The sequence below is a fragment of the Leucoraja erinacea genome, chromosome 2 (assembly GCF_028641065.1).
Source record: "Leucoraja erinacea ecotype New England chromosome 2, Leri_hhj_1, whole genome shotgun sequence".
Lineage (NCBI taxonomy): Eukaryota > Metazoa > Chordata > Chondrichthyes > Rajiformes > Rajidae > Leucoraja > Leucoraja erinaceus.
Window position 1 is genome coordinate 92961085 of NC_073378.1, and position 121896 is coordinate 93082980.

Below are 121896 nucleotides of genomic sequence, written 5' to 3' on the forward strand. Positions count from 1 at the left end.
AACCCTTCTTCAGACTGATCGGGGGCGGGGGTGGGTGGGGACAAGAAAGGGAAAAGGAGGAGTAGCCAGAAGGCTGGGGGATGGGAGGAGACAGCAGGGGGGCTGAGGAAGGGGAGGAGACAGCAAGGACTAACAAAATTGGGAGAATTCGATGTTCATGCCCCCGGGGTGCAGACTCCCCAAACGGAATATGAGGTGCTGTTCCTCCAATTTCCGGTGCTGCTCGCTGTGGCCATGGAGGAGACCCAGGACAGAGAGGTCGGAGGCGGAGTGGGAGGGGGAGTTGAAGTGCTGAGCCACCGGGAGGTCAGCTTGGTTATTGCGGACCGAGCGGAGGTGTTCGGCGAAACGATCGCCCAACCTCCGCTTGGTCTCACCGATATAGATCTGTATATCGTTGGGCGATCGTTGGGCGATCGTTTACAACAAATACATCAATGTTCATTAAATGCCAGACATACTTTAATACAATTCAAGGTCTTACATAGACTACACTACTCTAAAATAAAACTAAATAGAATCTTCCCACAAATCTCTCCTATTTGTGATACATGTCTACATCTAGAGGCTTATTTAACACATACGTTTGCAAACTGTATAAAACTTAAAGATTTCTGGACTGATATTTTTGAAATAACTTCAGAAGTTATTAATACAAAACTGGACCCAGACATAAAATTAATAATACTTGGAATATCAGAACAAAGTTTAACACTCACAACAAACCAAAGAAATTTCCTCGACTACAGTATAATAATCGGGAAAAAATTAATATTAAAATTTTGGAAAGGCCCTACAACCCCCACAATTAAAATGTGGATTGCGGAAATGTCGGAGACCCTATACTTAGAAAGAATTAGACTCGTCTTAATGGACAAAGAAGATCTTTTCGATAAAATCTGGGCTCCATTCATTAACTATCTGAAGGGATAGATTGGCACAGCACGAGGACCCAACTGAAACTTGAACTCAGGATCAGATGAAAAGCTATACTTTCTAATCCACGAACCTATCTCCATTGACGTATTACAGGTAACCCATTCCACTTTTTCTGTGTTTTTTTTTATTTGTAACTTTCTACCCTCTCTCTCTCTCTCTCTCTCTCTCTCTCTCTCTCTTTCTATAAAAAATAAAACCACTAGAAGCAGAAGTAATTGATAATTGAAAATTTTAATAATGTATGACTGATGTATATGAAAAGTCTTTTTTACTATAATATGTAACTATACTTTATAATATGTCTACTTCTAATAAAAATATTATATTAAAAAAAAACTTAGGGTGAGTGTGGGTGTGTCAGTGGGTGTGGGTGTGTAGGTGGGGATGTGTGTGGGGTGGGGATGTGTGTGGGAGGGTGTGTGTGGGTGGGTGAGTGTGGGTGGGGGTGTGTGAGTGGGGGTGAGTGTGTGAGTCGGTGAGTGGGCGCGGGTGTGGGTGGGTGGGAGTGGGTGTGAGTAGGTGTGGGTGAGTGGTGTGAGTGGGTGTGGATGTGTGTGTGTTTGTGTGGGTGGGTGTATGTGAGTGGGTGAGTGAGTATGTGTCTGAGTGTGTGTGTTAGTGGGAGGGTGAATTTTTTAAATGCCATTAAAACCATTAGATCTGTTGAACTCGTTAACAAAGTATAGACTTGGTGACCTGTTTGTGTTAGCTTAAGAATACTATTAACAATTCCAGCTTCTGCAGAGAGGTCATTTAGCAAACTCAAGCTGATTAAGAATGATTTAAGGTCTACAATGTCTTAGGAACGTCTTGTGGATTTGGCCAGGCTAAGTATTCAAAGTCAAAGTCAATTTTATTTGTCACATACACCCGAAGGTGCAGTGAAATGAATTTGCCAGCAGCGATACACTTAAAAAGAACACACAATACACAATAAAATTTAACATAAACACCCACCAAAGCATTCTTCACGGTGGTGGAAGGCAACAAGGCTCAGCCTGTCCTCCTCCTTTGTTCACCCGTGGTCAAGGCCATAATCCCTCCGTAGTCGATGCAACTGACGGCCCGATAGCCCTCTCATCGGGATAATCCAAACTCCGATATCGGGATGGACAAACACACTCCGCGGCTTGGAGGTTCCGACTCTGCACTTTCCTACCGGAGAGCGCAGGCCGGCGGTTGGAGCTCTTCTCCGGCGATCCCTGGCTAGGGGCTCCGCAGATTGCGGCTTCATGTTATAGGCCGCAGGCCGGTGGTCGGAGCTCTTCTCTGGCGATCCCAGGCAAGGGATCCCAGGCTCCGGATGGTAAGTCCACGCCATGCCCGCGGCTAGAAGCTCCGCAGACCACAGCCCCACGGTCAACGTATTGAATCAATAGTATTGAATCAAACATTGCCAGAACAATAAATGTTCATGCTGTGATTCAAAATTATTCACAAGAAAAGGCCAGGAAAGCTCTTGATCTAAAATAATACTAAGCCTTACCTTCTTTTAATCTACCTTCTTTTACTTTTTACTGATAATTATGTCTTCTGATGATCTGCATTGAAATATAAAAGGATGTTTCAATGTGAATTATTTCTCCTTGTCTGTATTGTAGCATAAACAAAGATGTTCAAAACAAATGTGCTTTCTGATCCTTTTATTTTATTTATATTTATTTATATTCACCATGAAGGGAATATAGGAGCATAAGGCCTCAAATGCAGAAAATCAACAGAGCGCTCCATTCCACCCCTCTCTATCTTCCATACCCCCTTTTGCTTTACAGGCTACAGCTCATGGCATAAAACCGTAGCATAGTGGATAAAAACAGGATGACTAATGGAGAAGGGAAGGGGACCTGAAAGAAACTTTGTACCCACTGATAAAATTCCTCTGAGGCCCTGCGTATGCACACACGAACTGTGTGTGTTGTGAACCATGTCTTCCAAGACACGCACGTATAGTCAAGCATTTCTCAAGTTCGGTTTCACAAGCATTGTTCAAAAATCCGCGGTCAAGCCACAATGACGTTATCTGTGCCAAGGTTTTGAGCCACGAGAAAATGAAGCCCAGCAAACTGAAGATCCATTTGGAGTCTTGTCACAGCAACCTGGTGGGGAAGGGCGTGGACTATTTCAAACGAAAAGAAGCCGCACTCAAGGGTTCCCGCATTGATTTGACGGGTCACTGAGCTCATCAAAATGAAGCAGCGTTGGAGGCTTCATACCGGATTGCTTATCGAATCGCACAGACTAAGAAACCTCACAGCATCAGTGAAGATCTTATCAAGCCATGCTTCTCGAAGCAGCGAAGTTGGTGCTGGGGAAACAGCAGTCAAACAAGTTCAGGCAGATTTCCCTTTCGAATGGCACAGTCCAAAGTCGAATCACAGGTATGAGAAATGATTCTTGGTTCTTGGTTTCTTGGTCCTCCAAAATATTCCAAATGGAATTTAAACTGGAGGTGGTGAAGGGAGGGCTTAAGCCAGAAAGGGTTATTGGGAAGAAAGAGCTACTTTAAATTTAGTTGCATCTGGTTGGGTAACTATAGTAGGGTGGAGATTATTCCATGCTTTAATTGTGCGGGGGAAGAACGAATTGCTGTACACATCTGTCTTTGTAGCTGGGATTACAAATTGGATCGAATGCCCTCGGCTGCTCCTAATTGGTTTGGGTTTGGTGTAGGTCTTGTAATCTATGTTGAGCTGAGCATTTAGCATTTTGTAAAACCAGGTCAAACGGTGAGCTTGACGTCTGTCTTGGAGAGGGTTCCACCCCAGAGAATTCAGAAGTTTGGTGACACGAGCGCTATTGCAGAGCGGGCGATGCCTTGCCTGGGTCGCCGCGCTGGAGCTCCGGTGAGCTGAAGATCGCTGAGGAAAACATCGCGGAGCTGCGGGACTGTGGAGCGACCAGCTGCGGGCGGCGGCGCTGAACTTTACACCGGGAGCCTGGGATCTCTAGATGAGATCGCCAGTTGTGGAGCTCCAACCGGCGCGGCCTTGTTGGCTTCGGAAGCCGCGGCCTCCAGTACGGAAGCGGCCGTTCCAGGGTTCCCAAGCCGCTGTGAGGATTCTCCCGACGCCGGACCAACATCACCCGGCGAGAACGGCCTGGAACATCGGGCCTCCATAGAGGCAACTGTGGAGGCCTCAATAGGCCCAACTATGGGTGAACTGGGGTTGGGGACTGGACTTTGTGCCTTCCCTCATAATGGGAACCATTGTGGGGGGATGTTCTTTATGTTTAAAACTCTTATTAATGTTATGTCTGTATTCCTTCTTTATGTGCTGCAAAATGGCAAGAAGCATTTCACTTCACTACATCTAGGTGTATGTGAATGTGACCAATAAAATACCTTTGACCTTTGATACTCGCTTCTCTCTCATAGGTGTTAGTAACAAATCGAGCTGCCTGTCTTTGGACACGTTCGATGGAAGAAATGTTTTTATTTGTGTATGGGTCCCATGCTGCAACTGCGTAGTCCAAATGAGGTCTAACGAGGGTGAAGTATAGCTTCTCCTTGACAGAAGTTGAACAATGATGAAAGTTGCGCCTCAGAAAGTTTAGGACACCTGTTGCTTTCACCGTTGCATGATGAGTCTGACCATTCCAACGCAGATCATTCTGCAATTTGATGCCAAGATACTTGGTTTGTTTGGATTCTTCAAGGGTGCACCAATATTGTAAGATGTTTCGCCTGGATTCCTCTTTCTGGTGACACGCATGGTTTCACATTTGGAAGGGTTGAACTGCATGCCCCATTGTTGTGACCACTCAACCATAGTATCGAGATCCTTTTGGAGAGCATCTTCATCATCAGCTGACTTAATTGGACGGTACAGCAAACAATCATCAGCGAATAGTCTGGTCGTACTTGCGACTTTTTCATGGATGTCATTCATGTAAAGCAAAAATAGATGTGGGTCAAGCACTGTGCCCTGAGGTGTACCATTCAACACTGGATGCCAATTGGAGCTCTTTCCGTTCACACACACGCGCTGAAGACGTTTTGTCAGGAAACTGGAAATCCATCGTTTCGTGTTGGAATGAATACCATAGAAGTCAAGCTTCCGAAGCAGTCTCTGATGTGAGATGACATCAAATGCTTTAGAATAGTCCAGCACAACTAAATCCGTGATGACGTTACTATCAAGGTGCTTGGCCAGGTCATTTGTCGTCAGGATAAGCTGAGACTCGCATGATCTATGCCTCCTAAGTGCATGTTGGTTGTCAGCAAGAATGTTATGTTTGCTCACGTGTCGCATCAGATTACTATCAATTAAATGCTCCAGCAATTTGCAGCAAGTACACGTGAGTCAGGCGACAGATAGCACAATGGGCTAAGAGTTCGGCTGGCGACCGGAAGGTAGCCGGTTCAAATCCCGCTTGGAGTGCATACTGTCGTTGTGTCCTTGGGCAAGACACTTCACCCACCTTTGCCTGTAATGGAATGTAATTACGGCGGCAGGCGCGGGCACACCGCGACGCCCTGTGTCTCCCTTTCAAGGGAGATGCTAAAAATGCATTTCGTTGTCTCTGTACTGTACACTGACAATGACAATAAATTGAATCATTTCATTTCATTTCATTTCGTTAATGAAACAGGATGATAATTCGCTGGGTTGGTGGTTGAACCCTTCTTAAAGAGAGGAGTGATGTTAGCCTTCCTCCAATTCAGCGGAACATCACGTGAGTCAAGCGATTATAACCATATAACCATATAACAATTACAGCACGGAAACAGGCCATCTCGGCCCTACAAGTCCGTGCCGAACAAATTTTTTTCCCCTTAAATGATACCAATGAACCTGCCTCCACCACTTCCACTGGAAGCTCATTCCACACCGCTACTACTCTCTGAGTAAAGAAGTTCCCCCTCATGTTACCCCTAAACTTCTGTCCCTTAATTCTGAAGTCATGTCCTCTTGTTTGAATCTTCCCTATTCTCAAAGGGAAAAGCTTGTCCACATCAACTCGGTCTATCCCTCTCATCATTTTAAAGACCTCTATCAAGTCCCCCCTTAACCTTCTGTGCTCCAGAGAATAAAGACCTAACTTATTCAACCGATCTCTGTAACTATTGTTGGATTGTTGGAAAATGAACTGCAAAACTGGAGGCAGTTCTTCGGCTGCGATCTTGAGGGCTTGATTCTGTATCTGATCGGGTCCAATTGCTTTTGTGGTATTGATGTTGAGCAATAACTTCTTGACACCTTAAACCTCTATTTTAATAGCAGGCATATCAGTATACGGGCTGGGTGGTAGGACTGGAAATGATATTCTGCTATAAGTAGTCAGCGCTGTGAAGAGCAGTCCAGTGTATTCACTGCAACTCGACGAGTCAACAGATGTTGCCTCATGTTCCCAACTGCTAGTCTACGTTCGTTACTAAGGAGAAGCCATGAAGAAGGAGTACCTGTTCTCGGAGCCATTGGCTACTACCACTCGGGGAGAAGATGTGTTCAGAATGCTGGAAGCCTTCCTCATCAAACATGAGCTTGGCTTGGAACGCCTTGTCGGGGGGGTGTACAAACGGGGCACCTTCCATGGTCGGTTGCAGATCCGGCTTCAAAGCCTTCGTGAAGGACGTCTCCATGTCACCTTCACCCACTGCATGATACATCACCATGCTTTAGCGATGAAGACTCTCCCTCCTGGTCTTCGAGAAGTTTTTTCAGATGTGTTGAAAATTGTGAACCACATCTGAGGGAGCTCAACAAACTCAAAATTCTTCAAAACAATGTATGAAGAAATGGGCGCCGATTTCACTGTTCTGATATTCCACACAGAGGTGCGCTGGCTTTCGCGTGCTAAAGTTCTCAATCGTGTGATGCAACTTCGAGAGGAAGAGCGCTGTTCTTGGAGAGAGGGTGTACTGAGAAGGAGAACCAAAAAGGTTAAGAACCACTGGTGTAAGTAGTGTGTGAACAGCAGAACAAGAAAGAAAGCTATTGAGTTGACCAAACTCTAGATTAATTCCTTGGTAGAATAGTTAACAATTTATCCACAGTTTATACAGTGCTGCGTTCGCTTTTTTAATATCCAAAATGACCTTTGACAAATCCCATGAGTTCTTGCGTTTAATGAGATGCCAAACTCGCTTATTCTGAAGAAGTGCCCCGACCCGAAGCGGCAGCCATCACTTTTCACCAGAGATTCTGCCTGACCCGCTGAGTTACTCCAGCACTTTGTGTTTATCTCTTTTATAATTTCCCTCTTTGATTGTAGCCTTGTATTTACATCATTTTTTGAGAACATCGTTTTCCATTTAATTGTATTAGCTCCCCCTGCTCCAATGATCCTGTTATTCAGGTGGAATAAAGTTAGTCTGAAGAATCAGACCAAATAAGGGTCCCGACCTTAAACATCGCCCCTCCATTTTCCTCCTGTACAGAATTCCTGAAGTGGCGGCGCTGCCCAAGCAGCTACGGCTCACCTGCAGTCCGCCTGTTTTTTCTTTTTTTTTGTTTTCTTTTGTCCTGTTGTTTAGTTTATTTTGTTTATTTTAGTTGTGTATGTGTGGGAGAAACTCCTTTTAGTTTCTTCCTTCGGGGGGATGCGACCTTTTCTTGTCGTATCCCCCGTCTCCGTCTGTGCTGAGGCCTATCGCGGAGCTGGCGGCCTCCAACTGGGACCGACCTCGAGGCTCCGAGATAAATCGGAGTCAGGACTTCAGGGCTGTGGTGGCGTTGCGGCGGCGGCAACCCGACTTTGGAGACCTCGGAGGCTCGGCCGCAGTCTCAGTGGACGACAACGTCAGGAGCTCGCAGGTCCCAGGTTGGTGACCGGTTTTCTTGAGCTCCTGCAATGACAGCTTCGTCCGCTGGACTGGAGGGTGGCAGCTTCGACCGCCCCGGGCCGCGGAGTTTAAACCAGCCCGTTTGCGGAGCTCGGAAGCGGCCGCTGGACTTACCATCACCCGGCGGGGTCCCTACATCGAAAGCTGGATTGCCTCAACGCAGAGGGAGATGAGGAGGGAAGAAACGAGGACTTTATCATTTTGATCATACACTTTTGATCATACACTTACAATCTCGTACACAACCACAAGTCTTTCACTCGGGGTACCTCTTGTGTCAACTCGCAACGTGAGACTCAGCTTTGATTTGGAATGTGTCAGGACAGTCAAATTCCAGGGTCTCCTCAATAATACATAGCTATTTAACACATGGGTCTTGTTCGTTATTGGAATTAATCAGACAAATTGCTCCACCATCTAAGAACGGCCACTTATTTGTTGGAGTTGAAGTCTTTTGTCAGGTCAAAGAAGGCCTTGTACAGTGGTTGATACAGTCCTTGGATTTCTCATGCAGTGATGATTATGACCATCAGACTTCTAAGTTGGCAGAATCCATCACAACAATGAGCTCAGTTGTCCATTGAACGAATGATACGTTATTGTCACGTACCTCGGGTACCAAGGTCCAGTGAAATGCTTTGTTTTGCATACAACCTAGGCAATACACAAGTGTTGCCACGTGTTGACACCGACAAAGTTACAAACGTACCAAACAGTCCTATCTACTACTGCCTGCCACTGCACCGCAGATGCTGCCTGTCCCACTGAGTTACTCCAACACTTTGTGTTCAACACAATGTTCCAACTTCTGCAGTTCCTTGTGTCGACATAACAAGGAGTTATGATCACTTGGAAAATGCGGTTGAGGGGGAGTTTTGCAATGTATGTCACAAGCAGCAGAGTGACTTGACTGTAATTAACACACTTGTGTGACGATGGCCAAGATTACATTGTCTCTGAAATTCCGAGCTGTACTTTTCACTCTCCAGATAAGGTGGGTGGTGAGGTCATGAATTTGTGCCATTTGTACTTCTTATTTTAAGATGGCAATAATGAAGTTGTAGCAGATAATGTGCTTGGAATATAGTGAAGGACATATTCCAGGGGGCACTGACCTCCTTGCTACATTCATTTTTCTTACCTCCTGGCTAGATGGATCCTTGGAATGTTTAGGTTGTTGATGGTCTTGAGATTTTAAAAAGTTCATGCACATCATGATTTTAGGTTGTTTATGGGTCTCCTACATTCTTTCCACCTAACTTTTATTTTCCATGTTGTAACTTTTTGTTGTTGTTCGACCTCAGCTTTGAGATGCCCTTAAATTTGTGATGGCACCTCCAATCCAAGAACATCTTGTGTTTCCAGTAAATTTGCTGCTGGATCTCCTGGTCATTTTGAGCCTTGGTGTTTTCATAACTGTCTGAAGAAGGGTTCCGACCCAAATCCTTGTCTGTCTGGGGGGTGATTGTTACAACAGTTTCTGTCCTCTTAATGGCACTGTTCTTATCCTTGATGTCACTTGAAAATGCTATGATTTTTATACAGTTCTTGGCTGAAGTATTATCTATTCTATTCTATTCTATTCTTTCTATTCTATTCTATCTATCTATATTTTCTATATCTTTCTCTATCTATCTATCTATCTATCTATCTATCTATCTATCTATCTATCTATCTATCTATCTATCTATCTATCTATCTATCTATCTATCTATCTATCTATCTATCTATCTATCTATCTGTTCTATCTATCTGTTCTATCTATCTATCTTCTCTACATAACTAAAACTTTGATCTTGTTAACTTCCGGTTTGCACGCTCATTCTATTTGCGCAAAAACGGTACGCGATAACGCTACGATTTTTCGCCAGCTTACTCACCGTTCTCCTCGGCTGCGATTGCACGAAGTTTCATTCCGATCAGTGGTCTAATGTAAAAGTTAGTGAGGTTTAAAAATCGTGCGTGCGAAGATCGATCTACTCTCCTGCCAGTCAGAGCCGCGCTGCCCCCCACCCCGCACACCCGTATCCCCTGCCCACCCACCCTTCCCCCCACAACCCCTCTCCCCACTCACCTATCCTCCCCCCTGTCTCGTAATTACAAATTTTAACTGACAAAATATATTTCAAACATTTAAGAAATACCATCCACAGACACATCTACTATATAGCAAAGTAGTCTCTTTGAATAGACATACCTTTCATTCATTTGTTCTTTGTTCCTCATCATATCTCTAGTTTCCCTCTCCCTTGACTCTCAGCCTGAAGAAGGGTCTCGACTTGAAACATCACCTATTCAATTTCTCCAGAGATGCTACATGACCTGTTGAGTTACTCCAGCATATTGTGTCTACCTTTGGTGTAAACCAGCATCTGCAGTTCCTCCTGACACACATAATCTCTTTGAATGACAGAATTTGACAAATTTTGTGCCAAAGCAAATTATTATAATCTAATTTGGATTTCAGGCAACCAAATGCATAATTTTTTGTCTATTTGGTGGTGAAATCAGTTCAGAAATACTTTACTTTCACAGAAAATCAAGTGAATATACTAATCATGTATACTAATCATATACAAACTTCCATTTGTTCCTATGGAAAGCCATGGTTTTGCCTTGGAATAAACTGGGAGAAACAGAAATACCTGCCCTGACATTGACAGTAACTTTGGGATTTTTATGTCAAATTAATCCCAAAGCTGCGTTTATGATTGCATTTTCCTTCACAGGCTGTTTGGAGTCTTCTCCACTTATATTTTTTAATACAAGCAGATTAAATTTTGAAATGAGGATACTCCACCCATTAAACACTCACCATGTGGAGACTCCACCAACAACGTTGAACCAACACTGTTCTTTAGTGAATTGAAGTAGTTCATTTGAAAAAAATTGTATTAACAATTTCGACTTTTGTGAGATCAAGAGAAGCAGTAATACTAATTATGATATAACCATATAACAATTACAGCACGGAAACAGGCCATCTCGACCCTTCTAGTCCGTGCTGAACACGTATTCTCCCCATAGTCCCATATACCTGCGCTCAGACCGTAACCCTCCATTCCTTTCCTGTCCATATAACTATCCAATTTATTTTTAAATGATAAAAACAAACCTGCCTCCACCACCTTCACTGGAAGCTCATTCCACACAGCCACCACTCTCTGAGTAAAGAAGTTCCCTCTCATGTTACCCCTAAACATCAGTCCCTTAATTCTCAAGTCATGTCCCCTTGTTTGAATCTTCCCTACTCTCAGTGGGAAAAGCTTATCCATGTCAACTCTTTCTATTCCTTTTATCATTTTAAAGACCTCTATCTAGTCCCCCCTTAACCTTCTGCGCTCCAAAGAATAAAGCCCTAACTTGTTCAACCTTTCTCTGTAACTTAGTTGCTGAAACCCAGGCACCATTCTAGTAAATCTCCTCTGTACTCTCTCTATTTTGTTGACATGATGGGGAACGTTTAGAAGTTTCTGGCACCTTTCAAATTGGGAGTTCATAAGGTAGATCTCCAAAGGAATTAGAGGGAAACCTGATCATGAAATTGGCTTAAGCCTCAGAGCATTTCTATCAGGCAGACAACAGGTCCCCTGCTCCCCAATTCCTCCGTCCATGACACATCTGTGCTGAAGATGAGGTATTCCATACCCGGAAATCTTCATTCTTTAGGGAAGATGGCTTCCCCTCTTATATCATAGCTGAGGCCCTCGCATGTGTCTCCTCAGTACCATGCAGCTCTATTCTTGCTTCCCCCCTCCCCAGTTGCAACAGGGACAGAGTCCACCTTGTCCTCAACCTTCACCCCATCAGCCGTCACATACAACACATTATCCTCTGATATCTTCGTCCCCTCCAAGGGGATTCCACCACTAATCACATCTTCCCATCTTCACCTCTCTCCACTTTTCATAGAGACCGTTCCTCCAACTCCTTGGTTAACATACCTTCCCACCCTAACCACCCCCTCTCCAGGGAGTACCACTTGCAACTGCAGAAGATGCAACACGTACCTCCTCCTTTGACTCTGTCCAGGGAACCCAACAGTCCTTTCAGGTGTGGCAGAGGTTCACTTACCCCTCCTCCAACCTTACAGTATCTACTGTATTTGCTGTTCCAGGTGTGAACTATATATCGGCGAGACCAAGCGCAGACTGGGCGATTGTTTTGCTGAACACTTGCACTCAGTATGCTTTGGCTACGTGATCTCCTTGTTACCAAATGCTTTAACTCACTTTCCCATTCCCATACTGACCTTTCTGGCCTGGGCCTCCTCCATTGTTAGAGTGAGGCCAAATGCAAAGTGGAGGAACAGCACCTCATATTTTGCTTGGGCAACTTAAACCCGGTGATATGAATATTGATTTCTCTAACTTCAAGTAACCCTTACATACCCTCTCTCTTTGCCCCATCCGAATAATCGTACTAGTTTCACTGTCATCTTGTTGAGTTTCACTGTCTGTATAACTGTTATCACCTTCCCCACAACCAATACTGGACCATTGTGGGCTTTGCCTTTCCTCGATCATCGTTGCTTATTGCACATCTTTCATTCATTTGTCCCATGTACCTTCTTTATCTCTCGTTTTCTTTTCCCCTGACTCTCAGTCTGAAGAAGGGTCTCGATCTGAAATGTCACCTATTCCTTTTCTCCAGAGATGCTGCCTGACCCGTTGAGTTACTCCAGCTCATGCTTGAGGAAGTTGGACACGCTGAAACTGATCAATTTTTTGGTAATATTTAGGTAAAGCACATTTTTGTGTGTTCTTGTTAGACCAACTACATCCCTACATAGGGCCAAAACTGTAGTGAGCTGAAGTTGGAAAATTGCGTACACTTCATTCACTGACCCTACATTGGAAAATTGCATATAGTTCGTTCACAGCAGTGACTCAACTTTGCACTAAAGATCTCTTCGGCTCAGATCAGTGTTTCTCTGAGCAGGGTGTTGTGGCCACATGATCGTGAAACACCTCTTAAGATGTTGTATGCATCTGGTGCATTTGATGATGTGGAATAGAACAAAAAATGTGGAAAGACAAGTTTGACGTTGTTTCCTTTGAAGAGAGAAATGCAGTGTGAACTGCCACCTAGTGAATTAATGTGAGAATGCCATCATCCTCTACTATAATCCTCAACACTAGTGCTCTGTAATGGGCCTGTCCCATGACGATGTTTTACGCAATTGCCAGCGACTGTCATAGTCGTAGAAGCTCGCCAAAAAAACGGCGACTTCCTGTCCCACTTAGGCGATTTTTTAGACGACTGCCAGTGACTACGACAATGGAGTTCATCGAACCTACGTCATCTTGTGACAACCTACGTCATCCTGGTGACAACCTACGTTAACCTGGTGACAACCTACGACCGCACCTACGTCACGAGAAGACAAGCTACGCTCATTGACGACAAGCCCATTTGATCGCCATGTTTTTCAACATGTTGAAAATTTTTCAGCAACCAGAAAGACACAACGACTCTTTGGGCAACTCACGACCATACAGGCGACACCCCGGCAACCACCGGCGACCATGTGGCAACCGCGTAGTCTCCTGTAGTCACCTAAACTTTGCTTAAGTGGGACAGGCCCATAAGGATGTGTTCTCAGCCCCCTCCTTTATGGGCCTGTCCCACTTAGGCATTTTTTAGGCAGCTGCCGGTGACTAGGCGGTCGCCTGTTATGGTCGTGAGTAGTCTACTCAGTCGCCCAAAGAGTCGTAACGTCTTTCTGGTCGCCGCTGGACATGTTTAAAATCGGCGACTGTGGGTTTGACGCCAATGAGCGTAGCTTGACTTCTCCTGGCGTAGGTGCTGTTGTAGTTGTTGCCAGGTTAACGTAGGTTGTCGCAACGGTAACGTAGGTTGTCGCCTGTGCTGACAATGGTTTTTTTTGGTTGTTAAAGTAATAATTTTATTTCAAATTTTATGTCGAATGGGGGTCCAGTCGCTGTTTTTTCAGCGACCTGCTACGACTCTGACAGTCGCCGGCAGTTGCCTAAAAATAGCCTGAGTGCGACAGGCCCATTACTCCTTATACAAACACGACTGCGCAGTGAAAATACAAATCCAACTCAGTTTACAAATTCGCAGACGACACAAATATAGCGGGCTGGATATCAAATAATGACAAGACGGAATACAGGAAGGAGATTGAGAACTTTGCAACCTCGTGCTAAGACAACAACCTTTCCTTCAAAATGTCAGCAAGCCAAAGGAGATCGTGATCTACTTCAGGAAATAAAGTGGTACACATACCATGTGTACGTGGGCAGCACCAAAGTAGAGATGGTTGAAAGCTTCCAGTTCATAGAAACATAGAAACATAGAAAATAGGTGCAGGAGGGGGCCATTTGACCCTTTCGAGCCAGCACCCGCCATTCATTGTGATCATGGCTGATCGTCCCCTATCAATAACCCGTGCCTGCCTTCTCTTCATATCCCTTGACTCCACTAGCCCCTAGAGCTCTATCTAACTCTCTCTTAAATCCCTCCAGTGATTTGGCCTCCACTGCCCTCCACGGCAGGGAATTCCATAAATTCACAACTCTCTAGGTGAAAACGTTTTTTCTCACCTCAGTCTTAAATGACCTTCCCTTTATTCTAAGACTGTGGCTTTATTCTAAGACTGTGGCCCCTGGTTCTGGACTCGCCCAACATTGGGAACATTTTTCCTGCATTTAGCTTGTCCAGTTCCTAGGAGTAAATATCACCAGAAACTTGTTCTGGACTAGCTATATCAAACCAATGGCCAAGAAAGTTCACCAAAAACCTCTACTTGCTTAGAAAGCTTTGGAACTTTGGTATGTCCCCAACAATTCTCACCAACTTCTACAGAAGAGTCTTGCAGAGAATTGTGGGTGCAGCCCAGGCCATCATGCAAACAACTTCCCTTCCTTTGATTTCATCCCCACTTCATGCTGCCTCAGCAAGGCCACCAGCATAATCAAGGACAAGTCTCATCTGTGGCTTTGCTCTCAATAAACTTTTTGATTACTTCAAAAAATTCAACCAGATTTGTAAGGCATGATTTCCCATGTACAAATAGCAGACTACCGTTAATCAGCTCCTGCCTATCCAAATGCATATATATCTTCGCCTTCAGAATATTCTCCAGTAATTTACCTACTTCAGATATTCACTGAAGTGCAAAAGAATGCGATCTCCAGGAAACCTAAACCACTCTAACTGGATAGACAGACCATTTGAGGGAAGGATGGTCAGTACCAGGGAAAACTCTAGGATAGGGATAAGACATTTATGTCTGAGATGAGATGAGAGAAAAAATCTTCATGGTCGAGAGGAGTTCCCGCATAGTGGTTACTACTCGCGGCCTCAGTATGGTCGCGGAAATTTTTTCAACATGCTGAAAAATTTTCTGCGACCAAAAATTGGTTGGCATGGAGAAAATGAATACATTTGTAAAGTTGTAGGTTTAGCCAAAGTAGGTCGGCATGTTAACGTGGGTTATTGTAGGTAATCTAAGGTAGTCGAGATAGTCGTAGATAGTGTTAGTATAATCTCCTTTGCTGACCGGGCATTTTCATTGGCTCAGTGGGGGAAAAAAACGTAAGCACGAGTTTTCAGAATCAAGGAAAACCGACCTGTAATGTTAAATGCCCGCTAAACTTGCTCCCAATTGGGCCCCGTGCCTAAGAAGAGTAATCTACTCTCGGCTCGTCATGTACATAACGACACATTGCAATATATATGTAACACCACATTGCAGGTTCTACAGAGATTTCTGTGATTTCGGTAAATATGAGTAAAAGACTAAAGGACATCAGCAGAACATATTTGAGTGGCAGTTAGAAGAGGGGTGTAGCCAAGGCAAAGAAGGCCGGAGCAGAAAAGGAGAATGGTGCATTAGATAAGTATTTCAGCAAAACTATCTCAGAAGGGCAAGTGGAGCCACAACACAGTGAAAATGATGACACCAAAGGAAGCCAGGCTGAAGATGTTATGCAAGACAATCAAAGTGGGAATTTATTTACTGAAAGTGAGATCGGCCATTTCGAAAGTGTTGAATTTGACAAACAAGGAAACCTGCCTGTTGACATGACTGCTGGTGCCTCTGCGGTAAGGGAGAACGGGAATTCAAAATCTGCCAGTTTTGTAGAATTAACAGATGATCCTGCAACATGGCCAGAAATGATAAGTCAGAGTGTCAGGGACTATTTAGTGAAAAAAGGATCACCTACAATTTAATAGCAGAATTTTTCCCCAAGAATGAGAGTGGATCACGTTTTTCAAAATTTCACTGCAAAAGAAAACTGTCAAATGGTGAAATTGTAGATCGTCCATGGCTAATATACTCTGTATCGTGATAACATCTTCTGTTACTACTGCAAGCTTTTTGATAATAACGCAGCAAGTGCACTTGCAAGTTGTGGTTTTAATAACTGGCCGAACATTCATACAAGACTAGCTGAGCATGAGAACTCCAAAAAGAATTTGCAAGCTATGCTCAGTTGCTGTGAACTGCAGCAAAGATTATCTGCTGAAAAAACTATTGATGAAATGGTAGAAAAACCAATCAGACAAGCAAAACGCTGGCATCAAGATTTTAGAGCCACTGGTAGCCACTGTACAGTTCCTGGCAGAAAGAAGTGTGCCATTCCGGGGGTCTGAGGAACACATAGGAACACCACATAATGGAAATATCCTTGGTGTTATTGACTTGCTAGGAAAGTTTGATCCAGTAATGCAAGATCATCTGCAAAAAATCCAGAATAAGGAAATACATGATCATAATTTAGGAAAAAGAATCCAGAATGAGCTTATTGTAACTATTTTGCAATAGTTCCCGACAGTACTCCTGACATCAGTCATCAGGAGCAAATGTCGATGGTAATTAGATATGTAGCTGATGGTGTACAATCAAGTGCTCCAGCAGGAGTATATGAACATTTCATCAAGTTTTTAGTGGTGGCAAGTAGCACAGGTGAAAATTTGTGCAACACCCTTCTACATGAACTTGAAACATTAGGGTTGGATGTTGAAAAGGGAATGATAATGGACAAGGGTATGATAATGGTGCCAATATGAAGGGACATACCACAGGTGTGCAGGCACGACTTCTACAGAAGAATTCAAGAGCTTTCTTTACACCATCCGCATGTCACAACTACAACCTAGTTTTGGGAGACATGGCCAAGACATGTCCAGATGCAATTACTTTCTTTGGAACTCTGCAGCGTATTTACACCCTTTTTGCATCATCTATTAAAAGATGGACTGTTTTTAGAAAACATGTGACAGGTCTGTCTGTAAAACCTCTGTGAAACACAATGGGAATGTAGAATGGAAAGTGTCAAAGCTGTATAGTACCACGCTGTTGAAGTTTGAAATGCACTAGAAGAGTTACAGAAAACACTGACGAGGCTCTAGCAAAAAGCGATGCTGAATCATTAGTCAGTCAAATGAGAGATTACAAGTTTCTGGTCTCACTAGTTTTCTGGCACTCTTTACTCTTTCAAGTAGCTTGGATCTGTTTGGTCCATTAACTCGCAGGCACTTTTTAAGCGCACATTTTGATTACTTTCCATTCTATCATAGAGATATAAAGTCTATAATAGACTTTATTTCTATTTCTATGATTCTACAGACCTTGGCTGGGAACCTGGGGCTCACCAAAATTGTTCCCAATTGGGCCCCGCACCTCCTAAGGCCGGCCCTGGTTGAAAGTGTTGCAGTCGGGTCTGTCCTATACTCTCATAGAGCTCCATTAGTTCCATGATGCCTTGGCGGCTATGGAGGACAAAGCTATTGTTCCTGACCGCTGCTTCCCAGAATTCTGGCGTCAACTGATCACCAGATATCTCCAAGGGCAATGTTGGAGAACCCCACGCAGCCCCCATCAATATCCACAACATCATCAATCTAGCTGGAAAGAGGAAGGAGGCAGTTAAACTGTGTGTGTGGCGCAGCGTGTGTGTGTGTGTGTGTGTGTGTGTGTGTGTGTGTGTGTGTGTGGGGTGTGGGGGGGGGGGGGGGGGGGGTTGGAACTGCAGATGCTGGTTTAAACCGAAGATAGACACGAACGCTGGAGTAACTCAGGGGGACTGGTGGCAGCATCTCTGGAGAGAAGGAATGGACAGATTGAAGAAGGGTGTCTACCTGAAATGTCGCCCAGTCCTTCTTTCCAGAGATGCTGCCTGACCCACCGAGTTACTCCAGCATGTTTGTGTCCATCTGCGGTTAACTAACTGTTGTAATTGAGGTTCAAGCGCCAAATATTTTCTTTAACATCTCTCCTCTCAACGACCCTGCACCTATTTTTATTCGTTGACCTAACTTCATCTCCTTCTACTTGTTGTAGTTCAACCATCTCAAATGAATTATTACATCCACGCTAAAAGAAATTACTTGAAAAAGCGGATTGTTAATAATTTGGCACGCACTTACCACTGATGCCATTCATGGTGAGAAGTCTTGGGTTTCTTTGGAACCTGTCTGCTCTGTAATGGGCTGATGATGGAGTGAATGTGGAGGAGTAGTGAAGAATGCTCTATTTATATGGTGATCAATGCCTATTATGATTAGTCAGACCTTCCACAATGGAAGTAATGTCAGGGGTTGGAAAGGTTTACGGAGTATGGACACATTTTTCATTTAACATAGAATGGTGTAATACATGTGCAGGGTTGGTTTGAAATGGAGATTTGATGTTGCTTTTATTTCAGATCCAGCCAAGGTCAGGTCAAATACTAACTTCAATGAAAATTAAACGGGGGAGATCTGGGTTAAGTGAGAACATTCTATTTGGAAAATTGACACAAAACGCTGGAGTAACTCAGCGGGTCAGGTAGTATCTCTGGAGAAAAGAATATGTGATGTTTCGGGCCGGAACCCCTCTTTAGACTTGAGGAAGTAGCAAGCAGGAAAGATACAGAGTGCAGTATATACTGTCGTTCTCAGCATCTTAGCTCAACAGTTCCAGAGACAAAGTCCAATGTCCACCATGAGGTAGAGAGGGAATCGGACAGTACCCTAGTTTGTGGATGGACCGTTCAGAAGCATGATAACGGGAAGAATTTCATAACGATACAGTAGGTTTGTGGTAACCATCACCAAAACTAGCATTTATATATTTGTTTACATATCTGTTGTGCTGCTGCAAGTATGAATTGTTATTGTTCTGTTTCAGGACTTATTACAGTAAGACACTCTTGACTATTTTGACTCTTAACTAGCTGTCTAATCTAAATTTAATTTAATTTAATTAGAGAACTGGTTTCATGGAAGTATGCAGAGAGTGATGGTAGAAGGTTGTTTTTCAGACTGGAGGCCTATGTTTACTTATGTAGGTTGGAACTGGGCCTATTGCTGTTTTATACGTGATTTATATCAATGATTTGGATAAGAACCCAGAAGGCATAATCGGTAAGTTTGCAGATGACACTAAAGTGGCTGGTAACGTAGTGCAGATGGTTATCAAAAGGAGGGAATACATGGTAAAATTAATCAGGAGGACTTTAATGGCAATTTCTAACTTTTCCAGTTTCCTCTTTTCCAGTTGCCATTACTACACAGGAAGTAGGAGTGATCTCACGCAGACCTAATAGAACAGATCCTTCAGTCGTAATTTCCAGTTTAATTGGTTGTGTATTGAAGTAGTTGTACATGCAAAGAGATGAACGTACAAGGCCTTCCTTAATCTGCATACAAGTTGTAGCTAGACTGTTCCACCCCGTCTGGTTCCACTTAGTCTGGTGAAAACTGTATGCTCACCCCTCCTTGTGTCTGTCACTTCCTGTCATTATGCCAATATATACATCACCCTGTGCATCTAATGACCACCCACAAGTGTCCAGAATAACACTGCAATATATCTGGACAAAATAATATAATATGTCAACAGTTGATGAAGAATGAAATTCGGTCCCTAGCGATGGGGGACATAGAATCAGGAGATGTAGAGTCAGTATGGATTGAACTGAATGAGAGTCATCTACAGGCCCCCAAACAGTAGCCTGGAAATAGGGTGCAAGTTGAATCAAGAGTTTAAATTGGCATGTCGCAAAGATAATGCTACGGTTGTTATGGGAGATTTCAACATGCAGGTAGACTGGGAAAATCAGGTTGGCACTGGATCCCAAGAAAGGGAGTTTGTGGAGTGCCTCCTAGATAGGTACTGGAGCCTACCAGGGAGAAGACAATTCTGGTTTTAGTGTTGTGTAACCAGGTTTGATAAGGAAACTCGAGGTAAAGGAGCCATTAGGAGGTAGTGACCATAATATGACCGTACGTTTTAATCTACAATTTGATAGGGAGAGGGGAAAATCGGATGTGTCAATATTACAGTTAAATAAAGGGGACTATGAAGCCATGAGAGAGGAACTGGCCAAAGTTGATGGGAAAGATATCCTAGCAGGGATGATAGTGGAAGAACAATGGCAGGTATTTCTGGGAATAATACAGAAGATACAGGATCAGTTCATTCCAAAGAGGAAGAAAGATTCTAAGGGGAGTAAGAGGAAACTGTGGCTGACAAGGTAAGTAAAGGACAGTATAAAAATAAAAGAGAAGTATAACATAGCAAAGATGAGTGGGAAGCCAGAGGATTGGGTAACTTTTAAAGAGCAACAGAAAACAACTAAAAGGGCAATACGGGGAGAAAAGATGAGGTACAAAGGTAAGTTAGCCAAGAATTTATAACAAGAGAAATCAAATATAGGAGCAAAGAGGTTGTACAGAGCCCTAGTGAGACCACACCTGGAGTATTGTGTGCCGTTTTGGTCCCCTAATTTGAGGAAGGGCATTCTTGCTATTGAGGGTGTGCAGCATAGCTTTGCAAAGTTAATTCCCAGGATGGCGGGGCTGTCATATGCTGAGAGAATGGAGCAGCTGGGCTTGTACACTCTGGAGTTTAGAAGGGTGAGAGAGGATCTCATTGAAACATATAAGATTGTTAGAGGCTTGGACACACTAGAGACAGGAAACGTTCCCGATGTTGGGGGAGTCCAGAACCAGGGGCCACAGTTTAAGTATAAGGAGTAAGCCATTTAGAACGGAGACGAGGAAACACTTTTTCTCACAGAGAGGGGTGAGTCTATGGAATTCTCTGCCTCAGAGGGTGGTGGAGGCAGGTTCTCTGGATGCTTTCAAGAGAGAGCTAGATAGGCTCTTAAAAATAGTGGAGTCAGGGGTTATGGGGAGGAGGCAGGAACGTGGTACTGATTGGGGATGATCAGCCATGATCATATTGAATGGCGCTGCCGGCTCGAAGGGCCAAATGGCCTACTCCTGCACCTATTGTCTATTGGGGCGAGCCAATCCGCCCGTTTCTTTGGGTTGACATAGATGTCGTTTATGAATTCTATGTGTTTTATAATCCTAGATGAAGTTTATAATCTGAGAATCAAGATTAAAAAAAAAAAATTCAGGTTGGTATATTGTTTGAAATAAATAGAGAATTTGTGGGAGGAAGATCATTTTTAAAGCATTTATTCTGCCTATTAGAGACATCGGAAGTGTTTTCCAAAATTGAATAAGAGCATTTAATTTAGTAACTAAAGGCGGGAAGTTTGCGTTGAATAGAAAAGTATATTTTCTGGTTACCTGAACACCCAGATATTTAAATTTTTCTGTAGCAATTCTGAAAGGGAATTTTAAAAGGTTTGTCGGCTCTTGAGGTTGTATTGCCATAATTTCACTTTTGTTCCAGTTTATTCTATATCCTGAAAAGGAACCAAATTCCTCTATAAGATTTAATATATTTGGAATGCTAACTTGGGCATTGGCAATATATAATAATACATCATCTGCATATAATGATATTTTATTATTGGAGTATTTAGCATTATAGCCGTGAATGTTCGGATATGCTCTTATGATTTCCGCTAGAGGTTCAATCGCAAGGGCAAATAACGGGTGATAATGCACATCCCTGTCTATTGCCCCTGGATAGCTGAAATTTAAGAGAGCGTATATGGTTAGTCAGTATTCTGGCAGTCGGCTTATCATATAACAATTTTATCCATGAAATAAAATTTTCTCCCATCCGAAACTTTTGCAGTACTGTGAAAAGATACTTCCATTCTACTTGGTCAAATGCTTTTTCTGCATCTAATGAAATAATTGATGTCTTCTTCTTTAGTTCTGTGCGGGTACATTATGTTAAAAAGGCGTCTCAAATTATTAAACGAGTGTCTCTTGGGTATAAATCCTGTTTGATCCGAATGTAATAATTTATTAGCGTATTTACTTAATCTTCTTGCCAAAGTTTTCGCTAGTGTTTTCTGATCTGTATTTAACAGGGCGATTGCTCTGTATGAATCCAGGTCTTCTAGATCGTTATCTTTTTTGGGTATAAGTGTGATAGTTGATTCAGCTAGTGTTTGTGGTAATGTCTGATCTTTAAATACGTATGTATAAAGATTGAATAAACGTGGGGAAATTACCTCATAAAATCTTTTATAAAATTTGTTACTAAACCCGTCTGGTCCTGCTGTTTTACCGTTCTTCAGTGAATTAATTGTCTCTTCTATTTCTTTAATTGAAATCTAATTCCTCTTGTTCCAGCGGATTAAGTGTTGGAAGTTTATAGTTATCAAGAAAGTTTGTAATTTTTCTGCTTTCTGTTGAAGTTTTGGATGTGTATAAGTTTGATAAAATTGGGCAAATCTTAATATGGTCCTTTTCAACTTTTCTCAGCTGGCATGCTAAAAGTTTGTGCGGTTTGTCACCGAATTCGAAATTTTCCTGTTTTGTAATTTGAAATAATCTAATGACTCTTTGGTTTAGCTTAAATTTCAATATTGCTATCTTGTTGTGTTTATCTATAGTCGGATATATCGCATTTTCTAAATCCAGTTGGCTGATCTGTTCTTCTAGTTGCATTTGTTCCCTCCTATGTTTTTTATTTTGATATGCTTGATATGAATTGATAGAACCTATAATGAAAGCCTTAAAAGATTCCCATAGTAAGGAGGGCGAGATATCTGGGGTATCATTGGTCTCAAAAAAGGGTTCCATCTGTTGTTTTAAATATTTACAACAATCCGGATTATTTAGTATTTGAGAATTAATCCTCCAGAGCGATTTTTTATTAAACATTCCTTCTAGTTTTAAGGAAAAAGTTAACGGAGAACGATCGGAAATAATACTATTATGGTATTTAGGGTCAGTTGTGACGGGTATTAATTTAGTGTCCACTAGAAAGTAGTCAATACGTGTATAGGTTTTATGTACTGATGAGTAGAAGGAGTATTCTCTTCCGGAAGGGTTTGCAATCCATACGTCTGTTATATTTGTATTTTTTATATATGTATTTAAGAGTTCACTGGATTTTGATTTTGTATTATGTCTCTTTTGTTGAGCAGATTTATCGAGGTATTGATCCAAAACGCAATTGAAATCTCCCCCAATTATTACATTTTGCTCGGTGGACTCAGAAATTATATTCAAGATTTTATTAAAAAATTGTGGGTTGTCAAAGTTAGGAACATAAATATTTACCATGGAAAGTGGAGGAGAATGTATCTCCCCAGAGACTATGACATACATCCCCTCTTTGGCTGCAATGGTATTTTTATGTTTAAATGGTATGCCCTTATGGATTATAATTGCAGTGCCTCTGGATTTGGAGAGATAGGAGTAGTGATATGTTTGGCCGATCCAATTGGCCTTCAGCCTGGTCTGAGCTTGAACTTTAAGATTCGTTTCCTGTAAAAAATATTATGTCGGCATTGAGTGATTTTAATTGGGCAAGAATCTTACCACTTTTAATTGGCTCGTTAGCGCCCCTAATATTCCAGCTACAAAACGTAATTCCTCCAGTTTTCTTCAGAAGGTCGCCTTGCATTATAACTTACATTGGTTCCTTTATTTCAGATGGTGCAACACAATAACTCAACCTTTTGGGTGTTGGGTGGGTGCTCCCAGTTTCTGAACTCTGAAGGTATATCCCAAAGAAAAGCGCCCTATAGAGAAAAGGCAAAGGAGGTGCTAAATAACATAAATAATATAAGAAAACAGTATTTAGAAATACTGTGTGAAACTACCAAATGGTGGAAGAATTTGAGTAATCTTCCATAGATGTAAATCACATTTAGCTCCGCCCCTTACAAACTAGTGTTATCGAAAAGAAAGAACAGGCCAGAACCGGATAATATATTCGCAAAAAAACCCAACCGAGCATGTACTATAAGTAGTTCATCTAATAGGTTGAACTGAATAGTTATTTACTGTTTAAATGCTGTATTTAAATTAAAAGAAAACGTTTTTTGCTTATTAATAATAGTGTTTTAAACAGTATCAAAGACTATGACATTATCAATAAATTCCTCTAAGAGGATTACATTTCTTAACTCGGTCTGAGTGGGTATTTACTATTTAAATACCTGATTTTAATTAACAACCTCATGAAAGTCATGTGGTTGGAAGGGGTTAACTGAAAGCTGAGTCAATGTCCTGGCTGCCTGCCAGGCTCGTCTTACAAGCTTGGGTGATTCTCTCACGCTCTGTCCTAGCAGTCTCTGAAAGCTCGCCCCCCCATTAACCATATTTTTGATATATACCGATACAATGAACCTTAACTAGGGGACATAAATCTAGAGGCTGTTCAGTGTTCGGTTTAAAGAGGAATGGATCATTACTTGGTTATGACATTAGGTTTTAGGTTAAAATAAATGGTTTAGTACAATTATTTATGTGTTAATGCTATAATTAATGATATAATTTGTTAGTAGATTATTACGTTCCGCTCCGTTTAATTTATTTTCTAGGCTGCATGATTCCAGTTTCTTGAACCTTTCTTTAGTAAACACGATGGCCTTGAACATTCTATTCGCTTACGTTCCAATCCACCCCTGATAAGGTGTCTAAACATTAGCACGTGCGAGTTTATCGGCCATCTGATATGCAGCTTTTATATATCTTTTTAATATAAAGAAACATATTCTCTCAATCTACCTCTTATGAATATATATAAAAGGTATACATTAAACACGTTGTTTAGCCCACGGAATTAGCAGAACCGTAGCATTCTACGTAAATTTTAGAGTGCTTTTTTAAAGTCTTGGGCGTATTTAAATGCGGCTTCTGGATCAATAAAGAAACACCCCGAGTCCTTGAATGTGACCCGCAGTTTGGCGGGATACATTATTCCATATCTCAGGTTTGGAATTCCTTTAAGAATCAGACGGGTCTTCGTGAAAAGGACACGTTTTTTCGCAACCTCTGCCGGGTAATCTCTGAAGAATCTTACACTTTCCCCTTTGAACATCAGGTTTTTTCCGATTGGCACTTTATTCATGATGTCTTCAAGAACTATGTCGTTAAGTTTCAGGATAATCTGTCTTGGTGGAGTTCCAATCACTGAGCGTGCTCTCTGAACTCGATGTGCTGCGTCAACTTTGGGTCTCTCAGACAGACTGAATACTTGTTGAAGTAAGTTGGCAGTGAAAACGCGAGGGTCTTCTCCAGTTTCCTTCCCTTCTTTTACTCCACCAATTCTTAAGTTTTGCCGTCTGGACCTGGCTTCGAAATCTAGGCATTTGTTGGTCATTCTGGCCAGTTGTCCAGAAACTCGGTCTAGATCTTCTTTCACTCTTTGCATCGCATCAGACATGTCTGTAGTTGTAGTTTCCAGATCTTTAATGGCTTTGTTTTGTTCTGGTGAAGTAAGGAGAACGGGCTGCAGCTTTTTACTGAGATCTTCTTCAACCCGTTTGATTTATTCCTGTAAATTGGTATTTACTTCTTCAATACGATCCTGTAGAATACTGATTTTTTTCCACAAATATCATTGTTCCCAGCATCCATTCTTGTTTCTAACTGAGTAGACATCTGGGAAAGCTGCTTATTCAAAATCTCACCAAAGTCCTTTGCCATAGAATCTCTTAGAGACTGTTCTTGTTCTTTTACTTTTCCTTCCATAGCAGCAATAAATCTTTGTCCTTCAGATTCCTCCTCAGATTCTTCAGGGGTTGTTTTCTCTAACTGCTGAGCGACCCACAGTCTGGTCAACGATCTTGTCTGAGGTATCGTCGGTAAAGTCCGTTTTTGCATTTAAAAATACCGGTGTCCCGTCAATGTGCGGCGATTTATGATGACGTCACTTACGCAACGTCCGGTATCTCCTGGTGAGTGTTTTTAAATTGGTCCCGTTTTTCTTTCAGGCTCTTTAGCGCATTTCAGAAGCGGAGTTAAAGCGGACGCCTGCATCTTACTCCATGGCGCCACCGGAATTGACTATTGTCTATTGTCTATAATATAAAGGAGGATAGTAAAAGCTACTCTAGGTATATGAAGAGGAAAAAAATAGTTAAGACAAAATTTGGACCCTTGAAGACACAAGCAGGTGAATTTATTTTGGGGAGCAAGGAAATGGCAGACGAGTTGAACAGGTACTTTGGATCTGCCTTCACTAGGGAAGACACAAACAATCTCCCAGATGTACTAGTGGCCAGAGGATCTAGGGTTACGGAAGAATTGAAGGAAATTCACATTGGGTTTGTAGGTTAATTGGAGTCTGTAAATTGGAGGGGGGGAACTTGTTGAAACTCACAGAATAATCTTCTTCTTATCGAATCCACACACAAGATTAGAAGTTGTTCAGCCAGAGCTGAACACACGTCTCGGCATCTGCATACAATGGTGTCTGTCTTGTCACTTCTTGTGCGTGCTAGCGGAAAGATTGATGAAAACAGGGCCCCGATGTGAACGCTCTTTCCTTGACCCCACAGAATAATGAAAGGCATGGATAGAGTGGATGTGGAAAGAATGTTTCCACTGGTGGCAGAGTCTAGGACCAGAGGTCATAGCCTCAGAATTAAAGGGCGCTCTTTTAGTAAGGAGGTGAGGAGGAACTTCTTTAGTCAGATGGTAGATAATCTGTGGAACTCATTGCCACAGAAGGTTGTGGGGGCTGTCAGTGGATTTTTGTTTAAGGCCGAGATAGACAAATTCTTGATTAGAATGGGTGGCAAGTGTTATGGGGGGAAGGCAGGAAAGTGGGATTATGGAGGCAGAGATTGGCCTAATTCTACTCCTATACCTATGAAGATTAGGGGCAGCACAGTGGCGCAGCAGTAGAGGTGCAAGTTTCTCTAGTGTGTAGAGAGTGGATGCGAAATTGGGAATAACAAAGACCAGGTAAGTGATGGTCGGAGTGGACTCCATGTCTGAAGAAGGGCCACAACCCGAAACGCCACCTATTCCTTTTCTCTAGAGATGCTGCCTGACCCGCTGAGTAACTCCATCATTCCGTATCTATCTTCAATGGGTCAATGGGCCTGTATCCAGGCTGTATCTTTGAATTCTATTCAATAAGCTCCCACAAATGGCTATGATATAACAGCCCATTCATCTGATTCAGTGATGATGACTGAGAGATAAATATTGTTCAGGATGAGTTTGGGGAATCTTTCCCCAGCAAGGTTAATCCAGGTGAGCAGAAATTGAATTTGTCAGGGACCTGTCCGACCTGAGAGTTTGGTTTTGCATCCCACAGGGCTGGCACCTTAGATACTCCAGCATTTCACTCATCTTCTCTACTCTGACACCCTCTTGTCTTCTTTTCATCTTCATCCTTTGTCCGTCCATTTGCCAATCAACTCCACCCCCCCCCCTCCCCTCACCTGTATCTCACCTTGCCAGGTTTTGTTTCCCCTCCATTTCGTCTCCAGCTTTCTCACCCCCCCCCCCCTGCCTATTACAATCAGTCTGAAGTATGATCCCAACCCAAAACGTCACCTGACTATTCCCTGCACCCATGTCAAATACATAATCAAATATAGAACTAAGAAAAGTACAGTGCAGGAACATGTGGTTTGGTACTCAGTGTTGGTGGCGAACATTGTGCCAGGATAAACACACACCGCAATAGAGTCTTAGAGTCATACATCACGAATACAGGCAAATTCGGCTTTACTCATCCAAGCAACTCATCCAAGCTAACCAAGGCACTCCATCCAAGCCGGTCCCATTTGCCCGCATTTGGCCAACATCTCTCTAAACTTTCCTATCCATGCTCTTGTCAAAGTGTCTTTTAAATGCTGTTCAACTACCTCCTCTGGCTGCTCGTTCCAACACCCAACACCCCGAGTGAACAACCCGCATGTCTGAGGGTAGTGGGTGTGTAGCACGGGATGCCAGATGTGGTCGTCTTCGTTGCCCCTCGGATTCCTATTAAATCTTTAGTATGTATAGGAATGAACTGCAGATGCAGGTTTACACCGAAGATTGACACAATATTCTGGAGTGACTCAGCGGGACAGGCGGCATATCTGGAGAGAAGGAATGGATGACGTTAGACCTGCATAAAAGATTCTGTGCATTCACCTCATCAATCCACCTCATGATTTTATACACCTCTATAAAATCATCCCTTGTCCTCCTGTAGCCTACCCGACCTTTCCCTATAGCTCAGTCTATATTATGGCGTTTACAGAGTACCACGTTTACATATCTGCGGTGTTGCTGCTAGTAAGAATGTCAAAGTTTTTTTTCTGTACATATGACAATAAAACATTCTTGACTCTAGACACTTGAGAACTGGAAGACCAGCAAGTTTTAGACCTACAATCTAAAACCAATCAGACTGGGGCTTTTAAACTGAACCGGGGTTTTAGACCAAACCTTTCCCGACTGTTTCTGGTCGAGACTCTTCTTCAGAATGGTTGCAAGGGAGAGCAAAAAAAAAAAACTGGAAGAGGGAAGAATGGGCGGATAAATCACAGCCAGCAACACATGACCTCAGGCGAGGGGATTCCCTGATAGGCAGATTGTTGGACCAAGGCTAGAGATAGAAGTAGGTTGACGAAGGGTTCCGACCCGAAACGTCATCCATCCTTTCAGAAGCCTTGGATGAACTTTGAGATCCGCACTCTTCTGAAGACCAGATACCAGGCATTCATGTCTGATGATACAGTGGTCTACAAGAAGTCCAGATACGACCTTGGTAAGGCCATCAAAAAGACCAAAAGGGACCTGCTCCAAACTGGAGGATGAGACTGATGTTTGGCAGCTGTGGCGGCGCCTGAATGCAATCACAAGGCGAAATCAGGACGTGGCTCAAATGTCGGCGAAACATCACTCCCTGACAAGCTCAATGCGTTTTACGCACACTTTGATAGGGAGAACACTGATGTGCCTTCTCGAGCCCCCATTCGCTGTGCTGGTATTTCAGTCTCAGTCACAGAGGCTGACGTCAGAAAATCCTACAGAGGAGTGAACCCTCGAAAAGCGCCTGGACCTGATGGTATACCCGGTCGTGTTCTAAAAACCTATGTGGACCAACTGGCTGGAGTTTTTACGGACATTTTCAACCTCTCACTTCTGAGGTCTAAGGTTCCCACCTGCAATACCGGTGCCCAAGAAGAGCAAGGTGACGTGCCTCAATGACTATCGACCAATGGCACTAACGTCGGTGGTGATGAAGTACTTTGAGAGGTTGATCATGGCGCAAATCAACTCCTACCTCGACAAAAGCCTGGACCCACTGCTTTTCGCTTACCGCCACAACAGATCAATGGTGGATGCGATCACGCTGGCTCTCCACTCCGCTCTGGACCACTTGGACAACAAAAACACAAATGTCAGGCTGTTATTCATTGATTACAGCTCGGCATTTAATACAATCATCCCCTCCAAGCTGGTTACCAAGCTCTCAGATCTGGGTCTCTGTGCATCCCACTGCAATTGGATCCTCGACTTCCTCATTCAAATACAACATACTGTTCGTATTGGTGGAAATGTGTCAGCCTCGATAACAATCAGCACGGGAGCACCTCAAGGCTGCGTGCTCAACCCCCTGCTGTACTCACTCTATACTCATGACTGCGATCAAATTCGCTGACGACACCACTGTTGTGGGACGTATCACTGATGGGGACAAGCCAGCATGTAGAAGAGAGATCGACCGACTGACCAAATGGTGCCAGCACAATAACCTGTCACGGTCTGCCCTCTCCTCATTCTCATCCACTTCACCTCCCAGTACTTTTCCACCGGTCCCTCCTTCGCCTCACCTGCCTGCCTGCCACTCCCCTCTCATCAGCCTAACTCTCCTCACCTGTTGCACTCAGTTGCCTCTGATCACCTAGTAACCCGGTAATATAGACTCTCCTCACCGTTCACACAGTGCCAGTTTGTTCTCAGCATTCATGCAAGACTCTCCAGCGATTTCCCGACTGCCTACACGGATTCGAACCTGCCTGCCCCTGACCATTCCGTCCTGTCGTCTTCCCGGATATCACCTCAGCCTTCTGCCCCTGACCTGGTTTCTGTCTGCCTCTCTCCTGGGCTGTTTGGTGTATCCCTGCAACGGCTCCTCGACTTCCTGCCTGGCTTCGACTCTCCTTTCGTCTGTCCCTCGCTGGTTTGTTTGCATCGTGTGTTGGATCTCCTGGTTACCGGACCTTCCACTACCCCGACTACGTCTCCTGCCTGCCCCTCTTCGGAACCCTCGCTCAATCCTGAGCCTCTGTGTGAGTACGGTGTACCCATTCCTGTGTTACTACTCTGTGTAACAGTATTGTAATAAGGTTCATTACCAATTATACCTGCCTGATCCTGTGCTGCTATTGGGTCCAAGCTATACCCGTTACAGTACAATCTGGCCAACAATGGACTCAGCGCACACAACGTCTCCGTCAAACCACTTCGAGAGGATTGAGCACACACTCCTGCAGCACAAAGCTATGCTCACTGCCTCCTACTCCGAGGTTCGACAGGCTGTGTCAAACCATGAGCAGGCATTGGTTGCACTAGCCACCCAGGTCCAACAACTGACGACCACCCTCGCCCAGGCTACACCCCATGCTCCGGCTCCGACAGTAGCAGCTCCCGGTCCGCCAGGACCATCACCTGAGCCCCGGGTGGAAACCCCGGAGCGCTACGCTGGAGACCCGGAGGGCTGCAACCCATTCATCACAAACTGTTCCATTCTCTTCGCCCTACAGCCCTACACCTTCGCCCAGGAAGCGGCGAGAGTGGCGTTTACCATTAATCACCTGACTGGCAGAGCTCGGCTGTGGGGAACGGCTGAATGGGAGCGACGCATGCCGGCTTGCTCCTCTTTCCAGGCCTTCGCCGCGAAGCTTCGCAAGGTGTTCGGTGAGGTTTCGATGGGTCCGGACGCTGCGGGAGGTCTGCTGGGGTTGAGCCAGGGGAACCAGAGCGTCGCTGACATCGCCATCAACTTTCGCACCAGGGCCCGTCAGAGTGATTGGAACGCCCCGGCCCAGTGTGACGCTTTCTTGCTGGGCTTGAATGACGATATCAAGGATGAGTTGGTGTCCCACGACCTTCCTTCTTCTCTGGATGGGCTTATCGAGCTAATGACCCGTCTGGACCGACGCATCCTGGCGAGACGTCGGGAGAGGCGACAGGGACAGGCGGTCCGCCAGCTATCCACCCAAGCTCGTTTTCCTCCGGAGACTGGACTACCCTCGTCGGGGCAACCGTCGAGGCAACCCAAACCCATGCAGGTGGGTCGCACCAGTCTCGCCCCCGAGGAACGGGAACGTCGGCGTGGGGGGAACCTCTGTCTCTACTGTGGCCTGGCGGGTCATTACATCTCCAAGTGTCCAGTAAAAGGCCAGACTCGCCAGTAGCGGAGGAATTACTGGTGAGTCGAACCTCTGAACTTTCCTCTGCCCAACGCCCTTTGTCATGCCCATCAGCTGTTGTCTGATGGTTCTCACACCCTCGCCACCTTCATAGACTCTGGTTGTGACATTAATCTTATGGACATGGAACTAGCCCGCCAGCTAGGCATCAGTTGTGTTCCCTGCCTAAACCTGTTCCCGCCAACGCCCTCGACGGCCATCTCCTGGGGACTGTTTCTCACCAGACGGTCCCAGTGCGCATGCTCCTGTCTGGTAATCACCATGAGACCATCCAGTTCCACATCCTGCAGTCTCCCCGTCTTCCCCTCATCCTGGGTTACCCCTGGCTTCGGCGACACAACCCCAACATCGACTGGAGGATGGGGGTCATCTTGGGTTGGAGCCCTTCCTGCCACCAAGTGTGCCTGAAGCAAGCCTCCGCACCTCAACCGCCCACCTGCTCCAGTCTGCTCCAGTTCTGCTCCAGATCTGACGGGGGTCCCAGCCGAGTACCATGACTTTGGGGAGGTTTTTAGCAAGTCTAGGGCCACCTCCCTTCCTTCTCATCGGCCCTATGACTGCGCCATAGACCTCCTGCCTGGTTCCGCTCCTCCTAGGGGTCGCCTTTACTCCCTGTCCGCCCCTGAGAGAGGGGCCATGGAGAAATACATAAACGACTCCTTGGCTGCTGGTCTCATCCGTCCCTCCTCGTCTCCTGCTGGGGCTGGGTTCTTCTTCGTGGAGAAGAAGGACAAATCTCTGCATCCCTGCATAGATTACCGGGGGCTCAACGGCATCACAGTGAAGAATCACTACCTTCTCCCACTCATCTCCTCTGCTTTCGAGCTCTTGGAGGGGGCCGCCATCTTTTTGAAGTAGGATCTACGCAATGCCTACCACTTGGTCCATATCAAAGAGGGAGATGAGTGGAAGACCGCCTTCAACACTCCCACGGGACATTATGAATACCTGGTGATGCCCTTTGGCCTCACCAATGCCCCGGCCGTCTTCCAGGCTTTGGTGAATGACGTTCTCCGAGATATTTTGAACAAGTACGTGTTTGTCTATTTTGATGACATCCTCATCTTTTCACGGACCAAGGAGGAACACGTCCAGGCAGTTCTACATCGGCTCCTGGAGAACTCGCTCTTCGTTAAAGTTGAGAAGTGCGAGTGTCACTCCCCATCAGTCTCCTTCCTAGGATACATCGTTGGCCAAGGGAACATCAAGATGGACCCCGCCAAGGTCTCTGCTGTCACCACCTGGCCTGTTCCTGACTCCCGCAAGCAGCTCCAAAGGTTCCTGGGGTTCGCCAATTTTTATCGACGGTTCATCCGTGGCTACAGTACTGTGGCCGCACCCCTCACGGCACTCACCTCCTCCAAGGTTCCGTTCCGGTGGTCTGCCGCGGCCGACGAAGCTTTTCAGGCACTCAAGACACGGTTTACATCGGCCCCCATCCTCCAAGTTCCGGACTCAGAGTGACAGTTCGTGGTGGAGGTGGACGCCTCCGACGTGGGGGTGGGAGCTGTTCTGTCCCAGCGGGCTGCCGGGGACCAGATGCTCCATCCATGCACCTTCTTCTCCCGACGCCTGACCCCTGCTGAGAGGAATTATGACATTGGCAACCGAGAACTGTTGGCGGTTAAGTTGGCGTTGGAGGAATGGAGTCACTGGATGGAGGGAACCGAGCAGCCTTTCTTGGTTTGGACTGACCACAAAAACCTTGAATACCTCCAGTCAGCCAAGAGGCTCAACTCTCGTCAGGCCCGCTGGTCTCTCTTCCTCACCCGCTTCAACTTCTCCCTCTCCTACCGACCTGGGTCCCGCAACGTGAAGCCCGATGCCCTCTCTCGGCAGTTCTTGGCGAAGGAGGAGCCTGCCTCTGGCCCCAAGACCATCCTCCCGTCCTCGCACAGGGTTGCCTCCCTCACCTGGGAAGTGGAGGAGAAGGTCTATAATGTGTAGATTGATGATAAAAAAATAAATTAATCCATTTTAGAATAAGGCTGTAACGTAACAAAATGTGGAAAAAGTGAAGGGGTCTGAATACTTTCTGAATGCACTGTAGCTCTTCGGGCTAACAAATCAAGTGATGTGTGGTGAAATGCTGGAGTGACTCAGCGGGGCAGGCAGCATCTCTGGAGAGTGACGTTTTGGTCGAAACCTCTAACTTCAAATAACCCTTGCTTTCCGTCTCTCTCCATTCCCCATCCCCCCCTTCCCAGTTCACCCATTCCTTCTCTCCAGAGTTGCTGCATCCGCTGCTCTAGATGTCAGCTGATCTACATCGATGAGACTGGGCGATCGTTTCACTGAACACCTCCGCTCGGTCCGCAAGAACCTACCTGACCTCCCGGTCCTCAGCACTTCAACTCCCCCTCCCATTCCCAATCCGACCTCTCTGTCCTGGGTCTCCTCCATTGCCAGAGTGAGCAACAACAGAAATTGGAGGAACAGCACCTCATATTACGCTTGGGGAGCCTGCATCCGGAGGGCATGAACATTGAATTCTCACAATTTTGTTAGTCCTTGCTGTCTCCTCCCCTTCCTTAGCCCTCGAGCTGTCTCCTCCCATCCCCCAGCCCTCGGGCTCCTCCTCCTCCTTTTTCCTTCCCTCTCCCCGCCACCCCCTATCAGTCTGAAGAAGGGTTTCGGCCCGAAACGTTACCTATTTCCTTCGCTCCATAGATGCTGCTGCACCCGCTGAGTTTCTCCAGCATTTTTGCGTACCTACTCTCTTTGCTGACTGGATAACATACAACAAAAAAGCCTTTCACTGCACCCATGACAATAATAAACTAAATTAAAATAAACACTACTAATTGCTTGTCATTTTGGAACTTTTTCCTGCTTATAGTACCCTAGCAACGGTTGTTCTGGGACCACATGTTTGTGGCCAGCCTCTTGACATGGACACAGAAGTGACCTGAAGGAATGACTTTGTAATTTATGAAAACCATATAATTTGTAGTTGTGTATCAACTATAATTGATTTAAAAACACAAAATGCTGGAGTAAATCAGTGAGTCAGACAGCATAAAACATAGGATAGTACAGCACAAGAGTAGGCCCCGCAGCCCACAATGTCTGTGCCGGACATGATGCTGGGACAACACTTATCTACATGCACATAATTCATATCCCTTTCTATCCCTGCATATGCGTTTGTCTATTTAAAGTCTCTTAAGTCTGAAGAAAAGTCTCGATTGTATTCTAAAGATCACGCATTCTTTTCTCTCCAGAGATACTGCCTGTCCTGCTGAATGACTGTGTTTTGCTCAAGATTCCAGCATTCTGCAGCTCCTTTTATCTCCTCTTTAATAAGTTTTCTTTACGGCCTGCATAAGGAATGAGTTGGGAGATTGTATTTTCTTCTATCTCTTGAAACCAAAAGACAGAATGTGATGCAAAGATATCCTCGCAAGATTGAGTTCAGTGATAGCATTAGATCCATTACTATCAATTATTACCATCATTATCTTGCACTTATCTAAATATTGAGTGTGTGACAGCCTGTTCATGAGTCACAGAATGCACAAGGTCCTTTTGAACAATTCTGGCAGTGCTGAATTCAAAGAGAATATGTGGTGATAAAATCCAAACATGTAATAATTATCTTTGATCGAAGTATAGTGTAATCCTCTCAGGGTTTCTATTCTTTATGTTGTTATTCTCTGCTAGTCTTGATTTTGTCCTCCATAAATACGTAAATTCAACTCTCACGTTAACTTAGACCAGGGGTGGGGAACCTTTTCATGTTGGAATGCCTCATTAAGTTAGCTGTAATCTAATCAGACTGCATCCAGGAAACATCAATTAGATATACTTCAAAATGTACATTATTTTGTAAAAATCTAACTACCTGTACTATGTACTAACTTCAAGAAAATGAAACAAAAAAATGTTGTGTAAAGTTAACTAACTAACTTTTTTGTCGGAGAGCATTTGAATATTTGGTTGCAACATAGAGGTACGCAGTTTCAGCTGATCTTCTGGATGGGTGTCCGTCATTTGTGACCTTAAGGGCGTCTTGATTTGGGTTAGGTAGGAGAACATAGATTTGCAGCAATAAGTGGTTGAAAAGCAAGAAAGCATTTTTCGTGCATGTTGCCGAAGACGTGGGTATATTGAATTTTTCCATATTTCAATCGGATCTTTCTTAGCGTCAAATAAGGACTTTAAAATGTCATCTTCTGAGAGCTCAATCAATTCCATCTATAGTTCTTTAGGAGCCTTGGAGACATCAACTAGGTGAGGTTGAAATGCTAATTTGAATGCTATAAAATTCCAATTTCATTGAATCTTCTTTTACTCTTTGGTATTTTAAATACATTCATTTTAAGATTAAAATAAAAAATAATAAAAGACAAACAAAAACATATGAATAAAAATAAAAGGATTTGTTCTAAAAATTTGGATTAATTCAAAAGGCCGCACTTAATGATGGCATGCATGGTTTCCCACCCCTGACAGACCAGGTTGTGAACCATCAAAAATGCTGGTTCACAACCTGGGGTCACTAGACTTGAGCCAACAATGTTCAGGCTCGGAGGGATGTGCACCATTGAGCAATGTCTGGCATGTATGAATCACATTGCATTCACTGATGCGCTGCAGAGCTTGACCCAAGGAAATTACATAAACCAGCTGTTGGATGCTCTCCCTGTGAAAAATCTATTTAAAATTCAAGTAATTCAGAATGCTTGAGTAAGCCTGGTGAAGGATTTAGAGGCAATGAATAAGACATAAACTATTTTAAAGGTAGCGCAAGATCACACAAACCAACTGATTCAGCAATTTGACAATTATCCAAAGAATGCATTCTGCTTCAAAAGACTGATCATCTACATTGCTTGACCATCCAATGTACAAGATACTTGTCCAAACAATAATATTAAAGGTTGCTCAACAAGGCATTGATGCAACATTAAGGTTAAAGGGCAAACTAATTATCAATATACTATTTTAGCTTCATCTTCTCTTTAAGGTGGGATACTGCAGCATTCCCTTCATCAATTGTTCCTCTTTTTCACCTCAGGAATTTTAATCAATTATTTCAATTTACCTAATGCATTCAATATTGTCATGGTAGAATTGTGCATGCAATGCACATTGGAGAGAGGGAACAGACAATCAATGCAGAGATAGAGGATGTGGAAGCAAGCAAAAGATGAGAAGAAGAATTGTGATCTTTCCAATCTCTGATCTTTATAGGTTTATAAATTTTGCATTTTTACATTACATAAAATTTTCCAACAACATTCTTTCAATAAATAAAATTAAATATTTATTGGACATACAAAACAAAAATCTGGCATGTTTAACTATGAGGAAATAGATACAACATAATTAATAACTTAAATTATTTTTCAAAGTTAGGATTCTGTAATAATATATAATAAATATAATAAATATTAAATTAACAATGAAGCATTAACAATATTAAATTATTAAATTATTTTATCACTACCTATTGACAATCTAAAACGTTTTCAGGGTTTAACCATTATTGGGAATTTCCATTTGGGAATGCTTGGAAACATTTTTGTCACTGTAGGTTTACACAAATGATGTTCGGCTGTGTTCTATAATTTTACAACAGTGTAAATTGATAAATTATCTCACAGATTTGCCAATAATATTCAAATACTTTCCTAACAATCTTATGAAATGCTCTTTTAACAAATATTATAATTAAAACTGGTGCAATGAAAAAGCATCTAGCTTTTAACTTTACAATGAGAGTGCAGGGCACTTCCATTATCTAATCAGTTCTCTTACAGAACAACATTCATCTACTTTTACTGTAGATTTGTGTACCCTATATTGAACTATAACATTCATACAATGAGGGTTTTGTTGTCTAAGTTCACAAATTCGTTACTGAACTCATGAAGCGAAGGGCTCGGGATGATTTCTCCATGAACCGGGTGAAGTCTCGTAGGGTGACATGCACGTTCACTTGTCTGTTCCAGTCTGATTTTGGCACCGAGTCAAACACAGAAACCTCCAACTCGCTCTCGTCCACACCACTGATGCCAAACTCGACATTCAACTGGAATATAAAGGAAACAGCAGTGTTAGTGATTTGATTTTTCTGATGCTGTCACCATAAAAGATTGAAGATAGACACCAAATACTGTAGTAACTCAGTGTGACAGGCAGCATCTCTGGATAGAAGGAATGGGTGGTGTTTCGGGTCAAGACCCTTCTTCAGACTGAGGCGAGGGAGACACAGGGATAAGGAAGTGTAAGGCGTGAAAACGAGACATCAAAGGGGATGTGGATTAAGAAAAATGTAGAATAGATTGTTAGCTAGGAGAAGATGATGATAAAGCATACAGAAATCAAATTTAATCGGGGACTGTCAGAATGGTCAGAGAAATAGGAAGGGGGAGGGAGAGGGAAAGCAATGGTTACTTGAAGTTAGAGAAAACAATATACTGCTGGTGTGCTGTTCCTCCAATGTGGGCTGGGCCTCACTCTGACAGTCGAGGAGGCCCAGGACAGAAAGGTCAGTGTGGGGGGGATTAAACTGTTTTGTAACTGGGAGATCAGGTAAGTTTAGGCGGACTGAGTGGAGGTGTTCAGCGAAATGATCGCTGAGCCTGCGCTTGGTCTCGCCGATATATAGGAGTCCACGCCTGGAGCAGCAGATACAATAGATGAGGTTGGAGGAGGTGCAAGTGAATCTCTGCCTCACCTGAAAGGATTGTCTGAGTCCTTGGACGGAGGAGGTATCGGGACGGGTGTTGCATCTCCTGCAGTTGCAGGGGAAAATACCTGGGGAGGGGGTGGTTTGCGTGGGAAGGGACGAGTTAACCTAGGAGTTGCGGAGGTCTCTGTGAAAAGCAGAAAGGGGTGGAGATGGGAAGATGTGGCTAGTGGTGGGATCCCGTTGGAGGTGGCAAAAATGTCAAGAGGATTATGTGCTGTAGGCAACAGTTGAGGACCAGGGGGGCTGTGTCCCTGTTGCAAGGGGGGGGGGGGGGAGGGGGAGCAAGAGCGGAGCTGCGGGATATCAATGGGATCCATGTCAGGGCGTCATCTATGATGGGAGAGGGGAACTTTAAAGATTGAGGACATCTCAGATGTCCTGGTATGGAACACTTCATCTTGGGCGCAAATACGGCATAGGCAGAGGAATTGGCAGTAGGGGATAGGGTCTCTGGGATAGAAACATAGAAGCATAGAAAATAGGTGCAGGAGGAGGCCCTTCGGCCCTTCGAACCAGCACCGCCATTCATTGTGATCATGGCTGATTGTTCCCTATCAATAACCCGTGACTGCCTTCTCCCCATATCCCTTGACTCCACTAGCCCATAGAGCTCTATCTAACTCTCTCTTAAATCCATCCAGTGACTTGGCCTCCACTGCCCTCTGTGGCAGGGAATTCCATAAATTCACAACTCTCTGGGTGAAAAAGTTTTTTCTCACCTCAGTCTTAAATGACCTCCCCTTTATTCTAAGACTGTGGCCCCTGGTTCTGGAATGTTCTTACATACTTGGCTAATAAATTCTTTGTATCCTCTCTCTTGTATCGAGAGTCTTTGCATGAAGCAGAGTGGGAAGAAATGTAGTCTTGATAGCTGTTGGAGTCAGTAGGTTGCACCTGCAGACTGCAGTACTTTCCTGCACCATAGGCGCTATTCAGTAAGCGGTTTCCGTTTACACTCACCTGGTGCATTAACAGTTCGGCCAGGCGCTGGGCGCTGGATCGCACCCATGTCATTTGATCGTTTGAGCTCAAGATGGATGTTTCCACCGATAATAAAAATGGGTTGTATTTCTGGAGACCTGTTGCAATAGCTCTGAGGCATGTTTCCTGCAAAAAAGAATAAAAAATTGAATTAGTACAAATTAATGTGGATTTGATTCCTTGTTGTAGCTCTTGCGCTTTTTAAATCTGCATTTTCTCTGTAGCTGGAACATGGGGGGGGGGGGGGGGGGGGGGTGGGGGGGAATCACATGCATGTAGAGGAGGTTAATTTGGCATCAGGTTGGACAGATACCTCATGGACTAAAGGGCCTGTTCCTATGCTGTATATTTCTCCGTTCTATGTCACCCTAGATCTCTGTGTTCTGCAACATTGTCTATGGTTTTGCCATTTACATGCAAGTCCTGCCCTGATGTGCCTTACCAAAATGCAACATCTTGTCACCCAATAAGATCATAGCTGATCTTTTACCTTAGTACCATTTTCCAGTATTAATATCGTTCCTTGATTCTGCCAATATCCTGAAATCTATCATTCTCTCTTGAATGTCTTTTGTAACCGAGCCTCCACATGACAAGCATTCTGAAAAAAATCACTTGCTCTGCATGAAGACATTTCCAATCATCAGACCTGCATGGCTAATCGCTTAATTTCAAGGCTGTGATCTCCTCCATCAGTAAGAATGGAGTAAGAATTTTGGATGTTTCGATGAGATCCACTCTCGTTCTTTCAAACTCTAGAATATCGGCTTATCTTCTCCTCTCAGGACAATCCATTCATCCCAGGAAGTAATCAATTTGTAAATTGCTCATTTCTAAGCTTCCTCCCAGTCTAGTTTCAGTAAAAACACTGAATCAAGCACTTGAAGCAACTACATTTTATTTTAACAAAACACATTACAGTTCAACTACTGTACCTATCCCACCGCGGGTTAGATCCTCGTATCTGCCTGTTCAAGCTCTCTTGGCCTCGCTCAGACAGCGATGCTCCAGAAAGTCACGCAGTCCAAGCGCTCTCCCAGAAGATCGACGCTAGACCTCGTGGTAGTGGACTTTTATTTGTCCCGGGACCTCGAGGGGCCGAACCACATAGGGGTGGTCTCTTAATAGCCCAATTACAGATTAACCCCATACATAACAGACATTTCGCTAACCCAATAATACGGCAGCTCAATACATTGTATTCAAACTGGACTACGCAAGGAAGCCAATTTAGAAGCATTTACCCTGATCTGCCAGAAACCCAAAAAGGCTCAATACTTCATCCAATCAACACTTGGCAATGTAGAACTCTGCAACATTATTTACAACTATTTACTAGTGTATATCTGGTTTGCAGCAATCCAACCCATTCTATGCATTTTGCATTTAATCGACAGGGTCTGCAGATGTTCTTATTCTTTTCTTGCAAATTGTATCTAGGCTCTAGACACACTGGCACCACTCCAAAGCTTGTCCCAGCTCTGCAGAGAGCAATTCCAAATTGACCAAACCTCCCAGAAGCCCTGAAGCTTTGACTCCATTTTGAAGTCCTGGCCTCTCCAATTTAGCTAGGATTAACAAATTGACCCTTCCTTGACCTCCCTGTCTATCGCAAACCCAACAACGAAAATTAGATTTGCCAACGTAAAATACAGCCTGACATGATCTAAAAGCAAAGAACGATCCCATCACGGCCCCTGCACCGCCACCCAAATCCCAAATGTTGCCCTTAAAATATCTGCACCTGGCAGCAAGGCTGTTTTACTGTGCAGAAGAAGTAATGCAATTGACAACCATAATCAGCATCGTCAGGAGATCACCAGCCCACGACATGCATGCAATGCACATGTCCCCATGCATTCATACAATCCACGTGGGACAGACAAAGTACAGAAGGATAGATTTCAGGATATTGACAGAATCAAGGAACGATGTCGATACTGGAAAATGGTATTGAGGTAAAATATCCTCGATCTTCAAAACCGCTGAAAAGAGACACAAAATGCTGGTGTGTCTCAGCTGGACAGGCAGCATCTCTGGAGAGAAGGAATGGGTGACTTCAGTTACTCCAGCATTTTGTGTCTATCTTCGGTGTAAACCAAAATTCTGCAGTTCCTTCCCACATATCTAACCGCTGCTTTGATTGGAATTGGACCGCCAGGGTCAGTGGCGTTAGTCCCGCTGTAGGAGTCAGCATTACGCCGCCTGAACCCCTGGCCGCCAACAGCGGATGAGAAGCGCGTTTTAAAAGCTGTGGCTCTGGAAACTAAACTCGGCGCCGGATGGAGAGGGAACAGCAGGAGTCACTCCTAGATCCCGAGGGCGACTGCCCCAACCGCGGAGCCTCACCTTGTGGAAACTGCTGCTTGTACATCTGTCCTGAGCTCGGATCTGCGGCAGGTTGAAGTCGTAAGTGAGCAACGAGCCCTGGTCCCCGTCACAGAAGGAGAAAAACTCGCACAGCTGCCGGGAAAAGAAAGGTGAAAGGGTGAATAAGTGAACGGTTGAGTAAAGACCGAGTCAAAGGCTGCGCGGTCCCAGCCCCTACCTCACTCACTCACTCACTCTCACTCACCTCACCAATTAATTAATCAATTAATTAATTCATTAATTCAATCATTCATTAGTCATTCATTCAATCATTCATTCATTCATTCATTCATTCATTCATTCATTCATTCATTCAATCATTCATTTCATTCATTCATTCAATCATTCAATCATTCAATCATTCATTCATTCAATCATTCATTCAATCATTCAATCATTCAATCATTCATTCATTCATACATTCAATCATCCATTCATTCATTCATGCATTCATTCATGCATTCATTCATACACTCAATCATGCATTCATTCATTTATGCATTCACTCATTCACTCACTCACTCACTCACTCACTCACTCACTCGCTCATTCACTCACTCGCTCACCTGGGTGTCCCGCAGCGCTGCCGTTGTGCTCCGTATCTGCAGCGCCAGGGGGGCGCAGGTTGCACAGCCCAGGGCGGGGGTCTGTAACCGCCCCGCCGCATCCACCAGCTCCAACACGGGAAAAGCGGCGACTCTTCCGCACATCGCCAGGAACAGCAGGTAAAAATCTGCAGGGAAAGAGACAGAACAGAATTAGAATTGCCGCTTCCTACGAACTCCACCTGAAATGAAATACGAACAGATAACTGGGATCTTGGTTCACTGACTTTGAATCGGTCTCATGTTGAACTCCTCTTGTTTAAAGCTCTGTGATGGTTTAGCTCCCTCAGCTCTTCTCCCCCGTATTTATTCGAAATTACCTTTGGGGAAAATCCAACATTTGTAAAACAACTTTGTTGACGTCAAACTTTGAACATAATTGAAGCGATCTGTCATTGTCAGTTATTACACATCCTAAATGTACAATTAGGTGACCACGGTAATCGTTGCCACCAGCAGGAGGGGCAAAGCTCTCTCAATTGCACTGGTTTTTTTCATCATACATTCCTGAAAAGTGACCGAATCGGCTTTACAAAGTTTTACCAGTTATTGCATAACTTGTAATCGAGCGAGGGAATTCTTTGACCGATGAATTCCTCCTGGTTAAAAAGAATGCGTGTTTTAAAATCGCACCTTGTTGTACTGGATTCTTGTGAAGAGACGAATGAACCAGGTAGAATGAACTTCATGTTATCAAAGGTTCCTGCTTCCACTTTATCGCCTGATTTTGTACTTTATTGCATCAAAAAAGCCAAAAAAGACTTTTGCTCAAAGCTGGAGGATGGGGCTGATGTTCGGAAACTGAGGCAGGGTTTGAATGCCAACACCTCCTACAAGGCGAAACCAGGAGGCAGCTCAAGCGACAGTGAAGAATCACTCCCTGACAAGCTCAACGCGTTCTACGCACTCTTTGATAGGGAAAACACTGATGTGCCTTCCCGAGCCCCCATATGGTATAGGGAGGTTTCACGGCAGTCGGGTCATGACCCATGACCCGTACTGTTGCTACGCTACGCCAAGTGGAGTACACGCGATGAACTGCAGGTAGGCACTTACCATTGTTTCCAGCATAGCGGGCCCGTTAAAGCCTGCCGAAAATGTCAATTTTTGCGCTGTAAATAATTATGGAAATCGGGATAAGCGTGTGAGACATTTAGCCTACTTCAGAATTCCAAAAGTGAAGAAAAATGATGGTGGATAGAAACAAGAGCTGAAGGGACAACAACAGACATAGTGCTTGGCGAACATTGGCCATTTGCTCACTGCATTTCATCAACTAAGGCATTATTTGTGTTTTTTCTTGATTCCTTCGGCATCTAAAAAGTTTCAGAAGTGATAAGTCTGGCTGTAATTTTTTTAAATCGCCCATGGTTCTCAAGTGGGTTTTTACGTCCAAAATGAAAACGCATCTGAAGACAAATTTACAGCCAGATTGATCACTTCTGAGACTTTTTAGATACCAAAGGAATCAAGAAAAAACACAAATAATGCCTTACTGTTGATGAAATGCAGTGAGCAAACGCGATAATTCCCAATATTTCCAATTCCGATATCTGCACAGCCAATGTTTACCAAGCACTTTAGCTGTTGTTGTCCCTTCAGCTCTCGCTTCTCTTTACCTGCATTTCGCTTCACTTTTGGAATTCTAATGTTGTCTACACGTCTCTCACACTTACCACGACTTCCACAATATTTTTCAGCGGAAAAATTCAACATTTTGGTGGTTTTTAACAGGTAGGAAAGTATGTGTTTCTTGCATTAATAACATATACCGGAAGTTACGGATGTCCTCCAGATGGATTGAGCGGCTTCATGCGTCAAGCCCTATGACCCAGTGACCTTACGTGCAACCCCCCTATTACAATCACAGTCACAGTGGCTGATGTCAGAAGATCCTTCAGGGGGGGTGAACTCTGGACTGATGGTATATCAGTTCAAGTTCTCAAACCGTGTGCAGACCAACTGGCTGGGGTTTTGCAGACATTTTCAACCTCTCACTACTGAGTTTTGAGGTTCCCACCTGCTTTAAGAGGGCATCAATATGAGTAAGGTTTTAGTTTAGTTTAGTTTAGTTTAGAGATACAGCACGGAAACAGGCCCTTTCGGCCCACCAGGTCCGCACCGACCAGCGATCTCTGCACATTAACACTATCCTATACCCACTAGGGACAATTTTTACATTTACCAAGCCAATTAACCTACATACCTGTACGTCTTTGGAGTGTGGGAAGAAATCGACGATCTCGGGGAAAACCCACGCAGGTCACGGGGAAACGTACAAATTCCGTACAGACAGCACCAGTAGTCAGGATCGAACCGGGGTCTCTGGCGCTGCATTTGCTGTAAGGCAGCAACTCTACCGCTGCGCCACCGTGCCGCAGTGATGTGCCACAACAATTGACCAATGGCACGAATGTCTGTGGTAACGAAGTGCTTTGAGAGGTTGGTTATGGTGGATATCAACTCCTACCTCAACAAGAACTTCGACCCACTACGCCTACCTTCACAACAGGTCAACGGAGGATGCAATCTCACTGGCTCTCCACTCCGCACTGGACCACTTGGACAATAAAATCACTTGCGTCAGGCTGTTGTTTATGGACTACAGCTCAATATCATCATCCGCTCCAAGCTGGTTACCAAACTCACAGAACTGAGTCTCTGCACATCCCTCTGCAATTTGATCCTTGACTTCCTCATCCACAGACCACAGTCTGTTCGAATTGGCAGAAATACTTCTTCCTCATTAACAATCAGTACGGGAGCACCTCAAGGCTGCGTGCTCAGCCCCCTGCTCTACTCACTCTATACTCATGAATGTTTAGCCGGACGAGGTGCGAACTCCATCTTCAAGTTCGCCAACAACACCACCATTGTTGGACAAATTACAGATGGTGATGAGTACAGAAGTGAGATCAACCGATTAACCAAATGGTACCAGCACAACAACCTGGCTCTCAATATCAATAAAACCAATTAACTGATTGTGGACTTTGGAACAGGAAGGATGAAGACCCACAATCCTGTTTATATCAATGGGCTGATATTGGAGAGAGTCAAAAACTTCCAATTCCTGGGTGTGCATATTTCCGAAGATCTTTGCTGGACCCAGCACACCGATGCAATTATAAAAAAAGCACATCAATGCCTCTCCTTCCTGAGAAGATTAAAGATAAATTTATATATGATAAAGAAGATTCTCTTGAACCTCTGCAGATGAACAGTAGAGAGCATATTAACTGGTTGAATCATGGCCTGGTTCAGCAACTTGAACGTCCACGAGCGGAAAAGACTGCAAAAAGTTTGGAATGCTGCCCAGTCCGCCATCAAAGGGATTTATTGGAGACGCTGCCTCAAAAAGGCAGCCAGCATCATCAGCATCCCCACCATCTTGGCCACACACTCATATCACCCCTGCCATCGGGAAAAAGGTACAGGAGCCTGTAAATTCTAATGTCCAGGTTCAGGAACAGCTTCTTCCCTACAGCCATCAAGCTATTAAAATTTCCCCCCTTGACTCCGTTCAAGGACACCGCAAGAGATGCAACACTTGTCCCTTTACCTCCCCCCTCGACTCCGTTCAAGGACCCAAGCAATCGTTCCAGGTGCGACAGAGGTTTACCTGCATCTCCTCCAACCTCATCTATTGCATCCGCTGCTCTAGATGTCAGCAGATCTATATCGGTGAGACCAAGCGGAGGTTGGGCGATTGTTTCGCCGAACACTTCCGCTCGGTCCGCAATAACCAAGCTGACCTCCCGGTGGCTCAGCACTTCAACTCCCCTCCCACTCCGTCTCCGACCTCTCTGCCCTGGGTCTCCTCCATGGCCACAGCGAGCAGCACCGGAAATTGGAGGAACAGCACCTCATATTCCGTTTGGGGAGTCTGCATCCTGGGGGCATGAACATCGAATTCTCCCAATTTTGTTAGTCCTTGCTGTCTCCTTCCCTTCCTCAGTCCCCCTGCTGTCTCCTCCCATCCCCCAGCCTTCGGGCTCCTCCTGCTTTTTCCTTTCTTGTCCCCGCCCCCGATCAGTCTGAAGAAGGGTTTCGGCCCGAAACGTTGCCTATTTCCTTCGCTCCATAGATGCTGCTGCACCCGCTGAGTTTCTCCAGCTTTTTTGTGTACAAGCTATTAAACACTATAACCTCAAATAAGATCTGAACTACAATAGACTGATTATTAATAATATTATTATTATTATTATTGCACTACTAATGTTTATTTTTTTAGTATGTGTGGGGAGGTCAGAGCCAGTGATGTACTGGGCAGTGTTCACAACTTTCTGCAGTCTTTTCCGCTCATGGATGTATATGTGTTACACACACACACACACACACACACACACACACACACACGCACACACACACACACACACACACACACACACACACACACACACACACACACACACACACACACACACACACACACACACACACACACCTGCAGGGATGGACAGGAAGAAGGTGTACCACTTGGAACTTGACACTTAATGCAATTAAAATATCCTAATACAAGATGACATATTTGTTAAAAGCTTTTGAAATTTGCCAACAATTATGCTTGCCTCTTTTCTCACTATTGGAGTCTTTTCAGAAGTCACTGACAATATAAGATCACTTGTGTTCCTGAATATAAGCCATATCATTTCAGATTCAGGAATAGCTACTTCCCCACAGCCATCAGGCTATTAAGCCTGGCTCGGATAAAACTCTGATTATTAATAACCCATTATCTGTTATTTGCACTTTATCAGTTTATTTATTCATGTGTGTATATATTTATATTATGGTATATGGACACATTTATCTGTTTTGTAGTAAATGCCTACAATGTTCTGTGTGCTGAAGCAAAGCAAGAATTTCATTGTCCTATACAGGGACACATGACAATAAACTCACTTGAACTTGAATTCATTTCAGCTGTAGGAGCACATAGTTTATGTGAATACCTTTCAATTGGTATTCTCTCTAATTAATACCATCAGTCCCCACTCCTCATCCTCCCTCTTTCTATTTGCTAACCAGGGATATTCCCAACGCATTTCCTGTCGTAAAAATGAGTCATCTTTCCACAAACATAAACACTTCAAAATTCTTTGTTGCAATATGAACCAATAAGTTTATGTTACACTCCAGACTCAATTTAATAACTTCTGTGCTCATTTTTTCCATCTATTCCCTGTATTATATTTGGGATGTTTTATTTTGTATTATAATTCTAATTTTTATCCTCTGATCTCATTTCAGCTCATTTCTGTGTAGGAAGGAACTGCAGATGCTACATGAACGATAGAAACAAAATGCTGGAGTAACTCAGCGGGACAGGCAGGATCTCTAGAGAGAAGGAATGGGTGACGATTTGAGTTGAGACCCGAAACATCACCCATTCCTCTGCTCCTTTCTGCTCCTTTCAGATTCTACTGTCAAATTAATTTAAACACTGTCCAATTATAGCAGTTAATCTCTAATCAAGAACATTGATTACCGTGGTGTTCTGGCAAAGCTCATTAATTTTGTACAGGTACACCAAAACTGGTCTCACTGCTCCAAGAATTTGAATCTCCTTTCCCATACTCCTTCTGTCATTATGCATTCACCCGCACTTTCCTCCTATTTCCGTAAATGCCGATGGAATTGATCCTATGATTGTGATTTTTCCTGGCGTTTGAAACACCGCCAATTATCTAGCATGGACCACAATGTTTGGTATTCCATTGCAAATGGAGTTTTGATATGTAGGTGGATTCAACGCAGTTATGTAAAAGAACCAAGGTAAAACGGAAATAAATAAAAATCTTAATTTAATAAGGTCAATGTTATTCGACTGTGAAATGCTTTAGCAATGCAAACTTGAAGCACTTATAGTGAAAGCAATTGTAGAGCATCGGTAAATCAAGAAGTTCTGAAATAATTATATTACAGCAAACTTTGCACTCTTTAAGATAAGATATAGAGGTTTGGAAACATTTTCAGTAGTTACAATGGCATGGTTTTCTTCAATATTTTGGAAGCAGACAAAAGGTCCAATTTATTTACATTTTACAATGGGACACATCTTAAAAAAAATCTTCTAAATATTCAAGCAAAATTGTTGGCACAAAGTAATTCACATTTTGCAGTCTAAAAACTTCTGATGACTAAAATCTCAACCACTCAAAATTTGTATTGCTTGGGCAAACTGTCTGTGTATACATATACTCCAATTATTGATTGAAAGACCAAATACGCTTATGGTCATGTTTGAAATGATAAGCACAAAATAATCAGTCACAATCTCTGTCACAATGATGCAAGATATGTTAGCTGAAGATATCTAATGCCTGAAGATAGACACAAAATGCTGGAGTAACTGAGTGGGACAGGCAGCATCTCTGGAATGGGAGATATTTCAGGTCGCGACCCTTCAGACTGAAAGTCATGGGAAAGAGAAATGACATATAGACGATGATGTAGAGATATGCAATAAAGTCACCTATTCCATTCTCCAGAGATGCTGCCTGTCCCGCTGAGTTATTCCAGCACTTGGTGTCTATCTTCAGTTTAAACCATCATCTGCAGTTCCTTCCTACACATATCTGATGCAGCCAATTATCCTAGTCCCCTGTCTAACATTTGGCCAATGCATATGGGAATGTCTCTGGGTCATATTTACAAATCATAGCTGAGTTGTCTCCTGTTGTGTGTCAGAAGCCTGTGCTCTATGACGAGCTGTCTTTTTAATTTTCAAACTAATTACTGATTGTAGTTTACCTTTGAACAGTTTTTTTTAGATTACATTTCACTAGTATTAATGCCTATCAACATAATTCCTGATGTATGTCCCAGATCTAATGATCCCCCAAATGCTTCTTTACCTCCCAACTCGACTCCATTCAAGGACCCAAGCAGTCGTTCCAGGTGCGACAGAGGTTCACCTGCATCTCCTCCACCCTCATCTATTGCATCCGCTGCTCTAGATGTCAGCTGATCTACATCCGTGAGACTAAGCGGAGGTTGGGCGATCGTTTCGCCGAACACCTCCGCTCGGTCCGCATTAACCAACCTGACCTCCCGGTGGCTCAGCACTTCAACTCCCCCTCCCATTCCGTATCCGACCTCTCTGTCCTGGGTCTCCTCCACGGCCAGAGCGAACACCACCGGAAATTGGAGGAACAGCACCTCATATTCCGCTTGGGGAGTCTGCATCCTGGGGGCATGAACATTGAATTCTCCCAATTGTGTTAGCCCTTGCTGTCTCCTCCCCTTCCTATCTCTCCCTCAGCCCTCGGGCTCCTCCTCCTCCTTCTTTTTCCTTTCCTCTTCTTCCCCCCCCCCCCCCCCCCCCCCCCCCCCATCAGTCTGAAGAAGGGTTTCAGCCCGAAACGTTGCCTATTTCCTTAGCTTCATAGATGCTGCTGCACCCGCTGAATTTCTCCAGCATTTTTGTGTACCTTTGGTTCTTAATGAACATTTGGTAACTCTCTTCACAAAAATGGAAATAAGTGAATGGCAGGGCCCTGAGGAGTATTGTAAAGAAGAGGATTCTAGGAATGCAGGTACATGGTTTCTTCAAGGTGGCATCATAGGGTGTTAAAGGAAGCTTTTGGTACATTGATTTTCAACGGTCAAGGCATTGAGTATAGAAGTTACGATGTAGACACAAAATACTGGAGTAACTCAGCAGGACAAGCAGAAGGGTCTGAAGAAGGGTCTTGACCTGAAACGTCACCCATTCCTTCTCTCCGGAGATGCTGCTTGTCCTGCTGAGTTACTCCAGCATTTTGTGTCTACCTTCGATTTGAACCAGCACCTGCAGTTCTTTCCTACACATAGAAGTTAGGATGGTGTGTTACAGTTGTACAGAATATTGGTAAGATATTTGAAGTATTGTGTTTGATTTTGGCCACCATGCTATAGGAAGGGTGTCATAAAACTGGAAAGTGCGTAGAAGAAAATTATAAGGATGTTGTCAGGACTCAAGGGTCTGAGGAATAAAGAAAAGTTGGGCAGGCTAGGACTTTATTCCTTGGAGGGCAGGAGGCTGAGGGGTGATCTTACAGAGATATATAAAACATCTAGAGATGTCTCCAGATGTATTAGGCCAGAAAGTTCAACAAGGGACAAGAGTCCAAGGTCAGGCAAAATAGGGACCAAATTGAGAAGAGGAGTGGTGAATACTGATCTGAAGGTGTTATATTTGGAAGGTACACAAAATTGCTGGAGAAACTCAGCGGGTGCAGCAGCATCTATGGAGCGAAGGAAATAGGCGACGTTTCGGGCCGAAACCCTTCTTCAGACTGGAAGGCATTGAGTCTGAAGAAGGGTTTCGGCCCGAAACGTCGCCTATTTCCTTCGCTCCATAGATGCTGCTGCACCCGCTGAGTTTCTCTAGCAATTTTGTGTACCTTCGATCTTCCAGCATCTGCAGTTCCTTCTTGAACAACGTGTTATATTTGGACCCCATATCTGAGGAGGATTGTGATGGCGTTGGAGAGGATGCAGAGGAGGTTTACAAGAATGTTTGGGTTAACATATGATGACAGTTCTGGGCCTATACACACTGGAGTTTAGAAGGATGAATGGGTACCTCACTTACAAGATAGTGAAGAAGCGGAGAGGATGTTGCCACTAGTGGGAGAACCTAGGACCAGAGGAGGCCTCAGAATAAAAGGATGTACCTCTAGAGAGAAGATGAGGAATTTCTTTAGTCAAGTGATGAATCGGTGGAATTGATTGTCCCAGATGGCTGTGGAGGTCAAGTAATTGGCTAATATTGAACCGGAGATTGACAGGTTCTTGATTAGTAAGGTTATGAGGAGAAGACAGCAGAATGGAGTTGAGATGGAAATCTAGATCAGCCATGAATGAATGGTGGAGTAGACTCAATAGGCCAAGGAGCCCAATTCTACTCCTACGACATTAACGTGAAAATCATGAGGATAATAGATAGTGTGAAAGCACAGTCTTTTACACAGGGTAAGGGATTCCAGCACCAGAGGACATAGGCTTCAGGTAAGAGGTACAATATTTAATAGGAATCTGAGGGGCAAAGTCTTCACTCATAGGGTTGTCAGTATATGGAATAAGCTGCCAGAGGAACGAGTTGCGGCAGGTACTATAACAGCATTTAAAAGCCACTTGGAGAGGTACACAGGTAGGAATGGTTAGAGGGATATGGACCAAATGCGGGCAAATGTGATTAGTCTAGATGTGGTATCTTGGTTGGCATGGACGAATTGGGGCTGATGGGCATGTTTCCACATTGCATGACTGATTAATTCCACTGTTTTAATCAAGCCAAATTAAAGTGGAGTACTGGAAAGAATATAAGATTTTACTTCGGAGTCACGTGAGTGACTACGTGAAGAAGCCCGCCACGACGCATGCGTGTCATATCGCTTTCACGCTTGCGAAACGACAGGCGGGGTGGAGCGTTCCCCCGCAGCGGTAAGTTTGAAACCGCGACCTGCAGGTAAGTGCTTTACACTGCGGTAGTGTTTGTCCCCGCGCTGTTTTACACAGGGGGGGAAGCTGGACAAAATAGTGTCCACAAGTGCTGCAAGTGAAGCTGGCTGGGGAGGACCACGAAGTTGCGGGAGCCAACAGCAGCTGAAGGCACAAGCCCCGTAAGGGATCAGCTGTGCCGATTTCTGATCCCGCGCCGGCCAGAACACCACGGCCGGGCGGGAGACTATTCAGAATGGGGCCGTCGACTTTTGACAAGTTGATAACGGCAGGAGGCGGGGTGGAACGACGTTCCCCCGTAGCGACAATTTAAACCAGGACCTGCAGGTAAGAACTGCGGTCTTTTTGTGTTTTCCCATGCTGATTACAGGTGGAGAAACAAAGAAGACAAGGTCTGCGACAAAGCTGGTGAGGGAGGACCGCGGAGCAGCGGGCAGCCAGCAGCAGTCAGCGGCACTCGGATCACCGATAGTGGGATCAGCTGTGCCCGATGTCGCCTCCGCACCGGCCAGATCCACGCGGCCGGGCGGTAAGGCTAGACACAAAAACAAACAAGGTCGTAGACTCAGAGGAGTCCGACTTTGAACAACCGCGGGCGGCCAGCGACCGAGAGCGCTGGAGCCGGATGCAGCGGTTTATGGAGCATTTGCTCCAACGTGACAGACTCCGGGAGATGGAGTTGGGTCACTGTGGGCCCTATGATAAACCCACAGCAGTACCTCTTGAAGGGCTGCACAGTGCTTCTACCTCATCAGTTCTGGGCTGACCTGGAAGAGGGGTCTGCAGAAGGAAAGACAAGTGTGCAAGGGGTGCAGGAATGAGAGAACCTACTGGACTAATAAAAGGGACTCCAACAAAAACCCTCTACAGCCAAAGACAGCACCCCTACGCACCCACCAGCAGAACTGGTGAAAGCTCGAAGGCCCGGTACTCAAAACATGAGTCTTTTTTAGGCCATGGCCAGGCCGGCCTTCTTGGAAGACGCGGGGACCTCCAACGCCAACCAAACCGAAAATCCAGACACCAGCGCAAAAACAGCAGCGAAGAACCTACAAAAAGAAGTAAACCTGCCACATAAAATACAGATCAAACTTCAAACTGGTAAGTTCTCTTTAATCTTACTATTATCACCTTTATAAATGGATAAATCACCAAACCCAAATGGAATATATCACAGGTGGTAAAAAGAAGCAAGATAGGAAATTGTGGAATCAAAACAAAATTACAGATGGTGAAAGAATAAGCATTGATCTGCTGAATTTTTCTGACATTTTCTGTTTTAAACCAACATAGTGGACTTTAATTAACCAGTGGTGGACATATTATTTCTTATAAGAGACAATATAAGGGTTTATTTAGAAACACACGTTTTAATCAGAGATGTTTAAGAAAGAACTACAGATGCTGGAAAAATCGAAGGTAGACATAAATACTGGAGAAACTCAGCGGGTGAGGCGGCATCTATGGAGCAAAGGAATAGGCAACGTTTCAGGTAGAGACCTTCTTCAGACTGATGTGGGGGCGGGGCTGGAAAAAGAAAGGAAGAGGCATAGACAGTGGGCTGTGGTGAGAGCTGGGAAGGGGAGGGGAAGAAGGGAGAAAGCAAGGACTAACTGAAATTGGAGAAGTCACTGTTCATAACGCTGGGGTGTAAACTTCCCAAGCTAAATATGAGGTGCTGCTCCTCCAATTCATGGTGGGACTCACTCTGGCCATGGAAGAGGCCCAGGACAGAAAGGACGGATTCGGAATGGGAGGGGGAGTTGAAGTGCTGAGCCACCGGGAGATCAGGTTGGTTATTGCAAACTGAGCGGAGGTGGTTGGGTGAAGCGATCGCCAAGCCTGTGCTTGGTCTCACCGGTGTAGAGCAGTTGGCACCTGGAACAGCGGATGCAACACATGACGATGGGGAAGGTGCAGGCGAATTCTGCCTCACCTGGAAAGACTGCTTGGGTCCTTGGATGGAGTCGAGGGTGGAGGTAAAATGACAAGTGTAGCATTTCCTGCAGTTGCAAGGGAAAGTACCAGGGGAGGGGGTGGTTTGGGTTGGAAGGGACAAATTGACCAAGGAGTTATGGAAGGAACGGTCTATGCGGAAAGCCGAAAAGGGAGGGGATGGGAAGATATGGCCAGTGGTGGGATCCCATTGGAGGTGGCGAAAATGTCGGAGGATTATATGTTGTATGTGACCGCTGGTAGGGTGGAAGGTGAGGACAAGGGGGACTCTGCCCTTATTGTGAGTGGGGGGATGGGGAGTGAGAGCGGAGCTACGGGGTATAGAGGAGACCCTGGTGAGAGCCTCATCTATAGTCGAAGAGGGGAACCCCCGTTCCGTAAAGAACGAGGACATCTCCAATGCCCTGGTTTGGAACACCTCATCCTGGGTGCAGATGAGGCGTAGACAGAGGAATTGGGAGTATGGGGATAGAATCCTTACAGGAAGCAGGGTGGGAAGAAGTGTAGTCCAGATAGCCATGGGAGTCAGTGGGTTTGTAGTAGATGTCGAGATAGTCAACATGGATTCGTTATGGAACAGTGGTATCTGACTAATGTGAACTCTAAGTAAGGAGGATTGATGAGGGCTGTGATTGACTTGTCATCAACCAGAGGATACATATTCAAGTTATTTGGTGAAGGTGCCAGAGGAGAGAATGATCGTTGTTTTGCACTTTAAGTTGTCATTGTTTGAAATTGATCATCTGGCATGGTATTTTGCAAGTTCGAAGGCAACTCATTCCTTCTCAGAGTATTGATATTTTAATACTTCCATAATTATAGCTATTTTATTGCTTCTATTGTCTTTGCTTCATTGGAATTCTGCTATTTGTCATTCAGCTCTATATGTATTTAAAGCATCCCTTTTCTGTCAAGACAGCTACATTTCTACTTCCCACTACAAATATTTTTAACCTTTAACTGTTTCCCCTTTTAATTACATCCAGTTACATCTACAGGCAGCACAGAGGCGCAGTGGTACAGTTGCTGCCTTACAGCGCTAGAGTCTTGGCTCCAACTACGGGTCATATCTGTACGGAGTTTGCACATTCTTTCTGTGACTGTGTGGGTTTACTCCAAGTGCTTTGGTTTCGTCCCACATTCCAAAGATGTACAGGTTTGTAGGCAATTTCTGTAAATTGCCTCTGGTCAGTTGGATGCTAAACTGTTAAAACATAGAATTAGTGTACGGTTGACATTTGGTCGGCATGGACTTGGTGGGCCGAAGGGCCTGTTTACGCGCTGCATCTCTAAACTAAATTAAATCCTAATTGTCATGTTTCTTTTTTTTTAGTCTCCATCCTGGTTTTATAGTTCTTGCTTAAATGTACACCTTGTCCAGCGCAGCTGGGGAACGCCAATAACTGCTGTTGCTGATTCCCGCATTCAGAGGTCAAGAACAAAATGTGAGGTCTGGGATGTTGGGGTGGTGGTGTGAGAGGATGCAGAAACTCTGTCTCGCTCCATGTGAAATTCCCACGACCAACTGCCCGCCCGGAGTTTATGGTGAAAGGACATCGGCATTAAATGTTAACTCTGTTTCTCCTTCCAAAGACGCTGGCTAACCTGCTGAGTGCAGCAAGTTTTTTTTAACAGTGAAAAATGTTTTTTTTGTTACTGCAAGCTAAAAATACAAAAAATGCTAAAGGCTGTTTGTTACATTCTTTAATAGAGTATCATTGCACAAGTGTTGAAGGAAGCAATTGTTTGTCAATTACAATGGCCTCCCACACTGTGGGATTCCCGTACCTATTATTGTGGGGATGCTCCGTCTGCTGTAACCAAAATATGTTACAAAGAGACTCATAATAACAAGGGTAGACTGTTGTATGTTTCAACTGGATTATCTTTTATTTTTCTACAAACAAGAAAACATAGACTTATTGTAGAACCTAAATATTCTTGGTGATCAAAACAAATTCATCCACTTCCTCTAAACTCACCTGTTTTAATGCAACTTAATTGTGGACTTTCCTTATATCACAATTTCCTCTACAGACCAGCTCCAATACTGGGAACTTGGAATGTCCGGACAATGATGACCAGCCTCTCTGAAAACCTACAGGACATCAGCGATTCCAAGAAAACAGATGTCATAAACGACGAACTCAAGAGAATCAATGTAGACATAGCCACCCTTCAGGAAACAAGGCTGGCAAACCCGGGCACAGTGAAGGAGAAGGAGAAGGGAGAAGGAGAAGGAGTACACATTTTACTGGCAGGGGAAGGACTCTGACAAGCCCAGAGAGCATGGAGTAGGCTTCACAGTAAGGAACAGCTGAACATGGTGGAACCAGGCAGTAATGCTGAACATGGTGGAACCAGGCAGTAATGGCTCAGAGCGACTCCTGACTCTCCGCCTCAACACCACCGCAGGCCCAGTCACTCTTGTCAGCGTGTATGTCACACACAAAGGACAGGTTCTATGAGAACCTCATATCTATCATCAGCAGCATCCCCAGCAAGGATGAACTTGTTCTCCTGGGCGACTTCAACGCCAGAGTGGGTGCAGACCACAAATCGTGGTCTTCCTGTCTTGGGCAGTTTGGTGTGGGCAAAATGAATCAGAACGGAGAGCGACTGCTTGAGCTGTGCACTTACCATGACCTGTGCATCGCCAACTCGTACTTCCAGACAAAGCCCCAGCATAAGGTTACCTGGAGGCACCCACGGTCAAAGCATTGGCATCAACTGGATCTGATCCTAGTCAGACGTGCCGTCATCAAGAAAGTTTCGGTTCAAGATCCTTCTTTCCTACACATCTCTCTTGAGCCAAATATTTCCCATGATCACCATTTAAATCATATGGTTTTCTATTTTTTTTATATGGTAGCAATCTTAACAGTTTTTCATATTGTTTTTACCGAGTTCATCACTTAACTTCCATACATCCTAGACTGATATGCAGCATGAAACAGGCACTTCATCAAGTCTGCATCTAACATCAAGCTTATATCGACACTAATTACATCTTATCAAAGTAGTGTAGTGGGAAAGTTGCTGCCTTACAGCACCAGAGACCCTTGTTCAATCCTGACAACTGGTACTGTTTGTATGGAGTGTGTACGTTCTTGTGACTGCATGGGTTTTGTCCGTGACCCTTGATTCTGTTTCTATGTGCTCTGGCTTCTGTAAATTGTCTCAATTGTGTAAGATGGAACTAATTAACTAATATATGGGTGATCGTTGATTGGCGCAGACTTGGTGGGCCGAAGGGCCTGTTTCCGTGCTATATATCTAAACTAAACTAAACTCCTCTTAGATTGTGTCCTTCACCCATATGCTTGGAACAATTTACAATGACCAGTTATGGCTCATGGCTTAATTTCCAACGATTTATATACTTGGAAATCATTGAGAAATTACACCTTTTCCCTTAATCTGTTATTAACATTGGCTGCAAATAGCTGAGGCCCAACTGATGCTCATTCTCCACACGAGCTACACCCTGTAGAGTCCATTATTCTTTTGTTCATTTTTACCAATTAACTAATCCTCAATGCCACGAGGCATAAACTTCTTTAAGTAATATGCTGTGCATCATCTTATTAAATGTTTTTGAAAATCCAGATGCATTCAATCCACTAATCCCTCTCATCCATTCTCAAATGACACCTCCAAAAATATTGTCAAATGACACTTCCCTGTTATAAGTGATGTGGATTCTCTCCTTTAGAGTTTTCACTACCTGGTTGTGAATAATATTCTACTATTCTTTATGTGTCAGGTGTCAGTTTAATTGGTCTGCATCTGCCTGGTTTATTTCCTGGTGCAATCTAGCATGACAAAGTAATGTTTGCACATTCCAATCTCTGGCAGGCATTCTACCATCTAATAACTTATTGAAGTTCTAACCAATACATCCTCCAAAGCAATGATCATTTTGAAATGGGTCGGATGATGTGGTCATATCCATTACGTCCAGGGTATTTTTCATCTTACTGGACTTTTCACTTTACTAATACTATTTAACATTCCCATCAGACCTTTGATTCTGTTTCTATAACAACAATCAAAGATCTGCCATTTCTGTAGAAAAGGTCACGTTCTAAAAGTCAACACATAATTGGCTTGGAAGCATAATTCTCTCCCAAACTAGTTGACATTATCTTGCATGAAAACCTGCATGAAATCATTCCAGATTTGGTACTTGAAGACTTTGGTTTGTGGTGCAGATTTCAGCTTGGTGCCTGGATACCCAGTGAGACTTCGTGTGGAGTGAGGCTAGTTCTAATTGACCCTTTTTTTCACTTATCAGACTAATTGTAGCAGGAGTTAGGATCTAGAGTTGTTGGTTTAAACATCCAACCGGATGAGGATATCACCATAATATCCAACTGGATTTCCAAATTACTGCCCTATCCTCTTATTTTTAGACCATGTTATACTTTGACAATTAGCTCATGAACAACAGAATGCTAGAGAAACTAAATTTGAAATATCATAATTTATTTTAGTTTATTGACTTTCAATTACAACCATAGCACAAAAATATAATTTGGTAGATTTAAGGAGCATAATGATAAAACTGGATTTTTACCACAATATTAAACTGATAGTTCTGCAAAATAAATACTCAATTAAAATATTATAAATAGGCCAATAAAATTTATAATTTTCATTTTTCACAGAAATGAACATAAACCAAAAACAATTGGTTCTGAACGTAGAACAATGGTGTTATTTACCATAAAAGTAAATTTTACGAAACATATGTGAACTAGAACGTTCATACATTGTTGCCATTGCTCTTATAAAGAAACAGTTGTAGGAATGAATTTAATGAATCGAACAACTCGAACAGTACTCTCCATATAGAGAACAAAGTTTTTAAGAATCACGTGAATTGCCACTTGCTTATCCCAGTCCTTCTTTGAAGATTGCTCCTGAATGAAAGCCGCCCCATTACTTTTATCCTGCTGAGCAATGCGTTCACGGATGTGGCTCTACGAACAAAAGAGGAAGAAAACAAAAATTAAAGCTAATTTTACATAGCTAATGTGAAACCATGGTACTTTAAAATCAAGATATTAATCAAGACATTTCTAAAAGTGACAGATCTTTGAAAGCTATTATAGAAATAGGAGCAAGAGTGTGTGAAACTTGAGAAAATAGTATTAGAATGTGAAACTTAAAGAAAACAGTATTAGTAATTTGATGGGATATTTGGTGTAAACTGCTGAGAACTTGTAAAAATCCTGCCTTTCTTTCTTTTACTGGTTTCTTCAGATGACCACGGATGTTAAGGGAGTTTGAGTGTAAGCTCTAGAAATGTAACCATTGTTCCTCGTAGTTTATAATGCATGCCAAGTCTGCACAGAAGTTGTAAAGCAGTAAGTTGTGATTGAAGTGCATCAATGGTAGGTAGAACAATGCTCTGGCTTAGGTACTAATACGATAAAAGAAAATAATTGCACTCTATTTTATTATCAGTTTATTTACACTGATCCATACATCTACAACCCACTCTATATAAATAAATCGCGCATTTACAGTTAAATATTTAAGTTCAAGAGGGATAAACTTGTGAAGTAGGCAGGGGTACAAAGTTGGACCATCAGGGTTAAGTAAAAGAAGGTTTGTTTGTAGAATAAACACAAGCATAACTCAAATGGCCAAATATCTGTTACTTAATTGCACATTCTGTAGTATTCTATGTAATTCTACATAGACTATTCAATCTCCTGCATGGTCCAAACAATTTTTATGCTGTAAACTGTTGTTACCTCCAGTGGGAGCAAGTCAACCAAAATCTTTGTACTGCTCAGCATTGCATCCACTTGACGACTATCATGCTTAATCCACTGTCGCACAAATAACAGGTACTTTTTGTACTCCTGAAATTTCTTGATAATCTTGGATAAACATTTTTTCTGCAAAGAATACAAAAGTGCAACATAATTTCAGAATTTTGTACATCATGTCAGACAATTTTACTAAAACGTATTGGGGCTAGAAATAACGATGTTTCCTTATGTGGAGCCTTTTGCAGCTAGTGGGAAGGGTAATCACAGTTGTGGAGGCTGGTGTGGAGGAGGGGGTATGGGGGATGTGGGCTGGGGGGGGGGGGATGTGGGGGGGGGGTGTGTGGGGGAGGGAGGGGTTGGGGGCGGGCGGGCTGTGGGGGAGGGGGAACCATCAAAACCTTCATAACATTTGTACTATTTCACCGATCGGAACACAACTTATTTGACTTGCAGCAGAGTAAGGTGGGAAAAAATTGTAGTGCGATGAGGGATTTTTTTTTGTGCAAATTTAATTACAACGCAGACAGGAAGTGGTCAAGATGAGAGTTTTAGTGATATATAGATAGTGATCAATTTGTATGCAGCAATGCTTCACAAACACTAGGGGTAAAGGCTCCAAAGGATCTATGCCATTGATACTGAAGTTGGTGTTGCAATATATTTTTATTAGGACACTGAAAGAATTCCTTAGCATCTTTTTCTGAAGGTGTTTTGGGATAGACATAGACATGGGCAATAGACAATAGGTGCAGAAGTAGGCCATTTGGCCCTTTGAGCCAGCACCGCCATTCAATATGATCATGGCTGATCATCTAAAATGAGTACCCCATTCCTGTTTTTTCCCCATATCCCTTGATTCCTTTAGCCCTAAGAGCTAAACTCTCTCTTGAAAACATCCAGTGAATTGGCCTCCACTGCCTTCTGTGGCAGAGAATTTCACAGATTCACAACTCTGGGTGAAGAAGTTTTTCCTCATCTCAATCCTAAATGGTTCTGGACTCCCCCAACATCAGGATTTTTTTTCCTGCATCTAGCCTGTCCAATCCTTTAAGAATGTTATATGTTCCATCATATCCAACTGAGAGGAGACATGGAAGCTCAGTTTAAAAAATTCATGGATTAGAAATTCCACCAGTGTACTATTCTCTCAACGCTGTTCCTCAACCAGGAATATTCCACTATTTACAAATCTATAGTTAATAAAATAATTAGCTCCAATGTTTTCAATATCTCCACTGAACTAGGTAATTTTAAAATAATTAATCAATGCCTGGAACAAACAATACTCCAGATACCACATTTCCTTGAATTATAGAACTGTTTGTGCAAGTCCATCTTTTCACTGGAAGCAAGTACATTAACCAATACAATGCTGCAAGGTCCAACATTAATAATAAGCAAAATATCTCACCTTTTGGAAGTTTTCTTGGAAACATTTATCCCTCTTTCGAATCTGTGGGAGGTCCATTCTGTATATCTCCAGTGAACTTGCACTTCCATTGCACATGAGAAAATAGTCGCATAACTGGGGAAAATATAGTATTTTGTTAGTCACCACCTCTACCTAATTGGTTGTTATGGGGAATCGATGGACAGTAGGGATCCTTAGGAGTAGTGTAAACATGGCACCATCATGAGGACATAGATTCATAGATTAATACAGCATGAAACGGGTCTTTCAGAACAACCTGGCAATGACAACCAAAGTGTCTTTCTGTTCTAATCCCATTCACCTGTGTTTGGCCCATATCTCGCCAAACCTTTCCTATTCATGTACAGGTGCATGTGCAAATGGCTTTTAAACATTGCAACTGTAACTACCTCTACCACCTCTGGCAGCTTATCGCATACTTACCACCCTCTATGTGAAAACCTTGCCCTTAGATTCCTTCTAAATCTTTCCCCTCTCATCTTAAATCTATGCCCTCTAAACTCGCCTACCCTGAGAAAAGGATGGTGTAATTTCATCTGATCCATGCCCATCATGATTTTCTAAACTTTATATGGTAAACCCTCAGTATCCTTTGGCAGGGAAATCATACCCAGCCCATCCAATCTCTCCATATGGCTCAAGCCACCAGTTCATGCAACGTTGCATGAATCTTTCCTGTGTTCTTTCTAGCATCCCCAAGTTCAACAATGGCAGGGCCCAGCAGGTGAGCGTTGATGACTGGAGTATATATAACTATATTCAAACTGAAGTGTCAAATAGATTATTCTCCTGATAGCTCAACCATCACAAAAGTCAACAAATAAAAGCAGCTCATGTCTAAATGCGATAAGTTTGCAACTACATTCAGGCCTGGGCTGATGAGTGACAAGTAACATTTACAGAATAAAATGCCAGACAATAACCACCTTCAACAAGAGACAGTTTAACTATCTGCCCTTGCCATTGAATGGGTATTCCATTGCCATCCTTTGAACCATTAATATTCTGGGAGGCTCCGGAACCAGGAACTCAGCTGAATTAGCCACATAATACCATGGATACAAGAAGAATTCAGAGACTGGGTATTCTGCAGTGAATGATTCACCTCCTTAGACCCAAGCCCTTTCACTATCTATGGCACCAGTCAGGGTTGTGATGGAAGATGCCCCACTTGCCTGATAATACAGTTCTAACATATTGGATGCCATGCAGGACCAAGCAGTGCATTGTTCTGGCACCTCATCAATCACCATGATTATCCAACCATGCCGTCCACTACTGCCACACCCCTTCTACAAAATACACTGAATTTCATTGTCCCAACTATTTGTAACCTATACCCGCAAGAAGTTCAAGGGTACAAGGCAAGGTACCACCACCTGCAGGTTCCTGTCCAGGTTCAACACCATCCTGACCCTTATATGACCCTTTTTATTGATTGGGACTCAATCTTGGAACACCCTGCCTACAGCACCATTAGAGTACTTTCACCAGAAGCACGATAGTTCAAGAAGGTGGATTGCCATCACCACTTTCTTAAGTGCGATTAGGGCAATAATTGTTGGTCAAATCGTGATAATGCAATATAAAATGAAAGAATATATGAAATGCCACTACTTTCACAAAATAACTGGCAGCGATTTACTAATATTCATGTCAAGCTCATCTGAAGGATTTCCCCAGACTCACCTGCTGTTTCTGCTGTTCCATGGCAATGTTCCAGATGAACAGGGCCAAAGGTTCAAGATTCAATACTGCAGCATCACTGGGATCTTCAGTTGTTCCGAGGAAGTCTTCAGATTCTCCCGAAGACTCAAGAAGAGGGGAGGCGTGCACTTGCGATATCAGTGCAGCTGTCAGGTACATCAGCACCAGGACAGGCAGGCAGAGGTCTGGAAGAGAGAGAGACAAGGTTAGTGCCAGAGTCTTCCCAAAGCCAAGGGCCAGTAGCAGAGTACAGAGATCAGAGTTGGTACTAACAGTGCAGCGAGGGCATTGTCAGGGTAGCAGGTATCGTCAGTGTGGAGTTGTCTGAACAAGGACTGTTGAGATGTTTGCTGCAGCTCAGACATATCATTGCCCTCTTATTTATTGTCCTGGTCTAGTCACTGTGTTTCCCAGTGAAAACCCCTGCGACATCATAAAAAAAACGAAGGCTAAAAATATTCTAACATGTAAGCTTTTTTCCAATGTTTCTATTGGGGTAATTAAGGAAGTTACCAATGAAGATTATTCCCCAAATCATAGTGAAAGTGTGGTTGAAAAACCTCTAGTAAAAAATAAATTACAGGATGATACTTGCACTTTCTCTCTTATTACATCTTCCAGAAGCTTATGAAGCACGGGGAGTACAGTGTACTATCCAGCCATTACTTTCTGCACCCCTCATCCTGATAGCTGTTGGTGATACGCCAGAATCCGGTAAAACAGGAACTAAGAATGAGCACCAAGGCTAGTCGATGGATTGGAGCAGCGGCTGGAGCCAGCAGCAACAGCTGAGCATGGGTCAGTTCATTGACTGTCAGGAAGCAGCATTACATGGCTCATCTGCCATTTATGGCCACCTTTGCTGAATGAATTACAGTAGCAAATGCAGCATTGGTGCCAAAGACATATGGCCAGTGGCGGACTGGCCAGGGTGTCAGCTTGCCCGATGGCAAGTGGGCCCCTGATGAACTGGGCCCCCTTTGTCTCCTGGCAACCAATATTTTTAGACCTAGTCCGCGACTGCCTATAGCAACAATACACAGCTGACATTAAATGCTGGATTATGTGGGAACTGCAACCGGAGCAATACGTTTTGAAATATTTCATACCACAACCTGGTGGCAACATACAGTTGAATAGTTGTATAAAAATACGGCAAAATCTATTGGGATCATTTGCATGGTAAATAATGTAACTTTAAATTACATTAAGATGAGTTTATTAGATAACTCCAATGTCATGACATTCTCTTTGGCTTGGCCAGAGGTGGATTCCAGAGGTACTATATACTGCTGGCAGTGCTCATTTGTTTAGCGTTTTGTCTGTTTGGACAAGTGAATGGTCTCTAAGCTCAGTAAGTCTTGTTGGGCCAGCCTCCAATTCCATGTGAAAAATAATTGCATTTATTCTGTCTGCAAAGTTAAAACTGGACTCCTCCAACCCCCCTAACATTGTACACAGGCTCTTTGAGCAAAACAACTATCATGGCAGAAAATTTAAAATAAAAAGTGAATTCTGGAAATATTAATTTGGACAGGGAGCATCAGTCAAGGAAGAATCAGACTGATATTTCTGGTCCAGGAACCTTTATTAGAATCAGCTCCAGGTGCTCTGGCAGCAGGAAATAGGCCGTCCTGCTGTGAGTGCCTAACAGATAGTTCATGCAATTGGATTGCGAGCATTGGACTTTGAATTTTTCTTTAGAGCCTTGGAGTTTATAAGAGGCCTAGGCATTAAATTACTTAGCATTCATTCTGCAGAGAAGTGTAAGCTAATCATTGGTTACCTTGGAGCCTGGTGCATGGTTCTCATCTTTTGAGAAGTATGTGGATACGGGCATTTTTTTAAAAATAAAACTCCATCTCATTTTGTTGAACACTTGTTTAAGGGAGTCACTACCTTCCTCAGAAGATGTTTCACTTGCTTGGGAAAGTATTGGGATTTGCACTTATTACCTCCCCCACGAATTGAATATTATGTATTTGCATGCTTCATGTATTCAAAAAAGCCATGGCTAGACTTGATTATATCAACACTTTTCACTCAAGAACTGACCATTTTTTAACTTTGGAAAAACTCCTTAGTTGCTTTAGCAGTATGTTTGGGATCGTTGCTTCGAGCTCTCTGCGGACGGGACGATCTTCACTTCCGTAGCCGGCGGCGTTTTGGGGCACTCCGCGTCGGGGCGATCCAGCTCCTGTATCGGGGGGATGTCAGGTCCTCCGCGCTGGGCGATCGAACCCCGCATCAGGGCTGGTTGAGCCTCTACGTTCGTAGGAGTACCTGATTAGCCTCTCCCGAGACTGCGAGCTCTTGGTGGTAAGTCCGCTGGCCGCGGTTGGAGTGATCCCAGGCAAGGGATCGGCTCTGGTATTAAGTCTGCACTTCATGATAGGGCCCAAGGTCAGTCCGAGGAGGCCTCCATCTCCATTGATGATAGGCCGCAAAGTGATGGGAGACGTAACCCAGAAACATTGTGTCTCCGGCAAGGTAAATAAATGCTGGGTCTTTGTCCCAAACATTATGGAGGGCACTGTATTATACTCTTCCAGAGCAAGACAACGGAGATAGTGATGGACTTCAGGTAGTGAAGCGGTCGGTACACAAACTCCGGTATAAATTGATGGGACCAAAGCAGAGATGGTTGAAAGTTTAAAGTTCATAGGAGTAAATATCACCAGCAACTTGTCCTGGACTAACCATATAAAGCAATGGCTAAGAAAGCACAACAATTCCTTTACTTTCTTAGAAGGCTTAGTAAGTTTGGCATGTCCCCAACAACTCTCACCAACTTCTATAGATGTGCCATAGAAAACATTTTATCGGGATACATCACAGTATGATTTGTGAACATTTCCATCCAAGACCGCAAGAAATTGCAGTGAATTTGGCACACAGCCCAGAAAGACCAGCCATGATTGAACGGTGGAGTGGCCTTGATGGGCCAAATGGTGTAATTCTGTTCCTATAACTTATGACCATGAATACTCTAGCCAGTTGGTCTGCACAGGTCTATAACACTTGGACAGGTATGCTGTCTGGGCTGGATGCTTTTTGTGGATCCACCCTCTTGAAGAATGCTGACATCAGCCTCAGATAATATCACAGGGTCATCAGGGGTTGGGGCGGGGTGGAAGATTGCAACCTTCGGGTGGTCAGCCCTGTTTCGACTAATGCAATCAACTCGACGTGCACAAACGGAAGATCAAATAGAACAAGTTGTCCTACAACGTTAGGCTGTGCACGCCACACGAAAGAAGAAGTAGGGGTTGGGGCCTCGTGTAGGTGTGCCATTGTTCTCCCCCTCCAAGCATGCATAGGCAGCAATATCTCCCAAAAAGCTCAGTCATAAGGACTAAGTAGTCCAATTAATTTTCACCTCATCAATCATTCTCAACACTCATTCTATGCACCACTGGGCACAGCAGCTTCTCATATTTATCCATCACGTTCATTAATCCTCCAATGGTATTGTGTTAGTCAGTGTGCGATTGAAGTAGGGTCAGCAGCCACAAAGGCTCCTATACCCTATTCCTCCCAGGGGTGAGTAAAGATGTGATGCAAGGGCATTTTAAAGTGGAGAGATATAGGAAAGGAATTTCAAAGTTTGGGGCCGTATCAGTTGACAACACCAGAACAATTAACATCAGGAATGTGCATGTGGCTGATATTTTGTAGGAGTTCAAATATGTCAGAAAGTTATAGAATTGGAGAACAGAGAAATGAAGTGGGTAATTTACAATCAAAAATTCTTATCCATTGACCACGTGTGGGCCTGTAAACATGAGGATAATGGATGAATAGGACATTTGTTTGTTTCAATATGCTTATGTTAAATGGGCCTGCCAAGAATGCTTCAAAATGATCAAATCTGGATGTAAAGGTGTGAATGAAAATTTCAGCACCAGGAATTGAAGCAAAGTTGCTGCAAGGTTGGGGTCAGGTGATGATTGTTTGCTGGAAATTACGTCTTATTAATGGCCGAGATAAGGGATGCAATTGGGGATTAAATGCAGCGCTGAAATTATAAACTGTCAGGCTGTTGCCAGAAAGAGCTATGGAGTTAATGGTTATAAAATGAAGTTTGTGTTGTGGGACCAAAGATGATAATTTTGGTCTCTTCAATGTTTAATTGGACAATTTTCTGCTCATATAATTTCACCAGTCAGACTGATGTCTATGATTACCATGTCTAAAAGCAAGTGTTCATTGCTCTCTGTCAATATACTTTGACATATTGTATCCCATATGAGGTGAAAGTAGTTTCTTCCTTTTGCTGAGCATGTTCAACTGTGTGAAGTTAAGAGGGAACTCCAGAACAATTGCACTGAGAATGTTACACATTGCTCATTGACACTACAATCTGCAAACTCCATACGCTTCTGACAGGCATTAGTTATACACCTCTGTGCTAATTATATTAATCACCTGATAAACTGCAATGACTTTGCCTAATAACTATAATTTACTGATCGTGATTAGTTTAAACAACTCAAAGATTCATTATGTAATTTCAAACAAGACTCTTTAACACTTTAATTGTACAATTCTTTAGTTAGCTTCACAACTTCCAAAACTTACTACGTGTTCAGATAATACTCACTTGAGATGAACTTCATCTGCGTCCAACTTGGCTAGTTCATCTCCAGGTACCTGACTCTGGGTCTTCTGTGATGGTTATTCTCTGAAATTGTTGCTGGTGATTATTCTGTGAGGCACCATTTTATACATTTCCTTATATATCCATGATTTTGCTTTGGCTTTGTCAACTACTTTTCCATGTACATACTTATTGAATTTCTTCAAATATCTGCTGGCACTGTTCCATAATGATTTTAACATTTCACATGCTGGTTCGGTAATTATCAGGTTGGCTGCATATAGCAAAATATCCTGATAGTTTCACTGCTCAGGGTAAAATCACAGAACTGTGTCAGCACAACTTGCCTTTTCCACATTGTTACTAACCAGATACCCAGATGTTCGTGGCAGTGGGCAGGTGCTATAGACCTGCACGGGAAGGTAGACGCTCCCGCCCCCATGAGTCTTGGGCAGGTGGAGCTCGTCAGCCTGGGAGGCAGTCCATCTAGGAGAGGGAAAACTCTGATTTAAAACCTCCACTGCCTTGTGGCCACATCCAGTCATGGAAAAGGCTCCAGGAGTAAACCTCAAGAAAATCCGTAGGAGGAGCCACTAAGGCAGTTCGTCGTTATCTCCAACCTCGCTCTGGCAGCTCCTGCGACAGCGCTGGTGCTAAACTGTAACGGCCCTGCTGTTCCTTTGGATTGATCAGCGACGTGGAGAGGGGGGACATGCTGCATGGGCAACAGCCTGTTCTCCATATGACATCGCCCAGGCTTGCATCCGACCACGATGCATCTCCCATGGTCAGTAATGACCAAGGGAGGCCTATTACCCAGATGCTAATCTTACGACCAAGCCTCACCATGCTTCCTTTGTTCTGCTACTCATTACACCTCAATATGGGATCTACTACATTAAAGGAGTCATCATAATACACGTCACAAATGTGCACATGTGCACCATTTGTGAACCAAATAAGCGAGTTCAGTATTCCGATAAACGCAAAGAATCATGGGAATTGTCAAACTTCATTCGGGGGAAAAAAAGCGAACGCAGCGCTGTATAAACTGTGTATAAATTGTTAACTATTCTACTAATGAATTAATCTAGAATTCTGTCAACTCAATAGCTTTCTTTCTTGTACTGCTGTTCACACACTACTTACACAGTCCCAGTTCTAGTTCAGTTCATTACTCTGCAATTATGAGATATTCAAAAAGTTAAAGAATTTGTTATTTTTATTTAATCCGTAATGTGCTTGCTACTGGAATAACAAAATATTACTTGTGTTTTAAACATTTTCTTATCTTTATTCATAATTTATGTGTAAACATATATTTAATCTGTGGCAGGCAGCGACTGTATCAGTGTGATGTGGGCTGATATTTTACCTACAGGCGGTGTGAATGTACCATTAAGGCAGGGGTCAGCAACCTACGACCCACTATTTTTTTAGTGACTAGAATGCTGTTCTTGCCTTCAGTGGGACCTTGCCCAGAGATACCCAGTGCTTGGGCAAGGCAGCTCTCTGGGATGGGTTTGACTGGAATGGTTTTACATTGTGAAGTTCACTGTGCCTGAGTTATTGATCAGAGTGAACACCTGCACCTGTGGACACATCTGACTGTGGAGTCTGTTACAGATGAATTCCACTGCTTGTTGGTCAATAATTGGATCGATCCCCTGAACCAGTGACCGCGGATCTACCTGCGTGTGCTCTTCTGAACTGAACTCACTGTGGAATGAATCCATTAACAGAGCCACTCTGCTGCCAGATACTAAGTTGTCCCTGCCTTCCCTCTCGAAACCTCCTTGTCCTCATCGGATGTCGAGTTCCCAGAGCCCTGGTTAAACGCGTCCGGTCACGGTTAAGTCTGTGAAACCGGCCCCATCAGAGACTGCGGGCAGGATTAACGAAAGGACTATTCCGCCTATTGTAGTGGGTGGCTGTTCGTGAGGAGTGAGAGAGAGAGAGAGAGTGTAGGAGTATGAGGCGAGATTTAATTTCCAGCGGCATGTAAACGATGGACCCACAACGTTGACACTGCAAGGCAGTAGCAAGAGTCTTTCAATAGTTTGTTATTTTCAGTTGAGTTAAAAAGTTAAAAAAATAAAACACAAAGCGACCTGAATAATCACCGCACTTACTGTCGATGTCCTACATACTGCCGTTGATAAAGTTACATTACTATACCGCAAGAAGTGAACAAATCCAAATATATCACAGAAAAATGAAAATGTTTGTTTGCCGAAGCTCTTACCAGGCACACCAATAACTGCAATGTGTATAATTGTTATACTAGTGTCTCAAACTAACTGATATGTTCAGTAGGTATAATATTGCTTTGCCCAATAATATAATAACACAATATTATGTCTGCTGAACATAGCAGTCAGTTTAAGACACTGGTATAACAGTTATATGCTCCGAAGCATAAAGCAATAAACCAAGCATAAAGCAATAAAACCAACAAAATCAAGTTTTGTACAAATGAACTATAAATGCACCTAGTTAATAGTTTTGAAAGCAGTATTTTCTTACCTTGAAGAAACAAAACTGGAAAATACGGATGAAACGCAGGTCTGTTTACACGCAGCAGCTAAGCTGGCGAGAATGTTTATCGCGAATGACCTATGACCTGGGCATGCGCAGTTGAAATACCGAACTTGCTTATTAGGGTCACTTTATTTCAGCTTTAGTGATACAGCACGTAAACAGGCCCTTCGGCCACCGAGTCAGAACTGACCAGCGATCACCATGTACACTACACACTATACTACACACTAGGGATAATTTTACCATAGCCAATTAACCTACAAACCTGTAGGACTTTGGAGTGTGGGAGGAAACCGGAGCACCTGGAGAAAACCCATGTGGTCATAGAGAGAACTTACAAATTCCATGCAGACAGCACCTGAGGTCAGGATCAAACTGGGTTCTCTGGTTCTATAAGACTGCAACTCTACCGCTGTGCCGCTCTGTTATTTACTGTGCTATTTACATGGAGTTTAGAAAACTTCCACGAGGCAGCTGAAATTAGGATGAATAGGTTGATTTAGTGGAGCCATACTTATCATTTGCAATCTTCAGGTGAACAGTAGATGTTGAACAGTTTGCCTGTTAGCTACTGGCAGGAAATTGCTTAAATATATAAATCAGAACTATTTGCGGGTTATAGAGCCCTGATTCTAATTTTCAGGAACATTTGTCCTGATTAAATTCCATCTGTCATTTCTCTGTGGTTTGTACCTGATCATTCCACTTATGTTCCTTTGACATGCAAAATGCTAGCAGAAGATCACAGATCTACTTTCATATCCCTGCTCATATGTACAGCACTTGTGGTATCTGATTTCCTATCAAAACATTCACTTTTCAGTCACTTGTTGTGCCTGTAAATACTTCCACAAAGCTGTTTGGTTGGATTATGCATCCAAGTTCTGAAAAACATGCAGGCAAACCGCAATGCATGTCATAAATCAGCTGCTGCTATATGAAGTGATCAGGAGGCTAAGAATTTCACTATGACAGTGTTAGACACCTCCACAAGGATCAATATATACATATAAGTAAATGTCTTCCTGCAGAGGTTACCGATCCTGGTCATCACAGCTTTTGAAAAGCTTTGCCTTCAGATGTGTTAGTCCTGAGAGGGCTCTGGACAGCAGTTTGTATACCTGTAAAACTTGGACGATATAATCAATAGACTGTAGCAGCACCTAGAGGTGGCCTGGGGAATCACAAACCCTCGCTATTGGCTGGCGCAGTCACGTGATCGCGGGACTGTTTTCGCGGGTTTTTGGTAAAGCATTCATTCAAGCTCCACCGTGTTCGAAGGAGCTTCTTTATTTTGGCTGTTTAAGATTCTCTCGAGTAAATCGCTTTATTATCGTTTAAAATAAAGAATTTTACTTTACTCGATCTTCTCGACTCGCCAAATTGGTGACCTCGTCAGTCCGCTCGTTTATTCGGACTTCGACCATGCAAGGCGCTGCTAATCCCAATGCCCATCTTCTCAAGCCAAACACTGTGGGCCTGAAACTGCCCTTTTTCTGGGTGGAGCAGCCTCAAGTGTGGTTCCCCCTCATTGAGGCACAATTCCACCTCGTTGTGGACGCCACCTGATATTTCTACGTGGTCGGGGCGCTTAGCCAAGAAACAGCCACTCGTTTGCTGCCATACCTGCAGGATCCTCCAGCAATTGGCAAGTACGAAGGCCTCGAGGTCCTGCTGCTCCACACGTTTGGGCTTGGCCTCTGCGATCGCGCCGCCCACTTGCTCCACATGGACGGTCTCGGCGATCAGAAGCCTTCCACGCTCACGAGCGAGATGCTCGCTCTGATGGACGGCCACCCTGCCTGTTGTTCGAGCAGGCCTTTTTAGAGCAGATGCCCGATGACATCCGCCTGCTCCTCGTGGGTCGGACTTCGCCGACCCCCTGCAGCCGACGAACTGTGACTCGCCAACTGCAGGACAGTGGGTCCATCAATCGGCTTCCGTGCCCGTGCACCAGCAGCCTCGCAAAGACGTCCCACCCGCTGCTACCGTCGCTGCACCGCAGCCACAGCCATCCGCCAGACACCGGGGTAAGCGCCAGTGGTGCTACTACCACCAATGCTGGGGTGCCGAGGCCCGATGATGCCGTGTGCCCTGTTCGTTTGCAGGAAATGCCTCGGCCGATCGGCAGTAGAGGCTATCGCGATTAGTCAGAATCACCGCCTCCACGTTTGGGACTGCCATTCCGGACCGCGTCATGGAGGACTCTGGGGCCATCGTGATCATGCTTCCCCCAACTGGGCTGGACACCCGTGCCGGTGAGGCCCCGTCCTGACTGCCGTCAACCGCAGCACCATCCGCACGTATGACACGCGGACTCTATCCCTCAGCTTAGTCTCCCGCCCATATTCCTGGACTTTTACCGTCGCGGACGTGGCCCACCCGTTGCTGGGCGCCAATTTCCTCCGGGCCTTTTTGTTTCTGGTGGATGTGCGGGGCGGGCACCTCGTTCCACTGGTGTGCCCCAGCCCTGTGACCCCGCGGCCCGTGAAACCCCCCAGCCCGCAGCTGAGCGCAGTAGCCGAGGTAAAGGGCATATGCCTTCCTGCTCACCGAGTTCCCGGGGCTCGTCACCACCCGCTTTCGTGCGATCGCTCTTAAGCACGGGGTGGTGCACCATATTCCCACCGCAGGACCGCCATGACATGCACGAGCGCGCAGGCTCCCACCCGACAAGCTGCGGATTGCCAAAGAGGAATTTAGACAGATGGAGGACATGGGAATCGTACGGCGCTCTGATAGAGCAAGTGATGATAAATAATGCACACAGAAATGCCTAGCAGGTATAACATTGCTTGCTGTGCAAACTGCACATTTCCAGAATTGGCCTGATTTAAACAGAAAAACATTGAAATTTACTTGCAGAGTGGATAACGTTTTGTGAAGGAATTTCTAACCATTAGAGTCTACTAAAATAATGATCTGGGAATGAGGGAGAACTGTTTTTTCTGTTCTCTTTCTGCGCTTTGCTATATAAAACGAATACAACTGCACATGCGTAGAAATTATATATTTGTCAAATTAAAATTTCAGGAAGAGTGGGCCACAAGGCCCAAAATGCAGAGGAATATGAGGGCCATAAATCCTGAATATTATTTAACAGTTGGCAACAATGATAAGCTAAATTTAACACGTGCTGGAAGTTATCACACTCAAGTTCAAGTTTGTTACATTTATTGTCACATGTACCAATTGGTACAGTGAGATTTGAGTTACCATACATCCATACAAATAAAAAGATCACAATGCACGATAGAGTGTAACATGAACATCCCCCATAGTGGAATCAACGTTTCCCACTGTGAAGGAAGGCAATCAAAATCCATAAGCAGAGATTTTGCAGCCTGTAACCTGAGGGGTACTGCTCCTGACAAGAGGGTAAATTGTACATTCCTGGTCAGTCTTAAAATGGGACGTGTGCTGTTGGCAATCAGAGAAGACATGCTTTGACCTGTAAGAAACTATTTGCTGACAGGCACAAATTAAAGCTGGAAATATGTTTGAGTAGTCAGAAGAATGTGCTTAACTATCTTGCTAATCCTGGACTTGCTGATGGTGGGTTTTTTTGTGCATTTTATTTGTCCATGTGTGTCTGTGTTTGCATGCAGAATTTGAATTCCGAACATCTGTAATCCCATTGCATTGGCCATTGAACCAACATCTACTCTGCCAATACTATACACTACCTGGTGTGCAGTGGTCATCCCATGTTAAAAGAGTTCACACACAGAGTTTCCATTCCTCAGAATTGATGAAGCAGCGTTTAAGCAATGTATTCAAGCAAATTATTCTTGATCCCAAGGACCTGCGTAAGAAGAGAGAAAGCTGTCCCGCCCATCCCAATTTTCTGAGACTTCCATACCATGTGATTTAAACAGCGAGGGAATAGGCTTGATATGATGAGTAAAAAGAAAAAGAACCAGTTAACAATACTAAATACTACCTGTGAAGAATTTGGTTTTCTTGATGTCTGGAGGCATTTTCACCCTCTAGAACGAGACTATACACATTACTCAATATCGCACTCAGTTTACTCCAGAATAGACTATTTCTTAATGCAGAAAGACGACTGTTATGGGGTAACGGATTGCAGAATTGGTGTGGCAGATGTATCAGACCATAATGCCATATACTTAACAATTCAAATGGACAGTGGAAGGAAAAACACAGTGTGGCATTTAAATGTTGGAATACTGAATGATAAAACAACTGTTAATGATTTTAAATTGGAAATCAAAACTTAGCTAGAGGAGAATGACAATGGGACCCATCCATACTATGGGACTCATTGAAGGCTGTAATATGAGGTAGGTTAATAGCTAGGGCATGAAAAGGCCAGAATGAAAACATATAATGTTGATATCAGACCTGGAGGATTTAGAACAGAAGTACAAAAATAATAAGGACCAGAGAACTTATAAACAAATAAAAGATTTGAGGGAACAAATGGATGGAACATTGGGTCAAGAGGTGGAGAAAAAAGCAAGATTTGTTAAACAGGCACATTATGAGCTAGGCCCTAAATCCACTAAATCCACTGCCCGGAGGCTACGCAAACAGGCCGACAAAACCATACACAAGATTAAGGTACCCATGTACACAGAAATGAAAGAGTGACCCAAAAGGAATAGAATATATCTTCCAGGAATATTATAAAGAATTATATACACAAACCTCTACAGTAGATGGGGAATCAATGAGGATGTTTTTAAGTACAATAGATCTGCCCCGTATTGGAGTGACACAAAATAAAATAATCACAGCAGAAATATCACTGGAGGAGATAGAGAAGACAATTGGTAGGATGAAAACAAACAGGGCCCCAGGCAGCGACGGTTTCCCTATAGAGTGGTATAAAATATTTCGGAATGAGCTGAACCCACTTCTTCTGAGAACCTTTAACTAGATTATCAAAGAAGGCAAGACACCTCCATCATGGAAAGAGGCAATTATCATATTCATCCCCAAAGAGAATGAAGACAAGGAAAATTGTACCAACTACAGACTGATATCGATTATAAATGTGGACTATAAACTATATTCTTCAATTATCTCCAAACGATTTGAAAACTTCATGCCAGATTTAATTGATGAAGACCAGACTGGTTTTAAAACGGGCAGACAAACAAAGGACAGTAGTAGAAGAACCCAACATATAATACACACGATTCAAAAGGAAAGTATGCGCGCTGTCCTGATAAGCCTAGATGCGGAAAAGGCTTTCGATAGGGTTAAATGGGAATTCTTATATCAAACACTAGAAAGATTTGGCTTTACCGAAGATTCAATTCAAGTTATTAAAGCATTTTACCACCTACTGCAAGAGTAAAGGTGAATGGGTCCTTAACTGAGAGATTTGTGTTAGGAAGAGGAACGAGACAGGGATGTTATCTTAGCCCTACCCTGTTTGCTATATATATTGAACCAGTGGCTCAAGCGATTCGTCAAGATAGGGAACTGAGGGAAGTAACCATAAGAGACAGAGAACACAAAATTGGCCTTTTTGCAGATGACGTAATGATGTATTGCACAGGAAGTAAACACCTCCTCTCCAAGGATGATGGAAATCATAGAGGAATTTAATTTTTATGCAGGATATAAAGTGAATATTTCAAAAACTCAAACCCTCCTATTTAATTGTGCTCTTCCAGAAGAAATCAAGCAAAACTATAATATTAAATGGGATTCAAAATCAATCAAATACCTAGGGGTACATATAACAAAAAATATATCAATGTTGTATGGGGCCAATTATAATCACATCAACCAAAACATAAGTAAGGATATAGAACGATGGTCCACCTACCCAATGGATTTTAGTAGTAAGATAAACGTGTTGAAAATGAATATTTTGCCATGGCTATTGTACTTGTTTCAATCTCTGCCAAGAGTGTACCATTAAAACCATTCACGGAATGGGATAAATTAATATCTAGATGTATTTGGGGAGGAAAGAAGACCAGAGTTCGATACACTACACTCCAGTTGCCAAAGGCCAAGGGTGGAATGGCACTTCCAAATTTTAGGATATATTTTTATGCAGCCCAACTTCGACCAGTAATTAATTGGTGTGAGGACAGCTATATAGCTGGGTGGAGACATATATCCCTGACTTCCACATCCAAACACTCTTGGGAGAAAAAGCACTTCCTGGACATATCAGGAGTATAATCGATCCAATAATGATATTTACTTTAGAAACCTGGTTCACTCTTACCAGACAACTTAAGCTGAATAAAGGACAAAACGTTTTAAGATGTATAGCTTTGGATAGTGAATTTAAACCAGGGATGTATGACTCAACATTTAAAGAGTGGATGAAAAAAGGAATGACTGCATTTTGTACTGTTACTGAAAATGGAGACCTAAGATGTTTTCAAGATTTGAAGGATAGATTTGCACCGGAACCAAGACTTGTTTAGATACCTCCAACTGAGAGTTTATTACAATAAAAAAGTAAAAAGGGAGGCACAAGAAGAAAATAATCCAGTGGTAGAAGTGATAGTTGATGCGCATTTTACTAGAATGTTGCCTGGGTTTCAACAACTAAGTTACAGAGATAGGTTGAATAAGTTAGGTCTTTATTCTCTGGAGCGCAGAAGGTTAAGGGGGGACCTGATAGAGGTCTTTAAAATGATGAGAGGGATAGACAGAGTTGATGTGGACAAGCTTTTCCCTTTGAGAATAGGGAAGATTCAAACAAGAGGACATGACTTCAGAATTAAGGGACAGAAGTTTAGGGGTAATATGAGGGGGAACTTCTTTACGCAGAGAGTGGTGGCGGTGTGGAATGAGCTCCCAGTGGAAGTGGTGGAGGCAGGTTCATTGGTATCATTTAAAAATAAATTGGATAGGCATATGGATGAGAAGGGAATGGAGGGTTATGGTACGAGTGCAGGCAGGTGGGACTAAGGGGAAAAAAAATTTGTTCGGCATGGACTTGTAGGGCAGAGATGGCCTGTTTCCGTGCTGTAATGGTTATATGGTTATATGGTTATATCAAAAACATCAAGGATTATTTCTAAACTTTACCATAGTTTAATGGAATGTCAAGCTAAAACTACATGTTATGTAAAATTTAAGTGGGAAAAGGAATTGAACATCACAATCTCAGAAGAAGAATGCATCATATGTGTGTAACACTACAGACATCCACTAATTCAAAAACAATGGAGAGAATTTAATTGGAAAAATGTGATTTGTTTCTTTATTACGCCTAACATTCTTCTTCTTATCGAGTCCACACACAGGATTAGAAGTTGTTCAGCCAGAGCTGAACACACCTCTCGGCATCTGCATACAATGGTGTCTGTCTTGTCGCTTCTTGTGCTTCTTGTGCGTGGTGGTGGAAAGATTGGTGGAAACAGGGCCGCGACGTGAACGCTCTTTCCTTGACCCCCCTAACATAAAAAGCAAGCAAATTCTAAGGCAGCAAACATGCTGGAGGCAATGCGTCCAAACAGACGCAAATCATGCACATATCTTCTGGAGTTGCCCAAAAATAGAACCATTTTGGGACAGAGTGAATTCAGAATTAAAGGAAGTATTAGGATATATAGTCTCCAAGAAGTGTTCCATTTTATACCTGGGTAATATAACTACAGTGGTGCTGAAGGAAGATCATTACTTGGTTAAAATCCTACTCACAGCTGGCAGAAAGGCCATTACAAGAAACTGGCTTGCAGCGGACACACCCAGACTTAGACAATGGTTAGACATAGTACAAGAAATATTTGTCATGGAGAAAATGACATATTCTCTAAGAGTGAAAGAAGACGAGTTTAACAGAAAATGGGGAAAATGGATTAGGTATAGAAATAAAGACATCAACTGTATAATTTTATTGACAATAATGTAAGTTATTGGAAAATGTTTTAATAAGAAAATAGTTCTGTATACTGCATCATTAATTGTAAACTGAACAATTGTAAAAGCTGCACTGTTGTATGTTTCACTGCATTGTTGTATGTTTCATTGTTATATTTGTGTTTTATTTGTGTATGCATAAAAGCAATAAAGACAAAAGTGAAATAAAAAAAATATATATATAAAAATTAAAAAAAAGAAATGCCTGTGGCAATATTAGTAGCTGCCTAAATGACGCATGACAAAAACCACTCAGGTTTTTTTGGTCTAGTTTAATTTACAGCCAGCAAGGAAGTTATGCAAACGTCTCTATAATTTCCGTACACTAAGACGTTTGACTAATATCCTCTTGTCAAATTTAATATTTTAATTTCTTCTATACTTTTTGCAAGGGAAGAATACCCACAAAGCCAAATAGGATGTGAGCTCTCTCACACTGATCCCGTTCCTTTTAGAATTATAGAGATGTACAGCACAGAAACAGGCGCTTCCGCCCACCACACTCACAATGCCCTTTTTACTTCATTTGTCTACATTAGGACAACATATAGTCGGCCTTTTTAACCGTTTGTCTGAATGCCTCTTAAATGTCGTGTTTGTACCTGATTCCATCACCTCTGCTAGCATGTGTTGGACGGAACTGCAGAAACCGAAGATAGACACAAAAAGCTGGAGTAACTCAGCAGGACAGGCAGCAACCCCGGAGAGAAGGAAAGTGTGACGTTTTGGGTCGAGACCCTTCCTCAGACCCTGAAGAAGGGTCTCAGAAACATAGAAAATAGGTGCAGGAGTAGGCCATTCAGCCCTTCGAGCCATTCAATATGATCATGGCTGATCATCCAAAATCAGTACCCCGTTCCTGCTTTTTCCCCATATCCATTGATTCTATACATCATGACCCAAACGCCACCCATTCCTTCTCTCCAGAGATACCACCTCTAGCGTGTAGGTTTGGCATAACGTACATCTGGCACGTGTTCCAGATATCAACTGTGCTTTAATAAAAAATGTAACCCTAGATACCATTTAAAATCCCATCCTCCCTCCTTAAATTATGCCCTCTTGTTTTTGATACTCCTACCAGAGGAAGAAAATAGTGACTATTTACTTGATTTATGAGTCATTTAGTTTTATCAGGAAACCCTTCGGCCTCCTTCGATGTTGGAAAAGTAAGCCGACTATCCAGTCTTTCCCCATAACTAAAGTCCTCTAATCCAGGTAACTTTCTTGTGAATTTCCTCTGCTTCTGTCCAGCACAATTACATTATTTTTAAAGGCGGCGCTCTGAACTGCGCACAATAGTCTAAGTGCAGCTGAACCAGTGTTTTGTAAAGTTGCATATTAAAAGTCTTATGTTCTATGCTCTGAAGGCCAGCATGCCATATGCCTTCTTGTCCACTCTATCAACCTGTGTTTCCACTTTTATTCTACTAAGGGCTTGAACTTTAAGGTCCTTCTGTTGATCAACATTCCTCAGTGCCTCGCCATTAACTGTATAGATCCTATCCCTGTTTGAGTTCAGAAATGTAACCTTTCATACTTGGGGTTATATTCCATCTGCCCAACTGTACATCCGATTTACATCCCACTATAATTTTAGACAACTTTCCTCATTACGGGGACGACAGATGGCGCAATGGGCCAAGTGTTCGGCTGGCAACCGGAAGGTAGCTGGTTCGAATCCCGCTTGGAGTGCATACTGTCGTTGTGTCCTTGGGGCAAGACACTTCACCCACCTTTGCCTGTGTGTAAAATGTAATGTAATTATGTGAAGCACTTTGGGGTCAATGCAAGTTGACTAAAAATGTGCTATATAAATAAGATTATTATTATTATTATCCACAATACCACCAATGATTGTGTCTTCCGCAAACTTACTAATCATACCTGCTACATTTAAATCCAAGTCATTAATATATACCACGAACAACAGTCCCCCTGCACAAATCCCTGTGGTACACCATTGAATCAGAAAACTATCCATCCACCACTACCCTCTGCCATCCATCATCAAGGCAATTTTGAATCCCAATTTTGAACTGTCTGTCCAATCATAAGATGCAAGATATTTTGTAAGAGGCACTTTATTTTCATATTCATCTTCAAGATCTGGACTGCTGGCAAGGCCACCGGTCATTGCTCACCCCAGATTGTCCTTTCTTCAACCAATGTAATATAATATTAGACAGTGATAAATGATGAAGGACCGGCAATATATCCTGAAGTCAGGATGATGTGAACCTGCAGATGGTGTTTCCCCATGTAACTATTCCCTACTCTTCTCACTGACAGTGATTGCATGCTCACAGGGTGCTGATGGAGTAGCCTGGATGAGTAACTGCAGTGCACTTTGTAATTGGAACACACTGTGCCAACTGTAAACTGATGCTGGAGGGAACATTTTACCTGATACGTAGGTAATGGGCCACCGTATTCTGGGTGGAGGGAACAAAGATTGTTGAGAATGATTGGCATTGCTTAATTCTGGGCAAATAAAGAGCATTCCATTTGTGCCTTGTGGAAAGACCTAGAGTGTTACGCCGATTTTTTTGGCGACTGCCGGCATCATTGACTGACGTATCAAGTCTCCGAACAACGTGCGGCATGATGCAGCGGTGACGCGGCGTGATGACGTATGATGCGCGCGGCGGACAGTGTTTTTTCAAGTGTCGCAACATTTTTTTTGTCCCCACTGGATTTCGAAATGTTCAAAATCTTTTGGCGACACTGATATGACGCTGGCAGTCGCTGAAATAAATCGGCAAGTGGGACAGGCCTTTTAGGAGATTAATCACTCACTGGCATGCCAAGCCTGTGACCTGCTTGGGAATGTATGTGGCTGGTCCACATGAGTTTCTGATCAATGATGAGCATTAGGATATTGAGAGGAGACTGACAATGGCAATGCTGTTGAAAGTCAAGGGTATTAATGAATGAATGAATGATTCTTTATTATCACATGTGAGATGTCACATGAAATTCTTTGTTTTGCTTACCATACGCAAAGTATGAAAAAGTCGGCATCCATATCATGGACAAAGTTACAAAGTATTCAATGTGGTAACCAACAGCCCCTCTTCGTTCTTATCCTCATCTGATCTCCAGAGCACACCGTGGGCCTGTTCGACCTCTGGCACTCACACAGCCTCTCCAACCTCCGGCACTCACCGTGGCCCTTCCTTGGCCACTTGCCGCTGGCTCCTCTCTTGGATGGCTCCAAGGCGCTCGTTGAGAGTTTATGATGGACCTCCTCACTCTCGGAAGATTTTCCTCGATCTTGGATGGCCCCCCTCACTCCTTGATGTCCCATCTCGCTCTTCGATGACCCACCTCGCCTTTGGCGGCTGCTCACAGGTCCCTCATAGAGATGGTCAACATCTTCCATTTCCTTGGTGAAAACAATTTGACCTGGTCCAACCATATTGACCAAAAAGCAAAGAATGCACACCGTCTCGACTTCCACAGACACTGAAGGGAATTTGGCATGTCTCTAATGATAAATACAAAATCTACAGTTGCACCATAGAAAACATCCTATCTGGATCCAATACAGCCTGGTATAGTTACTGTCTGAAGAAGGGTCTCGACCCGGAATGTCACCCATTCCTTCTCTCCAGAGATGCTGCCTGTCCTACTGAGTTACTCCAGCAATTTGTGTCTACCTTTGGTATGGCTACTGCTCTGGCCAAGATCGCAAGAAAATGTTGAGAGTTGTGGACGTTACGCAGTCTGTCACACAGATCAGCCTCCCTCACATCCACTCCATGTACACATCACGCTGCCACAGTAAAGCAGCCAACATAATCAAGGACTACTCAGTCCCTCGTCATTCATTCTTTTCCTCTCTCCCATTGGAAGAAAATAGAAAAGATTGAAAGAGTGTATAGCTTCTGCCCTGCTGTTATGCGATTCTTGATGAAACACACATATGCTAAGCCAGGGCTCTCACTTAATTTTTCCCCCTGTAGCCAGCCGGGCAACCTTGGCAGCTTTTTAGGTTGCCAAATGACAGTTTAGGTGGTCATTTAAGAAGGTTTGCATGATACGTGCGATAATGTGCTCGGACGAAGTGTGTAGTTACCAGTCGGAATTATGCTCACTGAAGCATTCACATATTATCTCTGCTTCAAATAAAGTCACAAACTAAACATATTCACCAATCAAGACATGATATATACCACAATAACATGCAGCAAAATTATAATACAGTATATCAACTCTTTTTACACATTGCAATTAATGCAATTTCTATTAGTTCTTTCCACTTACAAACAAAAATGTGGTTAGATTATTCAGCGTATGATTAAACTGTGTCAATAAATCCTGGACTATGGTAACATATATGCTTAACCATGCACAGATTGATGCAAACATGTTTTCTGTGAAGGACCGAAAATTATCATGACATGGCCATAGCATGGGTCGTTATTGCTATTGGTACAGAAACACTCTCGCTTCCCACATAATTTATCCATAACAAAATATACAGGTTGCAAGGAAATTTCTAAAGGCATTTTATGATAATAGCTGTTAAAACCGACTATACCCATCTGACAGGTTAAACATTACACTAACTGACAAGAGATGGCCAAAGGACCTAACTGCAGCAAATGTTATTTTGGTAATATGTTTAAAGATGTCAAAACGCCACATTACCGTACATTCAGATTAGATTTACGTATTGTGAACAGCATGAAGATACCCAGTTTGTACACAATAGATTAAAAAAAAATTATTGATAAACGCTGTTTCCATCATTCCCACTTCAGAATTAACGTTAAAATTTCAACAGAAATATCTCCTGACCAAATTTATGATGTATATGACCGACTGTAGAAGTAAAACCTGGATAAATCCAGCGTATAGTTGTGAATGTTGCTCATTAAATAACTATAGTACTGATACTCCATATTAAGAACATTGATTTGCCGTTAAAATGAATTCTGTAATAACGTGTCAACGGTAGCAGTGACAATCGAACACTGCGGTTTTAATGTTTCATGATTTAATTAATCCATCTTTGGGGATTAAAACAAATAATAACATTGGGAATTAAAACACATTTGATTGCAGTCCATTATCAAACATAGTTAATGTTCCCTCTGAAGACATTTCCAGCACAATGGGGTCAGGGAGGGTGGGGGTGTGTGAATCAGTGGGGGTCGTAGATGAATGGGGGGGGGGGGGGGGGGGGGGGGGGGGGGGGGGGGTTGAGAAGGCAATCGATGTGGAATGGATGGATTGAAGCAAGTGAATTAGTACATTTTGGTTGGAGTATGTAAAATTGTTAGGGGAGAGCACGGGGGATGTCAGTGTGTTGAATGGGGGGATTAGTACGGGATGGATGGGGGGGGCGTCAGGAGAGAGAGAGAGAGAGAGCAGCTGCTTCAGACGGCAGAAGGAGGCCTCCCCCTCCCTCCCTCCTCCCGGCCTCTGCATGCGGGAGGGTTTGTTTTGAAAGCGTTTTTTCACCGTTGGCAGAGTGGCAGGCAGAGGCTGCTATCAGGGCGGGTGGAGTGCGGGAGGAGGAGGAGATGGAGCCGCTGTCGCGACCGCTGCCCATCATTCGCTCTGACCCTTCGTTACCCTGCACCTGGTATCTTTGCCTCGCAATACAGCCGTCGCCGACACAAAACATCACGTTCCTTTTCTCCAGAGATGCTGACTGATCCGCTGAGTTACTCAATTTTTTTGTGTCTATCTTCGGTATAAACCAGCATCTGTAGTGCCAAGCTGGGCAAAATGACTCTCCGTTTAGGTTGCCCGGCGGCATTTTGGGTGGTCAATGGCACCCGGGCAATCGTTAATTTTGAGTATCTTCAATCTTCCAATCAACCTCATTGCAGCCCTTGCACTCTTTTTATCAGCATTTTTTATGTAGCTGTAAAACTATATTCTACACTCTTTCTTTTCTCTTTTTGCATTATCTGTTGTACTCGTGTGTGGTATCATACACCCGGAGAGCACAAAGAACAATGTTTTTCACTGTATCTCAGTACACTTGACAATAATAAACCAAAATCGATATCCAATGTTAGTGGTCATGACCAGGAACTGTCTCTGGCTTTTCCCTCTGAGTGGATCCCCCCCCCGTCTAAAAAGTTTGAAAAGCTCCGCACTGAACACATGGTCTCCAGTCTTTTTTTTACAGCATCTCAGAATGTCCACCGAAATAGCTGACAGGGAGACATTTTATGTTTTTTAAAGCAAGAGGAACAACGGTGCCCCTGATGATTAAATTAAATTTAGTTGTCAGTGGGATTTCCATCTTACCACACACACGACATGTTCTTACCAAAATGTAAATGAAATGTATCTCCTTTCAATTGCATATGCAAATTTGCTTAAAGAATCTCAGTATGTTAGCAAAAACAATCAATCCTAAAGTCTAAGATATATTTTTAGTTTTGTTTAGTTTGGTTTGGAGATACAGCGTGGAAACAGACCCTTCAGCCCACCAAGCCCACACTGACCAGCGATCCCCGTGCACTAACACTATCCCACACACACTAGGGATAATTTATAATTTTACTAAAACCAATTAGCCTACATTGTACTACTCTACAACTCTCTGCAATTTATTGCAATGATACCAGGAATACCAAAGAAATGCTGCAGATGATGGACACCTATAATTAAAATACAAAATGCTGAGAATTCTCAGCAGGTTGGGCTGAATCTGTGCGGAGAAACAGAACTAAAATTCCAGATCAAAGGCCCTTTGTCAGAACTGGGATGAATTCAAAAGAGGCTTGTAAAACTGCAAAGAAAGGGGTAATGGTTCTGATAATATTGGAATGACCATGGATGAGCTGGAGGCTAGGTTTATTGATTGAGAGCAATAGGAAAGTGAGAACAGGCAAAATAATCTGGGGTTTAAAATGCAGAGCAGGCAGTTCAAGCCGGGTGCGTCCTCCACTCCCTGAAAAAAAGAGAAATAAAAGAGAAATAAAGTCCTCCATGGTCGGCTGATCCAGAAGATTAAGACAAGGGATCCTCAGTGGATTGACCATATGGATTCATAACTGGCTTACTCATAGGAGACGGAGGGTTGTGATGGAAGGACATTATTCCTGCTGGAGGTCTGTGGCCACTGGAATTCTGTAGGGATCTGTTCCTGGACATCATTTGTTTGTGATACATATAAATGATGTGGACATAAATGTACATGTATAATGTTAGGGTCAGAGTTACCATGGTTGAGAATCCTGCCTCACAGCGATAGGTTGAGGGGGACTGGACCAATAGGGTCAGGGCCCTCTTCAAAAGAACAGGACAGTCCTTCACTTTCAGCCAAAACATGGCGAGCTCTTGTTCCATTAAGTCACTCTCGGTAAAATTCATCCTTCGCAGTCACGTCAGTATCGCTGATGGCACCGTCTTCAACGGAAAAGGGTCGGATGAACCACTCATCACAAGAGCGGTCGTCCAGTCCAGGGAAGTAACGTTCGATGGCTTCACTAATTGCCAGAAGGTGGGTTGAGATCTCCTCGTGGAAGTGGCATTCAGCATCTGGAGTAGCATCCAGGAGAGTTGTCATCTCAGGGAAGATAGTCGTGTCACTGTCCTGGACTCTTCTCTGGTAAAGGTTCCTCTTGAACGCTGCCCTTTGCCACGAGCATGTGTAGCATTGGGAGGTTTCCTTGAAGTGACAGGTTCAAGGAATTCAACTTGGCGAAGAAGTCAGCCAAGTAAACAACCTTCATCACGAACAATTCATCCGGCATCTTTCCATGAAACTGATTCTCCCTCTCAGTCCACCCTCTCTCGAAGAACAGCGCTCTTCCTCTCGAAGTTGAATCACACAATTAAGAACTTTACCACGTGAAAGCCAGCACACCTCTGTGTGGAATATCAGAACAGTGAAATCGGCGCCCATTTCTTCACACATATTTTGAAGATTTTTAAGTTTGTTGCGCTCCCTCGGATGTTATTGTCCTTCTTTACATTCCTGGCCAGCTTCCCCTCGTACACATCTGAAAACACTTCTCAAAGACCAGGAGGGAGAGTCTTCATCGCTAAAACATGGCAATGTATCATGCAGTGGGTGAAGGTGACATGGGGAGCGACATCCTTCACGAATGCTTTGAAGCCAGATCTGCAACCGACCATGGAAGGTGCCCCGTTTGTACACTACCCCAACAAGGCGTTCCCAGCCAAGCTCATGTTTGATGAGGAAGGCTTCCAGCATTCTGAACACATCTTCTCCCTGAGTGGTAGTAGCCAATGGCTCCGAGAACAGGTACTCCTCATTCATGGCTTCTCCTTTGAGGTAACGAACGTAGACTAGCAGTTGAGAACATGAGGCAACATCTGTTGACTCGTCCAATTGCAATGAATACACTAGACTGCTCTTCACAGCGCTCACTACTTGCAGTAGAATATCATTACTCATATCCGAGATTCGACTTTTGACTGTCATTCAAAAGGGAAATCTGCCTGAACTTGTTTGACTGCTGTTTCCCCAGCAGCAACTTCGCTGCTTCGAGAAGGCATGGCTTGATAAGCTCTTCACCGATGCTGTGAGGTTTCTTAGTCTGTCCGATTCGATAAGCAATCCGGTATGAAGCCTCCAACGTTGCTTCATTTTGATGAGCACCGCGACCCGTCCAGTACATCCGGGAGATTCTTTGTGTCTTCCTTAGTGAAGACAGATCCGAAGTACCTATTCAACTCTTCTACCATTTCCTTGTTACCCATAATTATTTCACCCGTGTCTGCCTTCAAGGGACCCACATTTGACTTTGCTACTCTTTTTTCCTCAACATATCTAAAGAAGCTTTTACTGTCCTTCTTTATATTCCTGGCCAGCTTCCCCTCGTACTTCATCTTTTCAGCCCGTATTGCCCGTTTTGTTTCCTTTTGTTTCCTATGAAAGTTTCCCAATCCTCTGGCTTCCGGCTACTCTTTGCTGTGTTATACGTCTTTTCTTTTAGTTTTATTCTATCCCTAACTTCTCTTGTCAGCCACGGTTGCCTCCTACTCCCCTTAGAATCTTTCTTCCTTTGTGGAATTAAATGATCCTGCGTCTTCCGGATTATGCCCAGAAATTCCTGCCATTGCTGTTCCACCGTCATTCCTGCTAGGATCCTTTCCAGTCTACCTTGGCCAGCATTCTACAAACTCTCTTTCTTGGGGTCCTGAACCAACCTGATTTTCCAAGTCTACCTGCATATTGAAATCCCCCATCACCACAGTGGCATTACCTTTGTTACATGCCAGTTTTAACTCCTGCTGCCACCTACATCCGGGCTACTATTTGGGGGTCTGTAAATAACACCAATTAGTGTCTTCTTGCCTTTACAATTCCTCAACTCAATCCACAGTGACTCTACCTCGTCAGTCCCTATGTCTTCCCTCGCAAGGGACTGAATTCCATCCCTCACCAGCAGAGCTACCCCCCCTCCTCTGCCCACCTGCCTGTCCTTTCTATAGGATGTATAACCCTGAATATTAAGTTCCCATTTGCGAAAAGTGAGTAAGGCTGCCACAGGATACAGCAGGCCCAACAACAGAAATGGAAGGGTATATGTTATGTATGTTATGTATGGTAAGATCCATAAAAGCATCGGCGTGATGGCAAGATCTATGAAAGGGCCTCGCCCCGAAACATCACCCATTCCCTCTCTCAGAGAGGCTGCCTGTCCCACTGAGTTACTCCAGCTTTTTGTGTCTATCTATGAATGCATTGGTGTGCAGAGGGATCTTGGGGTCTAGGTCCATGCGTCCCTGACAGTGGCAGAAACAAGTAAATAGACTGGTAAAGAAGGTATATGGTATACTTGCCTTTGTTAGCCAGGTCATTGAGTACACGAGTCAGGAAGTTGTGATGCAGTTCTATAAGATTTAGGTTAGGCCACATTTGGAATATTGAGTACAGTTCTGGTCACCCCATTGCAGGAATGATGTGGAGCTTTGGAGAGGGTGCTGAAGAGACTTATGCTGTATGGATTATAAGGTATTAGCTACAAGCTATTGCAAACTAGGACAAACGTGGGATTGTTTTCTTATGGGATGCTGGAGGTTGAGGGGAAACCTGATAGAAGTATAAAAAATGAGAGGCATAGACAGGGTAGACAGTCAGAACCTGTTTCCCCAGAGTGGAAATGTCAAAGACTGGAGGGCCTCCCTGCCATCTATATCCCTCTCTCTGACATGTCACTCCTCGTTTCTCCTTATCTGGCACATTTTTGCCTCCTTTTCACCTCTAACTTTTCTCATTTAGACCAACTATCAGCATATCAATGTAAGCACACATCACTTGGCAGACTTTGACCCACCCCTCTCTTTACCAACTTTTCCCCCACTATTACAATCAGTCTGACAAAGGGTTCCAACCTGAAACATCGCCTGTCCATTTCCTCCACTGATGCTGCTTAACACGCTGAGTTACTCCAGCATTTAGTGTTTTGTTTAATTTATTATTGAGTCTAGAGGTCTGCAATGGCCTGCACAAACGAAGAGGATCTGTCCGTCAAGATTACGGTGGACCTCATTGTAACAGTGCAGGAGGCCATGTGCTGGCAGAGCAGAGCGTGATGGAGCAGTGGCAGCCAATGAAGGTTGTTGTTGCAGATTAAATGTAAGCGCTCCACAAAGTGCTCACCTAATCTGTGTTTCTCCAATGTGGAAGATTGAAATGCAAGACTAATATTGTTTACGATGACATTAACCCAATATTTCAAAAGAAAATATAAATGAATCCATGACTATAATAAACTATCATAGTGTGAAATGTGACTTTTCTGATTGCAGATCATCTCTTAATAACATTTTATTTAGATACAGTTTTCTTCTGCCGTTGCTGGCTGACCTTTCAGCACTGGAGTTAACATTAAGGGATTTTTCGATCATTTACTTTTTGACATCTAGGTATAATAGGAAAGGCCTGAAACATTAGCCAATCCCTAGGATTAAGATGGTGATAAGATGTGATCTTAATCACTGCAGTCTTTCCGGTAAAGATGCTCCCACAGTGTTATTTGGGAGGTAGTTCCCAAATAACTAGGATTTAGCTGTAGCAGCCATGAGGGACTGGCATTATATATTCACATCAGGTTGGTTTACAGAGGACCTTGCAGATGTATGCCAATGGAAATGCAGTCCCCCCCCCCCCCCCCTGCCCTGTTCAAGGTAAAGATTGTGCGTTTGGGACCTGATTTTGAAGTAGAGTGGGCGAGTAACTAACTGCCTTGCATTTTGTAGGTGGTGTGCTCATAATGTAATGAGTGAAGGTTTAGATAATTGATGAGGCAGAAATGAAATGGACTGCTTTGGCCTGTTTGGAGTGCTCTCTTTACGATTGATGATGCTACACTTATCCAAGCAAATGGAAAATGAATGAAAGTTAGGAAATTAAAGGAGAATGGTGAAATCAATGTTGTAGGTTATGCAAGATCAAACAAGTCTAATTATCTCTTAAAGAATATACAATCAAAGAAATCGGAAGATGAATGAATTTATCAATTATTGGTTTCTATTTGAAATGAATAATTTCAGCGCTTTGTTCATCAAATTGAACTACAAGCCTGATATCTTCGATTTTTAAAGAAAAATATCTGAATGTCTCCGATTCAAACCCGATCACACGATACGGATTTGAAAAGAAATGTTAAATGGTTTAAATGAAGTAAGTTTCCGAAGATCCGGGGAATGAGTGGGAATTTGCCGCTGGGCATATGCTTTTGAGGAATTTCCTTTCTTTCAAATGGTTCAGCGTCAAATAAAGTGGCAACGTTGCAATGACAGGAAATTGGGAAAGGACTGCGATTGCACATGTAGATGTAATACAATTGTCAGCACAGGGAAGTCGTTCAAAGTGGGAGGGAACTGCGAAGGATTTGGTCAAGCAGAACAGATACAAAAAACACACACAATTTTACAGTGTCAAAAATAATCATATTCAATACTCCGCCCTGACGCGCACTGTAATGTTTTAGGGGGGAAAGAGGTTAATTTTTGTTCTAATTCTGACGGACAAAATAAAATGCAGAGTCTGTTCAGAGACTTCAGGGGAAAATAATCTAATACTTTGAGTGCTTTACCTTCGTCAGATCTGACACATTAATTTCCGCCTCAGCCCATCGATGACCAATTTCCTATGATTCGCAAATTCTCAACCTTCCAAAATGTTGATTTTTTTTTCAGGCGCCAAGTCATCACTTTTTGTCACAACACGCATTTCCGTGCAGATGTAAAATACAAGATGACGAAAGACATGGCTTGGGGGAATGGGGGAGAGGCGACGCTGACGCTGGCGCTGGCGCTGGCGTATTGTCGTGATGTCCAGACCCGGAGGCTCATTGCCGACCAGTGTCCCGCAGTTGACCAGGAGAGGCAAGGGAAAGGGTTAAAGCGGGAAGAACAGGGAGAAGAAGTGAGGAAAACAGTTGCAGATGGAACTGCATACACCATAGAAATCCTGCTTCATACAACATAAAAGCAGGCCTTTCGGCCCACCACGTCCATGCTGACCATACTCATCTATACACATCCCTTTACACCATTTTCCCGTTGCTTTCTATGCCTTCGCAACTCGTACTTAACTAAATGCATTTTAAATGTTGTGATAGTGCTGTCCACTGGCTGCGCATTCCATATCCCAAACACTGTATCCTCCATGGGAAATCTATGCCCCTATGGGCACACAGAGGTGCAGCTGATAGAGCCACTGCCTCACAGCACCAGTTACATCCTGACCTCGGATGTAGGCTTCCTCCAGGCCCTTCGGTTTCCTCCCACATCCCAAAGTCGTGCCTGTTTGGGGCTGCTGGAAATTGCACCTTGTGTGGAGGGAGTGAATGAGAAATTGGATCCTAGTGTGATCGATGGTTGGCATAGACTCAGAGGGCTGAAGGGCCTGTTTCTATGCTGCATCATTAAACCAAAACAAAAGCAAAGTTCTTCCTCAGATTCCCTGTAAATGTATTCTTCCTCTACCTATATCTATGCCCTCGAGTTTAGATATCTCTGCTGTAGGGAAATCTTTCCTACCACTTACCCTATTTGTGCTTCACATAATTTTGTATATATTTGTAAGGTTCCCTTTAGCCCCCTATGCTCGAAGGATAACAAACCCACCTTACCCAGTTTCTTCTCGTATCCAAAATATTCTATCGCAGGCAACATGCTGGTTAATCTTCCCTGCATCCTCCCCACGGAGAGAGATATTAGAGGACTGGGAAGGGGAGAAGGACACAGGGCAAGTGCTCTCAGTCAAATTGGAAAGAATGAGTGGCAGACCTTCTGAAAGTTTCCAAAGGGACCAGACATTAAGATTTGGTGTGGTTGGGTGCATGGCCAGAATTGGGGATCTTTATGGTTAGCCTTGTGGCTGGTGTTGAGTCCAGTTAGTTAGGTGTGTGCCAGCCAGGGGACTGGTGTGATTTGATGTGGTGGGTGGTGTTGGGTACAGGTGGCACCAGGATCCTTCTGCACTTCACACATCCTCAATCTTTTTTCCATTTAGATCTGCTGTTAGGTTCCTCTTACCGAAGAGCATGACCTCACGCTTGCACATATTAAATGCCACTTATCCAACCACACACTCAATCAACCTGTATCCTGTTATAGAGTGCAAATCGCATCATAACAACTTGCCTACATACCTATTTGTATATCATTGATAAATTTGGATACCTTGCGCACTCCTCCATACTCCAGGTAATTAGTGTAAATCATAACATCATCAAATGGGGGGGGGGGGGGGGGGGGGGGGGGGGGGGGAATAACACATTTTTAGGCCACCAGTAGTTACTTCCTCCAGCCTAAAATAGACCAACTTATTCTGACTCTTCCATGACCAATCTTCAAGTTTATCCAGGTTTAATTTCTCAGGTGCCTTTCCTTATATTTTCTGCCCCTCCTGTTATCTTTTAATTTTAATTTCCCTCCTCACTATCTTGCACTATTACTCCCTTAGTTATTTTAACTGTACAACACATTCCATCACTTGAAGCCTCCTCTCTCTAATTTAGACCACCGGGATATGCACAAGATATCTCATGAGGTTTGATCTATTGCATCATGGAATTACTATTTAGAAAATCCCACAGAGTAGGAGTTAAAACTGGCATGTAACAAAGGTAATGCCACTGTTGTGATGGGGGATTTCAATATGCAGGAAGACTGCGAAAATCAGGTTGGTTCAGGACCCCAAAAAAGAGAGTTTATAGAATGCCTCCGAGATGGATTCTTAGAGCAGCTTGTAATGGAGCCGACCAGAGAAAAGGCAATTCTGGATTTAGTGTTGTCCTATGAACCAGATATGATAAGAGAACTCGAGGTAAAGGAACCGCTTGGAGGTAGTGATCATAATGTGATTAATTTTAATCTGTAATTTGACAAGGAGAACGTTAAATCGGAAGTGTCAGTGATGCAGTTGAACAAAGGGGACTATGATGGCATGAGAGGGGAGCTGGTCAAGGTAGACTGGAAAGGGATCCTAGCAGGAATGACGGTGGAACAGCAATGGCAGGAATTTCTGGGCATAATCCGGAAGACGCAGGATCAATTCATTCCAAAAAGGAAGAAAGATTCTAAGGGGAGTAGGAGGCAACTGTGCCTGACAAGAGAAGTTAGGGATAGAATAAAACTAAAATAAAAGACGTATAATACAGCAAAGAGTAGCCGGAAACCAGAGGATTGGGAAACTTTCATAGGACAACAGAAGGAAACAAAACGGGCAATACGGGCTGAAAAGATGAAGCATGAAGGGAAGTTGGCCAGGAATATAAAGAAGGACAGTAAAAGTTTCTTTAGATATGTTAAGGGAAAAAGAGTAGCAAAGTCAAATGTGGGTCCCATGAAGGCAGACACGGGTGAAATTATTATGGGCAACAAGGAAATGGCAGAAGAGTTGAACAGGTACTTCGGATCTGTCTTCACTAAGGAAGACACAAACAATCTCCCAGATATACTGGAGGACAGAGGATCTAAGGAGGTAGAGGAACTGAAAGAAATTTTCATTAGGCGAGATGTTGTATTGGGTAGGCTAATGGGACTGAAGGATGATAAATCCCCTGGGCCTGATGGTCTGCAACCCAGGGTCCTCAGGGAGCTGGCTCTAGAAATAGTGGACGCATTGGTGATCATTTTCCAATGTTCAATAGATTCAGGATCAGTTCCTGTGGATTGGAGGATAGTTAATGTTACCCCACTTTTCAAGAAAGGAGCGAGAGAGAAAATGGATTGAAAGAGTAGGAGTGAACGGGTCCTTTTCAGAATGGCAGGCAGTGGCGAGTGGAGTGCCGCAAGGCTCGGTGTTGGGGCCACAACTGTTTACCATACATATTAATGATTTAGAAGAGGGAATTAGGAGCAAGACTAGCAGGTTTGCGGATGACACAAAGCTGGGTGGCAGTGTGAACTGTGAAGAGGATGTTAGGAGGTTGCAGGGTGACTTGGACAGGTTGATTGAGTGGGCAGATGTGTGGCAAATACAGGATAATATAGATAAATGTGAGGTTATCCACTTTTGCGGCAAAAACAAGGGGGCAGATTATTATCTCAACGGGGTTAGGTTAGGTAAGGGGGTGGTGTTGCGAGACCTGGGCGTCCTTGTACACCGGTCACTGAAAGTTGGCGTGCAGGTACAGCAGGCAGTGAAGAAAGCTATTGGAATGTTGGCCTTCATAACAAGAGGATTTCAGTATAGGAGGAAAGAGGTTCTTCTGCGGAATAGGGCTCTGGTGAGACTACATCAGGAGTATTGTGTACAGTTTTGGTCTCCTAATTTGAGGAAGGACATCCTTGTGAGTGAGGCAGGGCAGCGTAGGTTCACGAGATTGATCCCAGGGATGGCGGGACTATCATATGAGGAAAGATTGAAAAGACTAGGCTTGTATTCACTGGAGTTTAGAAGGATGAGGGGGATTCTTATAGAAACATATAAAATTATGAAAGGACTGGACAAGCTAGATGCAGGAAAAATGTTCCCAATGTGGGGTAAGTCCAGAACCAGGGGCCACAGTCTTAGAATAAAGGGGAGGTAATTTAAGACTGATGTGAGAAAAAACTTTTTCACTCAGAGAGTTGTGAATTTATGGAATTCCCTGCCACAGAGGGCAGTGGAGGCCAAGTCACTGGCTGGATTTAAGAGAGAGTTAGATAGAGCTCTAGGGGCTAGTGGAGTCAAGAGATATGGGGAGAAGGCAGGCACGGGTTATTGATAGGGGACGATCAGCCATGATCACAATGAATGGCGGTGCTGGCTCGAAGGGCCGAATGGCCTCCTCCTGCACCTATTTTCTATGCTTCTATGTTTCTATGTTTCTATAGACCATTAAAGCCAAATAAACTAATTCTATAGATAATGTAATTTATAATGTATTTGTTTGTGCTTGGAAGGAACATTACTTAGATCTTATTATTTCTTTCCTTTCAGCAATGTATTAAAATGTTGCTCAAAATCTTTGGTGTGGAACTTTGTGATTTTCTTTTACCTGGTGGCACCCTGTTGGACAGTGATAGATTTGCTGCCTCACAGCTCCAGAGACCCAGGTTTGATCCTAGGTGTTGTCTGTGCGGAGTTTGTGCGTTCTGCTTGTAACTGCGTAGGTTTTCTCTGGGTGCTCCGGTTTCCTCCCACATCCCAAAGATGTTCAGGTTGTAGGTTAATTGGCTTCTGTAAATTGCCTCTCATGTATATAATACGAAAATGGGACACATGGTGATCGGTGGTCGGCATGGACTGAAGGGCCTGTTTTCACGCTGTATCACTAAAATAGAGTGCACTTATCTTAATGACCAGCTTTGTAGTCAGTGCTGAAAACTCATGCCGATTGCCCATATCTACCTGGCATCTATAAATCATCCAAGCAATGTGGAAAAGGTGGAATTCTGTTTTCCAACTTTGGTCTCTGGTGCATGTGCAGAAATTGGTACATCATTGGAGACATACTGAATTTAGTTTTAGCCTTCTGAGCAATTAATGGCATGCTTTCTTGGCCCTTGTGTCAATGTGGATGGACGGGATAAATTATTGGTAATGATTGGTGCTCCGATTTCCTCCCACACTCCAAAGACATACAGTTTTTGTAGGTTAATTGGCTTCCTGTAAAATTGCAAATTATCCCTGGTGTGTAGGATAGTGCTAGTGATTGCTGGTCGGCATGGTAGGCCAAAGGGCCTGTTTCAACTCTTTATCTCTAAAGTAAAGTAAAGTGAACTTAGGAGTTTGAAGCTCTTGACCATCTCCACCACGGCACCATTGATACAGATGGGATGGGGTGTGTACTCCACGCTGCTTCCTGAAGTCAAGGAGCAGCTCCTTCACTTTGTGATATTGAGGGAAAGATTGATGTCCTGACACTAAGCTCTCTCTCTCTCCTCCAATTACTTAATCTCAACATTATTTGAGATCTTGCCCACCACGATGGTGTAAACTGCAAACCTGTAAATTGAGTTGAAGCGGGCTTTGGCCACACATTTTCAAGTGTATAGGAAGCATTGTAACGGGGACAAAACACAGCCTCAATTATCATGGAAGATATTTTGTCGCTTGTCCTTATTGATTGTGATTTATGGGTCCGACAGTCAAGTACCCAGTTGCAAAGCTGAGACTTACATCCAGGAATTTGGAAATGAGTTTGGTGACGTATGGTAACATGATACAGGGCTACATGACGCTGTCTTTTGTGGTTTTCCTTTGGACATGAGCATAAGAATTCTAACTGAAGCATTTGAATTTTCCAAATGTTTGACTGTGTTTATTAAAATTGTCCTGTCAAATACAATGTTTACTAATACTTGGAGATGCCTGAAACAGGCGCGGCCATTATTTCTTGCCCATTAAAAACATTCTTTACAAAATGTTATTCATAATGGATCTAAAGACTTGCTAAATCACAGCAGGGGCCACTTAAACTCATTTATGGGGCAGATAAAGAAGGATATTATTGAACCAGGGCAAATTATTTGCATTAATGCCTGTTTTTTTCGACTACTGATTTAAAATTCTCCAAATTCCATGGGATTTGAATACACATCCTCTGGAGCGGTTGTCTTCAGCTTTACTGTGTTTTTATTTTGGTAGACCTCGTCCAACATCCAGTAATAGACAACTTTATGTTTCATACAATTAAATATTGGGACGACCAAGATCATTGTTTTCAATCCTTTCCTTTCCTTTCCAAGCAGCAAACTCTGCCAACTTTCTGATGTTGTCCGCTGTTATATTTGACTCCAAAATAAAGTTCTAAGCTCATATCTGTTCCATTATCAATAGTATTTAGATCAACTTTCATAATATTGTCAGATTGTGGCCCTATCTCAGCAAATCTGCTGTTGAAAACTTCCCCTATGCCTTTACTACCTCCAGATACTACTATCCCCTTTCCTCCTTAGTTGGCCCCCTCTCTTCATTTAAACTTGTTGATCTAAATCTTTGTGGCTTAAATTTGTAATTTTACCAAATCTTATAGAATCTAGAGCACAGAGCAACAGCATGGAAACAGGCCCTTTCTCAATGACATTGACCAAGATGCCTATTTAAGTTAGTCTCATTTGCCTGCCCTACTCATATAACCATATAACCATATAACAATTACAGCATGGAAACAGGCCATCTCAGCCCTTCTAGTCCGTGCCGAACACGCATTCTCCCCTAGTCCCATCTACCTGCACTCAGACCATAACCCTCCATTCCTTTCCCGTCCATATAACTATCCAATTTATTTTTAAATGATAAAATCGAACCTGCCTCCACCACCTTCACTGGAAGCTCATTCCACACAGCCACCACTCTCTGAGTAAGGAAGATCCCCCTCATGTTACCCCTAAACTTCTGTCCCTTAATTCTCAAGTCATGTCCTCTTGTTTGAATCTTCCCTACTCTCAGTGGGAAAAGCTTATCCACGTCAACTCTGTCTATCCCTCTCATAATTTTAAAGACCTCTATCAAGTCCCCCCTTAACCTTCTGCGCTCCAAAGAATAAAGCCCTAACTTGTTTAACCTTTCTCTGTAACTTAGTTGCTGAAACCCAGGCAACATTCTAGTAAATCTCCTCTGTACTCTCTCTATTTTGTTGACATCCTTCCTAAAATTAGGCGACCAAAATTGCACACCATACTCCAGAATTGGCCTCACCAATGCCTTTTACAATTTTACCATGACATCCCAAATTCTATACTCAACCATATGCCACCATCTTATTCCCCATAACCTAATACTTGCTGCTCTTCATCGGTATTCAGTTCAATTGTTCTCTATTCAAGAATATGGGTAGCAAGGTGGCACTGCGATAGAGTTGTAGCGCCGGAGTCCCGGGTTTGATTCCGACTACGGGCGCTGCCTGTAAGGAGTTTGTACATTCTCCCAGTGACCGCATGGGTTTTCTCCGAGATCTTCGGTTTCCTCCCACACTTCAAAGGCATTACGGGTATGTAGGTTAATTGGCTTGGTGCAAATGTAAGTTGTCCCTAGTGTGTGTAGGATAGTGTTAGTGTGCGGGGATCGCTGGTCGGTACGGACTTGGTGGGCCGAAGGGCCTGTTTCTGCACTGTATTTCTAAAAATAACACCTTGTAAAACATCCGTTTGTCTCGACTACTGCTTTCCAATTAACAAATTGTTATGTCTTGTTACGTTTAAAACTTTTTGTAATTTTGCACTCCTATTCTCCAAACTGCTTTGTTATGTGGGCAGAAATGTTCCATTGTTCAGTAGTGTGAATCATTCAACATTGTAGCACTGACATGTTGTTCTGTATAATTTGCTTCCAATAAATAATAATATGTTAGTTCTTTGTCCAGAAATATCCATTTCTTTTTAATTGAACACATAACATTTATAATCGCTGTCCTCTTTCAACACACATGCAAACTGAATTGAAAGATTGTTGTCAGCAACTGAAAATGCCCTCAGTTTCAACTGGGTGATTATCTTTGCTTGTCACCATGACGTATATATGATCATCTCTCAGAAGAAAAGTGAACAGGCTCCATCTAGTGGTTTGTGAACTTATAGAAACATAGAAACATAGAAAATAGGTGCTGATGGGGCAGAGCAATTGCCATACCAAGTCATGATGCATCCAGATATGATACTTTCTATGGTGCATGTATAGAAATTGGAGTCAATGGAGGCATGCCAAGTTTCTTTAGCCTTCCATGGAACCAGAGGCATTGGTTAGCCATCTTGTCAATGTGATTGGATCAAGCCAAATTGTTGGTGATTCTACACCAAGAAACCAGAATCTCCCAACAGTTTCTGCTCTCAACCATTTCTTCTTCAGCACCGTTGGTGCAGACTAGGGTGTGTATGTCACCCCACTTTCTGACATTGATGATCAGCTCTTTCCTTTTGTTGACATTGAGGGAGAGGTTGATCTCTTGACGTCATGCTATTAAGCCCTCTATCTTACATGCTCCACTACAACATTGTTTACAGATGTGACCCACTACGTTTGTGCCATCTGCTTGCTGCTAATGTCAAGGCTTCGGCACAAACTATTTGCACCCAGACGTAGATTCAATGCTTGGCATTTCTCTTGGAATACAACTTGACTGAGAAAGTCAGCAGATAACTTATAGGGCGGCACAGTGGCGCAGTGGTAAAGTTGCTGCCTTATAGCGGCAGAGGCCCAGACTACGGGTGCTGTATGTACAGAATGTGTACGTTCTCCCCATGACTTGCGTGCGGTTTCTCCGGGGAGCTCTGGTTTCCTCCCACATTCCAAAGGTCTAAATACGTAGGTTATTTGGCTTCTGTAAATCATCCCTATTGTGTGTGAAAGAACTAGTGTCTTGATGATTGCTGGTCGTCATGGACTCGGTGGGCAAAAGGCCTGTTTCCATACTATATCTCTAAAAACTCTTTAATAAATAATGTGCAAATGTGGAGAAGTAGGTGGTAGAAACATAGAAACATAGAAACATAGAAATTAGGTGCAGGTGGAAAAGAGAGAAAGGCACCCATCAAGACATTAGGTTTCCAGGGAACAATTGTCCAACGTGAATATTTTGAAGAAAATGATTTGAGACACCTGTGCTTCAGAAAATGTGCTCTGTCTGAAATCTGTCAACAAATGTAGCTAAAACTACAATCTCAAACAAGGTAAAGATCATATCACTAGTTCTTCTCAAGATGCTGACAGCATCAAAATGTTCTGACTTTGCCTCCTGCCTTCACATTTTATCTCGTTGGTCTTTCCTTTTGCCTAATGAACCAACCTCTTTGTTTCTTCTCAATTTTAATTTTATCTGATGAACCCCCAAATTTTTTTTCCCCAGCTTGTAAATGATTGATGCTACTACACAGGTCAAGAGTTTAAAGTAATCTTTAATTGTAACACATAGTATAGCGGTACAACAGGTTATTAGTTGTTAGTTCATCCCTACCGCTTCCAAGACTACCTAATGTAGGAAGTGGGTGTTAATATAAAGCATACAGTAAGGTGGGGTTAATGATTCTACTCAACTATGATTGGTTCACATGCAATAACCAATCTACACAGCTCTTTATCAAAACCTGCACAGTTAAAATACTTTTACTAAATCATACTTTGACTCCTCACACCCTTGTAATGGACTGTTCGAACTACTTCCCTCCGGCAGACGTTACAAGGCCTTCTACGCCCGCACCTCCAGACTCAGGAACAGCTTCATTCCCAGAGCTATAGCGGCTCTGAACCGGCCCTGCTGAGTGCCCCCCACCCCCATGGACTGTCTCCCTCGGATGGTCACATCGCACAAACACATCTGCACTTTAGTCTGTTTGAACTGTTTTGACTATTTTACTGTTGTAATGTTCCTTTACCAACCATGTTCTCGGGGTACCTAAATCTAAATCTAAATTTTATTAGTTACTTAAGTCATGACAGAATGGTGTGATACTATCCAAATATGTTGTAAGAAATTCTATGCATTTATAGTGACTAATTTACAAACATGTGCGATCTAAGCTACACTAACTCGTATTAGGCAATACTAAGGATATTTCATTCATTGTGGATGCAGCAGTAAAACTATTTAGAAAAGGAAGCTACATTGGGCCAAAAGATTGGACAGGCGAGACTTGTACCTGCTACAATTTAGAAGAGAGGTACCACTTGAAACATTTAAGATTCTGAAGGTTCTTGACAACATGGGAGAACCTCGAATGTACTCGGCTCACTGTTTAAAAATGCTGTTTAAAACCAGTGGTATCATTTTAAGAAAAAGGAAGTGAAAGGGTATTTCTCTTCCTCAAATGGTAGAAAAAGTATTTGTATACTTTCAAGACTGATGCTTTAGAGCAAAGAGAAGAAAGATGACCACAGGGAGATGTGAAAGCGGAGTTGAGTTACAATCAGGTCAGCCGTGGAACTATTGAAGATCAAGGCAAGCTCGAAGGGACAGCGTCCTGCTTGTCGTTAATTCATGTGTTCATAAGGAGATGTTTAATTTTCATTTTTGACTATTAAATACGTTTGTTTCTGTGTTTCACATAGAAAATTATCTCAGTGGAAAGTTTTCCAATTTGTTGGCCTTTCTAGTTTATCTCTACTGATTAAAAGACAATTTGATCAGATCCAACCTGTTTGCCTTGTGAAACAAAGAATTTATATCATAGCCAAATCATTAACAGTCTACAATTTGAGGTTTTAATTTATTGTATCTGCTAGGAAAATTGGTGGTCTATGCGTATCTATCAGAATTATTAAGACCAGATTAAAACTTACACTTGAAATATCATCATGTTTAATTTATTAAATATATCCCAATCAAGTCTATACAGTGGTAACATAAAATATACACAACTATCTCCAGACTCATTTGGCATACAGTAAACGACATTCAGTGAATCTGAAATTGGCTCATGTAGAAAATAACAGTATCATAAATATATATTTAATCATCACAAAACATACATAAATATTTATATGAATTCAACAGTTAGTTTGAATTCAACATTGTTCACGATCTAAATTATAAATAAATAAAGCATATTTCAAAATATCACTGACATTTTGATGGGGAAAAATAAATATAAATAACATTGAACAGTGTAAACAACGTTTTACCAACATTTTCCAAAATACAACTTCTGATGTTTATAAAGTAATTTCTTTTGCAGAATAATCTTTATGTACTTTAGTAATAGATTGAATCACTAAACACTGAACTACAACGTTCATACACTGAGACGGATACTGCCTCGAGTTTAACCAAATTGTAGAGGTTACAAGTTTCCTGGAGTTGGAAGGAAGCACCAACTCCGGCAAGTGAGCACTCGCGTGAATGAGTTTTCTCAGCAGCACTCGTGAACAATCACGGTCAAGCGCTGCTCGAACGCCTATTGCAAACGCCAACAGCGATTCATTAATCAAGATGGTAATGTGGACCAGGACTGGGTTGGGCTTGTTTTTATTGAATCCAACTAACTGCGCAATATTTTCGCTATTCCCACGGCACTCCATTTGTTACCACTTCTGCTGGAACAATCAAATACATAGTCGTAGATGGACACAAAAAACTGGAGTCAGCGGGACAAGCAGCATCTCTGGAGAGAAGGAATGGGTGACGTTTCGTGTCGAGACCCTCCCCGAGACGTCACCCATCCCTTTTCTCCAGATATGCTGCCTGTCCCGCTGACTCCAGTGTTTTGTATCTATCTTCAGTTTAAACCAGCATCCGCAGTTCCTTCTCTCTCTGCCAAGTCTGTGGTCTCACAGTCTCATGAAGCGAAGGGCTCGGGATGATTTCTCCATGAACCGAGTGAAGTCTCGCAGGGTGACATACACGTTCACTTGTCTGTTCCAGTCTGTTTTTGACACCAAGTCCGAGACAGAATCTTCCAACTCGCTCTGGCCCACACCACTGATGCCAAACTCGACATTCAACTGAAATATAAAGAAAACAGCAGTGTCGGTGATTTGAGTTTTCAGATGCTGCTGTGAGCATAACCGGCTGTTCAGTAAGTGGTTCTGTTTACACTCACCTGGTGCATTAACAATTCAGACAGGCGCCAGGAGCCGGATCGCACCCATACCATTTGATCGTTTGAGCTCACGATAGATGTTTCCGCTGATACCAAGAAGGGGTGGTATTTTTGGAGACCTGTTGCAATCGCTCTGAGGCATGTTTCCTGCATGGTAAAAAATACTTAACATAGGCTCTTCTCACTGTTTTGGCTACCTATACCCGAATTGCATTACTTTGTAAAATTTATCATCCAAGCTTAGTAGCCGAGTTGTGCAAATTGGCTTATGGTATTTTTTTGGTATACAACTACTATAAATCGAGAGAGAGGCAAATAAACGTTTTACATAATATTCCACCTCACACCGAAACTCCTGCACCAACCGCGGAGACTCACCTTGTGGAAACTGATCATAGTGCATCTGTCCTGAGCTCGGATCTGCGGCAGGTTGAAGTCGTAAGTGAGCAACGAGCCCTGGTCCCCGTCACAGAAGGAGAAAAACTCGCACAACTGCCGGGGAAAGAAAGGTGAATTAGTGAGAGGTTGAGTAAAGACCGAGTCAAAGGTTGCGCGGTTCCGGCCCCTACCCCTCACAGCGCCGCACCTGCTCGCATTCAGTCATTCTATCATTAATCAATCAATCAATTAATTAATTACCTTTCATTCATTCATTCATTCAATCATCCATTCATCATGCATTCATTCATTCATTCATTCACTCACTCACTCACTCACTCACTCACCATTCGCTCACTCACTCACTCACTCGCTCATTCACGAACTCGCTCACCTGGGTGTCCCGCAGCGCTGCCGTTGTGCTCCGTATCTGCAGCGCCAGGGGGGCGCAGGTTGCACAGCCCAGGGCGGGGGTCTGTAACCGCCCCGCCGCATCCACCAGCTCCGACACGGGAAAAGCGGCGACTCTTCCGCACATCGCCAGGAACAGCAGGTAAAAATCTGCAGGGAAAGAGACAGAACGAAATTAGAATTGCCGCTTCCTTCGAACTCCACCTGAAATGAAATACGAACAGATAACTGGGATCTTGGTTCACTGACTTTGAGCCGGTCTCATGTTGTGTTTCTCTTGATCAAAGCTCTGAGATGTTTACCTGCCCCAGCTTTTTATTGCCCACTATTTATTAATCACTACCTTTGAGGAAATTCCAGTGGGGAATTTACTTTCGCAATGTTTATATTACAACATCAATTACTCACCGTTCGATTCTTCCCTACATCGAGGACGTGTCCCGGTGTTGAAGATGACTTCCACTCCTGCACTGTTGTTTCTGAGGTGACTGATGAGGGCAGCGTTGAATAACCACGAGTCTTCCGCCGTTCGTATCTTGTCGTAACGGTGACAAAAGCTCACGATGTATCCGAACTTTTTTTTATCAATATACTGAGAACTAATCACGCTTTTCGTTAAAAAAAAACCTCATCATAAAATCACCCCTTAAAACAAAAAGCAATATTCAATTTATTTCTGAACGGTATGTTCAGAAATGCACCGTGCACCGTATGTATGAAGGAACTGCAAATGCTGGTTTAACCCGAAAATAGACACAAAATCTACAGCGGGTCCTTTTCAGAATAGCAGGCAGAGACTAGTGGGGTGCCACAAGGCTCGATGCTGGGACCCCAGTTATTTACAATATATATTAACGATTTAAATAAGGTGATTAAATAAGGCGATTAAATGTGACATCTCCAAGTTTGCGGATGAAACAAACTTGCTATGAGGCTGCTGGGTGACTGCAAATGTTTGGCAGATGCAGTATAATGTGGATAAATGTGAGGTTATCCATTTTGGTGGCGAAAACGGGAAAGCAGACTATTATCTAAATGGTGGCCGATTGGGAAAGGGGGAGATGCAGCGAGACCTGGGTGTCATGGTACACCAGTCATTGAAGGTAGGCATGCAGGTGCAGCAGGCAGTAAAGAAAGCGAATGGTATGTTAGCTTTCATTGCAAAAGGATTTGAGTATAGGAGCAGGTAGGTTCTACTGCAGTTGTACAGGGTCTTGCTGAGACCACACCTGGAGTATTGCGTACAGTTTTTTTCTCCAAATCTGAGGAAGGACATTATTGCCATAGAGGGAGTGCAGAGACGGTTCACCAAACTGATTCCTGGGATGTCAGGACTGACTTATGAAGAAAGACTGGATAGACTTGGTTTATTCTGTATAGAATTTAGAAGATTGAGAGGGGATCTTATAGAAACTTACAAAATTCTTAAGGGGTTGGACAGGCTAGATGCAGGAAGATTGCTCTCGATGTTGGGGAAGTCCAGGACAAGGGGTCACAGCTTAAAGATAAGGGGGAAATCCTTTAAAACCGAGATGAGAAGAACCTTTTTCACACAGAGAGTGGTGAATCTCTGGAACTCTCTGCCACAGAGGGTTGTTGAGGCCAGTTCATTGGCTATATTTAAGAGGGAGTTAGATGTGGCCCTTGTGGCTAAGGGGACCAGGGGGTATGGAGAGAAGGCAGGTACGGGATACTGAGTTGGATGATCAGCCATGATCATATTGAATGGTGGTGCAGGCTCGAAGGGCCGAATGGCCTACTCCTGCACCTAATTTCTATGTTTCTATGTTTCTATGTAAAATGCTGGAGCAACTCAGCCAGACAGGCAGCATTTCTGGAGATGAGGTTTCGGATCGAGACCTTTCTTCACTTACACCTTGATGATTAGGTCCCACACAAAAGATTAGTGTGCAAATTTAGAGCACATGGTATTGGGGGTAGAGAACTGGTTGGCAGACATGGAACAAGGTGTAGGAATTAACGGGTCCTTTTCAGAATAGCAGGCAGAGACTAGTGGGGTGCCACAAGGCTCGATGCTGGGACCCCAGTTATTTACAATATATATTAACGATTTAAATAAGGTGATTAAATGTGACATCTCCAAGTTTGCGGATGAAACAAACTTGCTATGAGGCTGCTGGGTGACTTCAATAGGTTGGGTGAGTGGGCAGATGCATGACAGACGCAGTACAATGTGAATAAATATTAGGTTATCCACATTGGCGACAAGAACAGGAAGGCAGATTATTATCTAAATGGTGTTTGATTAGGAAAAGGGAGGCGCAACGAGACCTGGGTGCGCTTGTACATCAGTCACTGAAAGTAAGCATGCAAGTACAGCAGCCAGTGAAGAAAGCTAATGGCATGTTGGCCTTCATTGCGAGAGGATTTGAGTTTAGGAGCAAGGAGGTCTTTCTGCAGTTGTTTGATGCTCTGGTGAGACCACACCTGGAGTACTGTGTGCAATTTAGGTCTCCTAGATTGAGGAAGGACATTATTGCTATTAAGGGAGTGCACCGTAGGTTCGCCAGGTTAATTCCCGGGATGGCGGGACTGACATATGATGAAAGAATGGGTCGTCTGGGATTGTATTCGCTGGAATTTAGAAGGATGAGAGGGCATCTTATAGAAACATTAAAATTCTTAAAGGATTGGACAGGCTAGATGCAGGAAAAATGTTCCCAGTGTTGGGGGAGTCCAGAACCAGCGGTCACAGTTTAAGAATAGGGGGGTAGGTCATTTAGGACTGAGATGAGGAAAAACTCCTTCACCCAGAGAATTGTGAATCTGTGGAATTGTCTGTAACAGAAGGCAGTGGAGGCCAATTCACTGGATGTTTTCAAGAGAGATCTGGCTCTTAGGGCTAAAGGAGTCAAGGGATATGGGGAAAAAGCAGGAATGGATACTGATTTTAGATGATCAGCCATGATCATATTGAATGGCGGTGCTGGCTCGATGGGCTGAATGGCCTACTCCTGCACCTATTTTTCTTTGTTTCTATTATCGAATGCGTGTTTGCATTATGGATTTAAAACTATTTTTGGCTGGATTAAAAACAAAAATAAATCTGTGTCTGCACTGACAATGAGTCTCAGCCTAAACATTACATTTATGCTGCATGCCCTGTGTATGTCGTTATGACTTTATACCCCATTCAATGATAAAATTATATTCATATCCCCATTTATTAAAACCCAGAAATACATCTACATATATTTTCACTTATTTGTACGTCAACATTTTTTCTTTGTTTTTAGTTAAAAACACATACATATATAGCATGGAAGGAACGTAATTTAGTCGACTGTGTCCAGAAAAGCTAAGATAAAGAAGAACTCAGTCAAATTGTGGTAACCAGCACGCCCGTGGCCTTAGTTACAGTATTTCAAGCGCATAACCAAATAACCTTAAATGCCATCAAGGTTTCTATCTTCATCACCCTTTAAAATAGTGAGTTCCAGTTCTTCACATTGTCAGGATGTAATCTTCATTTTCTACATCTTCTACTATTTGTTTTACGTTTAAATCCTTGATTTCGACCTATTAAAGAAAATAGATATTTCCTCTCTCACTCAAGGCTTTTCATTAATTGTAAAAAAAAGAATATAAGAAATAACAAAAGTTGGCCATTGGACCCTTTGAGCCTGATCTGCCATTTAACAAACTCAGTGAGTCAAAGTGCACATTTCCGTGCTTAAATACTGTATGATTCTAAAATCATGGCTGAGGTTCCAGCTCAACATCATTGCCTGTTTGCAGATTCCTTCTTGTTTCCTCTATGCTTTGCTTGGACATCCGGGGCTTTTATCTCACTAAGTGTGTTCTCATTAAAACCTTTCAAAACATTTTATTAAGGGGGATGTTAGTTTTACAGATAGTAGTCATTGAGTAGTAGTCAGTTCACCATGGTCTTCTTGTGTACAATAGATGTTCTTTCGAAGCAGGTGGAAACATTGTGTCACAGAAGTGGGAGGTTGAAGATGTGATTGAGTACTGCAGTCAGTTGGTCCACACAGGCCTTTAGTAAATAGCTAGGTAGCTGTCTGGGCTGGAAACTTTGTTTGGATTCATCTTTTTGAAGGATACTCAGACATTCACCACAGAGACTGATATCACAGGGTTGTAAGGCACTGCGTGTGTCATGGTTCTCCCTTTATATCTATGAGTAAATAACATTAAACTCATGAGTAATAGCATTGAACTCATTTGGAGGTCATGTCACACATGTTACCTGGTTTTGCCTTGTAGGACGTGACAGTGTGTAAGCTTTTCCACCGCTGATGTGTTTGGATGAAGGGAAGATGAAATGTGTGTGTGAAAAGAGGTTGATTGCACTCACTGCTTCACTGTAAGATACCAATATTAAATAAATTTAGTTTTAATCTACATTTCAAATTGCCATATGCTGGTGACTCATAATTACCTGTAATAACTCATTGGCAGCGAGGAGACAATTTCATTCATAAAATGAAACTGATGAGCAAACTTGAAATTGGGCAACAGGCCACAGAGTAAGCTCTTTGCAGTGAAATCAGATAGCAAACATGACGTGTAAAATCTTTTCTCTATTTCTTACTTATGAAAAATTCGTACATGTATTTTGAATAATTTTCGCAGCAGTGTAATTGTGATATAATCATAATTATGTTTATTGTGTTTCCATTTATAATTACAATGGACATAATTAACAAAGGAAATCAGTCACTGCAGAAAATATAATGATCTTTCAATCCTTTAAAAAAAAAATCTTTCTGCTTAATTACCAATATTTTAACTTAATGAATGCACACATTTTGTTGTTGGTCAATAAGGGGTTACACATCAACTGAACTGGATATCAAATATCTTCTTCCAAAAAGCAAAAAAAAACTGCAGCTGTTAGAGCGTACAGACAGCACCCGTAGTCAGGATCGAACTAGGGTCACTGGCGTTGTAAGGCAGCAACTCTAACGTTGCACCACCGTGCTGCCCAAGATGAATTTAAAAACATCGGTATGAGTAAACAAAACGTTTTGGAGAAATAAGGAAGTTTTATTTTAAGATGTAATTCGTAGAAAAGAAAAGGGAGAATCAGTGAGCATGATGTATTTTCAGGAAAGCCATTGATAACGTGTGACAAAAGAGATGAGTGTGCAAAGTTACACCATTGGATTGGGGTAATATACTGGCGTGGATTGAAAATTATTTTACAGGAAACAAAAAGTTGTAATTAATGGATCTTTTTCAGAGTGGCAGTAGTTGCCCAGGAGAGTATGATAGAGTATGATAGTGCCTGGACACAGAACACAGGTAATGATTTGGGTGAGGGAACTGTGATGACTGGGCACGAATCCTTTACAGGAACTAACTGTAATATTTCTTAATTTGTTGACAACATGACCATATTTATTAGATGTGAGGGAGTAAAGAGGCTTCAAGGTGATAGGTAGATAAGTTAAATGAGTGAAGAAATACACAGCAGGTATAGTAAATAGGGATGAATGTGACATTATCTACTTTGGTAGAAAAGTAAAGTCAGATTAGCGATAGATTTTGAAATGATATACAAAGGGATCTGGATATCTATGCGACTTCGCTGAAAGTAAATGTGCAGATGCCAGAATTTAACATGGCATCTAATACATTGGTCCTCATTGTAAGTACGGGAACAGATGTCTTACTACATTTATACTGGGCATTACTGAAACTCAGAGTATTGTATGCAATTTTGATCTCCTTACCCATGAAATAAAATATATCATTAAGAATGTGCAATTGCAGAAATGCCTTCTCATTTGTTCCGTGGGACACGCCGTTTATGATGGAACTCAAATAAATTAAGTCTGTCACGTTACTACTCCGACCCCACGTCACCTGTTTCGATGCCCATGCAGCAACATCTCCAACTACGCGTTCACCCCGACAGTCCTCCCTCACACAGTCCACCGCACACATGCAGATAGATACTCTGCATGTTGATCCTTGCACGTCTGACCGTCCTGATGAAATTCCGCCGCTGCAGGTAAAGTTCAGTCAGCACCTCGCAACATTTCACAGTCACTCACCTAACCTCGCCCCCACCCAAAACCAAAAACACAGTAGGGTCGGATTCACTCCACCTTTTAGTCACCGTCTGCCCTCATCTGTCTGCTTGTCTTTCAATTCAGGAAACAAAACGTCCTGAAGAGGCTGTGTAGCATACACCGGCTTCCCGCCTGACAGGTGTGAGGAGTGGCGAGCCCTGGCAGAGAGGACACTGTCTACCCACCCCCCTCCCCGCTGCCACCCCCCCTCTCTCTCTCGCCGCCGCCTCCGCTCTCCCCCTCAACCCGACCGCGTCCCCCCACTCCCTCTCCTGCACCCACCCCCCCCCCCCCACCCATCCACCCTCCCGCCCAGCGGCTCCCGTCGTGATCGAGCTCAGCCCACCCGTGGAGAAATTTTTCTTTTTTTAAGGATTAAAGTTCCTCATTTCAGTCTTTCGTCTCTGTCATCCTTGCAACAGAAACGTTTGCGCCGGCAGTATATATTTGAAAGAATCTGACCATCGAACACTGTCGCTCGCAAGGTGCAGGTGTGTGCAGCGACAACTACGAGACGTTCTTCAAGTAGGCAGGTGAAACTCTGGGAAGATGATGGCCACAGAAATCCTGCAGAGATTAGATAAACAATAAATGTTGGGCATGGTCTCAGGCTTGTTGAATTGAGATGATCCGTGTGACACAGAGACGTGCTTGCAACCCACACAGTCCGCCCTGACAACCACCCTGTACACCTGTCCGATGTATTAGTCCCACAAACACCGCCCCAACACATTCTCCCCACAACCAAATACGAGGGCACGTCTTTATCTTGTGGGAGGAACTCCACCGTCGCAGGGAGAATGTGTAAAGTCTCCACAGACAATACAGGACGCCAGGGATAAACTCAGGCACTTGCCTATCCCCACATGACATGTATATCAATGACATTCCAAATGCAGTTTCGGCCAGATTTCGACTAAAACACCAGAAGACAGCTTGTCCAATACAGAAGGATCTGGATGCTCACCATCTGGTGTGAGTGGGGAAAAACCTGGCAGATGTCATTCAATACAACCAAATGTCATACCATGCATGTCCCACACAAGATGAAACCGCTTTTATCGGAGTTCAACATAGGTCAACCATCACCCATATCTAGGAGTCGAATTAAGCACAGGTTAAATTGGGCGACTCGTATAGGGTGATTTCACGAAAGGTCACTGGAGCGTAGATCCGCACCCACGTGACCGAAAATCTCAAGTGGAGGACATGCTAGACATCCGGTACATGTTAGTCAATAATGTTAAGTCAATAATACCTTACTTTTGATGAAATTCAGCGAGCAAACGCGATAATTCCCGATTTTTTGGACCTTTAAATCTCCACGGCAAATGTCCGCTGTTCACTTCCGCTGGATTGACACCTTCAGCTCCCTCTTTAATTTACCTTAGTTTCTATCTTTTTTTTTACTGTAAATCTAGGTAGCTGTGCCTCATGGTCACCCCGACTGGCACAATAAATTGCAGATCAAAACCTGGCCGTTTTCTATGTTTTTAACGGGTGGGAAAGTGCGTGTTTTCCCATCCACTAACATGTACCGGATGTCTAGCATGTCCTCCACTTGAGATTTTCAGTCACGTGGGTGCGGATCTACGCTCCAGTGACCTTTCGTGAAATCACCCTATTAATCAAGTGTCCAACAAAGCAAATAGAACTCTCGGCCTACTCAAAAGAAATTTTCACGCATGTAGTACATCCGTCAAAGAGAATGCCTACAAGTCCTTGGTCAGACCCAAATTGGTGTATTGTGTATTGTATGGGATCCTTTCAACAACAACAACAAGATCACCCTGGAGAAAGTACAACGCCGAGCAGCCCGCTTTGTATGTAATGACTACAAGTGCAAATCAAGCGTGAATAATATGCTGACTTCTCGTGAATGGGATACCCTAGGGCTCCGCAGAATCAGGCTAAGACATAGCAATTTACAAGGAGAATCACAAAATCACGCCATCAAATCTCCCGTCATCCCAGGCCACCAACTGCCATGAAACGACAAAATAACAATCCCTACATCATCAACTCGCTAAATTTCAATAAACCTTGCTACCAATATTCCCTTTACCCAAGGACGATAAGGGAATGGAATACGTTACCACTCAACACACGTGCTGCTCCCAATGTTAAGTCATTTAAAAACGGGATTGAGCAACTAGATCTCAACTTGGTCAAAAAGGCCCACTTCAACATGTAATCACTACTCTACTCACTCCGACCTGCGTTGATAACCACTGATTAGGTGTTTACACAGTAATCAACCAGAACCACATCTACGGGGACTTTGTAAATAAACGTTTGTTTCTGTATTTAAACATAAGCCTGTAATAAGGCTGACTTCTTGCATATGGCGTGCACAGCCTAAAGTTGTGGGACACCTCGTTCTATTTGATCTTATTTGATTGTGCACACCAGGTTGATTGCATTCGTTGGGACCACATGAAGGTTGCAATCTCCCACCCCTAATAAGGCAGTAATTAGCCTCTGTTGTTGTTGAATCTATTCAGAATCTTCTGTGGTTCATCATTGGTGCTTCCAATATTTTTCTCCATTAGGTGACTTTTTAGGCGAGTGCAGGAGACTCTGCGCTCGCCACAAGGTCACCACATGTTTGCTGGTGGTCTCTGGTGAGTCTCCTTCATGGTCGCGAGGAGTTCCCACATTTTGGGAACTTGTCGCGGCCTCAGTATGGTCGTCGCAAAGTTTTCAACATGTTGAAAAATTTTCTGCGACCAAAAATTGGTCCCATGGAGATAATCAATAATCCTGTCGTCGTAGGTACAGTTGTAGTGCAGTCGCCATGTAGTTGTAGGTGGTCGTAGGTAGTTTTTGCCTTTGCTGACCAGTCATTTTCAGTGGCTCAATAGGGAAAAAAAACGCAAGCAAGAGTTTTCAGAACCAAGGAAACAGACCGGTAATGTTTAATGTCTGCCAAACTTCACAGCTGTGTATCTCTGGCTTATTAAAAGTCGCCGTTCCAGTCGCCGGTTTTTCAGTGACCTGCTACGAATTGACAGTCGCCGGCAGTTGCCTGAAAAATCGCCTAAGTGGGACAGGCCCATATCTTTTCTTTCCACATCCAGAATCCAGGTCGGGCGTTCTCTGCCATTACTTCTCACTCCATTAACTCCCCACCCTCAACTTCTGACATTTTCAAAGAGACTTTCCCACGATCTTCACCTTCCCATCGCCTCCAATTACAGCCTTCTGACCACCAGGAGCGCCGGGGAGATGGCCAGCCCAGTCGGCAGTCCGTTCGTTTTTTCATCTTTTGTTATTTTTAGCGTCTGTTAAGAGTCTGTTTTAATATACTTCGGTTTGTTTTATGTGCAGGGAGGGGAGGGAGGGGGGATCGGGGGAAACTTTTTTTCAAGTTCTTACCTTCCCGGAGATGCGATTGATTTTTGGATCGCATTCTCCGGGATCTGCGGCCTACCATCGCTGGAGCTGGAGGCCTCCTCAGACTGTCGTGAGCCCCACCGTGAGCCTCGCGGACTTAACATCGGAGCGTTAACAATCCTTGTTAACAATCCCAACAATCCTTGCCTGGGATCGCTCCCACCGCGGCCTGCAGACTTACCATCAAGGGCTCGCAGTCTCGGGAGAGGCTAGTTGGGAGCTCCAATGCTGCAGAAGGTTCAACCAGCCCCGACGCACGGTTCGATCACCCGGCGCAGGGGAGCTGATAACCCCCCGATGCAGGAACTGAACGCCTCGACACGGAGGGCCCGAACGCCACCGACTACGGGAGTCAAGGTCATCCCGCCAACAGACGGCTCGAGGCTCCTGACCGAGGAAGAACAAAAGGAAGGACTTTAACTTTATTTTGCCTTCCATCACAGTGAGGAATGTGTAGGGATCACTGTGGTGGATGTTCATGTTAAAATGTGTTTTTGAGTGTTGCTTTTAATTGTATGACTGGCCAGTGAAATTCCTCGAATGTTGCAAAACATACTTGGCGAATAAAAATCTGATTCTGATTATGATGGAACCTCTGGAATGCTCTGATCCAGATTTTTACAGCACCTTCCTGTGCTATCAAATGGCACATATATTTGAGCGGACAATAGCTGCTTTAAAAAGAGTGGCAGGGATACACTTTCATAGCAAAAGGGTTTGAGTATAGGAGCAGGGAGGTTCTACTGCAGTTGTACAGGGTCTTGGTGAGACCACACCTGGAGTATTGTATACAGTTTTGGTCTCCTAATCTGTGGAAAGACATTCTTGCCATAGAGGGAGTACAGAGAAGGTTCACCAGACTGATTCCTGGAATGTCAGGACTTTCATATGAAGAAAGACTGGATAGACTTGGTTTGTACTCGCTAGAATTTAGAAGATTGAGGGGGGATCTTATAGAAACTTACAAAATTCTTGAGGGGTTGGACAGGCTAGATGCTGGAAGACTGTTCCTGATGTTGGGGAAGTCCAGAACAAGGGGTCACAGTTTAAGGATAAGGGGAAAATCTTTTAGGACCGAGATGAGGAAAACATTTTTCACACAGAGTGGTGGTGATCTCTGGAATTCTCTGCCACAGAAGGTAGTTGAGGCCCGTTCATTGGCTATATTTAAGAGGGAGTTAGATGTGGCCCTTGTGGCTAAAGGGATCAGGGGATATGGAGAGAAGGCAGGTACAGGATACTGAGTTGGATGATCAGCCATGATCATATTGAATGGCGGTGCAGGCTCGAAGGGCCGAATGGCCTACTCCTGCACCTATTTTATATGTTTCTATGTTTCTATGTTAATGTTGAAAACAGTACAACACAGGGAATTCAGCCCACAATGTTTTTGCCAATCATACTGCAAAGACGATCCCTGATCTGCCTGAGCATGGCCCACATCACTCCTATCAATGCCTCTAATAATTTTATATACTTCTATCTCATGGACAGACTTGGATTGGTTGTTCAGGAGCACAGGAGGTTGAAGGGAGATGAGATAGAAGTATATAAAATTATTAGAGGCATTGATAGGGTAGGAAGTCAAAACCTTTTTCACAGGAATGTAAATGTATATACTAGAGAGCAAGCTTTAAGGTGAGAAGGGCAAAGTTTAAAGTAGATGTGCGAGACAAGTTTTATACAGAGGGCAGTGAGTGCCTGGGGTGGAGGTGGAGGCAAATATGATAGCTCCAGTTTAACTACTTTTGTATAAGCACCTGGATATGCAGGGAATGGAGTGATGTGGGCCATGTTCAGGCAGACCAGGGTTCGTCTTTGCAGTATGATTGGCAAAAACATTGTGGGCTGAATTCCCTGTGTTGTACTGTTTTCAACATTAACATAGAAACATATAAAATAGGTGCAGGAGTAGGCCATTCGGCCCTTCGAGCCTGCACCGCCATTCAATATGATCATGGCTGATCATCCAACTCGTTATCCTGTACCTGCCTTCTCTCCATATCCCCTGATCCCTTTAGCCACAAGGGCCACAACTAATTCCCTCTTAAATATAGCCAATGAGCCAATATATATATATGTATGTGTATGTGTATATATATATATATATATATATACAAATAAATACATATACATATATATTGTTGTATATGATATATAGTTGTATATGATATATATCTAGTTGTATATGATATATATATATCATATACAACTAGATCCCAGCAGAGATCCCCGTGTCACTCCTGTGGACAGACTTCCAGCCTGAATATTGTCCTTCCACCACAACCCTCTGTCTTCTATCAATATGCTAGTTCTGAATCCATACAATTAAATCACTGTTAATTCCATGCATTATAATGTTCTGTGTTAACCTACCATGAGGACTTTATCAAATACTAACATCTATGTAGACAACATCCACCAACCAACCCTCATTGATCATCTTTGTCACCTCAAAAAACACAATCAGGTTAGTAAGACGCAATCTTCTGTGTACAAAGCCATGCTGACTGCCTCTAATTAACATATTCTCTTCCAAATGGAAGTAAACCCTTTCCCGAAGAATCCACTCAAATAGCTTCCCAATCACCGACGTGAGGCTCAGTGGCCTATATTTCCCTGGAAATTTCCCTTTTCAATTGGTTTTACCAGACCCAGGCAATACTAAGGAACCTGAGGTGATTATATTTGTCTTGGAGTTACCCCACATATAGCATAGAATTTCATGGATAGTCCCTGCCATAACCTGGTACTCTTGAATAAAAAATAATGACCACATAAGACTGACTTCAGGTAGAATCCAATCTTTGGTTTCAAGTGCTGATTTAAAATTTCAGGAATATTTCATTTGTAATTCAAGGTATGACTCCTTTGGATTACTGTGGGGTTGCTCAATAATCTTTTGTTAATGGGGACAGTCCCAAATGTTTACCTTCATTACACATATTTGAGTAACAGGATATCTTGGAATGGGCATGCTGAGGAAAGAGGCAAAAAGACACAAGAAGTAACTTGCCTACTGAATTCTCTCCAGCCTCTTCCTCCCTCTAAATTAAATCATGGTTACCCAGCTCTGTTGAAGGGCAATTGGCTTGAACCGTCAACTGCTTTCTCTTTCCACCTATGCCGCCTGACTCCTTTCAGCATGTTATGATCTTGTTTAAGAGCTCAGGCATCTGCAGTTTTTTGCTCCAAATGCTTAGCAAAGGATGCACAAGTATGAGAGGAAAGCGACTATTGGCTCTTAGGGCTATGACTAAAATATAATGAAGTTACTGGGAAACAGTACTTGTCCACATAGTATTTGTACACAAAGTGCATTTATCTTCACAGAATTTTATATTTTGTTCATTAATTATTTACTTTCCAAAATTGAGGAAGTTGCTAACATATTTTGAAAGGCATTGATGACTCAGTTACCTTGCTGTGAGTCTGGAATGATAATTATATTTCATTTCCTGTTCCCTTCAACCTCTGGTGCTCCCGAGCAAACAATCCAAGTCTGTCCAACCTTTCCCTGTAGCTAAACCCTCTAATCCAGGCATAATTCTGGTAAACCTCCTCTGAAGCCTTTTCAAAGCCTCCACATCCTTCCAATATTGGGTCAACCAGAACTGCATGCAATATTCCAAATGTGGCGTAGACAAAGTCCTATAAAGCTGCATCATGACTTCCTGACTGTTATATTCAATATTCTGACTAATGAAGATAAGCATACTGTAGGCTTTCTTGACCACTATTTCGACATATGTTGCCACTTTTATGGAGTGATGGACCCCAAGATCCCTCTGTACATCAATGCTGTTACGGGTGCTGCTATTAATTGTATAATTTCCCCTTACAGTTGACCTCCCAAAGTGCAAAACGTCACACTTGCTCAGATTAAATTCCATCCGCCATTTCTCCACATATTTCTGCAGCTGAACTATTTCCCGCTGGATACTTGGGTAGCCTTCCTCACAGTCCGCGACCCCAGTAATCTTGGTGTCTTATGCAAAGTTACAAAACCAATCACTTAAGTCAGTCATTTTTATATCTATATATATATATATATATATATATATATATATCTATATATATATATCTATATCTATATATATCTATCTATATCTATCTATATCTATATATCTATATATATCTATATATATATATATCTATCTATCTATCTATATATATATATATCTATATATATATATATCTCTATCTCTCTCTATCTCTCTCTATCTCTCTCTATCTCTCTCTATCTCTCTCTCTAGATATCATACAATTTCATTTCCTGTTCCCGGAAAAGACCAGAGGATACACTTGTTCCAAAGGAAATGCAGCAAACATTCACCAGATGTAAAGCTCTAGGATTTGGCAGTATTTTGAGAGGCATTGAAAGGAATAGAGAATAAGAGTAGTCAAACAAAAAAAACATTAAATCTGACTTTCTTAGGCATAGATATGTCAAAAAGAAAAGGTTATCTAAAATTAATGTCTGAAGAAGGGTCTTGACCGACCCGAAACATCGCCTATTCCATCGCTCCATAGATGCTGCCTCACCCGCTGCATTTGTCCAGCATTTTTGTCTACCTCAAATTAATGTGGGTTCTTTATAGACTAAGACAGGAAATCACAGAGAAAAACAGTGGCTCATACAAATGAGCATTATTGAAAAATTAATGTTGGGAAAATTAACAGGGTAGCATTAAATATCCAGATCTTGATGACCTGCATCCTAGAGTTTTGAGGAAGGTGGTGATGGAGAGTTATGGAAGCAATGTAAATTCTAAAATGGTTTCCTACATATTTGAAGATAGGAAACATAATCACATTATGTAAGAACAAAAGGTGAGGAAACATTGTGGGCTACAATCCTGGTGAGAATAGTATTGTAAGTACCTGTACTGGAATCTATTTTTAAAGAAATGGTAGCAGAGCACTTTGAAATTAAAAATATAATTTGGCAGAGTTAATGTGGATTGTAAAAGGAAAATCATATTTAACTTGGAATTTTTGAAATTGTAATTAACATAATAGATATCAGTTGATGCAATGCACTGTAGTTCAATATTCATACCTTCAATAAGATGTCATACTAAGGATATTTATATATAAAACCTGTGCCTCCAGAAGTGTAGAAATATGTAGGTGTGGATTGAGGTGGCGCTAATGGGCAATAAACAGAAAGAGATCTATTTCTGGTTGGGAGGATATGACTAATGGGGTGCTTCTAGGATTGAAGCTGGGATCCCAGTCATTCACTATCTCTATCAGTGATTTGGATGAAGGAATTAATTGCAGTATTCCACATCTGGTGCATTGTGTACAGATCTCTCTACCCAAATGGGGGATATAGTACCTGTTCCAAAAGAAATACAGCAAGAATACTCCAGAGTTACTTATTGGATGACGACTATGCCATATGCAGAGATATTAAACAAATTGGGCTTAATGCTTCAATGTGTTTAGGGGAATGATAGGTGAATGGGAGGTGATCTTATTGACGTATACAATTCTTAAAGGGCTTGAAAATGTAATTGCATGGATGATGTTTCTCTTAGATAGGATGTCTGAAATTAGGTGAAGGAACTCAACATATGAGGTTGATCATTCTGGATGGAGATAAGAAAAAAATGTCTTCACCCAGAGGATGGTGAATTGTTGGACTCTACCGAAAAAGGCTGTGAAAAGAGTTGCTGAGTATATTCAAGATTCAAATCAATAGACTTTTAGATATTAAGGGAACCGAATAATAATGGGTCAGTGCTGGAAAATGCCACTGAGGTAAAAGATCCGCCATAAACTCATTGAATATTGGACTAATCACAAGGTACTAAATCGTCTACTCTTGCTTCTGTTTACTAGATTTTGCTGTAGTGAAGGAAGCCTTTGACTATACGTGGCCAGATCAGCCCCTCATTTAACGTTAGGATTTTCACTATAGGTTTTTTTATTCAGTTTTGTGGGAGCTAACAGAATCGAGCCAATTTCAAAAGGCAAACAATCTTCCTTTTCCATCTTTAACCAGTCTGGTTGCTGATCCATATCTTCCAACCAGAAGTTCATATTTTTAATATTAACTGCCCAGAAGTAAAACAAAAAATTTGGTAAAGCTAATCCTTCATTTGTCTTGGATTTACATAAATGGTTTTTACTTATTCTATGGTTCTTATAATCCCAAATAAAACTTGTGACAATAGAATCAACTTTAAAAAAAAAAAATGTTGGTTCCCGGAGGTTTTTGTCAGTCTCCCTACCTGCTTCCACTACCTGCAACCCCCGGCAACAACCTGCAACCTCCTGGAACCGCACAAAAACCTTGGGTGGGGCGCAAAGTCTCCAGAGGTATCCGTTCAGGTTTGCTAAGTGGGACAGGGGCATTATATGATACGATAAGAGAAATCAGTAAAATCAGATAATTTAAGAGTAAACAGTTATTGCACAGGACACAAAGATAAATCTCATCATAAATACATTGCTACAGCACTCTGGACAACAATATTCACCTGAATCCTGCACAAATGGTGGCCAGACAAATGGTCAAGGCTACATCATCTGCATTATTTTGTGTTTCCAATATAAAGAGGGTAGTCCAAGTGCCCTCTGAAAACGTTTTCAGAATGCAAATGTCCCTCGGAACGATTGCACTGTTACCCACTCGTGTCAAGTGTGACTTAACCTTTAAATTCTCGTCCTGGTCTCCTGATCTGGAGTTTGTGACAAAGATCTTTCTATTCCTTTGTCTGCTAAGAGTGATGTTTTTCTTGTTTATCTTGTATTAGCATGTGTGCGATGAAGGCATTAAAGTCCAGAACAAATGTGTATGCCATGCGCATATGGAGTTTGGGAGTGAGAATTGCTGCTATTAAGAAATAATTGTCATCTGTCTGGAATTGAAGTGGTTGTATACTACTCAGTGATAAATGCTTTACTCTGCTTCTCCTTTGATCCTCCCAATCACAACTAATAATATTTCTTTGATAGCAATGGTCAGATTGCTGCGTGCTATTATTTTTTCATGGAAGTGAAAGATATATTAATTGCCTCAGAAGATTGAAAAACCTTACGATATTGAGATCTCAACATTCCAAGGTTTTGAGGCATACAATAATGTAATGCGTGTGAGTGTAAGGGAAAAGGTAGACATTGGGTGCTGATGTAATGTCAAGTCAAGTCAAGTCAAGTTGTGGTGCAGTATTTCCGTGTTTTTTATACAGGGGGTTCCAACTTAAACTATTCATGTAAGTATTTAACTGCCTGGGAGTTGACTACTGGCTTAAATCCTCCCACATGTTAATAACTCCCTCGGTAGTTTTCCTTTGTGCAAATACAACTTCCTTGACGTCAATTCCTTCATAAGAACTAATGCTGCTTTGAAGAATTGGCATTCCTTCCGTAGATGTTGTTCCATCCCAGAACTATCAAACTCCACACTTGGGAAGTCATTGAATTGGCTCCAGAAAAATAGAATCTTTTAAATGTTCATGTTCCAAACTTGCAGCACTTGGTCTTCTTATCCTCTACAGGCATGTTTAAGTTATAAATTAGACAGGAAATTGCCTAAACTTTCAAATACTGTTTTTATAATGGTGTAACACTAATTTGTGCCTGTATTCATCTTGAAGAAAATAATTTCCAAAGACTTTGCATTACCAAAGAGAAGACATTTTTCCTTGGTCACTAACCCTGAACGTATATGTGGTTATCAGCCAACTATTTTACACAGATGTTCAAGTCAGCTGTAGCCAAGGGAAGAAAGCATGTGGAAGAAAGAAAGTAAAATCAGCAGCTGATCCTTCTGCATATGTTCAGCAAATTTATCTTCCAATGTGTTCAGTTACAGATGTTTAATACATAGAACTCTATTTATAAAAAGCTAAGATTTCTAATTAACATTGTAATTTTACTTCGGAGTCACGTGAATGATTCCGTGAAGAACCCAGCTCTACTGCGCATGCGGCATTACGCACAGCTGTGCAGAACGCGGCCAGCGGGAGTCGGGCAGCTCCCGCATCCAAGGACGAGAGGTAAGTACTTACCTTAATCGGGCCTTGTGGTTTTTGCTCCAGGGGGAGCAAAGTAGAGAGGCATGGTGAGCGGCCCCGTTTCGACTCCAGCGTGGAGCCGACAGTGGACGGGGAAAAGGTGCTACCCGGACCGCAAACGCTGCGGACCGCTGCAAGGAGCTGCGCTAATGCCGGTCCGCTGAACAGCTGTTTGGTAACAGCAGCGGACCGGCGGGAAGTTTTAAAAACCCGACCGGCAGCCCTGCAGACTCCTGACAAAGAGTATTGCCGTCCGGGAACCGCCACAATGCCGCCTGGAAAACGGCAGGCAGCCTCTACATACAGGTAAGAGAAAAATCTTCCCAATTCAACAGGTTCTACAGGAGCCAACTTCCTCCAAAACTGGAACAGGTTGGAGAAGGCAAAAATAAGTATGTCTGTCTCCCCAAGCCAGAGGAGGTCATGGAGTTCACCTCCAGGAATAAAGGGGCACTGGCTGAATGCCAAGGGAGCTGACTCCTACCCCAGTGCTATTGCACTAGCCATCTCCCTTGTCGAGGGATTGATGCAACAGCGGAGTTTGAGCTATGCCTCCTCCAATTTATAGCACACCCTTTTGCTCCCTCTTTTGAGGCTAGCTAAGGAGGCCAGGGCTGGGCTGGCTTAAATGCTGGGCAGGCGGACGAGAACAGCAGTATGCCAGGGGAGCAGGATCAGGAAGAGCTACTGGGTGTCGTGGGCCACTACATGGCTCCTCCACGCGACCATCTTCCCAACAAAGCCCTGCAGGAGCAGGCCTTTCCAGAGGCAAATCCGCAGGCAGCTGGGTCAGCAGACTCGCAGACAAGCAGCGAATTCTACAGAAGGGTCAAGATGTTACCGCCTTTGCTCGTTTTTTCCACGGATTATACTCTCCCAGGATGAGACTATCCCATTGCACTACCAGGGTGCTGACGCCTAAGATGTTCCCAAATTTGGGATACTCGACTGAACAATGGTGCATATAGACCTGCCCGCAACCCCAAATATATGGGGCTATGCAAACCGCTGCTGCGGGAAGAGAGGCAGCTAAACCTGTGCGCCTCATGAAGGCAGGCCATGGAACGAGCAGGACATCGCATCCAACACCCAGCTGGCAGCACCCCTCGGCATCCACCAGCGATATCAAACAAGGACTGGTGAAAGCCTGGCGACCGCTTCACATTACCCCCAAAGTTCTTTTTAGACGGGGCCCAGAGCAGAGCCGTGGGAAGATGCGCCGCCCCACCGACAGCACCAGCATACCAGCAAACTACGCCTTCATGAAAAAACAACAAACATGGAGGTAGGTAGTCTGGTTCCTCCCAGTTTACACTAAACAAGGGTGTTCTACGAACTGCGGTGGGGGGGGGGGGCATTTACACTTGTTAATAAAGCATGGGATGCTGTCACAAATAACTAAAATATACTCAACAGTATTAGAGGATAAAATCGAATTCAAATTGGGCATATTACCGCCAGTTCAGCAATGCGCCCAAAGGGCACTTTCTCCCTCTAAGAAAAGAGAAGTGAGAAGGTCAAGCTGAACTAGAAAGGCTCATTACTAAACGGATCATGGGAGTAAACATGAACCATTGGAAACTACAAAAGCTAAGATTTCTAATTAACATTGTAATTAATAATTGTACCAACCTTTCTTAATCATACTTGAGAGCAGTAAGATTTAAAAATAACTTGAATAAAATTCAGGTCTGTTTTCCAAATGATAGTGATTGTTTCAAAGACCCCGCGTCTGGGTGATCGAAATTCCCCTTCGGGGTGCTCAATACTTCTGCGTTAGGGTGGTCAAAACTCACGTGGCTTGGTGTTCCGAAGTTGGTCCCTGACCAGAGACAGCGGGCTCTGTGATGTTCAGTCTGCAAGCACCCATCGTTGGAGCTCATAGGTTTAGCCCTGGCAAAGGGATCCTGATAATTGACTACGTTAATACATTTCACAAAATGTAGAAACAGGTTCCTCACAATTTAATTTGAAGTGGATAATCGGAATGTGACATTTTATAAGAATACCAAAAAAAAAATATTGATTGGATGAGGAATATCCTTCTATCCACACCTTTACACACATGTGTGCTGAACCAAAATTCACACGTGTGTGCAGCTGCAAGATCTTGGGTTGATGCAGCGAATGACTTGAACATTGTGTTCCAATCTGAATACACTGATATCAGATCAGCATTGCACATTGATTGTTCTTGCTTTCTTCTGCCTGTTTTCAGTGGGCATTAGTGATACCTGCACAATGATTTTGAAACTCAGTGGGTCAGATGCGTGGGAGAAAAGGAATAAGTGATGTTTCGGTTCGAGACACTTCTTCAGACTCAAAATGTCACCTATTCCTTTATCCAGAGATGCTGTCTGACCCGCTGAGTTACTCCATCTTTTTGTGTCTATCTTTGGTTTAAACC

General features: G+C 43.1%; 3 protein-coding genes across 4 annotated transcripts; all 3 read right to left on the minus strand.

Moving 5' to 3' along the window:
- Nucleotides 1-36493: 36493 nt before the first annotated feature.
- On the minus strand, nucleotides 36494-42098 carry LOC129712689 (interleukin-6-like). Of its 2 annotated transcripts, XM_055661339.1 has the most exons (4): nucleotides 41917-42098; nucleotides 41330-41443; nucleotides 38960-39106; nucleotides 36494-37336 (listed from the first exon to the last, which is right to left on the minus strand). In XM_055661339.1, exons 1-4 carry the CDS (start codon nucleotides 42058-42060, stop codon nucleotides 37151-37153), a joined length of 591 nt encoding a protein of 196 aa, XP_055517314.1. In that variant the 5' UTR covers nucleotides 42061-42098; the 3' UTR covers nucleotides 36494-37150. The 2 variants fall into 2 exon arrangements, with proteins under 2 accessions (XP_055517314.1, XP_055517305.1); XM_055661330.1 differs by lacking the exon at nucleotides 36494-37336 and having other exon boundaries at nucleotides 38418-39106.
- An 11023-nt stretch (nucleotides 42099-53121) lies between these two features.
- Nucleotides 53122-89497, minus strand: il6 (interleukin 6 (interferon, beta 2)). Its single transcript, XM_055661351.1, has 5 exons — nucleotides 89338-89497; nucleotides 62269-62471; nucleotides 60559-60672; nucleotides 59127-59273; nucleotides 53122-58346 (listed from the first exon to the last, which is right to left on the minus strand). The coding sequence occupies exons 2-5, from the start codon at nucleotides 62443-62445 to the stop codon at nucleotides 58152-58154; spliced, it is 633 nt and encodes a 210-aa protein (XP_055517326.1). The 5' UTR covers nucleotides 62446-62471; nucleotides 89338-89497; the 3' UTR covers nucleotides 53122-58151.
- An 11372-nt stretch (nucleotides 89498-100869) lies between these two features.
- On the minus strand, nucleotides 100870-121359 carry LOC129705909 (interleukin-6-like). The gene is made up of 6 exons (XM_055649823.1): nucleotides 121286-121359; nucleotides 102410-102609; nucleotides 101985-102151; nucleotides 101591-101704; nucleotides 101213-101359; nucleotides 100870-101114 (listed from the first exon to the last, which is right to left on the minus strand). The coding sequence occupies exons 1-6, from the start codon at nucleotides 121357-121359 to the stop codon at nucleotides 100941-100943; spliced, it is 876 nt and encodes a 291-aa protein (XP_055505798.1). The 3' UTR covers nucleotides 100870-100940.
- Between the last annotated feature and the right edge of the window lie 537 nt (nucleotides 121360-121896).

Coding starts and splice junctions, on each gene's coding strand:
- LOC129705909 (XM_055649823.1), bottom strand. CDS start 121,359: ATGGGTGCTTGCAGACTGAACATCACAGAGCCCGCTGTCTCTGGTCAG. Junction 102,610..121,285: donor ACTTCGGAACACCAAGCCAC/GTGAGTTTTGAC, acceptor TTTAACGAAAAG/CGTGATTAGTTCTCAGTATA. Junction 101,115..101,212: donor CTGAATTGTTAATGCACCAG/GTGAGTGTAAAC, acceptor TTTATATTTCAG/TTGAATGTCGAGTTTGGCAT.
- LOC129712689 (XM_055661330.1), bottom strand. CDS start 42,060: ATGTGCGGAAGAGTCGCCGCTTTTCCCGTGTTGGAGCTGGTGGATGCG. Junction 41,444..41,916: donor CAGCGCTGCGGGACACCCAG/GTGAGCGAGTGA, acceptor TTTTCCCGGCAG/CTGTGCGAGTTTTTCTCCTT. Junction 39,107..41,329: donor CAAGCAGCAGTTTCCACAAG/GTGAGGCTCCGC, acceptor TCTTTTTTGCAG/GAAACATGCCTCAGAGCTAT.
- il6 (XM_055661351.1), bottom strand. CDS start 62,445: ATGTACCTGACAGCTGCACTGATATCGCAAGTGCACGCCTCCCCTCTT. Junction 60,673..62,268: donor TGGAACAGCAGAAACAGCAG/GTGAGTCTGGGG, acceptor TATTTTCCCCAG/TTATGCGACTATTTTCTCAT. Junction 58,347..59,126: donor TTGACTTGCTCCCACTGGAG/GTAACAACAGTT, acceptor TTTTGTTCGTAG/AGCCACATCCGTGAACGCAT.